Raw genomic sequence first — 144179 nt, 5'->3', positions numbered from 1 at the left:
TTGGCTTTAGCAATAAGGCTAGTAAAATCTATTGATTTCTTACCATACCCTATTCCACCCTTATCAAAGCTACATTTTTGCATGCTTAGTAAATTATTCAACTTGTTACTACTAACATTGAATTTATAAAATGATTTTTCTAAGGTAGTTATGTCATCCTTTAATCTTAGGTTTTCATGCTCCTTAGATTCTAATTCATTTTTGAGGTTTCTATTTTCTTTTCTAAGTGATTTAGCCATGTCAAACATAAGCTTATAAGCTTGTAGTAATTCATCGTAAGATGGTACCTCATCATCATCGTCGGAGGCGATGTCATCATCTTTGGCAATGAGACATATGTTGGCTTTCTCCTCATCGCTATCTTCATAGGCTTCCATCTCAAATGTCTCGTATTTGAGTTGAAGTAGATCGATCTTTGTCTCCTTGACTTGATTGGTCCCTTCGTGGCATATCTCCAATTTGTCCTAAATCTCTTTTGCGGATGAGCACATTTAGATCCGGTTGTACTCGTTCATATCTAAGGAACAATGAAGAATATTCATAGCTTTAACATTTTGAGATATCAATTTCATATCCTCCTTTGAAAAGTCGTCCATTCCCTTAGGAATTTTGACTCCCTCAACCTCTTTCGTAGGTATGTAGGGACCTTTCACGGTTACTTTCCAAAGATCATAGTCTACGGATTGGATGTATAGGGACATTTGATTTTTCCAATACCCGTAGTTTATGCCATTGAAAAGAGGAGGACGATTTGTTGATTGCCTGTAGTGACCCGTATCCGTGATTAACGATTAATGAGTAATTAATCATGTAATCATATTTGGGTTAAGTAAAACATGATTAAGGAAATTCTAGGAGGATTAACGGAGCCCAAAAATGGATCCAGGACACTCAAAATTGGTTTAGAGGGTTCCAAGACTCGAGTGAGATCGGAAGCAACGATCTAGGATCGGAGCGTCCGATCGACGATCGGAACGTCCGATCAAGAACGGAGCTTCCGATGGCTGTCGGTGACAGGTGTGTGGTTGCATGTGGACCGAATTGACACGTGGCAAACGGAGCGTCCGATCGGGGAACGGAGCTTCCGATCTGCCGGAACGGAACGTCCGATCGACGAACGGAGCTTCCGATCGACGTCTATAAATATAGGGTCCGTGTAACACCCGGTATTTTTAATTACATAAATCCGCCTGCATAATTAGGATATTTAATTATTTAAATTTATGATTTATGGGTTAGATAATTATGTGAATTATTTATGCATGATTTAATTTATTTTTAAGCATTTAACCCATAATTAGTGATTTTTATGATTTTTATTATTTTTATTTTTAATCGCGTAGACGGGGCCGCGGACGGACGAGATGACAACTTTTTAGCCAAATTATTTTATGAGCCTTTTTGGAGCCTTAAAATATTATTTTGAGTTTTATTATCTCAAAATTTTAAGTATTTAATTTTATTTAATTTTAGGGGTCATTTTTATCCAAAATTAGTCAAAATATTGACTTTTTAGTATTTTTAAAATTCCCCTAAATTAATATTTCGAGATTTATTTTATGTTATCTTATTTTTTTTAAAGTTTAATTAGGAGTTTAAGTTATATTTTTAATATTTAAAACCTTCTTATATTTAATTACTAAACCTATATTTTTATTAATGCCAAAATAAAACCTAATCTACCCAACCCTATTAGCCGATCACTTTCTCCCCCCCCCCCCCATCAGCCGTCACCTTCATTCCATCTCCATCTTCATCCTCGACCCAGCAACCTTCAAGACTCCATAGCCATTTATTTCGAAGGTTCCAAGCAAGCTAAGGCATCCCGTCGTCGTCCCGTCGTCCCGAAGCCCGTCGTACACGCTTCTAGCTCTATCAATCGGTGTTAAGGCATGTTTTTCTTCACTTTTTAATCCTATATCAGTGTATGTATGTGTGTGGGTGTGTAGGACCGAGACTCATTATTTTTGACAGCAAGATTTTTTCAAATCCTTTCTTTATTGCTCTCGGTTTGGCTTCATGGAGTTTATGCTCACGTTTTTCATGTCCATGGCTGGGTAGGCTGCTGGTCCATGCTTAGAAGGGTTCCTTGGGGTCCCTAGGGTCGAGTGGTAGGGTCGGACAAGGGCTGGAATGGGCTAGGATCGGCCTGGATCGATCTGAACCATGGCTGCCCATTTTTCTGTCAGTTTAGGGTTTGGGGAGAATGGCTGCGGCTCGGTGGTTCCTGGCTGCATGGGGGCTGGGGCCTGGTTGGGTTAGGTCCGCCCGGACGTGGGCTACGTCCGGGCGGCGGCGCCCCGGCCAGGGGCGGCCGGAGCCGGCCGGCAGCAGGCCAAGAAGGCCTGCTGCTCTCGGCCGAGAAGAATGGAGAAGGGGGGGCGATCGGGCTAGGGTTTCTGATGGGTCCGGGTCGGGTCTTGGGTCCGGGTCGGGTCTAAAATAATATGGGTTAAGTTAAGTGGGTCCGGGTCCGGGTTATTTTATTTGGGCTCGGGTATTTTATTTTTAAGTTTTAAGTTAATTAGGAGTTAAATGGACTAATTAAATTCCCAAAAATTTAATTAGTACCATTTAATTTATTTGGGTTACTTTAAATTATTTTGGGTTATTTTATTTATTTTTGGGTTTTAATAAATTTTATTTAAATTTTTAAGTTGGCCAGAAATTTTTATGGGCTTGGGAGCCCATGAAAGTTATTGGGCCTGTTAATGGGCTTTTGGGCCGTTGGGCCAGGGACAGTGTTATTGGGCTTAAGTTAGTCTTAATGGGCTTTGGTTGATTTATGGGCCAAGTCTTAAGTTAAGTTAATGGGCTTGAGTGTAGGGCCAGCAGTCCAGAACCATCCATGAGAAAATTGCATGTGTCCTGATTATATATTTAATTATTTTTATGCATTTAAGTTATTTTAATATTTATATGTTAGTAAGAAAATTAAATTAAATATATATGAAGGACACACAATTTATTTAAGTACATGCATTCATGAAATCAATTTTTATGATATGATTTAATTTCTATGGTTGAGCAAATAAAATATTTTAGGTGGAAATTGAAGTAGTGTGGCCATTTATGTATGGGCAGTTTCTGCCATTTATGTATGGGCAGTTTTCTGCCATTTATGTATGGGCAGTTTTCTGCCATTTATGTATGGGTGGTTCGCCACCAGCCTCGTACGATGGTTTCTTAGACTGATCAGTCGCACTATGGGTCACACTTACGGATAGGACCATTCGATGTTCAGAAAATAAATGCTCAACAACTTATGTATGTATGATATTATGTATGTTATGTATGTTTATTTATGTAATTTATGTTATGTAATTTTTAAGCATGCTCATTCATGTATATGTATGTATTAGTATTAAATTGATTTAAATTATTTTAAACCCTTGTTAGTATGCATGTTGGGCCTCTAGGCTCACTACACTGATATGGTGCAGGTGAGTACGTAGAGGAACAGGTTACTCCTACCGGTGGTGAGGATGTATGAGCAGTGCTGCAGTAGCCCCGTGACCGTGACAGCTTCTGAGTCACCGTGCATGATGTTATGATACATTTTTAATATTTTTAGTGGTTGAGGTTTATTGGAATATTTTATTAAATATTTTAGTGCATGCACATTTTTTATCTATTTTATTTATGCAGTACATTTTTAAATTCTAGGGTTGACTCAGATGCTTAATTATTTCAAAGAATGCATTTTATTTAATTATTTAAATTGTTTATTTATTTAGTCATGAGTTTATTTTGAGTATTTTATTTAGTGCATATATGTATGGGCATATATGTACATATATTTATTTAGTAGTATAAAAAAAAAAAAATTTCCGCATATTTATTTATTATAGAGGAAGGGTCGTTTCAGTTGGTATCAGAGCACGGTCCTTGGAGGGGTCACTACTGCTATGCTAGCTCAGAAATCCACGCTACCGGTCTGTAAGTTTTAATGTTATTAGTATGATTTAAATTTCTAGAATTTAAGTTAGCCTTAATTTTTAAACACTTAGTTATGCAAGGCGATTTACGTAAATAAATATGTGGTGGTGCAGAATGCCTCCCAGACAGGTGAATCGACGTGGGAGACCTCCACATCCACCTCCACCTCCACCGCCACCTCCGCAGCACCCCATGACAGCACTGGAGCAGGCCAGTGCGACGATGATGGCAGGGATTACTGCTCTGTTGGAGCAGCAGGCGGCACGTCCCAGACTGTCCCACGAGGAGGACGTCGCAGAGAGGTTCCAGAAGAAAGGGCCTAAGGAGTTTTTGGGGACCACCGATCCGTTGGTGGCTGAGGGATGGATTCGCTCACTTGAGTCCATCTTTGACTACATGGGGATCACAGACGCCGACAGGGTGAGCTGTGCTACATATATGATGCGAGGCGATGCAGCCTCATGGTGGGAGGGTGCAGTTAGAGGGGTCCATCTACCGACATTGACGTGGGTTGAGTTCAGGCGTATCTTCTACGCCAAGTATTTTACTGAGGACGTGCGTAGCCGCATGATCCGTGAGTTCATGAGTCTCCGTCAGGGGGACCGATCTGTGGTGGATTACGTGAGCCAGTTTGAGAGGGGCTGTCGTTTTGTGCCCATGATTGCTGAGAGTCCGCAGGAGAAGCTGCGACAGTTTGTTGAGGGCCTGAAGGCAGAGATCAGGCATGACGTACGCATGGCAGACGTTTTCACATATGAGTCTGCAGTCAGCCGAGCTTTGCGTTCTGAGGAGGGTCGGACAGCGATCCAGAGAGAGCAACAGAGTAAGAGACAGTTTACGCATACAGGGTATCAGCGACCATCTTCGCAGCCACCTGCGAAGAAGCAGTCTACAGGGCCATCTAAGGGCCCGATTCAGCAGAGGCCTCAGGGGAAGCCACAGCAGCAGACTAGGGGCGGGGCCCCTACTCCAGGGAGATATCCAGTGTGTCCGAAGTGCCAGAAGATGCATTCCGGGTAGTGTCTATTGGGAGCAGGAGTCTGCTATCGTTGCAAGGAGCCAGGGCATCAGATTGCCAACTGCCCGCAGAGGCAGAATGTCAGTGGGAGAGCTTATGTGATGCAGGCTGAGGAGGCAGACCCAGATACCTCCTTGATCACCGGTATACCTAACCCCTAGAACTTTTTCAATACTTTGCTTTTGTTTATTGTGATTATATCTGAATGCCTGTTGCATGAGTTTAATTATCAGCATGCTAGAATAAGAATTTTGTTTCTTTGTGATTAGAGTTGAGGATTTTAGTGTTTTAACCTTGGGAGCATAGTGGTATGAATTGTTGGGAATCTTCTGCGTGCAGGGAGAATTCTAGTTGGAGGAAACTCCACGTTTGCGTTGCTAGATTCAGGAGCCACGCATTCGTTTATCTCCCGGGATTTTATCAGACGGATAGGCATTACACCAGAGGTTGTAGACAGTGGTTACGATGTTACCATGCCATCCGGACAGATTATCACTACCACTAGTGTCATCAGGGATCTGGCATTGGAGCTGCAGGGACACTCCATTCGAGCAGATCTAGTGGTTCTTCCATTGACCGGGTTTGACATGATTTTGGGTATGGACTGGCTATCAGTTAATGGAGCTTCGATTGATTTCCGACGTAGGACAGTGTCAGTGAAGCCAGCAGGAGGTGAGATGTTTACTTTCTTTGCATCTCAGTCTAGCAGTATTCCTCAGATGATATCACTTGTTCGTGCGAGGAAACTGTTGCGCAATGGATGTCAGGGTTTTCTTGCTAGTGTGGTCACTACCTCAGACGTTTCTAGCAGATCTTTATCAGACATAGAGGTGGTACGTGACTATCCAGATGTTTTTCCTGACGATGTTGCAGGAGTTCCACCAGTGAGAGGTGGAGTTCAGTATTGAGTTGTTGCCGGATACTGTGCCTATCTCTAAGGCACCGTATCGACTTGCTCCTACAGAGATGAGAGAGTTGAAGGAGCAGATTCAGGAGCTGTTGGAGAAGGGCTTTGTTCGCCCTAGCTTTTCTCCATGGGGAGCTCCAGTGTTGTTTGTGAAGAAGAAGGACGGCAGCATGAGATTGTGCATTGACTACCGGGAGCTCAACAGAGTCACAGTGAAGAATAAGTATCCGCTACCGAGGATAGAGGATTTATTCGATCAGTTGCAGGGAGCTTCGGTATTCTCCAAGATCGATCTGCGATCTGGTTACCATCAGCTGAGAGTCAGAGATTCAGACGTGTCTAAGACTGCCTTTAGGACACGATATGGGCACTATGAGTTCTTGGTGATGCCCTTTGGGTTGACCAATGCTCCAGCAGTTTTTATGGATCTCATGCATCGTGTCTTCCAGCCGTATCTAGATCAGTTTGTCATTGTATTTATTGATGACATATTGATCTACTCGAGGAGCATTGAGGAGCATACACAGCATTTGCATACAGCCTTGCAGACTTTGAGGGAGCATCGACTGTTTGCAAAGTTCAGTAAGTGTGAGTTCTGGTTGGAGCAGGTGGCGTTTCTAGGCCACATTATTTCTAGAGACGGGATTGCAGTGGATCAGTCCAAGGTGCAGGCAGTGAGGGATTGGGGGATTCCAAAGAATGCTTCGGAGATTCGTAGCTTCTTGGGTTTAGCAGGATACTATAGGAAGTTCATCAAGGGTTTTTCCTCTATTGCAGTACCCTTGACTTCCTTGACCAAGAAGAACGCGAAGTATAGTTGGAGTCCAGATTGTCAGAGGAGCTTTGATCAGCTGAAGGATGCACTTACTTCAGCACCGGTGTTAGCTATGACAGTGCCACATGAGGAGTTAGTGGTGTACACCGACGCATCCAAGCTTGGTTTGGGCGCAGTACTTATGCAGAGTGGCAGAGTTATCGCATATGCGTCGCGACAGTTGAAGATTCATGAGCAGAACTATCCGACGCATGATTTGGAGCTTGCAGCAGTGGTATTTGCGTTGAAAATCTGGAGGCACTATCTTTACGGCGAAAAGTGCAAGATTTTCACCGACCACAAGAGCCTCAAGTACTTCTTCACCCAGAAGGAGTTGAACATGAGGCAGCGCAGATGGCTCGAGCTTGTTAAGGACTATGATTGTGACATTAGCTACCATCCGGGTAAGGCTAATGTAGTAGCAGATGCTTTGAGTCGGAAGTCGTCAGTGGTATCATGTTTGACTGTACAGTTACCACTACAGACCGAGATTCAGAGATTTGGTTTGGAGTGCTATCCGAGTGGCCATGCACCGAGCTTGTCAGTGTTGACGGTGCAGCCAGTTCTGCGAGATCGGATTAGAGAGGGACAGTCTACTGATGAGGAGCTACAGCGATGGAGACAGAGAGATGAGGCCAGAGGTAATCTCTTGTATACAGTGGAGGATGGCATCGTTCAGTACCGTGGGAGGATGTGGGTACCGAACGTTGATCAGTTGAGAGCCGAGATTCTAGCAGAGGCTCATGCATCTCCGTACTCCATTCACCCCGGAAGTACGAAGATGTACCGAGACTTACAGTTATCGTATTGGTGGCCCGGGATGAAGAGTGACATCGGGAGAGTGGTGTCAGAGTGCTTGACTTGTCAGCAAGTCAAAGCAGAGCATCAGCGTCCAGCGGGACTTCTTAGACCTCTTCCCATTCCGGAATGGAAATGGGAGAATATTACGATGGACTTTGTGGTTGGCTTGCCGAGGAGTGCCAGAGGTTGCACAGCGATTTGGGTGATTGTGGATAGACTCACCAAGTCAGCTCATTTCTTGCCGGTGAGGACTAACTATACTTTGACACAGTATGCAGAGCTTTACATTAGAGAGATTGTTAGACTGCATGGCATACCAGTGTCTATTGTGTCAGACAGAGATCCGAGATTCACATCTGCGTTTTGGAAGAGTCTGCACACGGCTATGGGGACTAGGCTTCTGTTCAGTACAGCATTTCATCCCCAGACAGATGGTCAGTCTGAGAGAGTGATCCAGGTTCTCGAGGATCTTCTGAGAGCTTGTGTCATTGATTTTCGGGGCTCTTGGGAGACTAGACTGCCATTGGTGGAGTTTACCTATAACAACAGCTTTCAGTCGTCTATAGGTATGGCTCCATATGCAGCACTTTATGGGAGGAGATGCAGATCTCCGGTGCATTGGGATGAGGTTGGAGAGAGGATTTTGTTGGGTCCAGAGATTGTGCAGCAGACAGCTGACATTGTGACGCAGATTCGAGACAGGATGAGGACAGCGCAGAGTCGGCAGAAGAGTTATGCAGATGCCAGACGACGCGATTTGGAGTTCGCGGTAGGTGATCACGTATTCTTGAAGGTGTCACCTATGAAGGGAGTAGCGCGTTTCGGGCGGAGAGGCAAGCTTAATCCGAGATACATAGGGCCATTCGAGATCTTGGAGCGAGTTGGCACGTTGGCCTATCGTTTAGCTCTACCTCCAGGGCTAGCGGCAGTGCACAACGTTTTCCATGTATCCATGCTTCGGAAATATGTCTCCAATCCGTCGCATGTGTTGGATTTCGAGCCCTTACAGTTGCCACCAGATCTTGTTTACGAGGAGAGACCAGTGCGGATTTTGGCTAGAGAGGAGCGGAGGCTTAGGACGCGGGTCATACCGATGGTCAGAGTCCAGTGGCTGAATCACTCGGAGGAGGAAGCTACTTGGGAGACCGAGGAGGATATGAGGACTCGCTACCCGGAGTTGTTCGGGTAAGTACTTTAATTTCGAGGACGAAATTCAATTTAAGGGGGGAGAATTGTAACACCCGGTATTTTTAATTACATAAATCCGCCTGCATAATTAGGATATTTAATTATTTAAATTTATGATTTATGGGTTAGATAATTATGTGAATTATTTATGCATGATTTAATTTATTTTTAAGCATTTAACCCATAATTAGTGATTTTTATGATTTTTATTATTTTTATTTTTAATCGCGTAGACGGGGCCGCGGACGGACGAGATGACAACTTTTTAGCCAAATTATTTTATGAGCCTTTTTGGAGCCTTAAAATATTATTTTGAGTTTTATTATCTCAAAATTTTAAGTATTTAATTTTATTTAATTTTAGGGGTCATTTTTATCCAAAATTAGTCAAAATATTAACTTTTTAGTATTTTTAAAATTCCCCTAAATTAATATTTCGAGATTTATTTTATGTTATCTTATTTTTTTTAAAGTTTAATTAGGAGTTTAAGTTATATTTTTAATATTTAAAACCTTCTTATATTTAATTACTAAACCTATATTTTTATTAATGCCAAAATAAAACCTAATCTACCCAACCCTATTAGCCGATCACTTTCTCCCCCCCCCCCATCAGCCGTCACCTTCATTCCATCTCCATCTTCATCCTCGACCCAGCAACCTTCAAGACTCCATAGCCATTTATTTCGAAGGTTCCAAGCAAGCTAAGGCATCCCGTCGTCGTCCCGTCGTCCCGAAGCCCGTCGTACACGCTTCTAGCTCTATCAATCGGTGTTAAGGCATGTTTTTCTTCACTTTTTAATCCTATATCAGTGTATGTATGTGTGTGGGTGTGTAGGACCGAGACTCATTATTTTTGACAGCAAGATTTTTTCAAATCCTTTCTTTATTGCTCTCGGTTTGGCTTCATGGAGTTTATGCTCACGTTTTTCATGTCCATGGCTGGGTAGGCTGCTGGTCCATGCTTAGAAGGGTTCCTTGGGGTCCCTAGGGTCGAGTGGTAGGGTCGGACAAGGGCTGGAACGGGCTAGGATCGGCCTGGATCGATCTGAACCATGGCTGCCCATTTTTCTGTCAGTTTAGGGTTTGGGGAGAATGGCTGCGGCTCGGTGGTTCCTGGCTGCATGGGGGCTGGGGCCTGGTTGGGTTAGGTCCGCCCGGACGTGGGCTACGTCCGGGCGGCGGCGCCCCGGCCAGGGGCGGCCGGAGCCGGCCGGCAGCAGGCCAAGAAGGCCTGCTGCTCTCGGCCGAGAAGAATGGAGAAGGGGGGGCGATCGGGCTAGGGTTTCTGATGGGTCCGGGTCGGGTCTTGGGTCCGGGTCGGGTCTAAAATAATATGGGTTAAGTTAAGTGGGTCCGGGTCCGGGTTATTTTATTTGGGCTCGGGTATTTTATTTTTAAGTTTTAAGTTAATTAGGAGTTAAATGGACTAATTAAATTCCCAAAAATTTAATTAGTACCATTTAATTTATTTGGGTTACTTTAAATTATTTTGGGTTATTTTATTTATTTTTGGGTTTTAATAAATTTTATTTAAATTTTTAAGTTGGCCAGAAATTTTTATGGGCTTGGGAGCCCATGAAAGTTATTGGGCCTGTTAATGGGCTTTTGGGCCGTTGGGCCAGGGACAGTGTTATTGGGCTTAAGTTAGTCTTAATGGGCTTTGGTTGATTTATGGGCCAAGTCTTAAGTTAAGTTAATGGGCTTGAGTGTAGGGCCAGCAGTCCAGAACCATCCATGAGAAAATTGCATGTGTCCTGATTATATATTTAATTATTTTTATGCATTTAAGTTATTTTAATATTTATATGTTAGTAAGAAAATTAAATTAAATATATATGAAGGACACACAATTTATTTAAGTACATGCATTCATGAAATCAATTTTTATGATATGATTTAATTTCTATGGTTGAGCAAATAAAATATTTTAGGTGAAAATTGAAGTAGTGTGGCCATTTATGTATGGGCAGTTTCTGCCATTTATGTATGGGCAGTTTTCTGCCATTTATGTATGGGTGGTTCGCCACCAGCCTCGTACGATGGTTTCTTAGACTGATCAGTCGCACTATGGGTCACACTTACGGATAGGACCATTCGATGTTCAGAAAATAAATGCTCAACAACTTATGTATGTATGATATTATGTATGTTATGTATGTTTATTTATGTAATTTATGTTATGTAATTTTTAAGCATGCTCATTCATGTATATGTATGTATTAGTATTAAATTGATTTAAATTATTTTAAACCCTTGTTAGTATGCATGTTGGGCCTCTAGGCTCACTACACTGATATGGTGCAGGTGAGTACGTAGAGGAACAGGTTACTCCTACCGGTGGTGAGGATGTATGAGCAGTGCTGCAGTAGCCCCGTGACCGTGACAGCTTCTGAGTCACCGTGCATGATGTTATGATACATTTTTAATATTTTTAGTGGTTGAGGTTTATTGGAATATTTTATTAAATATTTTAGTGCATGCACATTTTTTATCTATTTTATTTATGCAGTACATTTTTAAATTCTAGGGTTGACTCAGATGCTTAATTATTTCAAAGAATGCATTTTATTTAAGTATTTAAATTGTTTATTTATTTAGTCATGAGTTTATTTTGAGTATTTTATTTAGTGCATATATGTATGGGCATATATGTACATATATTTATTTAGTAGTATAAAAAAAAAAAATTTCCGCATATTTATTTATTATAGAGGAAGGGTCGTTTCAGTCCGAGCTCCTCATTTCTTGCCAATTCCAAATTCCTCTCCTTCGCCCTAGTAGCTCTATTTTGGGCTTTGGGTACTCTTATTTTAGAGTTGGAGTAGGAAATATATTTTAGTATAGTCAGACAGTATCTGACATAGTAGCGGGGCAGTGCTCGTGTAGCGGAGCAGTGCTCGAAGCTGTGGAGCTGCAGCAGGGGTGTGCCCCTAGTTGCGGGATAGTCGCCATCAGTGGGCTGACGACGGACGCAGGTATAGCTATGGTCTCCTTAAATTATTTAGGAGTATTCAATAGCTTAGTTAAGGCTTTTAGAGCTTATTGAATGATGCATGGATATTTTCATTGTAGAGTTGATGATAGGCTTGGAACCTAGAGTGGGACTGCTAGGATTTGCCTGTAGTAAGGTACGTAAGTACTGACTGAGATGGCCAGCATGATATATATTATATGTGTTGCATGAGTATTTGCTATATGTTTTACCATGTTTTACGGCTTTAGCACATGCATATGTTTTTACGGAGACTGCATCGGGATGATGTGAGTCATGACAGTTTCCATCAGTCGAGGTGATTCTTCCTGAGGATTCGTGTCTTGGGAATATACGAGTACCACGCGGAGTCGCTCTCTAGCCCGGTACTGTGTATTCCAGGCGCCCAGAGAAAGTGATTTAACCCTGATTTTTGAAGTCACTTATGTGTTGCATATAAAATATATATCATTGCTTTCGTATTGAGCTTAGAGCTCACGTCCAGTGTTTCTGTATGTCTGGACACCCCATTCGACGGGGCAGTTATAGGTGCATGGTTGGGCACCAGGAGCTTGGAGTAGCCAGTGACCAGTGAAGACAGCAGGATTTAGCTGAAGGTTTTGCCTTTAGGGTTATTTATTTCGATTGGGTTGTATAATCGAATTTATTTATCCGGTTGTATTCTGCCGGTCTGTTTTAATTTAAGTCTTCCGCGGCAATTTATTTAATGCATGTTTAATTATGCTCCTAAACTCTGATTAGGTAGTGGACCCGGGCTGGGTCGCTACATTGCCCTTGAGCATAGTCGCTCGCTAGATTTGCCATAGAGCCTTTTTGAAAATATTTTGAAAAAGGTGGCTCTGATACCACTTGTTAGAACCTAATGGGGGGGGATTTAGGTTCTATTGGCAACTTTAGCAATTTAAAGCGATTATGCAAATACGCAAGCGGAAGACTTAAAGCAATCAAAAATAAATACGGTAAATAATTGCGTAAAAGAAATAAAGCGATAAATGAGATAGGATATGTTTATGGAAGTTCGACGATAAATCGTCTACGTCTCCCCTTGTAGTGACCCTGCATGAAATCACCTACTAACTGGCAACTAATAGCATGCATTAAACTTAATACAACAATATACTTAACAGAGTAAAAACGTGCGGAAACTTAACCATAAACTACATATCAGCTTAGTAATAAAATCCAGGCTTAAATCTGTAGTGATAACCATATCGAAATTCTTAAAAGTAAACATTATACAACTAATAAATCATGTTGTATATAAAAACTCCTCAAGGCTCCTGTTCCCTAGTCCTGCCTTGAACTACCAGCTCCGTCCATCCTGCGACCTGCCCCATGGAATAGGGTGTCCAAGATAACAACTAGAACGTGAGCACTACGCCCAGTACATAGACATGAGTAAACATATGTATATAATGCATGCAACATGATGACTGGTAAAAGATCATCTGAAAAGTCATGCTCAGAACCGGCGCCATATGAGTGCTGCCACCGCACGGATCAACCTCTGGGTGCAACCACACTCGTCTAGTACACCAGAGTAGACAGACATAAATGCCCCCGCCGTCGCGGTACTCTCAGTGACAGACTATCGAGTATAGAGCTGAGCGGCTCTATAATCAGGTATAACAAGGAATAGGCTCAACGTGTATATGCACATGACATATGAGTATAGAAAACGGTAAATCATACATCATGCCATATAATAATGCCAAATAAATGCAACATATAAACATGTATACTCGCTGGCAATCTCAGTCAATGTGTACGTACCTCTAGGCTAGTTCAAGTATAATAGGATCCTAGGTTCCAAGCCTATATTCAAAAGTTCACCGTATCACTACACAAGTTCTATAAGCCTTAACTAAGCTAATAAGTACTCCCAAAACTTAAATAGATTCCCGGACCATACCTTCGTCCGTAGTTAGCCCTTTGGAGTCGCTAGTCCCGGATGACTATAACCACACCTTGGTTATTCCAGAACCTCTATTATAACCGATAGGGCCCTCAAGTGTATATCTCACACTATATAACTGAAGAAGGAAACTCGGGAATTCGTAATTGAAAATGAACTCTGAACGGCCCTATTTATAGCCAAATTTCTCGGTCAGGATCGGAACTTCCGATTTCGGGATCGGAGCTTCCGATCCAGCTCATTGCGTGCATGTCTGCCACGCCAGGATCGGAACTTCCGATCTACGATCGGAGCTTCCGATCTGCTCTATGATCGACACTTGTCAAAACTCGCGACTGAGTCATCGATCATTGCTGGCAGCTGGGGATCGGAACTTCCGTTCCAGGATCGGAGCTTCCGTTCCGATCGGAGCTTACTATCTAGGATCGGAGCTTACTATCTGGGATCGGAGCTTACTATCCGGCCCAAAATTAAAAAGCCCAAATTTTACTTCTGAAGTCCAATAACACTCCGAAATTGATTAAATACCAACCCTTAATCATGTTTAACATATTATTATCTTAAAATCGTATCTGGGTTACTACATTCTCCCCACCTTTAGATATTTCGTCCGCGAAATAACATCTAAAGACAAATCAAGATAACAATATGAAACATCAAACCATGTCTTATTACAACAACGGTAATTACATCTTACATGGTAATCAAAAATACAAAGCAAACAACTCAGGATATTCTGCTCGCATACGACTCTCAGTTTCCCAAGTTGCTTCTTCAACGCCTCGGCTCTGCCACTGTACCATCACAAGTGGTATAGTCTTGTTCCGAAGAACTTTCTCCTTCCTGTCTAGGATACAGATTGGTCGTTCAACAAAAGACAGATCTGGCTCTAGCTGAATATCAGTAGACTGAATCACATGAGATTCATCAGCTATATACTGTCGAAGCAACGACACATGAAAAACATTGTGTATACTGGAAAGAGATGGCGGTAAATCCAAACGATAAGCAACATCTCCGATCTTCTCCAGTATCTGGAAAGGCCCAATGTAACGAGGAGACAACTTGCCTTTCACACCGAATCTCATCACCTTCCTAAAAGGTGATACTCGCAGAAAAACATATTCACCAGGCTCAAACTGAAGTGGCCTGCGGCGAATATTCGCATAACTGGCTTGTCTATCTTGAGCAACTTTGATCCTATGCTTGATCAAATCTACCTTGTCTACAATCTGCTGCACCAATTCAGGACCCTCGACTTGCCGTTCCCCGACTTCATCCCAGAATAACGGAGTACGACACCGTCGACCATACAATGCCTCGAAAGGTGCCATATCAATACTACGATGATAACTGTTATTGTAGGCAAATTCAATCAAAGGTAACTGATCCTGCCAAGATATGCCAAAATCCATGACAGAAGAACGTAGCATATCCTCCAGCGTACGAATAGTGCGCTCTGACTGCCCATCAGTCTTCGGATGATACGCCGTGCTCAAACTCAGAGTGGTACCCAACGCCTCCTGAAAACTACCCCAAAAACGTGAGGTAAATCGCGGGTCTCTATCACTGACTATGTTCACTGGAATCCCATGTAATCGCACTATCTCCTGGATATATAAGCGTGCCATGCGATCATAAGAATACTCCCGGTTATAAGGAATGAAATGTGCTGATTTTGTCAAACGGTCAACAACGACCCAGATAGCATCACACTGACGTGACGTCATAGGTAAGTGGGTGACAAAATCCATAGTTACGTGTTCCCACTTCCATTCGGGAATCTCAAGATTCTGCAGTAATCCACCTGGTCGTCGATGTTCAGCTTTGACCTGTTGACAAACCAAACATCTCGAAACAAACTGATAAACACTTCGCTTCATTCCCTTCCACCAGAATCTAGTTCGCAAGTCCTTATACATTTTCATACTTCCAGGATGAACTGATAATCGACTCCTGTGAGCTTGAGATAGAATATCATTCCTGAGCTCCGCAACATTAGGTACAACCACTCTATTGGATAGGCACAATAAACCATCTGCCAAAAAATGGAATCCAGATGTATTAACTCCATTGGCTAGACGTGCTAATCGCTGAGTTTTAACATCAGATATCTGAGCATCTCTGATCCGAGAATACAATGCTGGTTCAGATAGAATAGTATACAAACGAATCCCATTCCTCCCTTTCTTGTGCTTGAGCGTAAAACTCAATGAACAACACTCTTGAATCATATGAGATATTTCATTAGTCTGAAGTGCAGACAGTCTTACCTGCCGACTCAAGGCATCAGCAGTAAGATTAGCAGAACCTGGATGATATTTGATTTCACAATCATAATCCTTCAGGAGATCCATCCAGCGTCTCTGTCGCATATTCAACTCTGCCTGAGTGAATAAATACTTCAAACTCTTGTGATCCGTAAATATCTCAAATTTCTCGCCATAAAGATAATGTCTCCAAATCTTGAGCGCAAATACAATGGCGGCTAACTCGAGATCATGCACTGGATAGTTATTCTCATGCGTCTTCAACTGTCGAGAAGCATAGGCAATAACATGTCCATGTTGTGTCAACAGACATCCCAACCCCTGACCAGAGGCATCAGTATAGACAACATAACCTCCTGATCCAGAAGGTAGAGCTAACACAGGTGCAGTAGTAAGACGTCTACGCAGCTCGTGAAACGACTCCTCACAATCCGAGGACCAAATGAAGGTAATATCTTTCCGAGTAAGCTGAGTCAAAGGCCTGGCCAACTGTGAAAAATTCTCGATGAACCGACGGTAATATCCCGCTAGACCCAAGAAACTATGAATCTCAGCAACCGTTGTCGGACGAGACCAGTTCAACACTACCTCTATCTTACTAGGATCAACAGATATCCCTTCACTCAAAATCACATGACCGAGAAATACTATCCGATCAAGCCAGAATTCACACTTGCTCAATTTCGCATATAGCTGCTTATCTCGTAACGTCTGTAGAACAATCCTCAAATGCTGTGCATGCTCATCCTTGTCATGAGAATAGACAAGAATATCATCTATGAAGACGATGACAAATCTATCCAGATAATCTCGAAATACCTGATTCATCAGATTCATAAAGACTGCCGGTGCATTCGTCAAACCGAATGGCATCACCAGAAACTCATAATGCCCGTATCTGGTCCTGAAAGCAGTCGTAGATATATCTGAGTCTCGTACCCGCATCTGATGGTATCCAGATCTAAGATCTATCTTCGAATAAACAGTAGTACCCTGTAGTTGATCGAACAGATCATCAATCCGCGGCAAAGGATACTTATTCTTGATGGTGACACGATTCAACTGCCTGTAATCAATACATAATCGCATCGATCCATCCTTCTTCTTGACAAACAAAACAGGTGCTCCCCACGGAGAAACACTCGGACGAATATATCCCTTATCAAGCAGATCTTGCAACTGCTGTTTCAATTCCCTCATCTCTGACGGTGCCAGATGATAAGGTGCTCGGGATATAGGCGTAGTTCCTGGTACTAGATCAATACCAAATTCAACCTCTCGAACCGAAGGAAAACCAGGAATCTCATCAGGGAATACGTCAGGAAACTCGCTGACAACCGGTAGCTGATCAATACCCGTACTACTCATGGACATATCAACTGCATAGATGAGGTAGCCCTCCCCACCTGACTCCAAGACATGACATGCCTTCAGAGCCGAAACAAGTGGCATCGGAGGTTGCGCACCCTCACCATAAAAGTACCAACTATCACCCTCAACGGGATGAAACTGTACCAGACGCTGATAACAATCCACAGTAGCGTGATACAAAGTCAGCATATCTATTCCCAAAATACAATCAAAATCCGTCATCGCTAATATCATCAAATTAGCCGATAACACATTACCCTCAAACTCCAGAAGGCAACCCATCACTAGACGCTTAGTTACTACCTCCTGCTCCAACGGAGTAGATACAACTAAATCCATATCTAATGATACGTAAGGTAATCTATGTCTCTTAACGAAGCGACTAGAAATAAAGGAATGCGATGCTCCAGTATTAATTAATACAAGTGCAGGAATACCACATAACAAGAAGTTACCTGCCAACATGCGATCGCTTTCCTCAGTAGCCTGTTCCTGAGACATAGCAAACACCTGCCCTTGAGTCTGGGGACGAAAACCAGAAGAACTCTGTGGTGCTGGCTGCTGACGTGGAAAAGTAGAAGCCTGAGATCCAACCTGGGATCCCGATCCACTAGCAGAACCCATACGCTGAGGACAATCTCTCCGCAGATGTCCCTGCTGACCACAAATATAACACGCCCCAGTAGCTCTCCGACATGAAGCTGCAGGATGCTTCCCACCACAGTGGCTACAAAACTCCTCCTTCTTCTTCTTCTTCTTAAAGCGGAAAGTACCTCGTGAACCACGAGAACCAGACGAAGTAGTAGGATTAGAAGAAGACGTAGGTACAGATGGCACAACAGATTGAGCTCGAGGCTCAACAAATCCACTAGGCTGTGCTGGCATCATCAACTGTCCACGCCTGTTGCTGGTCTCCACAAGACGGCAACGGTTCACCAAAGTCTCATAAGATACCGGGTCATCACAGACGACAACCTGGGGTAGATATCTTGGTTCAGGCCTTGCAGAAAGATATCATACTTCGACGCATCACTCGCATTGATATGAGGACTGAAAGGTAGCAGATCAAGAAATCGCTACTGATACTGATCAATAGTCATTGATCCTTGCCTCAAAGTAAGCAACTCCATAGATTGTGCTTGACGAACAGCCGGAGGAAAATATAATTTCTGAAACTCCCGACAGAAATCCCCCCAAGTCACCTGTCCTCTCTCAGTACGTGCCTGAGCAACCTTGGCATCCCACCAAAAACGTGCTCTATCCTCTAGAACGAATTCTAGAACTTCCAGTTTCTGCTCCTCAGTACACTCGAAAGCTCGGAACGTGCTCTCAAGTTTAGACATCCAGCTTCTAGCTTGTTCAGGATTCTCGCCTCCCATGAAGGGTTTCGGTCCTACCTACATAAACTTATTAATAGTATAGCGACGTCGACCCTCATGAGGACGATGTTGATCATCCTGATGATGATAGCGACGATGATGATGACCACCTCCCTGGCCAACACTACCGTGACTCTCGTCAGCCATATCCTGAAAAGAATTGCACATTAAAAATCCCAAATGCGCAAGAATTACTCAAGACTAAACTAAATCCCAAGTACCAATCCCAAAATCTAAGCATGCTCTGATACCAAAAATGTAGTGACCCTGCATGGAATCACCTACTAACTGGCAACTAATAGCATGCATTAAACTTAATACAGCAATATACTTAACAGAGTAAAAACGTGCGGAAACTTAACCATAAACTACATATCAGCTTAGTAATAAAATCCAGGCTTAAATCTGTAGTGATACAACCATATAGAAATTCTTAAAAGTAAACATTATACAGCTAATAAATCATGATGTATAAAAAAAACTCCTCAAGGCTCCTGTTCCCTAGTCCTGCCTTGAACTACCAGCTCTGTCTATCCTGTGACCTGCCCCATGGAATAGGGTGTCCAAGATAACAACTAGAACGTGAGCACTACGCCCAGTACATAGACATGAGTAAACATATGTATATAATGCATGCAACATGATGACTGGTAAAAGATCATCTGAAAAGTCATGCTCAGAACCGGCGCCATATGAGTGCTGCCACCGCACGGATCAACCTCTGGGTGCAACCACACTCGTCTAGTACACCAGATTAGACAGACATAAATGCCCCCGCCGTCGCGGTACTCTCAGTGACAGACTATCGAGTATAGAGCTGAGCGGCTCTATAATCAGGTATAACAAGGAATAGACTCAACGTGTATATGCACATGACATATGAGTATAGAAAACGGTAAATCATAAATCATGCCATATAATAATGCCAAATAAATGCAACATATAAACATGTATACTCGCTGGCAATCTCAGCCAATGTGTACGTACCTCTAGGCTAGTTCAAGTATAATAGGATCCTAGGTTCCAAGCCTATATTCAAAAGTTCAACGTATCACTACACAAGTTCTATAAGCCTTAACTAAGCTAATAAGTACTCCCAAAACTTAAATAGATTCCCGGACCATACCTTCGTCCGTAGTTAGCCCTTTGGAGTCGCTAGTCCCGGATGACTATAACCACACCTTGGTTATTCCAGAACCTCTATTATAACCGATAGGGCCCTCAAGTGTATATCTCACACTATATAACTGAAGAAGGAAACTCGGGAATTCGTAATTGAAAATAAACTCTGAACGGCCCTATTTATAGCCAAATTTCTCGGCCAGGATCGGAACTTCCGATTTCGGGATCGGAGCTTCCGATCCAGCTCATTGCGTGCATGTCTGCCACGCCAGGATCGGAACTTCCGATCTACGATCGGAGCTTTCGATCTGCTCTATGATCGACACTTGTCAAAACTCGCGACTGAGTCATCGATCATTGCTGGCAGCTGGGGATCGGAACTTCCGTTCCAGGATCGGAGCTTCCGTTCCGATCGGAGCATACTATCTAGGATCGGAGCTTACTATCTGGGATCGGAGCTTACTATCCGGCCCAAAATTAAAAAGCCCAAATTTTACTTCTGAAGTCCAATAACACTCCGAAATTGATTAAATACCAACCCTTAATCATGTTTAACATATTATTATCTTAAAATGGTATCTGGGTTACTACACCCCTTCTTGGTTAAGATCGATTAACCAAGGATTCACTAGCACTTCAACTTCTTGGCCTTAATGGCTCCAAGGATAGCCGTAAAACTTGACACGATCATCGCACCGATACAACTCGATACTCTTGGCCTTAAGGGCTCCAAGGATAGCCTCAACACAAACACTTGGCTTCACACTCAAGTACTTACAACGATAGCACAACACACTTGGCTTCACACTCAAGTGTTTACAACAATAGCACAACCAACTCACAAACTATTTTTACAAACACTCTTAAATATATCACACAAACACTTTGATAGTGAGAAGATATCTTGCAAATGAGAGAAGAAATGAGTTGGGATGTCTCCAAATGACCTTGGATGACCTCTATTTATAGTTGGCAAAGCTTTAAATCTGATTTGAGTGCATGGAGCATGTGTTGAGAAGTCAAGGAGTGACAAAAAGTGTTCGGCGCCGCTGCCTACTTTTTCCTAGCACTGAGTAGATTTTGTGGAAAAATCATATCTCACAATATAACCGTTGGATTGATCTAAAATTTAAACCGAAGATTTAAAACATCTGGATCTTTATTCGGAACGGTGGAGATTTGATTTGAATGAATCAATCATGCCCAGTAGTTTTCTGAAGTCGCTTTATCATGTTTTCAAACCTGTTTTGTGCAACAAATTTGAAAAATTCATATCTCGCAATCCATCCATTGGATTGATCTGAAATTTGGACAGATGTTGTAAAACATCCTAAAGCTGAATTGGATCGGTGGAGATTTGATTTGGATATTTCAATCATTCTCAGTTACTTTTTGAATTTGATTCTTCATCATTTGCTTCATGTTCTGCAGAAATAGGTACTGTGCAACCTTTGTGGAAAAATCATAACTCCATATCTAGCCGTTGAATTGATATGAAATTTTGATATAAGTTTGAAAACATCCTGATCTTTATGTTGATTGGTTGAGATTTGATTTGGTTGTCTCAAGCACGTCCAGTAATTTTCATAATTTGATTCTTCATCCTTCGCTTCAAGTTCTGCAGAAATAGGTACTGCACAAATTTTGTGGAAAAATCATATCTCCATATCTAGCCGTTGGATTGCTCTCAAATTTGGACAGTACATGTAAAACTTCCTCATATATATTATGACCGGTGAAGATTGGATTTCAAATCCTAGAAAATGCCCAATAATTTTCGGAAGTTGCTGCTCCATACTTTGGCTTCTTCTTGTCTTTTTCTTCATATCTCTTAACAATGTTCCATTCATTCAATGAGCAATACAAGACTTTATAAATACATGTATAGCTTCAAAATAGCTTCCAAGAATTTAATCATCAATAAATCTAATCTGTAAAATCTAACTTTATATGGTTAGTAACAATTAACCGAGTTTTGTAATCATCAAAACATAATATTATGAGACTTGTTAATGCATTAAAAATATTAATCTCATAACACGAGATTTGTATGCGTTTAAGGCGTAACAAAGGTAGACAAGAAAATCAAGAGAATAGAGTTGGCCCTTAGATGCCAAAATACGAGAGCAACGCAAACTTCAATCTCCAATCTTCATGTGCTCTCTAGACCTTCAAGGCATCTACAGAAAACAACGACCGGAGCTATTACGAGTCCTTCAGCTTTTCTATGATTCTCCAGATCTTCTATGCGTATGCTGAAGTCTCTCACAATGTACGCTCAAAGCTCTCTTGGTCGTATTACTCTCTTTTTTATTTTGTACGCTTAAATCTTCATCTACGGCTTGAGAATCGTCTTCTCTGCTCTTTCTAGTTTTTCTCCAAGCCGCTTGATCTCTACGTTCTCTTCTTCTATTTAAGCGTGTCAACTTATCTCCAAAAAGGTTTGATCTTTTTTCCTTAATTCAAACTTGAATCTACAATGATAAGGAAACAAAGATAAGTTCGAAGATAAAGATATATTTTGATAAGTGCATAATATCTCCTACAAAATAATCAAGTAAATATAGAAATATTTAAGCCCTTTAAAATATAGGAATATATCATTCTATAATCCAATATAAAACAATTCCTATTTAAAATATCTCAACCAATAAGATATTTAAAAAGATCTAAACTTTAAGTCCAATAAACCATAGGAATATTATATTATCTCAATTTAAATCAAAACTATTCCTAGTTTAAAATATATCAAGAATATAGATAAGAAACACATTTTTAACTATCAATCCTAGAAAGGCAAAACACATTAATACAATCTTTCAAAACATGGAAAGATATCAAGGAATTTTATTCCTTTCAGAATATGTGGGACATCTATTCAAAATATGAATGCTCCAATTAACGGCTTCTGGCCAGAAAATTTTCGGCAAGTTGTTCCTTGTCAAAAGACTCCTTACCATATTCATTATTGTATGATTTTTCCCTCACACACCCCCAGTTTGTTGAGGTGAATATGCTGCGGTAAGTTGTCTTTTGATTCCATGATTCTGACAAAAAAATGCAAAATCTTGTGTGATGTATTCTCCTCCCCTGTTTGTACGAAGAACTTTGATTGGAAGACCTATTTCTTTTTCAACCAACGCTTTTATAATTTTTGAAAGCTCCAAAAGCTTCAGATTTCTCCTGTAACAAGTATACCCAAGTTTTCCGACTAAAATCATTAATTAAAGTAATCATGTACCTTTTACCTCCATTTGAAATTAGATTTGTCGGACCACAAATGTCGGAATAAATCAATTCCAAAGCCTTCTTAGCTCTCCAAGACTTTCCTTGTGGAAATTGATTGAGGTGTTGTTTGCTAACACCACATTCTTCACAAATTTTTTGAGGGCATTCAATTTGAGGAAGACATATAACCATATTTTTCTGCTGCAGTGTCTTGAGTCCACCAAAATTTAAAGGCCCATATCGAAAATGCTAAAGCCAAACAACATTCTTCACTTTTGAAAGAGAAACATAAATTGACAAAATTTTGTAGATGCAAAGGAAACATGCGATTTGAAGTCATGCTAACTTGTGCAATTAAGCCTTTATTTGGATCTTGAATACTGCATGTTCCATCTTTAATGGTGATCACAAATCCTTTTTCTTGAAGTTGTCCAATGCTAAGCAGATTTGTTTTTAAATCAGGAACAAAGAAAACATTGGAATAACCTGAGCAGAGTTTTTTTTGTCCGAATCATAACATTTCCATTGCCCATAACAGAGACCGAAGAATTATCTCCAAATTTTTTCTTATTTCGAAAGGATTCGTCCAGCTCCGAAAATGCAGATTTGTCTCCGCACATGTGATTGCTACATCCAGTGTCCAAATACCACAAATTTTGGTAAATTTCCTCATTAACGTGTAGGGATGGCAACGGGGCAGGTTTGGCTAAACCCAAGACTCGACCCGCCCCATCTCCTTTTGGACCCGCCCCGCCCCGCGAACCCGGCGGGTCCAATCCGGGTTAGACCCTTTAGACCCGCCAAAAATTAAATATTTTTAAATTTATTAAATTTAAAAGTTTAAAAATTAAACAAATCATTAAATTATATTTCAACTATATATTGATAATATTTAAGACAAAAAAAATATTCTCACAAGTTAAAATTTATCAACTTGTAATTAATTAATAATTATTAACCAAAAAATATTATAATTATATATTTTTATACTAAACATATCATAATAAAATAAATTCATTTCAATCCATGATATTATACACTCATATTATAGATAAAATATTATTATTTAGTATAAAAATATAATTATATATTATTAATATTACATATATATTTTATATTTAAATATATAAATGTATATTTTAAATATATATACATATATATATATATATTATGGCGGGGCGGATCCGGGGCGGGTTTGGCCAAACTCGAGACCCACCCCAAACCCGCTTGTGTACCCTCTTTGGCGGGTCTCGACCCGCCCCGTCGGGGCGGGTTTGATAATCCTTATTAGCATGACATGCCATCGAGAGTGAGACAACTTCTTCTGGCTTATCTACAAAGTTAGCTTTTTCACCATGTTATTTCTTTGTTCAAATTTGTTGTGCATTCATTTTTGTAATGATCGTAACCATGACATCGATAACATTCAACGTTTGACTTGTCTACTGACCTTGGTCTATGAGCGAAGGAATACTTGTTGCCTCGACCCCTTCCTCTTCCACGTGTGTAAGGCCCGAGATTATTTAATTTTAATCCGAGAATATTTAAACTCTAAATATTCCCAAATTAAATATTCTCAAATTAAAATTAAATAATTTCGGGTCTTACAACGTGAATAATTATCAAGGTTATTACTGGAATTATGTTGTTGTCTACGGTCATTGAATCCTCTAGATACCTCTTCCTCGACCTCTGCCCCGTCCTCTTCCTCTACTTGATGTTGAAGAATGATTGTCAATTGAACTCTACAGTGCTTGCTCCTCTTTCTCCTGCTGGTTTATCTTTTGTTCATGAACTAGCAAGGAGGTCTGCAACTCATCAATTGAAAGTTCTTCAATATCATTCGCTTCTTCGATAGAACACACGATAAAATTAAATTTCGGTGTCATCGCGCGATCGAAAAATCTTCTCAATTATGGTGACATCCTCCGTATTTTTATCTTCATGGATCCGCATCTTTTTGACGATTGCCATTGTCCGTGAAAAATAATCTGCTACCGATTCTCCTGTTTTCATTCGTAGTGTTTCGAAATCCGAACGAAGTGCTTGAAGATGTTGCCTCTTTGCTTTTGTGGAACCTTGGTACTTATTTTTCATGGAATCCCAAATATTCTTGGAGGTGTCCTTGCACAAAATCGTTTCCAAGATCGAACGGTCAATAGCTTGGAAAATATAATTCTTTGCCTTGAGATTCTTCAAGCGCAACCTTTCGATTTCTGTTTTTTGTGCTTGGGACAATGTTGTGCCCGCCAGTGGTTTTATTATTCCATCGGAGACCACTTTCCAGTACTCTTTCGACCTTAAAAAATTCTTCATCAGCATGCTCCAATGGTCATAGTGACCATCAGAGCGAGGGATCGAAGGTTGAACAAAATTTTCTGAGGTCATTTAGTCTTCTTCTTTTGGAGGAAAGCACCAAAAGATGAAAACCTCTAAGAGATGAAAATTTTTCTCAACCTCTCTCTTTTTTTTTTCTCTCTGTACACACAATAAATGATGTGTACCAATGTTACGAAATTGTCATAGACATATAGAAGAGAACAAATATAAAATATAGGAAGAGAAGACTTTTATTTGCTTGAATACTTCATTCACTAAAAGATCCAACTGAAATAGAGAAAAAATTACAACGTGCGTTACCATGAAATTAACAACTGATTACCACTAACTAAAAACGTGTAAACATGCAAATTGACTGCTATAAAATATGCTTAATGAAATTGAACAACTAAATGAATAATTGACAGTAGAACAAGTCAAAGAAAGACCCTATTATTGACTCGATCATCCAACAAGGGATATATATGAAAAAAAACAATTAAATTTATTTTAAAAAAATTAAAATTGATGAAGAATTGTTATGCAAAAACTCAGTGAAGTAAGAATATTGGTTTACAGGTGATGCTACATGTACACAGAATGTTATATGTTGGGTTACATGTTACACTTGAAATTACATAAATATCCTTAATGTATATTGGAAAGATATTTTTCAAATAAAATGGAAGAATAATTTTATAATTTCAAATGTAACTTGTAACCCAACGTGTAACTCAATGTATAAATATAACATTTTCTTTCTTATTTACCAAAAGAAAAACACGAAGTGGCCACGGGCTCATCTCCGATCAATATGTGTTGGAAACTATAGAAGCATTTACACTCAACCGAAAGCTTAATTAAATAATAATAATTCATGCGAAAAAAACTTAATTAAATATTTACTTAAATTTATAGTTTAATGTTAGGCCGTTTCATTTCCATTTCCTTCTACCTGAACTTAAACGAACACTTCACTCCAAAAAAAAAAAAAGAAAGAAAGCTCAATACATATTGAAGGAATAACCATCAAACCATATGATTCTTTCCAAATCAAGTCTATAGCCATGGTTTCCAAAGTCAAAACCAATATTTTTGCCATGAAAAAGAAAACAAAAATAGAAAAATCAGTGCCCACCAAGAAATATATATATTAAAAGAGGTATAGAGAATTTAATGAGTAAACCCTAAACCAAAAGGGTGCGTTTGGTTATGCTGATTTGGGGGGGATTTGAATTTAAATACACATCAAATCAGGAACCATATCCATTTTGGCTTAAAATTAAAATGAAGGATTCAAAATAATTCCTTATCAATTCAATCATTTAAAATCTATTGACAATGGATTTAATTCCAAGTCTCCTCAAAATAGTAGTTAGTGATTTGTGTCAAGTGAGATTAATTTTCCCAATTATTCCTTTTGCCTTCTCCACATGAAATTAACGAGATGAATCATATAAAACCGAACACCGATCGAATCTCTCCGCAACACCGAGTGAAACCATTCACAGCTAGTTCTCAGTTAAGGGTCATCCAGAAGGGAGAATAATTTTGGATACGTCTTTCTTTCTTTTTTTTTCATTACAAATAGTTATATATGTACTGCAATACATTGGCAAATGTTTGTTTAATGCCAAAGTACTAAAGTTTAAGGTTACCTTAACAGCCTACAGACCCCCCCTTTGAAACTTTAACCATGATGTTGTTGAGTGTTTGGATCTTTAAAAGAGACAGCAAGAAACTTATAAACAACGTGTTTTCATGTGGCTTTCATCATTACATGTGAATATATACATATTATGCCTTATGAGCTCACATAATTAAGGTATCGTTACATAAAATACTCTATATTAGAGAAGCTTTATATATACTCTTTAATTTACACATTCTATTAAAAATGGTCTATGCACAATTTTTTTTTTTTTTTTTTGCACAAAGCAAAATATATAAGGTAAATGTTGAATAAAATAAAGAAAACCAAACAGAAATAAAAACCTACAAGTCTGCTCCTTTTACACAAAATAACAAAGAGTAGTTAGTATATATTCATTTTGGATAGCCTTCAAATTAACAAGAATAATCAAACTTTCATTCTTCATATGTAGCTAGCTATCCCCGCAAATCCAGTGAGATGAGCAAAACATTTTCAGTAGAACCCTGAAAAACTGCACACTGACAAAGAAAAAAGTTTATATTTTTGCACATCGATCAAAAACAATTATAAATCATACAAATTAAATCATGTTCGAAAACGAAGCCAAATTAACACCAATTTTGGTTGTAAGACAAATGAGAATTCAGTCCCTGTGAAAAAAGGTATTTTAAAAAAAATGAAGAAAAAATTCAATTTGGAGCACATCAAGTCCAGATCTGAAGATTCCTCACATAAGACAACCAAGATTCCTCCGAATCAAGAAACCCTAGACCTAATTTCGAGTGTATTCCCAAAATCGAGATCCCTGCAAGAAACGTACCCTTGAAGCCCAACATCTCGAAATCTGAGTCAGAAACAAATATCACAACACAAACCAAACCCTTTTGAGAAACACACATCTTTTCTTCACAAACACACGTTTTAGTGTGTGTAAATATACATACATATATATATATAAAGAGAGAGAGAGAGAAAGAGTGATGGGGTGACAGACAGAGGGTGAGCACACATAGCTTCGAGCATGTACAAATCTTTCATGCAAGAAAACACCATTTGTGCTCACTCTCTTCTGTCACCTCCTTTTACCCGAATTTATTTTTGACCCTCCCAACTTCAAGAAATCGGCAGATCCATTTGTTTGTTTGCTTAATATATGTATATATATATATATATATATATGGAGAGAATGATTATTATAGAGAGAATTAGAGAAGAGGAGAAGATGTTGTGGTGGGGGAGGAACCCTAAAGTGGGAAACCTTCAAGAAGGAATTAACAAGAAGCACTGTTCCATTAGTAAAAAGAAACACTGCCTCTTGATTTGGGTTATGAAGATAATTGATGGAGAGTGGTTGCCCTTTTATAGGCAGAGAACCACTAACGGTTCCACCAATTATGGAATAATTGTGGGGCTTTCTTCTTGAGAGGACTCTTTATCATGAAATGGCATTAGATTTATATATATATTATTATAATATGATGATATTATCGATGTGTCTTATCAACAAATTGTGTGTGTGTTTTTTGAAATTTTTCCTAGACCCTTTTAAAAAAAAAACAGAAAAATTATGTTTCCTAGACAAATTGAACTTCTATAATTTCGAGTCGCGGGTTCAAATCTACGTAAAAGCGAAAAACCGGTCTCTATAGTATCAAAAGAAAAATTAATGAATAATTTATATTCTTTGGTTTATTACATGTCGAAAAATAGAAATTACGTTATGTTGTTAAATAATTGTTTTTTTTTTTACTATAGTTCACAAAATTTTTTATGAGATCGTTTTGTATGTTAATTTTTCTGACTTGACTCAACTGATATAAAACGAGACCGTTCTGTTGATCTTTTAATGAAGATCGTCAATTCCCGAAAGAAAAATTCTGAAACATAACAGAAAAATCAGAATGGGATTGCTCCTACCAACGCATCTTGTAATTCTAAATCTTTTTTAATGCCCAATAGGCCTTATCTCTTTCTTTATCCCTATCTGTATTATTTGTGGTCAAACTTATTCAATGTTTTCTCTGCGCATGACATTGTAATCGTTAGTGCTTATCTGGAGAACATATATCTTGTTGAATAATTAGTGAACAAGTCCGGTGCGGGGAAAACCATCATAACTTTTTTTCATGTTATGGATTATTTTTTGGTATGTGTAATTTTGATTTCAACTTCTTTGCCATTTAATAATATGAATGAATGAATATTTTAATGAGCTAGATATGTAATTTGACGTTGATGTCATATCGACGGAATATGTGTCTTGAACTTTATATATTGTAAATTTTAAAATTTGATATGCAGTGATATATATAATAATTAAGTTAAAATTCATGTGCGGGATGATTAAGTTAAAAGGAGTTGTTTGTGCATGACTCAAAAAAGAAAAAGAAAAAAAAGGAGTTGTTTGTGCACATATTTTATGAGTGTCAACATTAGTTATGCTAAGGTTCCTCCTTGATAATTAATTATTAAAATATCAAACGATAACTTAGAAATATATTATTTGATATTGATCTTACTATATATCTTACTATTTAATTAAAAATATAAAAATATACTCTCTTTACTAATTAATTTGCAATCAATTATACGAAGCATTAATTAATTTTACGGAAAACCTCAAATCCTCATTTTAATTTTTTTAAAAATCTGAAATCTTACTTTTATCTATATTTTAAAATTCAATCATATGTTAATATATTTTAAAATTTTTAGATAGTTCACTACTCCTAATACAAACATATGAAAACTCATTAGTTTGAAATAACAGAATTATCATATTTATATTCATATTTCACGTGTATAAGCATATGTATCCGCATGCAATAGGTCGACACTAATTTGTTAAATACATGAATATATTTTATCAATTTACTGTTATGATTTTTTGTTTAATTGAAAATGATATTGAGAAAATATGGATTTATATATTTTTCTGATGTTGATAAAACTTACCTTTTGTTTAAAACAACTGTGTAATCTCGTTATGTAAAAAATAAATTAAAACTATATATCAGTTTAAGTTTTATATATACTAATACTTGTCAGATGTACGCGTTGTGTGCTTGTATAGTTCATTTTTTAACAAAAAATAAAAAAAAAAGTTGAAATAAAATATTACAAAAATGACATTTTTGTAAATAAATATCCAAAAAAATAATATAACATTTTCCGTAAATAAAGACCTATCAAATGAGTATTGAATTAATTTATGGTAAATTTTACATTGCGATGATAGACCACGACACTATAATTTGCAAATTTTCTATTTTTGATCCTGTTAAAAGTAAATTTGCAATTTTAGTTCTGTAACTTGCATTTTTTTTTTCATTTTTGGTCCTATTAACATTGAATTCGCATTTTTAATCATGTAACTTTCATGATTTTTTCACTTTAAGTCCTGTTAACATTGAATTTATAATTTTAGTCCGATAACTTGCATTTCTTTTCATTTTTAGTCCCTTTTACATTGAATTTTCATTTTTTTAATCTTGTAACTTCCTTATATTTTTATTTTTATTCATATTATCAATGAATTTATATTTTTAATTTAATAAATTTCATACTTTTTTATATTTTTATTCATAATATATTATTATTCACATATTTTAAAACTTTTAGAATTTAAATAAATCAACAAAAATTCAACTAAAAATTATTCAAAATTTTTTTACACTAAATATCATCTTATAAAATACATAATATAAATAAAACTATTAATCTAAATGAATCATTTTTTTCGGTTTAGTTTTTGAATTCATATTATATATCAAAACTAAACCCAAAAAATTTCATACTTTTTTATATTTTTATTCATAATATATTATTATTCACATATTTTAAAACTTTTAGAATTTAAATGAATCAACAAAAATTCAACTCAAACTTATTCGAAATTTTTTTACACTAAATATCATCTTATAAAATGCATAATATAAATAAAATTATTAATCTAAATGAATCATTTTTTTTTTTAGTTTTCGATTTCATATTAAATATCAAAACTAAACCAAAAAAAACATGATTAACATTAGATTAATAGTTTTATTTATATTATGTATTTTATAAGATGATATTTATAAGTGTAAAGTTTTTTTGAATAATTTTAGTTGAATTTTTTATTTAACTCATTTAAATGTTAAAAGTTTTAAAATATTTAAATAATAATATATTATGATTAAAAATATAAAAAAGTATGAAATTTATTGAATTAAAAATATAAATTCATCGATAATATAACTAAAAATAAAAATATATGAAAGTTAAAATATTAAAAAAAATGAAAATTCAATGTAAAAGAGACTAAAAATGAAAAAGAATGCAAGTTACCGGACTAAAATTGTAAATTCAATGTTAACAAGACTTAAAGTGAAAAAATCATGAAAGTTACAGGACTAAAAATGCGAATTCAATGTTAATAGAACCAAAAATGAAAAAATAATGCAAGTTACAGGACTAAAGTTGAAAATTTATTTTAACAGGACCAAAAATAAAAAATGTGCAAATTACAGGACCAAAAGTGTACTTTTTCCTACATATTACTATATCACATCAATTATATGTTATAAAATTGTGAAATCATATTTTATGCATTATATTATCAATTCTAATCATTGCAAATTTTATAATGTAATTAAAAAATAAATAAGTTAATACATTATTTGATTTAATGGATAGATTATAATTTATTTGATTTAATTGATATAAAATTAATAATTAATAATTAATAAATTGATAAATAATATGACGAGAATAACGCGAAATTGAATGAGATAAATTATACATAGATTAATAATACACTAAACCAAACAATGCCTAAATGAATATACTTTCCTACAAATAGAAATGAACGTGGTATAAAACTAATTAATTTCTATATATGATACACATATAAATGTGCGACATTACTATGCTTGGTAGCTAATGTACAATGCCCTTAATGTTTTTTGTCTAGTGAAGTTAAGAGGGTGTTTGGCAGAGCTTAAAAGCTCTTTTAAACATCTTATAAGTTGTTTTAGAGCTTTTAAGCTCTGAAAATTTATTTGGTAAAATTTTTTAAAAACAACTTATAAGCTGTCAAAATAAGTTGTTTGACAGCTTATAAGCTATTTTTAAAAAAGTAAGGGGGGAGGTACTTTTTTTAAAAAGATCTTATTTTAATATTTCATCTCTCTAAAATATCCTTGAATATTTTAATAAATCTCCATTTTATTCTCCACTCATTAAATATTAAAAATTATTTTTTAAAAAAATTACAAATCACATAAATTTTTCTAAAAGAAAAATATTAAAAAAAATTATTTTTTAATATAGGTTTATTCTAAAACTATTTTCGTATATGTATAACTTGAAACATTATTTTCATAGAATTTATACCCTTTTTGGTAATTTTGACAATAAAAGATCTTATAATACCAAACATATCAACATCTTTAAGTTGTTTAAAATAAGTTTACCCAAACAATTTAACAACTTATGTTTAAAATAAGTTATAACAACTTATAAGCTCGTAAAACAACTTTTAAACTCTAAGAGCTTATAAGCTCTTTTTAATAAGTTTAGTCAAACACCCTCTAAATATGGTACCGTTTGGTACAAGTATAATTAGTACTCGTACAACTTATCCTATCCAGTATCGCGTTCTTCTCGTCATATTATTTATTCATCTATTAATTATTTATTTTACATCAATCAAATCATTAATCATTTATGTTACATCAATCAAATCATTAAATTTAAATTACTATATTACCCTTATAAATAATATTATTCATATTTTATTTATTCTTAAAATGACAAAATGATAATTTATATTTTTAATACAAAATTCAATCAATCAAATAAAATAAACTATAATCTATCAATCAAATCAAATAATAAATTAACTATCATTTTCTATTTATTTTATATTAAATTATATTACTTATTCAAATATTATTTATCATATCCTCGAACCAAACTATATAGATGCATTTTGTTCATCAACTGAAGAGTAGTTTTGATGTACATGATTAACGAAGTGAAAATGTTATACTCCAAATAAATAGTTCGCCATTTGAAGTTATTCATGATACTTATAGAAGTTGTAGATAATAAATTTTAAAGAAGCTCGAAAGAGGTCTTTATAGTATATTTAGTCCAATTTGCCTTCACAAAATTATTTTTATCCTTTTAAAATTTGTGATTCGGTTTTTTTTTTTTAGCTAGAGAAGTAGGTTATTACAATTGGATTTCAACTGCACACATCATCCCAAATTTATAACAGATTTTAGAGAAGCTCAAAAGAGGTCTTTATAGTAAATTTCGTCCAATATGCCTTCACAAAATCATTTTTATCCTTTCAGAGTTTGCGATCCATTTTTTTGTTTTTTGAGCTAGGGAGTAGGGTATTACAATTGGATTTCAACTACACACATCATTCCAAACTTATAACTTGGTTACCAGCTGAATTTTTATTATTTTTCTTGTATAAATTGAGTGATTTATCGTAAACCGTCACTCTTCCCTTGTGCCAAAGTTCTTGATGTACTTAAATTCTTCTAATTTGCCTATATTTTTTACTCATTCAGCTACATATATATTATTTTTACATATATGATATATCTATGGGTTTTCTTGAATTACGTTTACATTATCGCTTGAGAGTCGGGGTGAATCTGATGTAAGGCAGGGCTGAAGTCCAACATAACCCATATGTGTGTGTGCTCATGATTATATTATTGAACTGCAAATTAATCTCACACGAGCTTCAATATATTAGGTCTATATTATTTCATGAAAAATTAAAATGAACTCATTATGCCTATTGGAAGCAGGAACTAGAATGTTAAAATGGGTTGAGCTCGTGAAATTGGTCTGTCCGGCCTCGCCACCCATCCAAATGATGGTCCCGTTCCGCCAAATGGTGGATTGTGACATGTTGCAAATCAACCAGCCTTAGTCCGTCTAAGGGTGGGTCGATATGGTATACCGAGATTTTCAATAAATATCGTATACCGTACCAAAATATTCGGTATTGAAAAATGTAATACCGATACCGTATCAAATATTTAGTATACCGAAACGTCGGTATACCGAATGTTCGGTACGATATAAATTTCATACCGATACCGTACCGAAATTTCGGTATACCGAAATTCGGTACGGTACCGATAATATACCGTTCATACCAAAATTATATATAAATGTGTTCATCTTCTTTCGGTATGTTACCGGTAATATACCGTGCATATCGAAATTGATTGAGCTCAATACAAAATTATTATTATTATTTTTAATATAAATTATTTTTTTCGGTATACGAAAATACCAAAAATATTTTAGTGTCATACCGATACATATACCGAATTTTTCGGTATCGGTATCATACCGTACCGAATTTTTTGGTATACCGTCAAATTCGTTATGTGCGGTATTTTTCGGTTCGGTAAGTGTGGTATACCAAAGTTTTTGGTATTTTTCACCAGCCCTAAGCCCCTCTAGTATAAAAAAAATGGTATTGAGAAATTCTTGATGACCCAACCCAAATGATGGGCCGTCTTTCCAAATGGTGGGTTTTGAGTCGGTCGGTTCCGGCATCTCGTTTTGACATCTCTAATAGGAACTATTTATAAATACTAGTGATTTCTTCATAAGATGTGTACATTTTTATAAAATTAATTAATGGAGAGTTTGATTTTATTTTTATATAAAGTATATTGTGTCGGATAAAAGAGAGTTGAAATTCTCTTTTATCCAAAATTTTCGTATGTTTTTTCTAGTAATTACACAATATATATGTCTATAGAGAGTTATTTATACCAAAATTCCTGTTAAATATCGAAATACATATTTCACTGAAAATTAAATATGTATCTCAATCCTTAACTTTTTATATTAAAAAAAATTCACTATTTACCATTGTTAATGCGATTTTTTTAAAGTGTGCCCATGTTGCAGCTAAAAAATAAAAATTTAAATAATATTACATTGAATGTACAAAAGAAGTTTTATGATTGATAATATTTTTCAAATCCACAAATACATCCATCGGAATATAAATTTCAAAATCCACATGCACAACAAGGTTAAGCAAGAAACCATGGAATCTTTGCACAAGATTTTGCGATTATGTTTTTGTATAGAAAATCTCAACTCAATATTGGGTTCATGTTGGTTTATTAGTCACAACATGCGTATGTGTTCAAAAAATTGCATTAGCAAAAGTAGATCGTACATTTTTTTATAAAATTTCAAGGGAATATATATACGCCTATTTAATTTTCATAGTGGTCAAGTATGCATTTTCGATATTTCATAGAAGAATTTGGTGAAAATAACTATATATATAATCTATATGTTTTCAAACATTAAAAATTATATGATGAATAATTAATTAGATGAAATAAATGTTTTAGAAAATTGTAGAACAAAATCAAAATATTGAATGTGGTTACTTGATTGTATAATAGTATTTTAGGAAGAATTAATCACATCAAACCATACCAAAAGATCGAGGAGATTTTTATGTACGTGGCGCTCTCATTCCTTGATAATACTAATTGTAGATAATAGTTAACTCGACTATATATAGAATTTTGTGTTTTTTAATTAAGAAATAAAAATTATTTATGTAATATTGGTATTTTCTAATATAACAATTAAATATACATTTGAGATTGCTTATATGAAGCACTTTTGAACTTTTTTCATATAATTTTTAAATTTTATGAAGTAAAAGCTAAAAAATGAAACAATCTCAAACACTAATTAAGTAAATTAATATTTGTTTTTATAAATTAATTGGTATTTATTTAAAGAGTTTTTTTTTGCATCAAACATCCCTATGAAATATTGAAAATACACAATTCTCTCATGTGAAAATTTAATAGGCATATCCACCCTTAATCAATTATAAAATTTGCATGTTTTGCCCTTCTAATTGTGAGCTGGTTGACACACACCTTTCCTGCTATTGGGTATGTATTTTCTTGACAATATATAACATTTTTTTACAAAATGTCTCTATCATGACACAAACCATTTTTCTTCACAAAAATCCAATGATAAAATATTTATTAAAAATTTTCAATTTATTATTATTTTTAATTTTTCATATTATTAATTTTTTTTATTTTCAATATTATTTTTCTTAATTAATTTGTTATTGCTAATAATATTATTAATTTATTTTGATTTCATTATTTCAAAAAGGAAAAAATATATAAAATAAAATATTTATAAAGTGGATGAATTAAATGTTTCAAATAAATATCTAAAAAACTATTAATTGTCAGTTCGATGGTAATCCTCTTGTACATTTTTATGATATTTTAAATTTAAAAAAAATGTTACATAAAACCCATCATTAAATTTAGGAGCAAAAAAGAAAGATATTCATCAAACATATATAAACTTTTTATCTTTATTTTTAATCTAAACAAGGTTAATTTAGTAAAATACAACTAATTTGATCTTTATTTGTTTTTGGGGCAAATGTTCAAATTTTGTAAAAGGTTAAAGGTGTGTATGCCTATTAAATTTTCATAGGAGAGAAATATATATTTTTAATTTTTCATAAGGATGTTTGATGCAAATAAATCTTTATTTAAACTAGCAAATAAGTATACACAATGTGTGTGATATAAAAGAAAGAGGAATGAATATATATGTTTGAGATTTGAGTGAAAAATAAGAAACGTGAAAATATGGAGAAGTGGGGTAATGAGAAGTGTGGTGATGGTAGTTTAAATATTTTTAAAAAATAGACTAAGACACCAATTAGTTATTCTAGTATGCACACCCTTAATAAATAGTAAAAAATATATAAATTACATAGACACGAAATTCTCATACTTCTACTTCCAAAACGAACACCATCGTGTCATTTTCTTATATCATATAAAAGAACAAGAGCCTTTTTTTTGTTTTTTTTTAAATCAAAACTCATTAATCATTTTGATAATTTGATTTGACGACGACAACATCTAATCAGTGTAATTTATCGAGGGATAATATATAATTTTACAAAAATATAACAAAAAATTCTTGGAAATGGACTAATATCCCTGCTTATGTCGTGAGATCCAGATATCAACTATTACGGTATCAACTTATCTATACTATTAATAAAGAGATAGAATCTAATAATAATTATCTTTGGTGAGGTTTTTTTTAATATTTCAAATATACCCTTAATTTGTTGTTGTTTTTGTTTTTTTTTTAAATTTAAATTTAATTTACTTTTTTAATTTATTTATTTAAATTTTATTTTTTTATTTAGTGAAAAAATGTTTGAATTTGTTCCGTCACAATTATAAATAATTCAACATTATATAATCATATTTTTTATTAAAAAATCGTCCATCTTTTATATTTTGTGTACACGCATCGCGTGTGCCACAATTGCTAGTATATATAAAGGGAGAGGGTATAATAGAAAACGTCATTTGGTGAAGCATTTTTACATTCCAATAATACCCTTCTAATTTTCCACTACCCATTATCCACATTTTTTTATAAACAAAAATCTCATCCAATCATTTTAATCCACATATTCTTTTTTTCTCACAATCTCAACATTTTTACACACCTAGCATCAATATTTTGATTGGTTAATCATTAAATTTATTAGTGGGTTTTCAAATTATAAAATAAAAATCTTATCTTATGATGTAAATATTAAAATTTTTATTAGGTTCCGATTTAATTTTTTTTAATATAAAAAATTGCATAAAAATTCATTAAAAAATTAAAAAATAAAATATTTCAGGCACATGCATTGCATGTGGATTGTCGCTAGTTAAAAATATATACGTACAAACACATGCACACAAGTATATTTTATACTAGCTAGCGGTTTCTAAACACGTACACAACGCGTCTCGCATAAAGTTTAGATAATAAAATAGGTTTTTTCTTAAATTTTATAATAAATTTTATTAATTTTTAAAATTGAAATAGTTGAAAATTAAACAAAATATAATGTTAAGAGAAATGTGATACATGTCGTCAATTTTTAATAAATAGTATATGAAATACTTCTAATTAACTTTCAAATTTACAGTAGTGGAGAACGAATACGCATATTGTAACGATTGATCCGACGGTATATTTCACGAAATGAATTAATGGGACTTTGATTTTAGTAAGAAAGAAAGAATATATTCATTCAACTTGCATGAAAATCTTTTATATATAATTGGTGTGAACGTAGGATATCCAATCCATGGATGGGGTAATGCCACCACCATTTTTCTTTTTAGAACCATTAATTATCTCAGCATGTTGACACAACTTTTCTACTTGGGATTTTCGCTTTATTTATATTCCATTTACAAAACGCCAAAGTTCTTGAACAATTTCTTTTTTTAAGGATAATAGTCGAAAGTCGAAAATGATAATCTAAGTTTGTGTTTTAATTAATATCATAAGTATTAAATTTGAGATTTTGGTCAAGTTAAGTTAAGTTTTGTTTCTGGTCCCTTTTCTAGTTAGTAACTTAGTACTGATGTGGTCAGCTAGATATATATGTCAATATTTTTTCAATATCATATAATCATATTAGTGTTTTGTTTTTTTTGTCATTCAGTATTTTTTTTAACGCCAAGTAACCACTCTTTGAATTATATATGTCAAAACCGAATCGATCGAAAAAACAGAAATTGAATTAAATTAATAATTTTATTTATATTTTAATTTATATTATATATGTTATGAGATGATATTTAGTGAATGAATAATTATTTTGAATAATTTATAATTGATTGTTGTTTATTTAATTTATTGTTGTTGTTTATATAATTTTTAGTTGATTGTTGTTTATGTAAGTCATTTAAACTTTATTTTTTTAGTTTTTACTAAGAAATTATGTAAAAAACGTATTATATTTTACAATGTATTTATATTATTAATTTTAATAATTGTATCAAAATCGGAATAACCGTATCAAAATTTGTTTTTTTTTTTTGAAAATATTATAATACTGTGGTTGGATATTTGTCCTTGTATTGTTTATTATTTTTTTATTTTTTCGCTATATGACTATAACTTTAAGTTGTGTGTTGGGATATTTAAGTTACATGTTGGATGAAATTTATGTTTTTTTATTGTGTTATATATTATTAATGATAAACCGACCAAACTGAGAACCGTATAAATCGTTCCGTTATAGTACAAAAATCGAACCGAAGCGAAGTAAAACGGTTTGACTTCGAATTATATTTTTCGTAAATCAAAAACCGGAAAACTGAACCGAAATTAGACAAATTAAAACCAAATCGACCGATGAACACCCCTAACTTATATAATCCTAACACAAAATAAATAAGCTTAGATGACAGTTTTGGTTATTTCCTATATTTTATAAAAAATATATCATATGATACACATGACTCGAGCATGCTATATATATACATATATTTGAAATGGCGAGCCTTTTTCAACTTATAGTTCACACAAAATTTTGTGGGAGTATTTCGCTAGGTAAACAAATTAAAAAGTAATTTTTTTATACAAAAAATATTGTTTTTCATTTTATATATGAATCGGGTCAATCAAAAAATTAACTTACCATTTAAACTTTGAATTGTTATGATCCAATTCGATTATCTCCCATATCTAAGCCCAATAAATCAATCCAATTGAGCCACACTTATTAATTATTATTCATTATGAAGACACTTCATCAAGATCCACAATTTTTTTCAAAAAATAAACACTTATAAGAGGTTCAAGCTTGTAAAACTTTCTCAAAATCTATAAATAGCTCAAGACAAGATACACTGATCTCATTTTGACATACTTATATACTCTGATTTGATAAAAACTTATTTGAGTAATACTCGCTGATTTGAGCTTCGACAAGTAATCTTTTCGATCGATATCTCTAATTTTTCTTTGTGACATATGAACAAATTGCCAAATCATGACTTGCTCGAGCATCTGCGGATACTCCGCAATCTATGAAATCACTCGTTCAGGTAAATTTATTTTATGGTTATATCAAACTTATAAATGAAAAATAAAATCGAGAATAACCTCTTCTTTTTTTTTTTCGAATCTGAGAATAACCTTTTTGATATTCTTCCCTCTAGAAAACGCCAAAGCTTATCGACAGAATCAAATTTATTCACAATTTACGTATAATTAAACGTTTCAATTATTCAAATTCAATAAATAGAGAAATCGAAGTCGCGAACCATATTTATGTATTGTTTATAACCTCTAAAAATAAGTGATTATGGAGAACCATATTGTCACGAACATACGTGAAATCTAGATGCAACTAATTAATTCAACGCAGGCAAGTTGTGTTCTTAATAAATTTTAATTAAAATAGCTCGTTTGATATATAATTTTGGACCATAGTTTTGGAATTAAATAATATTAGTATTATTTTTCTTCAGGGAAATGCAAAAGATAAAGAAAAAGATAAAGCTACTGCATGGCCGACGAATGCATCGACCAATAAAAATTGAACAGAGATTGAGTGGCATAAACTCACGCCTGTATCTTATACGGCGCCCAAAGTATAAAAAGTATACACACTTTACATTTTATATTATATATACATTAAATTAATGAATTAAATGACCAAAAAAAATATTAATATTTGTGTGATCGTCATACTATTCCTTTTAAGTCCCCACCACGCTGGTTCACTTGCATGCATGTTACAAGTGGATCCTTATTAAGGCCCTACAACTCCTCATTTTCATATATACCAACTACCGGCTATATGTGCTGCATTTACTAAAAACGTCCTTTTCTTTTTGGTAGTTATTGATATATTCGTGAGACATATCAACTTGATTAATTTATATTTAAAGTGTAAAGCTATATTTTTTTTTACATAACTTCATGTGTCGATGGTATAAAATCAATTTCATAAAATTGACCCGTGAAACGTTCTCATAATAAATTTTTTGTGTTTTTTTATTAGAAGTAGAAGATCGAAAATTTATTGGTGGTTATCTTGTCGAAAATTTGTGTTTGAATTTTCTGGTAGGAATTCCAAAAAGATTTATTTAAGAAGACAATCCTACAGAAATGAGTGCGCAGAGGAGAGAACGGAGAGCGTAGAAAAGAAAATTTAATTACTGCAGAAATTCACAAGTTGAAGCTTTGAAGATCTGAATAATTTCTGAAGTACTCCTTGCCGTTACATAGTGTTGCTGAGTTCTGTTGGAACACTGAAAAACACGCGAGTGAAGTGTTGTCCTGAAAGTGGTTCCTTGGTTTTTGTTTTTCGGCACATGTGTTTAGAACTTCCTATTGGTTTTTCTATTCTAGTTCTTACTAGTTTTTAGGAAGTTATTTATTTTCTCAATTTATTGAGAAAATTAGGTTTTCATATACCATCACTAGTTTATTTTTGTGTAAACTGATTTATTTGACTGGTGATCTTTTTGCCCTGAGGCACCGCACAAGTATTTATTACTTGTGCATAAATAGTTGTGTTATTTATTTTTAAAGTCTAATTATTCCGCTGCATCTGTTTTCTTGAAGTGTTGACAACACTACAAGATAACACTACTCTGAAATTTATTTCTGACATTTTTGCACTCCATACTGTCAAAACTCTTACAAGTGGTATCAGAGCCATTCACTTGACGATACTAAGTGTGATTCTGGTTTTTTGTGTTTTGACAGGATGGATTTATCACTGGTTGAATTGACGCATGATACCGGTGAGGATGAGTTCTCTTTTGAAAATGTGCAGAAAATGTATGAAGAACTGTTTGAAGATTGGGTGATAAGGAACAAATCGAATTTTATTCTATTAAAAGAAAACAGTGATTTGAAAGCATTCGTTGCTAGACTTGAAGTTGTTCTGAGCAAGAAGGGTTTGAAAAAAGATGATAAAGTTGGCCTAGGCTTTGAGAACAGCAAGTTTTAAGTGGGAGAGTCATCGAAAACTGTGTTTGTCAAGGAGAACAGTAACTTTGCTAGTATTCTAAGGGAATCTCCTAAGCCAAAACCAATTTCATTGAAAGCACAAGTTCCTGCTCAGAGGACCAAGCAAAGGAAGCGTCGATTCATCTGTCACTACTGTCACGAACCAAGTCATATAAAGCCTTACTGTTTTAAGCTCAGATATGACTATATGTACTGGAATACCGGGCAAGTGTTGTCACCAGTGTTGCCAAAATTGCACCAGAACACTGCCAGGAAAAAAAATTCTGAGAAAAAGGTTTGGATACCAAAAGCTACATCCAGCTGTAATGTTGTTTATACTTCATTAAAAACTAACGTTTCAGGTAATTGGTACTTCGACAGCGGTTGCTCACGCCATATGACAGGTTCAAAAAAATGCCTCTCGGATTATGTTGAACATGATAAATAAAAAGTGACATACGGAGGAGGAGAAAATGAAAAGATTGTTGGTAGAGGAACTTTGAATGTGGAAGGACTGCCCAGACTTCAAAATGTTTTACATGTTGAAGGATTAAATGCTAACTTATTGGCATCAGTCAACTTTGTGATGATGATCTTTATGTTAAATTTGAAAAGAATCTTTGTGAAGTATTTGATAAAAATAATTCATGTGTTTTTTCAGGTTCAAGATATGTGGATAACTTATATCAACTTGAAGAAGATCTTGTATGCAAACACACGAAATAAAATGATCTTGATTTATGACATCAAAAGTTGGGACATGCAAACTTCAAGACATTGAAGAATTTGTGTAAGTATGATGTTGTACGAGGTATGCCAAATCTGAACTTTGGGTACCATATGTTTGTGAAGAATTTCAAAAAGGTAAGCAAACTCAGGTGTTATACCTAGTGTTGCCAACACTTGAAAAAACACGGTGTCTTGAGCTTTTGCATATAGATGTAATGGGTCTTATGGAATTGAAAATCTATGGGGTTGTGCTTGGATGTAGGCAATTGGATTTGAGAGTGAATTTCAAATAAATAGATTTAAAAATCCATTGATTTGAATCTTTTTTTTTATTAAATCTCTTGCTTGGAATAACATAGAATTTCAAAGTCAAAATTTAAATTCATTGATTAGTTGCTTGGCTAATAAATTTAAAAATTTCAAATAATTAAAAAGTCTAATATATTATTATTTATTTTTTATTTATTTTGAAATTAAAAATAGTATTGTGATTACAAAATAACCATGTTTAATTTAAAATAATATAAATTTAATTTTTATTTATTTTAATTGGATTAAATACAAAATTTACGTAAATAAACTTTAAACAAAATATTTAAGCTTTTCTAAAAAATTATTATATAACTTATTATAATATTAAACTTCAATTTCTTTTTCATCATACTAGTAACATAAAAATATTATTTTTCGTGCAATAACTCTACAATAAAATCAAAATTTATTAACATATATTGATAAAAAAAAATTATATTAACACATCCAATATTCAAAAAATAAATTTTGAAATTAAAATAAGTACTATGATAACACAATAACCATATTCAACTCAAAAGAGTTCATGACTTATTTATTTAAATAGACAAGAATATTTATATAAATTAACATCTAACAAATTATTAACATTTTTCTCACAAAACAAACATATAAAATAGATATAGCAATCATGATTTCATAAGCTAAAAAATATCAAATCCAAATTTTAGGATAGTCATGAGTCGTAAAACCAAAACATCAACAAAGAAACATCTAATATTTAACTTGTTAGTTTCTAAATAAAATTCTAGAATAATCACGAGTTGATGAGAAAATGCACCCATTTTCTTTTCTCATCATCCGAAAGTGCTTTTAATAATCTAAAATTTTCAACGTCATCATTCATCAATTTTGGATAGCCTTAAATCTTTCGATGTTCGTAAGTCCAGTTATGCTAGAGACAACCACGTGTATTTCAATACCGTTTGGTCTATGTTCATTCTTCTTGCTTGTCACAAACTCTTGAAACGATGAGGCGATCATGCCAACAACCTCAACCAAATCATCTTGAAGAAATATTTCTGCATTATAACAAAATATAAACCAATAATGTGCTCACAAACTGAAATCTTGAAGTTTTACTTGTTAACACAAATTGAAATCTTGGACTCGCATATATTACAAAGATTTCCTAGTTTCACAATCAAGATCACACCTTTACACCTCATGTGTAAGAATTTATTCACGAAATAACGGCAAAATCCCACAAGATTTGAGCTTAATTGCTTAAACCTCCATTAACTATGGCCATCTGAAACAAAAATACAATCGACCATTTGCAGGAAACTGCCAATTATTCGAGAAGGTAAGCACAAATTTAGAAACGGATTAAGAATACAATCAAACTTAGCAAAACAAAAGGGCATTCATACAAATTATCAACCAAAAAAACCTTTTAATAAAGATAAATGGAGGAAGAGAGACATGAAAAATCAAGATTGAAGAGGGCTTTATTAAGAGAAACATGGAGTTTAAGGCGACCATAATATAGAAAATGAAAGCTGCGTCTTTTTTATGTTTGGGCAATTGACTGAATGGCGAAACCTCCAAACAAATGGAAAAAATAAAGTGACCTCAAACCAATAACCCAGAAATTACTTTGTAGACACATAGAGACAGATACATTACCTCGTCTTGGATACAACCCAAGAGAAGCAAAAACAAAGCAAATGGGCCAAAGCTTTTGAAATTAACCAAACAGAAGAAGAGAAAAACTGACCATTATACAGAAGCAAAAAAGAACTCATACTTACAATAATTCTTCATCTCATATGATTTTGCCTCTCTTTTAAACGCAATAAGAAAATCTATCAGAAATTCAACACATAATTCAAACTAATGTTAGATTTGCTACATTTTAGGAACCATCAAACTTTTTAAAGATATACATGAACTGCAAAGATTTTCCGATTTTAACGGCAAAGCCTTACTCACCATACCCAATTGAACAATCAAAACTAAGACCTCTAGCTCACACACGCACCACAACAACTACAAATATTAAATTCCTTAGTTTACAAAATTCAGATACAAAAAATCACATTACAATTATACAGGAAAATCAGCAAGAAGTGCCCAAGAAAAGAGAATGAAACCTGTTTTTCTTGGAGAGCAGCCTGCTCTCGTTGATCTTACGACCAGAACTTTCAGTGGTGTCATGTTCCCCTTCTTTCCACTTGTCCGGAACTATTACCCTCGAAAGATTTTTCTCACCTGCACGAATACGAACAAACACAATAAACTATCAAAAATCCCCAACCTAAAAAACAACCCTAAAATTGATTAATCCAAAAACTTGAATATTTGTTCAAGAAATAGAATAAACATCATCATGATTCGGGGCAGCTGAGATGAGAGGCACCGGAAGAAAAAACGAAAGAAGAGAGCAGACAGAGCAGCTGAGGTGAGAGGCATCGGAAGAAAAAATGAAAGAAGAGATCAGGCGAGAAGATTTCAAATGAGCGGAGATAAGAAATGATTCAAATCCGTAAAATTTTAGGAATAAATCAATGGGACAAATCAAGCAGATTTGAGATATCAAATACATGGGCTACCCCAAGCAGATGTAGTGGATTTGGGCTGTGGATTTGAAATTCAAATCAGCCCAAGTCCACCCATCCAAGCACAACCTGAAGGTAAGTGGTATTTTTTTGTGTGTGTTGATGACTTTTCACGGTACACATGAGTAAGTTTTCTTAGAGAGAAGTCGGATTCTTTTAATTCTTTTAAAAATTTACACAAGGATTACTAATATACATAAATTGAGGTTGGAAGAATCAAGACCGACCATGGTAAGAAATTCGAGAACTCCTTGTTTTCAAATTTGTGTGGCAAGAAAGGTATTTCACATGAGTTCTCTAATTCAAATACTTCTCAATGTAAAAGCATAGCCGAGTGGAAGAATTGAACTTTGCTGGAGATGGCTAGGGTGATGCTGAGCTCAAAGAATATTTCAAAACGATTTTGGGCTAAGGCCTTTAATACAACATGTCATATTTCAAACCGCGTGTTTTTGAGAAATGGTTCTACTATGACATCCTGTGAAATTCTCATAGGAAAGAGGTCAACTCTCAAATACTTTCATGTTTTTGGCTGTATTTGCTACGTTTTGAATGATGGAAATCACTTGGCTAAACTTGATTTCAAAAATGATTTGTTTCTATTTCTTGGATATGCTTCTAATAATCATGCCTATCGAATGTTTAACTTAAAAACTAGGATGATTATTGAAACTGTTAATGTTGTGTTTGATGATTTTGCAGATATTTGAAGAAAAATAGTTGAAGATGAGATAGATGATCTGCTGGAATTCTCCAAACCTCAAGAAAATCCAAGTGTTGCCTTGAGTGTTGTCTCACCCAGCCCAACACTTAGCACAACACTGCCTCTGACCTTGACAGAACTGGATGGTGATCAACATTCTGATGTTATAGATGACACTGATGGTGTATTGCACAATGATGGAAATGATATTCCAAGTAGAATCCAGAAGAACCATCCATCATCACAAATCATTGGAGATTTGCATGGAAACATACAAACCCAGAGAAAAGAAAAGGTTGACTATCGAAAGATGAGTGGGTTAGTATGCATGAATTTCGTGTACTCACAGGTAAGTCACTCATGCTTTATCTCTAATATTGAGCAAAATAAAACACATATGGATTCAAATGAAAATCTGTGTAAGGACAGTGCTGCAGACTGTGTTGATAACACTGGGTACTGCAAGATTACTGGGAGTATTTTGTGTTTGAATGTTATTCGTCCTGATATTATGCTCAATATGTGTTTGTGTGCCAGTGTTTATTGTGATAATTCAAAAAAAAAATTGATATTTCAAAAAACCCATCTCAACATTCTCGCACAAAACACATTGACGTTGGAAATCACTTTATTCAAGATTTAGTAAATAAAGATGTGATCCGAATGGATTTTGTTGGAACTAATAACCAACTGACAGTTATATTCACAAATATTTTAGATTTCGAGAGATTCTCAACTCTTTGGAGGTTTCTCAACATGTGTGCATTATAATTCTTTGTTGTTGTTGTCGTTGATGTTACAACACCATAGACAACACTATTGTTTTTCTTTTCATGCATGTTTAGGATTTTAGGCATTCTGCATTCACTTTGTGATGTTTAGTGGTTTAATCTATGTTACAGTGATTCGACTAATGCCAAGTTTTTCAGCAAAATTTTTATTGAAACACACTGGCCATTGAAATCGAACTCTGACTAAACCACTAAGTAGTTGAGGGATGTACGTGTATTCCATGTTCTTGTCTCATGTGAAAGGTGGTTTCACAAATTCAGTGATCAATTTTTTAATAAGTTTGATGACCAATGTCATATATACAAACTTTGTAAATCACCGGAAGAAAAGGGAAAAAACTACCTAATTGAGTCCAATGAAGACTGTTTTTTTAGTGTGCAGGCTACCACTTCTGGAAATTTTCTGAAATCAAGGACAATCAAGTGTGTAAATCTCAAATAATTTTTGAAAAATTATGATGTTGTTGATGATGTTGTCAACACAAGAGACAACACTATACTTGTGAACATATCATGTGCATGTAGTTGCATTTTATTTTTATGTTACATTTTGTTTTTAGGCATAAATAAGGCATGCATATGCCTTCAGAATTGTGAATATTTTTTGTTCAGTGTTTGAGGTTCTAAACAAACAAAATTTGGTAAAATACTCTATTTACTGAAAATTGATTTTTTGTGATTGACAATGATTTAATGGAGTTGAGCCGATGTGCAGTTATTTATGGGAATCTTTGATTGCTTTTAATCTCGGATTATTGCCATATTTAAGTTGGATTTATTTTGCACAAATTTGATTAACATCACATTCATTATTTTGTGCCGTTCAATTTGCTCTCTAACTCACTGCTCAATTATTTTTTTCACTGGACACATTGACGATGATTCTCCTTGTGTTACAGCACCAGAGGTTCCTACCCTCGTCTATGGGATTCTGGAATCACTTGGTTTTACCTAAGACGTTATGAGTTTATGTCTCTGGTTGGTGAAGAATTGACGGTTGCTTCTATTTTGTTGAAGAGAAAGAGGAATATAGACCTAACTCGATATGCATTTGGTGTTGAGTCGTGTGTTGCTAACACGATATGTCAACACTGGTGAAGCTCCGCGCTACACTGATCCCGACACTGATTTTTTACAGTTAACTCTTTGTACTATGAAGCCTTATTGGCTGAGTATTGTTTGTTATTTGGACTGAACATTTCTGGACAAAAAGGAGAGTGGTGACAAAGACAAATACTACAAGTACTTTTGGAGCATATGAAGTTGATGAAACTGACTGCAAGTACTTCTGGAGCATATGAAGTTGACTAAACAGGTAATCGGAAGCTGGATTTGTTTTTTAACTCTTACTTTCTCTTATTGGTTTGCTTGTTTACTCTGATTATTAAAAAAAAAAAAATTGCTCTGAAGTCTTGTTAAAATTGCTAAGTGCTCTAATATGCTTTTCTGCTACTTGCTGCTCTGATCTGTTGAGTGTTGAGGGTTTTGTCTATGCTAGCACATGGGCAGTACCCATGTGCTGCATCCAAGGGCCCATAATTTTTGGGATTTAATATAATCTCATTTGAAATGAGATCATATTAAATCCCAAAAAATATGGGCCGTTGGATTCCCATTCGGGCACTGCCCGAATGGGGTAGCATAGACAAAACCAGTGTTGAGAGTAAGTATTGCCAACACTAATTCATAACACTTATTGCTGACATGATAAAATTCAGGGGGAGCAGTAGTTATCTAACTTATGGAGAGTTATTTGTTCTTGTGTGTTTTGTCCAGAAAGGCAAAAAGGGGGAGTTTGAATGAACGTGCATATCACATTTCTTTATATCTTAGATTTTGCCTTTTTTTGACATGTGTTTAAATTGTTATTATCATATTTATCTTATCATGTGAATAACTTATCTCTTGTTTAAAGATATGAGTCATATCTTATCAAATCTGTTGATAACATATTTTATTCTAACAAATTTGTGTTTGAAATTATGGTAGGATTTCCAAAAAGATTTATTTAAGAAGACAATCCTACAGAAATGAGTGCGCAGAGGAGAGAACGGAGAGTGCAGAAAAGAAAATTTAATTACTGCATAAATTCACAAGTTGAAGCTTTGAAGATCTGAATAATTTCTAAAGTACTCCTTGTCGTTACACAGTGTTGCCGAGTTTTGTTGGAACACTAAAGAACACGCGAGTGAAGTGTTGTCCTGAAAGAGGTTCCTTGGTTTTTGTTTTTCAGCACATGTGTTTAGAACTTCCTATTGGTTTTTCTATTCTAGTTCTTACTAGTTTTTAGGAAGTTATTTATTTTTTCAATTTGTTGAGAAAATTAGGTTTTTATATACCATCACTAGTTGGTTTTGGTGTAAACTGATTTATTTTACTAGTGGTCTTTTTGCTCTGGGTCACCGCACACGTATTTATTATTTGTGCATAAATATCTGTGTTATTTATTTTTAAAGTCTAATTATTTTGCTGCATCTGTTTTCTTGAAGTGTTGACAACACTGCAAGATAACACTACTCTGAAATTTATTTCTGGCATTTTTGCACTCCATACTGTCAAAACCCTTACAATTATATACGTTGTTGCATATATTTCTTATAGTTTTCTTCTTCCATAAGTCATATATTGACTTAGGCATCGGAGTAGTCATACCAGAAAACTCTTTCGACGCTCATTCACGAGTACTCTTCTGTATGGATAACCGGTCTTTGCATCTAGACAACGGTGGAAGAAGAGATCTCATTGGAAAAAGTCGTCATGTCTACACAAATTTTTTCGATGTTAACACAAGACAATATTAGAAATCAAACATAATATTTTTTAAATAAAAAATATTTATATTGAATAGTTGTTCAAACACATATCTATTATTTAAAAAACTTTAAAAAAATTTACAAATATTTTTTAAAAAATACTTTTATAAAAATATTTTATGATACGTATGCACATGGAGCCTTATCCCTCTATCTTAAAAGTTAAAATCAAGAAATGGAAGTTATCATTTGAAATTTGTCACATCAAGAAACTTCAGTTACTATGATCGATGCATGGTCTCTTAACTACTTAATAAAATATGTATGCTTGCATATACCATCACACACGATGAATGTGATGTATAAACAAAATTATTTGTATATGTATTATAAATATAATAAATGTTTATTTTTCACAATGTGGTTTAGTTAACATATTAACCATTACCATAATTTGGATTTAAAAAAACTAAAATTCAACAAATGAGATGGTTTTGATTAGAGATATGAGTATGATTTGTTGTCAAACAAGTGATGCAGATATTGAGATGTCAATTGAGATAACTTTGAGAGTGATGTATTTTTATTTTTATTTTTTTAAAAAAAAAATAGGCATGTAAGGATATTTCTGTAAACGTGAAATATGTTCCGCAGAATTGATTAAAGATTAATAGCGTGAAAACAATATCATCATCGTGAAAATTTCTAAATTTATTCTAGCCATGAAATACAAATAAATTTTATAATTAGATAGGGTATCCAAGTATTTAGATGATAATATATAATAAATGTTGGAATTAAAATATATTTTTTAAACATTAATTGGCTAGGAAAAAGTAGAGTGTCCACATTATCCAACATGCACAATCAACATAAAGTAGTTTGATTAAGTCATATGATTGTGGTTGATTAGTCTAATCTACATGATTGTACTTAGTAATAGGTTGCTGATCCAATGATGACATCTTGTTGGTACCATTTTCACTTATTTTATTTAGAAATTAATCCCTTTATGGAAGTGGCCAACTCCTTCAAGTGGAATTAGGGTTCCCTCCACCACTTCACATCTTCTCCTTCTTTTTTTTTTTTTTTTTTTTCCTATTTATTTTTACAAATTTATAGTTTATTTTAAACGTCAGTTTTTTTTTATAAAAGATATGCATATATATATATATATATATTTAATATTTGATATATGCTTCAAAAAGATTATCTAAAAATCTATATTTATTTATGCTCTTCCAAATTTAAGAGTTATATATAATTGTTGGATTATTTTTCTATATTTGGAAAAATACTTATTCCAAATATTTATAAAACGTTTTTATGAAAACATTTTTAACAAAATTTTAAAAGTTTTTTTAAATAAAAAAATATGTGTTTGAACAATAATTATATAAAAACATTTTTACAGTTAAAAATTAATATGTTTTGCTTTTTATCATTTTCTCCATTTCTAAAAAATCAAAATACATCTTTCAACTATTCTTTAAAAATTATATACTTGGGAACCCTTTTTTAAAAATATTTTTCAAAAAATTTTACAAATTTTTTATCCAAAAACATACTTTAAATTTTTTTTTCAATTATAAAACATAAAAATATGTTAAATTACTTGTCCAAACGAAAATTTCTTATTTTTCACGATGGAGGAACCTACAAGGCCACAACCATTACAAATCGGATATGCACTGAGTAAACCCTCGACATTAATAGTAGTTTGCGACCCACATATTGTTGGATTGTTATTATTGTAGATTTGAAAATTTTGAAAATCTTTATTTACTCACTTACTTTTATATAATTTCACGTTGAAGATTGCTCTTGAACATAAGGATATCAAATTCATTGAATTGAATTATATATTTTTTGTTAACAATAAAATAATAAATCAAATTATAAATTTACTTTACTTATTTACACATTTATGCAAAATAAAATGTTGTTCAAATGACACTATTAATTAAGTGAACTTGAAATCCACATGCATAAGAGAAACTTTTTAAGTAGTGATTAATTTTTTTTAATATCCAGAATCGTTTTAATTTTGACTTATCTTATCTTGAATACTATGTAATAAATATTAAATGCTATCATGAAAGCATGAAATTGGAGATTTAAAGTTTATGGTCTTACTTTTTTATATAAAATTCATCAATCCAAACACAATCTAAGAATTGTGTGTGTGTGCGCGTGTGTGTGTGTTGTATATATTTTATGTGAGATTATGAATGTATTTGGTTTGAGAAGCTAGCTCAAGAAAATCACTTAATTTTTTTAAAAATGCTTTTCTTAAAAACATATATAGTGTTTGATTACAAAAACAGTTTTAAAAAAATGATATTTTTCTAGAAGCTATAAACTTTAACTAGCTTCTACTTCTATTTCTATTCAAAAAATTTTAAAAAAAAAACACATTTCTAAATTTATCCATACGTCAAAATCGCTTCTATTTTTTTAAATTTTTTTTAATATTGAATTATTAAAGTATTTTTTAAAACTACAACTTATGTATATGAACTGAAAGTATATATATCCGATGGTAAATACTACTTAAATACCAACCAGTTAACCCAAAACTGAGAAATGTGAACTTGTATACATGTCGAAGTGAAAATGATACTTACAGGCTCAAACATGCTCTTTGGGCTTTTGGACCGTTCTCTGATTGGGCCTATGTGACCCTATTTGGTACAGAAAATATCAGATCGTTATGGGTGGTTCATCTGCAAATATATGAAACAATTTATTTTTTTATTTTTATTTTATAATTTAATTTCTTCATACAACTTAAAAAAAAACACTTAAATAAATACAGTCATTTGAAGTGTTTTTATAGTTTTTTAAAAAACAATAGTGATTTTAGCGTTTGAATAAATATTAATAAGTGTTTTAGTTTTTTTTAAGCAAAAAGTCAAAAAAACCAAAAATTCTATCTTATAAAAAATTGTTTTATGAAACAGTTTTGTAACTAGAACTATACATATATATATTTTAAGAAAATCGCATTTTTTTCTACAAATAAATGTTTTTAGCCTATCGGCTTATTCAAAATGCACTCGAAGTTGTCCGGCCAATACGCTTATGATATGATGTGATAAACCTCTCCATATGCAAGATAAATGTAAGTTCGAATTTGCATTAAAAAAACCTCTATCGTAAAAAAACGAATAAACACAGAAAAACATGTAAGATCATTTTACGAGTTAATTTCGTGAGACGGACTTATAATCTGGCAGGTTCATGAGAAATATTAAATTTTTACGTCGAAAATATTTTTCATTATCATTTTTTTTTTAATTTGGTAATAATGTTTTACATAAAAATATTGTGTTAACATATGTTGATTTGAAAGAAAATATTCTATCTTTGAAAAATGTTATTTTTAAAATCCAAAGTATTATATTTCATTTACAAATATTATTTAATTATATTATTCAATCATATATATATTTTCCCCATTGTCCTAAATATGTATGACCATGTGAATTGAGATGAAAATGTGCCAAGAAAGTAAAAAATAAAATAAAATAAAAAATCGTGCCAAGCAAGAGTTTGTTTAATTTGGCCAACCGATGTGTCTAAGCGACCCGGCTACTGGGTGATACGACGTCGGAGAGCAAGGACAACATAGGAAATTTACTATAGAAGACAAGGGGAACCATCGAGGCGAGATCCTAGGGGTTCCCTTTGATTTCAATCTTCCTTCAGATCTTACTGTCTATCCAACTTTTTGCTTCTATCAGGTAACAAAATCGCGAGCTTATTTGGTGATTCGATGGATTTTTTTTCGATTTCTGATGATTGGGTGTTGATTAAGCTGAGATTTGTTGTGTTTTTCTTTAAACTTGTTTGATTTATTGTGTAAACTCTTGTTTTTGTTTTAAAATCCAGTGTATCGGATGATTTGAGGGATGGTTTATTTTTTAATATTTTTTTACCGATCTATTTGTTCACGTCCCTTTACTTGATTTCTCTTCCGCGTGATTGAATATTTGGAACACGGATCAAATTGCAGCTCATACCAGGCCATACTGATGTAAAGTTATGAAAAATTCTTGACGCTCTGTGTCATGATTGGATTAGCTTTGTAATCTTTATTTCTGTTTAGGGGTTTTGATTTATGCTTGTAGCGCTGTGTCTAAAAAGAGAACAGGCCATAAAAGTATAAAATTTATCAGTCACTGTACTGTGCATATATCGAGGCAGTAGTAACATTGATCGGTCAATGAGACCGGTGTTATGTTTGTTAATTCACCATTTGTACTTACCATCTTGTGTACCGTGCAAGATCCCCTGTATGATTTCTTTTCAACTCCTTAATCTTGTGTATGATTTTTGTCAATCTCACTCCTTAATCTTGTGTTAGCTGAGGAGCGATATCTTCAGCTGCGTTGCATCTGAATTCTCAAGGTTTTTTTGAATTCCCCAAAATATTAGTTATTGAATTTTCTTGTTTTGCCATTTTATTTTTGGAAAAGATAAAGGGCAATGTCAACCATTTCTAAAATGGAAGCTAGCGTGGACAGAGATCAACAACCCCAACAGCCAAAGAAGATACAAATATATTCTAATCCAAATGATGAAATTTCTGGCTTTTGGAGAGGTTCTGCCATCACTTTCCACTTTAATTTCAAAGAAGTTTCTTTCTTATTATAAATTAACTTTATTCGCTAAATTGGTATTTATTTTACCAGAGAAGTATGAAAGAGATGCAAAGAAGAACTGGGATATATTTTATAAACGTCATCAAGATCGGGTTGGTTCATTCATTCCAACATATCCACTTAGCTAGACAAATATGATTGTCAAACTTGTGTTCAGGGGATATATGAGTTTTTACTATCTATTAAATCAACAAGAGGATCTTGTGGATACAATAAAGGGTTGGACAAACACTTTTTGTTTGGGGTTCTGCTAATGTATATCTTGTTATATCTTGTTTTGGATGTTAAAAACTGGACATTGACTCGGGAAGTTCATATCAATTGTGGCATGTTGCCAGGGTTTACTTGAGCGTGACCAATCCACTTAGTAGGGAGAAATGATGTTACTTTTTTGTGTTTTCATATTCCTCAGTTCTTTAAAGATCGGCATTACCTGGACAAAGAATGGGGACACCACTTCTCTGTAAGTAATACAATCACGGCATTAGTAATTTTGAACTAAACCAGATTATAATCAAATTTCTATCTTTGTAGGAAGAAGGAAGACGGGTTATTTTGGAGGTATTCATTACGCCAAGCATCGGTTGGTTAACCGTTAATTTTATTTCAGCAGTTAGCACCGAACTCATCTCATGCCCAATGGATTGTTTGTGTCACCATTGGGGATGAGCATGAACGTGCAGGAAATTTTTTATTCCCAGTCTTTCCGTCTCCCCTCGTTACAATTTGTAGTTAACCGGTGTAAAATAATTGAGATACTTATCTGTCTTTCACGTGAGCTTTGTGTAAAATATGATCCTCACCACAGTTGCTTTTTACTAGGTTGGCTGTGGAGCTGGAAATACTGTATTTCCTTTGCTTGCAGCATACCCAGATACTTTTGTGTATGCATGTGATTTCTCACCTCGTGCTGTCGATCTGGTTAAGGTTAGATTTATTATCAAATATATCCGGACAATGATAATGTATTTATATGTTTATGCAGTTGACTAATGTAGATATATTTTTATATCTTCAGTTATGAACATTATGACGTCTTGAGTTTTCATTGTTATAAATGTACATACAAAGATGTTTCTTGATAACATGTAGTTTTGTCATGTATGCTATCCAGAGGCACAGGGACTTCACAGAGGCAAGGGTCAATGCATTTGTTTGTGATCTAACCATTGATGATTTATGCCAGCATATATCTCCTTCATCTATTGACATTGTGACAATGGTACGTAAGAATTTGCTAATACTTCAATTTTTTTTCCTATAATGGTTAACTTTATACAGTAGCTCAATAGATTATTCAAATCACGTCTATTTCTTGTACCTCTTTTGATTACAAATAATGTTGCCTTTAACCCACTGTCTGACTTTTTAAATAGATATTTGTTCTATCTGCAGTGTCCCCAGAGAAAATGTCTCTAGTGGTACAGAATATCAAAAAAGTTCTCAAGGTGATTGCTTGAGCCACACTGACATTATATTGTTGTGTTAATATGCTCATTACTTTTCTAATATGATTGCATTATTGCATACCCAGCCAAATGGTCGTGTATTGTTTCGTGATTATGCTACTGGTGATCTTGCTCAGGTGAGATGCTGACCAGTTTAACATTAATCTTTGTGATTGTTGTGTTATGAAATGCATGTTTCTGGTACCTATTTCAATCTGATTTATGCTTTTATCTTTTTAATACACACAAGATGATGTAAATGATTTTAATTCTGTTAGCATTTCCATTTCTTCCTTTAATGCATCTATTCAACTTGTAATGGCCTCTTATGTTGCAAGTCCCATCTTTTTATTTAATGTATTGTGTGAACAGGAAAGGTTCATTGGCAAGGAACAAAAGATTAGTGAAAACTTCTACGTGAGGGGTGATGGAACTGTAAGCTATCTTCGTTCAGATTCAAACTTTTTGGATTGCTATGAATATATCCAGTTTCGTATGAATATTTCCTTTTTCCAGCGAGCTTTCTACTTCTCAGTTGAGTTCTTGGAAAATCTTTTCAAAGGAATTGGATTCAACATGAAAGAGCATGTTTTGTGCTGCAAGCAAGTGGAAAACAGATCGAGAGAGATTGTAATGAATAGGTAAATTAGTTTAGATTATTTTGATAAAGACTCCTACTAGGCGATATCATATTCTAAAGATGATTTTTGCTGAATTCAATTGTCACTTAAAAATATGGCATTTCTTACATTTTTCCAATGGAACAAACATACTTGTTGATGACGCTTGGATTTATTATCATTTGTTGAAATATCACAAACCCCATGTATTACTTTCCTCTGCATATCTGATGATATTATCATTGTCCGGGAGATGTCTGCCCTAGAATAGGAGGAGATTTTGCTGCTTAGTATACAACTAACAAGTACAGCTAACAAATTATTTGCTTTCTTTATATCTTTTTGCTTCTTCCGAATTCCACCACCAATAACACGATTACTTTCACCCGCACATCATATGTCAGATAAGGATTCTTTCAATTCTAATCTAATTTCATCTCGACTGTGTATGATTGTATGTATTCGTTTTTATAAGAAATATTGTATTATTCCATGCAGGCGTTGGGTTCAAGCTGTATTTCAAGCAGCTCACTGTATAACTGGAAGTGCCATGAGTCATCTACAAGGGGATAATGATAATCTGAAAGATGTTGAAAATGAGTTTGAAATTGATATCTCTGAGGGCATGGCCATTGAAATGTTTGGTGTACCACCTTCCAGCGAAGAGGTGATCACCTCCCCCTGGGCTTCTCTTAACTATGTTTTTTAAATGCTTGCTTACACCTGATGTACCGAAACCGTGATTTTTTATATTGGATTTTTTCTTTCATCTTACAAGCTTTGCCTGAATAGCTCTTTATCGTTTTCAGGTGGTTGATGTTTCAGTAAAGAATTATTATTTCAAGATAAGACTACTTTCAAAAGAGTTCCAACATACCTGCACATCAACTGGCTTAATGCTATGGGAATCAGCTAGGTTAATGGCTTATGTACTTGCCACAAATCAAGAAATTGTCTCTGGTAAAAGGGTTTTAGAACTTGGATGTGGCTGCAGCGGAATCTGTTCAATGATTGCTTCTAGATTCGCTGACATCGTCGTTGCCACTGATGGTGACACAAAAGCACTCGAATTATTGACTGAAAATGTATCCTCAAACCTTAAATCACCATTTCTCGATACGCTACAAATGAGAAAACTACAATGGGGTAATGAAACCGATATAGATGCTATCCAGAAACTAAACAGGAAAGGTTTTGATGTTATTATTGGCACGGATGTAACGTACATTCCTCAGGCGATTAATCCCCTGTTTGCTACTGCTCGAGCATTGATCTCATCCAGCAGAATTATGGAACATGAGCAAAAATCAGTTTTGATTTTATGCCACATTTTGCGCAGAGTTGACGAGCTATCTTTAACTTCTGCTGCATCAGAATATGGTTTCAAATTGGTGGATAGATGGCCCGAATCAAACCCGGAAAACTCGATTCAGGGACTTGTCAAGAATTGGTTTTCTGATGGCCAATATGCAGTTCCTTCTACGGCACTCAGTATTTTGTATTTTAGTTTTTCAGAATCTATAAATGAGATTGATTGCTAATGTGCAATTTCTGTTGAATATTATTATTTGATGTTTCGAGTGTTTGTAAGATGTTGAAATCGAGTGATTTTATGCTACACCCGGTGAAACACTCCCTATCTTTTCTTCAAATGTTCGTGCGAACCTCAAGCTAAAAAAAACAAAAAAAAAAAGTACAAGTGGGATTCACATAATTTTTTTCAGCAAGATTTTCATGCGAACATCTCAACAAAAAACACAAAAAAAAAATGTATTTCACCAGATAGAGTATAGAATCTCCCTACTGAAACCAATGTCTATCGGTGTAAGTGAATTTTTGTAAGAAGGCAAAAACTCATATGAGACGGTTTCAAGGGTCATTTTCTTGAAACGGATCTTTTATATGGGTTATCCATTAAAAAGTATTATATTTTATGTCAAAAGTATTACTTATTATTGTAAATATGAGTAGAATTGACCCGTCTCATTTGTGAGACCGTCTCATAAAAGTGTTACTTTTTTAAGAATACTTTCTTGATTTTATTCGCTTATCTATTTATAGAATCATTTTCTTTTAGAGTAACACTCCTGTGCAACGGTCTCATTCGTGAGACGGGTCAACCCTATCCATATTTATAATAATAAGTAATACTTTTGACATAAAATGTAATACTTTTTAATGGATAACCCATATAAGAGACCCGTCACACGAATATGACCCGTGCAACGGTTGCATACAAGTGTTTGCCTTTCTTTTAAAGATTTATGTCCTTACTCTTGACAAGAACTGAAACGATCGAACACTTGAGAGAATTTTTTTATTTAATTACATATATGTTCATACATATATGCGTTGTACTAACAATAGATTTTTATTTTAGGTAAAATAATATATAATAGTTTTATTGTAATTTTAGCGATTTGAAACGCACGAAATAATTTAAAGAAAATTCATGCAAAAGAATACGGTATCGCAAAATGCGGATATACGTAGTTTTTAAATTCCAACCACAAGCAAATCATGATGTAAGTAGGTAATACATGCAAAAAGTAGTTTATTACAACCCTCAAATAAAAGTTTCATAAAAGAAGTGCGGAAACATGAATACTGTCAAGGTCACGGGTACGCCAGCCAGCTCAGGATGCTCAGAGGTCCTCATCTCCCGTCGGGACCACATCCTCTGCACTAGCATCAAACTCACATGCACGTCATTTAGATCTAGTGAGCCTAGAGGCCCAACATGTTCTACCGTTAATAACGAGTACTACTAAATAAAATCACGTGCAAGCCCATAACGTATATAAAAATAACCTGAGAAGTCTAATGCATGTATGACAGTAAAATCATATGCATAATATTGTGTCGTAAACATAATCATAACATAAATACGTTGCATAAATTAAGGCATGCAGTAATCACAAAATCTTTTACTGAGTGAGTCATATCAGTGAAATGTGACCGTGAATATAAACGATTGATCAATCTATAACCAGCGTACGCGGCGGCGAGGTTCACCCAACCTTAACACATGGATTCCCTACGCCTCTCATGTCACTTCATCGAACCTTAACATGGGGATCAGTAGGCTTCTGAGCATAATTATCACAATTCACATCAACTTTCCAAAATATTTTTTTCGCATGTCATTATCTTAATGTGAAACTTATGCATGAATCATGAATTAAAAATATCAATTTTATTTAAAATTTTGCCCGTAAATATATATATATATATTTAATTCCTTTTCATAAAAATCATATTCATATCAAAATATTACATATACGTCTATTAAATATATATATTTACAGACCATTTAGTTTGTCACGACTGGTTCGAGTTGTTGCCCTTAACTTAAACTCTAAACTAAGTTTGACCCATTAAAACTTGGCTAGCCCTTACACTCGAAGTTGTCCCACCAACACGCTTATGATATTATGTGATAAACCTCTCCATATACGAGATAAATGTAAGTTCGAATCTGCATTAAAAAAACCTCTATCGTAAAAAAGAACGAATAAACACAAAAACACATGTAAAATCATCTTACGAGTCAATTTCGTGAGACGAACTTTCAATTTGACAAATTCATGAAAAATATTAAATTTTTACTTCGAAAATATTTTTCATTATCATTTTTTTTATTGGTGATCATGTTTTACATAAAAATATTGTGTTAACATATGTTGATTTGAAAGAAAATATTTTATCTTTGAAAAATGTTATTTTTCAAATCCAAAGTATAATATTTCATTTAAAAACTATTTTTAATTATACTATTCAATCATATATCTTTTTTTCCCGAGTGTCCTAAATATGTATATGACCATGTGATTAAAATCGTGCGAAGCATGAATTTGTTTAATTTGGCCAACCGATGTGTCTAAGCGACACGGCTGCTGGGTGATACGACGTCGGAGAGCAAGGACAACATAGGAAATCTACAAGGGGAATAATCTAGGCTCTCTCATTCCCAATCTCTAACATCACAAAATACACTGCCCCCCTCTACTCCCAGCCGAGATCCGAGGGGTTCCCTTTGATTTCAATCTTCTTTCAGATCTTACTGTCTATCCAACTTTTTGCTTCTATCAGGTAACAAAATCGGCGAGCTTATTTGGTGATTCGATGGATTTTTTTTCGATTTCTGATGATTGGGTGTTGATTAAGCTGAGATTTGTTGTGTTTTTCTTTAAACTTGTTTGATTTATTGTGTAAACTTTTGTTTGTGTTTTAAAATCCAGTGTATCGGATGATTTGAGGGATGGTTTATTTTTATATTTTTTTACCGATCTGTTTGTTCACGTCCTTCACTTGATTTCTCTTCCGCGTTGGAACACAGATCAAATTGCAGCGCATACCAGGTAATACTGATGTAAAGCTATGAAAAATTCTTGACGCTGAGATAAACAATATTTGTCAGTGTCATGATTGGATTAGCTTTGTAATCTTTATTTCTGTTTAGGGGTTTTGATTTATGCTTGTAGCGCTCTGTCAATTGTATAGTGAAATGCCCCCCCCCCCCCCCCCAAAAAAAAAAAAAAAAAGAGAACAGGCCATAAAAGTATAAAATTTATAGGCAGTAGTAACATTGCTCGTGGTCAATGAGACCGGTGTTATGTATGTTAATTCACCATTTGTACTTACCATCTTGTGTACCGTGCAAGATCCCCTGTATGATTTTTTTTTTCAATATCACTCCTTAATCTTGTGAATGATTTTTGTCAGTCTCACTCCTTAATCTTGTGTTAGCTGAGTGCTTGTTTTTTGTCTGTTTCTTGTACTGCAGTCATGGCTGGAATGGCGTCTGAAGGTTCCCAATTTGATGCTCGTCAATATGATTCCAAAATGAATGAAATGTAAGCGCTCTCCATTATGCCTGCATCCAGTGTTTTGAAAGAGCATTCTTTTGATAGAAACAATTCACCTTTGCTGTGTCCTTCCCCTAGTCTTGTGCACTCTGAATTTTTCATCACCTGTTTTTATTTCAGACTTGGAGCTGATAGTGAGGAGTTCTTCACAAGTTACGATGAAGTGCATGACAGTTTTGATGCTATGGGCCTGCAGGAAAATCTCCTTAGGGGCATCTATGCCTATGGTATATTTTAACCATATCTGTATAGGAAGATGATGTGTGACTTAATTTTTCATTTTATTGCTATGTATTTCATGATGGAGTTAACCTCACCTACAGTCTTAGTATCGCTCACGTCTCTGATGAGTGATTCGTCTCTTTCTTTAAAGACACATGCAAAAAGTAAGGGTTTTGTTATACCAGTGTTGCTGGTTTTTCAGTCTGTTGCAAGATTTATAATACGCGCTTCTCCCTCATTCTATAATTTGGCAGTATGAGGTGCTTTGTTTATATATTCGGCTTCCTTTCTTCTGTTATTTGGATGTTGAAGACCCTATTTTTGTACTGTTTTGAAGGGTTTGAGAAGCCCTCTGCTATTCAACAAAGAGGTATTGTTCCCTTCTGCAAGGGGGTTGATGTGATTCAACAGGCTCAGTCTGGAACAGGAAAGACGGCAACTTTCTGCTCTGGAATTCTGCAGCAGCTAGACTATAATGTTGTTGAATGTCAGGCTTTGGTCCTGGCACCTACTCGGGAGCTTGCACAACAAATCGAGAAGGTTATGCGAGCGCTTGGTGATTATCTTGGTGTTAAGGTTCATGCTTGTGTTGGAGGTACTAGTGTTCGTGAAGATCAGCGCATTCTGTCCAGTGGGGTTCATGTCGTGGTTGGTACTCCTGGACGTGTGTTTGACATGTTGAGAAGGCAGTCTCTTCGTCCTGATTACATCAAGATGTTTGTGTTGGATGAAGCTGATGAAATGCTGTCCAGAGGTTTCAAGGATCAGGTATGTCAAATGGCCTGTATGTAGTGAACAGGAACTTTATTTCTGGTTATCAACCATTTTAGCGATAAGCACAATGTGATTTTTAGTCATAGAGATGAGTGTCATATTTTTTTTTTATTTAAAGCCAAGTTTGTTTTCTTCAGATATACGACATCTTTCAGTTGCTGCCTCCTAAGATTCAAGTTGGTGTATTTTCCGCTACTATGCCACCAGAAGCTCTTGAAATTACAAGAAAATTTATGAATAAGCCTGTTCGTATTCTTGTGAAGCGTGATGAACTAACACTTGAGGGCATCAAGCAGTTTTATGTTAACGTTGACAAAGAGGAGTGGAAGCTCGAAACTCTCTGCGATCTTTATGAAACATTAGCCATTACTCAAAGTGTCATCTTTGTTAACACCAGGCGTAAGGTGGACTGGCTCACAGACAAAATGCGCGGCCGAGATCACACGGTCTCTGCCACTCATGGTGACATGGACCAAAACACAAGAGACATCATTATGCGCGAATTCAGATCAGGTTCTTCGCGTGTACTCATCACCACAGATCTTTTAGCACGTGGGATTGATGTGCAGCAGGTCTCACTAGTCATCAACTATGATTTGCCCACTCAGCCTGAGAATTACCTCCATCGTATTGGGCGAAGTGGTCGTTTCGGGAGGAAGGGTGTTGCTATCAACTTCGTTACTAAAGACGATGAACGAATGTTATTCGACATTCAGAAGTTCTATAACGTTGTTGTCGAGGAGCTTCCTGCCAATGTTGCCGATCTCCTCTAATTGAGTTTTTGGTCGTCTCGTGCCTATTAAAGAGAATCAACTCTGTTTTTCAAATCCCTTCTTGTGACATGAGCCCATAAATATTTAAGTTGCAAGTGCCAAGTGATTACCAACAGGCGACCCTGTAGCCTCACATGAGGTTAATGTCATTACCTTAATTGCTTTTACCATCTTGTTTTCCTATTTTTTAGTATTAAATGTAATCGACGTGTGATCGATAGATTTTGCCCTATGAATATGCAGCAGGGACGATGCATTTCCCAATTTGATTGCTGTTGAGAACTTTTGGTTTGTTTTGAGTATTGTAATTGTCCAAAAGCACTTGAAATTTCTTCAAGTCTTGAAATTGGATATTTAAATTATGTGTCGGGCGATGTTCCATCAATTGGTATACTTGTGTAATATGCTTTGTTGCGTTTGCACTATTTATCAAACTAGCTAGCTATTAGGCACTTGCATTGTGTGTGTGTATTATTTAGTGATTCGGTGCGAGTGTAATATAATTCGTGGATATTAGGTCTTGCCCATATTTTGTTTGTCTAGTTTAATTATTAAATATGATACGAGATTTTAGGAAGATGATTTTATTTTTTTGATGTAAAGTAATATTTTTTCCTAGATCGTATTGAGAATGAGATTCGCCTCACAAAATAATTTGTTATATGGTCTCAAGAGGTTGTGGATTCAAAATGACTCACAAGGAAAACGAAAATAACAACCGGAGCCTCAAAACTTAAATAATAAGGGAGATTTTGCAAAATATTATGTTTTTATAGAAGTGATTAGATTTATAGATCGTAAAAAAGTTAAGAAAAATTAAAAGTTAATAGTGTTTGAAAAGAAATGTGAAAATCTAAAAAATAAAGTTGATTAATGTTTGATAAATAAATGATTAGATGATTTTAATATTGACTTTATTATTAGAATTACTTTTGGAGAATCATAATCATCATATTGTCTGCTTTTGGATTTTAATTAAATTAAATATAAATTAACACTTAATTTGAGTTTAAAAACACACAAAAGAGATTTTTTTAAATCAAAATCTAACGATCATTTTTTTAGTGATTGCAAACATTCAGATTATCGATCATTAGTTGATCTATTAAAAGAAATAGGAAATGCCTGGCCAATACAAACTATGTAACCAATACGTTCATCTCCAATTGACCTCTCACAATCATTATACATTTGCACGATTACAATTATAGACCATCAACGTTGATTTGTATGGTATATTATGTTACATCCTGCAATCATCACATTAGGCGTTGAAGAAAGCAAGCTAGTGCCCTCAAGGTTCATACCAAGTCAGGCTTCCCATGATCAAATATTTACCAGGAAGACTTCCAGCTGATGGTGCCAGATAAGTGATTTTCTTACTGCACAGAGAATTCCGAAAGAGGTCACATTAGCAGAGGGTGAATTGCGGATAATACGATTCATTGAGGACGAAGGTTCAAGTGCAAACCTTTCGAAGTTTATGTCAGTGATCCAGATGAATCCAGCAACATTACTGAGAAGAGGAGAAAAAAGGATCATTAGAGAAACGAACAAAGACGTGCCGAAAATCAATTGATATGGACGGGTTAGTGAGGCGAATATGGTGTGTATTTGTCCACCTCCATGAAATAATGAAATCAGGTGCACTATTTTCAGGTGCACTTAAAAATAGAAGGTTTTTGAAAAAAATGGCACCAAACAGGAACAACCAACTTCAAAGGGGAACTGAATTTACGTGTTCAAAGAATTTGAAGTCTATCAAAGCAATAAAATAATTCAGCAAATCCTTGCTCGAATCAAGGATTAACAAGTTAACGTTCTCTCACATCTTTTTTGACCAACTTATAAAAGAGTTGAATTAAAAAGAAGTTGCCTATACGGCTATACCTTGAAATAATTTCAGCTGGTTCTGTTGCAAAAGACACGGCTAGAACCAAGTGGAGTAAATCCTGGTTAATAGTAACAGGTATCAATCTTGTAGGGTCTGCCGAAGGCTCTGCACCAATGGGCAGAGCAGAACGCGGGGCCTGTGGTCCACCACCGATGCGGTATATGCTTAAATCACTGAAATTTGCAATACTGGAATGTGGGGAAAGATCATTAGCAAGGCCATAGAAATATTCCTGCGATCATATAAAGCAAAAAATACATTAATACATGTGTCAGAATTGACAACACTAGCTGGAAGGCAATGTCTGTTCATCAACAAGTCTGCGCTGACGTAATTACAACAAAGAAAATTAAGAACACTGCATACGCGTATTCTGTAAGCCCTGGACTTTTGACGAACTTTTGCATTCCTAGTGACAACACCACCAGACTTCTGAAGTTTCACCACATCTACGTTAGCCTTGTTTTTATAAACATCTCTTAGCATGCTCCAGAGCTTTTCCTGCCATAGTTGTGCAAGCAAGAAGAAGATAATCATCATGCGTTAAGATCCATGTTTCTCATGAATAAATAGGCATCGACTTACATGCAAAGAGACACAGGCACTTGCCTCACCTTTCATCATTCACTTACTACATATATAACTAATCAAATGGCCCTGAATTTATTGTACCTGACCCAGAACGAGAATAACTGTGGCCTCCAATGTATCAATTGCATCCAGCAGCAACTGCCAAGAGGGGAATAAGATAGAAACTTTAAGTTGGGATGAAGACAAGGAATCTCTTTAAATAGCCAACAGGTAATATAAAACTCGAATACCTCATACCCAACATTTTCAATCCATCCCATGGTATTAATGACCATGCCTGCAGCTCTAGATTCAAGATTTCCTGTAAACTGTCTCTCCAAAGTTTGAGCAAGCTCTTTGACCAGCACCTTGTAAAGATCTACATTAGCACTGAAAAGCACCAAGTTGGAAAGCAGGTAAACTTAAAGGTTAAAAAGAAGAAAAGAAAAGAATAATGGCCACAAACAAGCGGCAAAAGATGTGTGCATGCAACAGCGAGTGGATTAGTATTAATATTAAAATATAAAAGGTTAAAGGTGGAATGCTCTCCTCAAACCACTCTGTTACCTGGGAGTAACATGCCCATGGAAGTAAACGAGTGGCATATCGAAAGGGATTCCTTCAACTGGATCGATAGGCAGTTCAACTGGAGTTGCAGCTATGCATCCAGGTATCGCTATAGATCCCTGGCCTATGTCCAAATCTACAAAAGTAGGTTTCCATCCCTGTTTAGCAGCCCAACTTAAAAGCATCCTTGATAAGGTACTCTTCCCAGAATCCGAAGGTCCCACGACAATAACCCTGGGCCCCTGAATAAAGTAACTGGAGAGTGACTTCAAAATGCGAATGGACCAACAGCAACTGGTAGAAATTTCAGAATAATGGATATTTGATAATATTTGTTAGCAAAAGGCAAAGAAAACAAATATTATTGACCGATGAAGCTGTAGATAAAAATCACTCGTCTAAAGGCATATGATATTGCGATCATGAGATAGTCAATTTGAAAATAGCCACAGCCACGCTTCTCCCACCATAAAATTTATCAATTTGCTAAATACATCCAAGTCAAACCAAAAAATGTAGAAGGCAACAAATTTGAATTTTGGTATGAATATATTGATTTATCATTTTGCTCCATGAAAGTATCTTGAACTTAGAAGACCAATGTTTCGCAAGCCTGATATCATGTGAATGGAAACTGATCTAAGGAGACTGGGAGAGCACTTGTAAAACAAACTAAAAGCACCAGCGTTTTTTAGTTCCATTAGGGATCTAATTTTAATGCTCTGAAAAAGCTGGATGTATGCATACAGTTTAAGCCAATAAAAAACCAAAAATTGCTATTGAGTACCAGAGAGAGAGAATCTTGATATTGAAAAATATGAGATAAAAATACCTAGTAGGTGAAACTTAAAAGGTAGCTTAATGAGAGCACGGTATCCTTTTTAGTAGGTCTATCTATTAACTGATGGTACCTGTGAAGTATCAGAATCACTGGGTGCATCTTTGGCACGATTTCTTCGAGCATCCAGCACGGCATGCACATTGACATAACTGATCATAGGTGTCTAAAGCAGAACAGGAAACTGAGAATTCTCCATAGAGAGTAGCAAAGGAGGAACAATCCATATGAAATTCCAGATAAACATGTGATCAAGAAAGATATACCTCATCAGCTGTATAATCAGTTTCAGTAGAACCATCCATTTCAATTGTTGCACCATACCAAGAAAAAATCTGGTGTGTACAATTAAAATATAAGCCAGAATCATAATATGTCATTTACTAGTAAACACAAACTATCCACCAAATAGGAAACCTAATTTCAGTAAGGAAATGCTAAGGATCTTGCAGAGCAACTGTATGAGAGATATCCAAGATAAGAATGTAGCTTTAAATGCTAGTATTCTTCCTAAATTTTAACTTCAGATATAGGATTAGTAGCTAAAAAATTTCTAAAAAGAGGTAGACAATAGGCCACTCGTTGCCTAGCGTCTACACGCATCACCTGAGCGGTTTTTGTTTTTTAAGCCTAAATCTCAAAATTATTCTTGTTTATCTCCATATTTCTCCAACACGTCTTCTTATTTATGGTATTCAAACTCGAATTCATGACATCTTCTTCCTACTCGTCCCATACAAACCCTTCTTGGTGAAGTTCTATTGCATGATGAGGAAAATATGATATGCACATTATATATATATATATATTAATCCACCTAAGATGCCAAACCGCCCAGAGGCGACGCTTTGACAAAAATCGGAGCGAATGACAGCCTAGCGCCTAGTAAATGTCGTTTAGAACACACTAACTGAAACGAGTGAATTAAAAATATTGCGAGTATAGCTAAATTACAGCAAACTTCAGTCTTGGCGGATAGTTCAGCCAAATCCCCGGCGGAATTTCGGTTCCAAATATCTCAGCGGTGCCGTTGCTCAACCGGAGGCGGAGAGGCGCGTCGGGACCGACTTCAACTCTTAGTTCACATTCTTTGTCCAGCTTCACCTGTCTCACCGATGCCGAACCACCTGGAGCCCCAGTCGGAGCCACGGTGGCGCCGCCGTAAGCCATTCCAATGCTGCTTGATTGCGAGGAAACAAGTTACACACTTGTGGAGAACGAAATTGAAAAGATGCAAACGAAACTCGTGAGTCGTGAACATATAGTTTAGGCCTCGGGAGGTATGGGTTTCTGGCTCAATTAAAGTTTGGATCGAGACCATTAGGGCTTTGTTTCGGCCCATTATCGCTAATAATAGGCCCGCTCCATGTAAACCTTCTACGACAGCCCGTTTATGTCGATGAAAAATCATTCTTATATTATTATATAATATAATCCTATTTTTATTTTTCCTTTAATAAAACGTTAAATTTAAATGCATATTTTCATTACTTATTCGGTTCAAGCTTAAAATATTAATATTTAGATTTTTTTGTTAGATATCTAAAATCAACTTGTTAGTCTCCATTTGCACAAGAACTTTAAAAATGTTTATAGTATTTTATAAGTGAATAAAATTTAAATACGTGATTGAATATGGTTTTTAAAAAAAATTCAAATATCTTACTATATTATTATAGTAAAGACTTGTCGATGAGGCCTTAATGTACTGGCTAAAACTGAGGCCCTGAGCCATATGATCTCAGGTTCGATTTTCGCTGATTGTGGGTAGATTTTCTATTTTATTTAGGTAAATTTAGTAGTTTATTTTGTAATTTCTTTGCTCGAGATAAACAAGTCTTGAGTCCATGTTCAAGTATCGTCGGTTGTGCGGGCAGTTTCATTATATCGTTGTACTCTGGCTACAAATTGTAATTGTACTCTAAAAAAAATTATAGTTGAGACATTTTAATTAACTAACTTTTAATTAATTGGTAAGCTAGAGATAAAATTACGATTTTATCCTAACTTAATTCCTAACAAAACCAAAATTATTGCATAAATTAGTCATTTGATATGGGCTCCTCTTTTTTTAACTATTAGACATTATCTTATTTATCAAAATGACACTGCTATATTTTTTTTTTGAATTTTTAAAACTTTAGATTAGATGGGATAGTTATCATTTTAAACTTTTGAATCTAATTCACCATGTAAATTTTAAAAAAAAACACGAACATAATAAAATTTATGTATATGCACACATCGCTTGCGCTAGTATTCTTTAAAGAACAACTGAAATGTGTGTTAGAATAACTGTCAAAATGCATATTTAATACTAAATCAACTTTTAAAATATTTTACATAAATTTTGTAAAATTACTTTTTTATAAAAAAAATTTATAAATATTTCTCCAAATAGATCATTAAACATGGGTAAAAAATATATACGGGTAAAAAATATAGATTATGTTTATATACATTGTATATAAAATTCCATTTTGTAATTATGTTCATTAAATATTAAAAAAATGAATAAAATCTTTATATCGCATGTTTCCAAGGTACGAATTCTTGTAGAACCAAAATTTTATAACACGATCTCAAAGCTTGTGTGTTAGTTGATTGCAATTTGCAACTCAACTTGACAAAAAATGATAATGAAAGTCGTGTTCTCTGAATTATTATGCACAGAGTGTTTAATGCAATTAAATAGAGTCGTCACTCTTAGACCAACCTAAACATTATTAGTGTAAAAGTTGCCATTAGAATTCATCAGTGTTCGAAATTTCGGCCTAGGCGGTCGCCGGCCGAAACAGAAAACATCTAATCGGCCGTCCTAGGCGGCAGTAAGCGTCCTAGGCGGCTTGCAGATTTTGATTAGGTTTTGTTTTGGGCTTTTAATTAAAAGCCCAAAAAAAAACGGGCAGTCAAAAAAATAAACAGGCTTTTTGTTGTTGGCTTGCCCTAAACATCTTCAACTTCATCCTCGTCAGTTGTCATTTGAGAGGCATCGATAGAAGAAGCGACTCATTTTTTTCCCCTTCAATGTCTGATTCCAGGCTTTAAGTTGGACCCTTTATTTGCTTAACAGCTTGATTCGAAGGCAGCCAGAAAATAAAAGCTCGATTCCAAGCTCCTGCTATTCACTTGAAAGGTACCCATGGCAAGCAATCCATCTTCGAACGCATCTGTCACTCAACCCGAATCCGATATCCTTAGGAGAAAGTCAACTGACATCGGATGGGAGTTTGGGATGTTGATTGATCCTAAGAACCTCGACAGAGTTAAGTGCAAGTTGTGTGGGAAAACGATGTCGGGGGGAGTATATAGGATGAAGGAGCACATAGGAAATATACCTGAAAATGTATCTGGTTGTCAAAAAGCATCTCAAGAAGATCGCAATAAGTGCAAAGAAGCTATTTCAGAAGCGAGGAACAGAAAGAAAAACAAAAGAATGACTGAAGAAACATGTAGAGCAGAGGTGAATATCCATCATGAAGAAGAAGAAGAAGTTCTTGAAATTGAAGGGATGAGTGGAACTAAAAAACCTCTTCCACTTGGGCCCATGGATAGATATGCATCAGTGATTTCTTCAGAAAATGTAGGTTCGAGTGGGAATAAAGTGCTTCGTCAAAAAAATATAAACGAGGCTTTTTTCAAAGAGAGAACTCAACAAGTTCAACAATATGTTGGGAGATGGGCATTTGAAAATGGAATCCCATTCAATGATGTTGACAATGATAGTTTCAAACAACTGATGGAGGCAGTAGGTCAATTTGGACCAGGGTTCAAGCCTCCAACTCAATATCAACTTAAGGAGCCAATTTTGAAAGCTGAAGTTGAAAGAACAAAACAATTGTTGAAGAAGCACGAAGAAGAATGGGTAAAGAATGGGTGCTCGATTATGACAAATGCATGGAGTGACAGAAAAAGAAGAAGCATATTAAATTTGTGTGTCAATTGCAAGGAAGGTACTACATTTCTAGAGTCTAAGGAGTCTTCAGACGAGGCCCATACAGCTAGACATATATTTGAGTATGTTGACAAGTGTGTGCAACAAGTAGGATCTCATAATGTTTTTCAAATTATAACAGACAATGCTACCAACAATATGGCTGCAGCTAAATTGATGAAAGAAAAGTGGCCTAGGATCTTTTGGAGTTCATGTGCAGCTCACACAATTAATCTCATGCTTGAAAGTATTGGCAAGCTTCCAAAATATAAAAAGGTTATCGACCAAGCCAAGACTTTTACCATTTTCATTTATGCTCACCATAAGACTTTGTCATTGATGAGGAGTTTTACAAAAAGAGAGACATAGTCCGACCAGGAGTTACCAGGTTTGCATCTAACTTCCTCACATTACAGAGTTTGATTGAGAAAAAATCAAGTCTAAGGGCCATGTTTACAAGTGAATTGTGGGAGACTCGTAAATGGGCAAAGACAAACAAAGGAAAATTGGCTTACTCTACTGTAATGAGCATGAGTTTTTGGAATGGTGTGACACTTTGTTTGAAAATATTTGCTCCTTTGGTAAGAGTTCTTCGATTGGTTGATGGAGATAGAAAGCCATCCATGGGGTTTCTATATGGGGAGCTTCTTCAAGATAAAAAAGATATCAAGGTAGCCTTGAACAATGTTGAATCAAATTATCAGCCTATCATAGTGATTATCGAGTCAAAAATGAAAGATAGACTTGATACGAGGAGGTCGCAACTGGGATTTTTGAATGCATTGAAGTTTTGCATTCCAATGAGTTTGAACTACAAGATACAATTATTAACAAGGAATTTGCAAAATATAGAGACAAGAGTGGGTTGTTTGGGAAAACATTGGCAGCAAAAGCATATGAGAATAATGATGATGCATTTGATCCATGTACATGGTGGAGTACCTACGGTGCTCACACACCCAACTTGTTAAGAGTGGCATTGAGGATTCTTTCATTAACTACAAGTTCGTCTGGATGTGAAAGGAATTGGAGTGCATTTGAAGGAGTAAGTTTAAACTTTATTAATGTAAAGTATTAATTTTTAATATACATGTTCGTGTTACTAACTATAGTATAATATGTACTTTCTATGTTTTTTTTTTTTTGTAGATTCATACAAAGAAAAGAAATCGGTTGGATGTCAATAGGTTGAACAATCTAGTATTTGTCCAATTTAATGCTAGATTGTTGAACAAACAAAAAAGAGAGAAGGAAAGAAATGTCGATGTCCTTCTTGCAAAAGATGCTTCAAATGCACAAAGCTGGATTGTAGATGGTGGGGAAGAGGATGAAGTTGAACCAGGTTCTGGGCTCACTTGGCAAATAGTTGATGAAGCAACTGGAGCAGATGAAAATATACAACTCCGAAGAAGCTCTAGAGTGAGAGAACTTCACGAGGATGATTTTGCATCCGACGAAGAGGATGATCACAATGAAGATATTGAGTTTGTATCTAATAAAGAACAAGTTGTTGAAAATTATGGAGAAGATGAAGTAGACCAGTAGACTAAATTTGAGACATTCTATTAGTTGTGTAATTTTTTAACTCATTTTAAAATTTGATGTTTTTTTATGTTGGGAGTTATATAATGTGATTTTTTAGTTGATAACGTGGAATCCGCCTAGCGGCGCCTAGTCCCCGCCTAGGCGGCCTAGGCGCTAGGCGCTGGTCGGGCGCCCGACTAGCGCCTAGCGAATTTTAGAACCTTGGAATTCATATCGGAATAAACTATAACCAAAAGAGGATAATAAATTATGAGTCAACAAATATGAATTGCATGATTATATATATATATATATATATATATATATATATATATATATATGTGTGTGTGTGTGTGTGTGTGTGTGTATATGTATATATTGATGTTACCAAAATTTTAGCTCGGGTCTGATCTAGTAGAACGGATCTTCAAATCTTCAACAAATTGGGTCGGGTCGTGTTCTGTACAGACGATAACTTCGTTAGAGGACGCCGCGTGACCCCTTCGATGTCTAAGTCAGTGCTCAAAAAGTTATAGAGAGAGCAATAAAGTGAAAGAAAAAATGAGTGGATGCGTGAATAGAAGTGAATGTGTAAAACCATAAGAGATATCTGGTATTTATAGAGACTGGAGGGGTGAGTTACCATGGTAGAATTCCTATTAGGGTTAGGGTAGGACTCTACTCAAGGTAAGAGACTAAAGTAGGTAAAACTCAGTCACTATGGCGGCTAGGACTCTTGAACCGACCTAATATCTGATCAAATCTCGAATTTGTTGTAGCTTATCTTTATCTATTAAAGATCCTCAAATATTTCCGATTATCCAAGCTTTCAGATGTTGGGCCCGGGTCGGGCCTCTATGTTACCTAGTACTGGCTTGGCCCAATGGGCTCATCAGTTGGGGCTTGAACCATAGCTATTACCTTTTTGTGTTGGTTGGATTTTTATCCAATTTAGGCTTTCCATATGATAGGACTTAATGGATTTTGGGGCACTTTCCAAAGAATGGGATGTCGGGTTCGGGTCGAACTTTTTTCTACCCAGACAGGGGTCAGGTCGGCCACTTGGACTCAACCATAAACTTATTTTTTGGGGATCTGAACAATTTTTTCTGGCACGGGTTGATGGGTTTGGATCGAACCAGACCCTTATATTTAGGGAGCATCATATCTATATATATATATACACCTACCTACGATGGGCACATGGAGTGGGCACGGTGGGTGAGCAACATAGCAAAATTGTATATATATATGTATAAGATCCATGTTATTTATAGACAACATAGTAATATTTTTTTTACAATGTTGTAGTTCATAACCGCTACTTTTCGGTGCATATTAAATAACCCAAGTAATAGCGTAGAATTGATCAGTTAACCTCAAACTAATGTAATGACCTACAAGACACTCTACTCATATAAACCACATAAGGGTCAACCTTGTGCAAGTCGTCTTGCCTAATAAAATATTGGTAAAAAAAATTGAATTCATGAACATGTTTAAATGCCGAAACAAAAATAGAATGTTATTTTTGTACAATTCCATAAATTCAAATATTGCTCGAGAACAACAACAGAATAATTTTTGTAAATTAGTATCGTTCACTCGATAAAAAAAAGAAAAGGACTTTTCTCAAGATTTGTGGAATGTTAAAATACATTGTTCAATATAAATAACAAGGCTTCATATTTTATCTTCAAATGAGTGTCAAAGGAATAGGTGAACCCTTTACTTTTATCAAGAGTTCTATTTCTTCTACTAACACATTCTTGGATTAACATGTAAAATAGGTAGTCAATGCATTAATCCGAAAATTTAACAATACACACCGAAAGATAGCGATGCAAATTATCATGTCATTAAAAAAAATAAGACTTCGTATTTTGTGTTACAGCTCAAGTTATACGTTAAAATTAAGGGTTAATTGTCAATCACTCCCTAAACCAATTTATAACTTATTTATAAATCTCTACATAAATAAAACTTACTTTCAACTCCCTGGAGAGAGAAACTTTTGTTTATAAATACCAATTATACCCTTATCTCTTAAAATTCTTTAAAAAAAACAAAAAACAAAACAAAAAAATTGAGAGAATGGATAATAATAAAAACAAAACCAATCCAAATAGTATATATATAAAAATTCAAATTAAAATCAAAGAACATAAACCATATCATATACATGCTTATGTTGATACAGGAGCAAGTATGTGTTTAGGAAGCAAACATATACTTTCAAATCATTATTGGAAGAAATATGATAAAGGATTAAAAGTTCGAATAGGAGATGGATCAATAATCATGCTTGATACAGTAGCAGAAAAATTAAAAATAGAAATTGAGAAAACAAAATTTGTAATACCCATTATATACCAAATAGAATCAGGAATGAACATTATAATATGAAATAACTTTTTAAGAGAATATCTTTCTTTTCCACAATTTGAAAATCACATAACTTTAAACAAAGGATCATCAATGATTTATATTCCTAAAATATGAACAGCATTTCGTGTAAAAAATGAAGGATTTACAAAGAATTTTCATAAACGAAATACAAATCCAATAGAACTAAAAATAAAAAATATTTTAACAATTAATCATGAAAAAGAAATCATGAAGAAATTTCATGATATTTGTTCTGAAAATCCTCAGGATAAAATTAAGAAAAGAAAACAATTCATTGCTTCAATAAAACTTAAAGACCCTAATATCACAATCCGTGAAGCACCAAGAAGATGCAACATGGATGATGTAAAAATATTCGAAAAAGAGGTTCAAGAATTACTAAAACTTAAGATAATCATCCCAAATAAGAGTCCACACTCTTCACCAGCCTTTTATGTCAGTAAGAAAGACACTGATAAGAAAATAATGGTAATTGATTATCGAAAAATGAATAATGCAACAATTATGGATGAATATTACATCCCAAACAAGAATGGTTTACTATCTTATATAGGAGGAATGAAATATTTCTCCAGTTTAGATTGTAAATCAGAATTCTGACAAATTCAGCTAGAACCACAAACACAATTACTTACATCATTCAGTTGTCCAAAAGGACAGTATCAATGGACTGTATTACCTTTCAGACTTAAACAAGCACCAGGTATCTTTCAAAGATATATGGATGAATTTTTTAAATCATATGTAGATTTTTGTTGTGTTTATATAGATGACATATTAATTTATTCAAAAACACTAGATCAACATTATAAAGACCTCATGACAGTATTAGATATTTGTCATAAAGATGGAATTATACTTTCTGAAAAGAAAGCACAATTATTTAAAACAAAAATAAATTATTTAGGATTACAAATAGAAGATGGAAAACATTGTTTACAACAGCATATACTTAAGAAAATTCACGATTTTCCTAGTGAAATCAAAGATAAAGATCAATTAAGAAGATTTTTAGGATTATTAACTTATTCTGGAAATTACATTAAGAAACTTGCAGAAATCAGAAAACCTCTTCAGGCAAAACTTAAACAAGACTATAAGTGGAAATGGTCTAAAGAAGATACTAATTATATTGACACTATTAAAAAGAAGATAATTAGTAATCTTCCCGAATTATATTTTCCTTCAAATAAATACATAATAATAATTGAAACAGACGCCTCAGATGAATACTGGGGAGCATGTTTAAAAGCATATACAGGAGAAAGAAATTTAGAATAACTTACTAAAACAGCTACTAGGAATAATGAAGAATTATGTAATTATACATCAGGAACTTTTCAAGGTGCACATCTAAATTATCATTCAAATGAAAAAGAATTATTAGCTTTAATATATACAATTAGAAATTATGAGATTTATCTTATTTCTAAACCGTTTTTAGTAAGAACGGATAATATGAATTTAACATATTTCAAGACAAGAAAAATATCAAGAAATGCAGGGAGAAATGCAGCAAGGTTAATTAGATGGCAATTGGAATTGAACCATTATCAGTTCGAGATCCAGCATGTCAAAGGAACGAACAATTCATTACCCGACGCATTAACTAGAGAACTTCATCCAAATTATACTATCCGTAGTACCAGAATAACAAAAGAGATCCTAAGTGATCCAGAAAATGATTGTGATTCATCCGAACATGCCTTAGAAAGCATGTGGAATATAAATTGATGAAATGAGATTTATATTCAAAAACATGAATTATTTTATGACTTCAAGTCATCCGAACATGCCTTAGAAAGCATGGGGAATATAAATTGATGAAATGAGATTTATATTCAAAAACATGAATTACTCTATGAGTAAAATAATCAATCTCATGAAGATTGGTTCAATTCTTGCAAAGGAATTCATAAATGCAATGATACGCATAATAAAACTATCCGAATTACTCACGATAAAGAGTTAAATTTCTAACCATTTTATATATATATATATATATATATATATATATATATATATATATATATATATGTTTCTTGTGCAGGATGGAGTAATTAGATCAATTAAAAGAACAATTGATTGACATAGATGAAGAAATTCAGATTCTTCAACAAAAGAAAAAGAATATAAATGAAAAAATTCAGAGGATAAAAGAAAAGATGACAACCTCATCATCATCATCCTCACCAAGAACACCAATCAAGTTAGCAACTTCATTTGACAAAATAATGGAGATGAATGAAAAACAATCAGTGGTCACAGCCAACACTGATAACAAAGAAAAAAGAAAAGAAGAAAAAACCGGTGGTCACAGCCAACACCGAGAAAAATGAAAAAGAAGAAAGGACGTTTAAAAGCACCCTTGAAACAAGAGAAAGAAAGATGGTCAATCTGCGACCACAAAAACCAATTTTTGAAAAAACAAATTTTCCAGAAAAATTCAAAACTGAATTATTTGAAACACTAAACTATTTGAGAATAGCCAAACCATCTGCAGGATCTTGGCTACAAACTTGTGACACACAGAGCATATCAAGAGCAAGAACACTACAAGGTGCTCCAGCGCATGAAGTCGCAAGATTCTTTTCAAATGGATTATTAAGCGGATTAGAAGTCAGTCCCAACAATCAAGAGATAGAACTATTTCCATATCAACTGAGAAATAGTATTATCCAGTTCAAGAAAGCAGTTTTCAAGGACGAACCAGTGTTAACATTAAGTATTCATTCAACCCTTCCAGATTGGGAAAATGACAAATTCTATCAGCCGATGATATACATTCAATGTCGAAAAAATAAAGACAAGTTTTTATTTGAAGGATCAAATGAAGAGAAACCAGTAATGGATATATCAACACTTCTTGAGATAAGAATAAAGACATTGATTGACATGATCTCAAAGACAAGAAAGATTGATGGAAACTCAAAGGTTAAAATAAATTTTGCAACCAGTAAAATTTTATTAACCACTGGACACAAGGAGACAATCCAAAAGAAAGAACAAGCCATGTTATCTCAATTCGAAGCTCCAATCTATGAAGCAAGAGTTGACATGACCCGAGAAACCCAACAAATGCTATGTCAAAGACTAAGAACAATGATTTCCACTCACAAATATGGACATTGCCAACCCATTCAGATAGAAGAAGCATCTGTCAAAGATGACAAATCAGCTGTCAAAGAAGACAAACCAATAAAAAAATGGTCCGAATATACCAGTGATTCAGAAAGTGACACAATGTAAAAACAAATGAAATCGTGTACCACACCACATGTGAAAGGCATCCACTCAGATGTAAAATGAGATGTTTTTCATTATGTAGCATGGTCCCCCTCTTCCTTTATTTTTACCACTGTATGCGTTTCTCCACGCCTATAAAAGGAGATGTTTGTGTTGTAAATGAATAAGTGAAGTTTGAGTATCTCTCTCTTCTTAAGTTTCTTACAATCTGGTTCATACAAGACGTATGAAAACTATCAGAAACTAAGAAACATAAAATCAGAAACAAAATTAAGCCTTATGGCTAATAACTAAACAAGCAGGGCGTAAGGAGGACAAGGTTGGAAGCCAACCATTGAAGATTCATGGTTAGAGTAAACCTGGAAATCCATAAAGCAAGTACCAGTTGATCAAGTGATCATTAAGGGAAAGCAAGGATTTGGCCTCTGCTCAAAACCAAGACTCATTCAATCAAGGTAACCTTCCCAAATCTCCTACAACCCTTAATTTAAAGAAATAGTCAAAATACATTAATCATGTCATCATCCTTTATAAGAAATGGAAGATTAATAATAAAAAACTGGTTTGAAATAGAAGATGATCATGAATATGATACATTTCATGAATATCGTTTGAATACTTCTGATTTAACCATATTTGAATCAATTTATCAACTAAAATTTATAATAATAACCTATGAATGGAACCAAATTAATCGGAAAACATTTATCTGTTATAAATGAATCAGATCTGTAAAACATGAATGAGAAATTCAAAGATCTGTAAAACATCATAGAACATGAATGAGAAATTCATAAGAATTTTCATAAGAATTCCGCAACCTGGTATCAGAGCGGTTAAATAAAACAGATTATTAATGCCTGGATTAACTTTAGATATTGAGATTAAAAATTTATTTGATAAAATAATCTTACTAAAAGATTTACGTCAAATAGATCAATTAGGGAATAAAATAAAAGGTCTCCAAACCTTTTATTTCAAAAATCATAAAAAAGAACATTTTTCAAGCAACTGAAAAACGATAATTCAAATTTCTGAAAACGATGAAATTGAAGACATAACAATATGTTATGAATAAGAACAAACTTTGTTATCGAAATCCGATCAACAAAAACAAAATAATAAAAGTAACAATTTTTACTAAATGGAAAATGTATGAAAATACAAAAATGAATATCTTTAATTTATATTCTCAAAATATAAATTTTGATATAGAAAATTATGAAAACAATTTGAAACATCTTAAAAATTGTCAATCTTCAATTGATAGTTTCGAAGATTTTCAGAATTTATTAGAACAGATATATTCAACAAAAAGGCTTTTAATAGCCTTAAGAAAATTAAGAAGTTCTATCATCTGTTAAAATGACAGAAGTAACAATTCCAAATCAAAATAGTCAGTTTGATGAATCTGAAGAGAACCCAAGAGTATAATTTGAATATTATATTTAATCAGAATAAGTTTGCTGAGATACAGAAAACAGGGTTTTCTAATTCAAAAACAAATCTAATAGACCAACCAGGAATATTAAGCAAGATTTCAAATTTTATTAATCCCAAAAAAAAATTAATTTATTATTCGATTCGTACAAAAGAACGATCTTGTAAAATAAATAACGAATCAAGGTCTAATACTTTGAAGTTATTAACAACTCAAGATATTGATACCATCATGGCAAAAGCCAGTGAAAAAGAACGATCCGAACTGAAATATGTTCACATTGGAGGAATTGAAATAATAGTATCAACTCACTACCGAGAAGGAATAGATACACAAATCACAGTTCGTGACAAAAGGATACGTAATTTTGAGGATTCTATCATTGGAAAAATTGAAGGAAACTTATGTTACAAAAAGATGAAATTTTGTATTTATCCACAATACAATATATCTCTTTTTGATAAAAACATAAATGACGTTTTAACATTAGATTATTACTTTTATAGAAATAATCTTATGTTAACAGGAAACCATCCGATCAATATAAACTATGTTGTCGGTTTAGCAATAAGTAATAATTCTCAAACAGGAATAATTTCAACAAAACCAACTATTTCTGTTGAAAAAATGTTTGAAAATATTACAAGAATTGAACACCCTCGAAAGCATTTATTGAAGAAATAAATCCCTATAAAAGATGAAGTTCAGATGACCTCCAAATCACAAAACAGTCTGTACCAAGAAGATCATTATCATTTGCTAGAAATGATGAAGATATTCTTGAAAATATTGGAACCATGAATCAAAATATTCTTAAAATTAAACAAGCTATTGTTAATGAATCAATCTCATCGCAATGACGTCCTTAATAAAATTAGAAAAAGATCTAGGAGATTTAGAAAATAACATCAATAAGATCAATCTATCAATACAAGAATTAGAGAAGAATTTCAAAGAATATATTGATTTAGCAACGACTAGATTAATAATTGAATAGGAAAGACATAGTAATGAAATATTAAACTATCTTAAAGAAGTTCTTCCAATAGATAAAGAAAAAAGGAAAATGGAAGAAGAACCACCATTCAAAATTGAATCATGGTATAGAAATCCCCTTAGTTATGACAAACATAAGTATGGAGATATTTAGTGAAACAGACTCATCTGATTTTGAACAAATAGGAGTAAATACAGAAGAATTATATCATTCACATCAGGAATCAGAACAATACAGAGATATGGATATTTCAGAATCAGAATCTGAAGATGATTCTAGACCACGATTAAATCTACGAACGAATGTAGAAGGTAGTGGTGGAAGAGATGATGAAGAATTTAAATATAACAGAGATCAATACTATAGATCTTATAAAGATGTTAGAGATATTCTTAGAGAATCAAAAACATCAGGATTTGTGAAACAGAATATCTTAGATTTAGGTTGTTCAACAGTCAAAGAAAGAAAATCAAAGATAGATCATTGGGCAAATGAACTATCAGTACAAATTTAATTAACATCATTATTAGACAAAAGTGAGAATATTCAAGTTTTAACTCATGGTATGATAAAAATGACACTAGTAGGAGCAGTAAGAACTTGGGCTGAAAACCTAATAATTACTAATCTACCACAAGGAATGACAGGACATCGATATTTCGAACTATTTGTTGATGCATTGTACCAAGAATTTTTAGGAGTTTCTAATAATGACGCTAATTTAGTAGCCAAAAATACAGAACAAAAAATAGAGCAATTTTTATTCTGGATAATATAAAATTATGTAATCTATGTTATCTAGAAGAATTTATATGTGATTATGAAACAAACTATTATCAGTTAATAGATGCTGATAAAAAATAGCATTATAAATTAAATATTTTTAATAAAATATCTAATATACCAATAAATAGTAAAGATGAATTCTTAACTAGTGCTTATGCCAAAATACTAGGAGGAGCTATTAAATTTATTAAAGACGTTATAACAAAGAAATGTCATGAAGTAATATTAAATAAAAGAATATCCAAATCTTACAAACAAAACAATAAACTTTTTTGTGACAAAATGAAATTCACAGTAAAAGAATACGGTTGTAAAACAAACATGTCACACAAACATTTAAAACGACAGAAACATAATAAATTAAATAAACCTTATAAATCTTTTAATAGGAAATTTATTCCCTATAAGAAAAAGAAATTTAGAAGAAATTTCTTCAGAAAACCTTATAAAAGAAAATTTTATAAAAAGTTTGATAATAAAAAGCCACCTTGCCCAAAAGGTGAAGGAAAGAACTGCACATGTTGGTTGTGCAATGAAGAATGTTATTATGCAAATGAATGTCCAAAACGAAACGAAAAGAAAAATAAAGTTAAACTTCTTGAAGAAATATAGGATTTTATCCAGTAGAAACAATTGAATTTTCATCCGACGATGAAAATATTTATTATCTTAATGAATCAAGTGAATCAGATTTTGAATCCGATTCCACATTTGATAATTCAAGAAATAATAATGATTAAAATAAAGACAGGAGCATTTTCGGAAAAACAAATATAAAAAGTAAATTAAAAGTTATGTTTAATTTAAGAAATTATCTACAAGTTGCCCAAATTAACTAAAAACAATCATGCTATCATTTTTACAATTTATTATGTCATCGTAGGAGTGTAATGGTAACTTGGCCAAAAAATTAAAATAAAATAAAATAAAATAAAATAAATATTAGTAAAGAAACAGCGATGAAATGTTATACAAAAACGTAGATGCGAATAATCCCCGCAACACAACACTGCGGGGAGATCTCTGTCAAACAGACAGAGATTTTCGCAACAATCCCAGAAAATATTTTCACCTCTTACGAAATCATAATCATACAAGCAGAAATAGGAGGGAGGAAGAAAAGTTGTAAAGAAACATAAGACGGTGTTGAGTGGTAGAGATGTGGGAATCCGTTTTCTTGACGGTGGTCGCCACCGCGGGAAACAACATCGGCAAGGTCCTGCAGAAAAAGGGCACTCTCATTCTCCCGCCTCTATCATTCAAGCTCAAGGTAATTAATACATGGGCGTGGATTCTTGGATTTTTGTTTGCATGTAATTGATGTTAATTTGCGGGTTTGATTGATGGATTCTTGTTTTGTTTAAATCTCTGGCACATTTAATCTCTCCGTTGCTGTTTATTTGAGTAATTATTTCTTGGATCCTTAAAAGGTTGTCCCCTTTTTTTTTTTGTTGGTTGCACTTGAGTGACTTTTGTATTCTATCGATCAAGGTCAAACTTCTTGTTTAGTTTTCTACAACCGGGGTTGTTTCTTTCCTGTCGACTTCTTTATGGAAAATCTTGCATGACCTTATTTTGATTTGTTCAGCTGTAGATTTTGATGGGTAGGCTTACGCTATATATTGGGAAAGATAAGGGGTTTGTAGCCAATCGGTTAGTCTTCTCTGGGATTAAATTCGAATTTTGAGTTACAATGGGTCAACTAGCTCAATCTAAATATAGGACTCTGAGTGTTCTCATGCTGTGATCCTTTGCCAAATCGTGTATTGAATACTTTTGAAGCTTACATTTACTGGTTTACTGATTTGTGGTAGTTGTCAGTGATTCTGAAAAATTCAGCCTCGTCGATCTGGTAGAGTGGTATGTAGCAAAGTCTCTGTTTTCTTTCGAGGAAAGGATAACTTGGAAGGAAATTCATGCATTTAAAAAGAAACAATTGCTGGTGTGAGGAGTATAATGGAAAGCAAAAATGCATTTTTTTGCTTTGATACCATGAGCAGACTATCTGTACCAGAGGTTACTTAATCATGTTGTTAGCTTCGTTTTTGGGCTCCCAATCAGGTGTCATAGATTCCATTCGCAATATTAAGCCGTTTTTGGGGGGTTCGCTACCAATTTTTAAATGCTAGAAATTGAATTCTCTAGAGTTTGCAATTGTTTATCATTTACATGTTATCTTCTTATTGCAAAATAAAATGCAGGCGAGTGCTTCGACTATATGTTTCTTGCCATTTATCTTTTCGGCTCTCGTTATTCATCTTCTCGTTGTTTTTTCCTTCTACTGCCATAATGTTATCAACATAATTAGTTCCTGCCTTGGAGGGAGGGGGCAGAGGGGAATCTGGATTTTCAGCCTTATTTTAAAGTAAAAGTAAAGCATGTGTACCAAAATGTAATTCCATTTTGCAGGTAATAAGAACATATGCTTCCAATAAAGCTTGGGTTTTTGGGTTTCTGATGGATATTCTTGGAGCATTTTTGATGCTACTAGCACTTTCTCAAGCACCTGTATGTGCTACGGTTTTTTTTTTTTTTTTGTTACTATTAATTAATGTGCTCTGCCATCATACTGATTGGATTTGGAAAATTCACACGTGGCACAGGTATCGGTTATTCAACCTGTTTCTGGTTGCGGACTTGCTATCCTTTCAGTTTTTTCTCATTTTTATCTGAAGGAGATTATGAATGCAATTGACTGGTTTGGAATTACATTGGCTGGCATTGGCACTATAGGTAATACAAGTCCATTGGGATGTGGACTTCTCGTGTACTTGTTTAATTTTGGTATCTCGTTATATATTTGTAATTGTGAGTTCCATATTTCTGGACCATTACATGCAGTGTCAGACTCAAGAATTCCATGGTGTGGGGGCACAACTCGATGCAAAATTTAGAAAAAATGCACTCGTAAAAATTTCATTTTGTTTATTTTTTCTTTTCACTTGAGGGGTGGTGGTTGCGGCCTGGGTAGGAGCCGCACCTTCCTTTTGCCCCCATTGTGTATGGCCATGACTATTTGTGAAATTCCCAAGATGGGCATCTACTCAGTCCTTCTCTGGTTTTATGTTACTACATCTTATGGTACAGGAATCGGTGTAGGAGGAGAGGATCAAAAGGCATCTTCCATCTCAGTTTTTCACTTACCATGGCTGGCATTTGTGGTTGCGATCTTGTTTGTAAGCATCTTATGATATTTTTTAATTACATTTATATGCTTGATAATTGATATTTTAAAAAGATTATGATAAATAATGTGCTATGATTTTATTATGATTCATTTAGAACGATTTTCTACATATTCACTATCCAAATATACTCACCTATTTATAAATGTGGTGGTTGCATTAAAATTGTGGGGGCATAACAAGACTTTTCGATCTTTTGGTATATATGTGTTAATGTAGCGTTGTGGCTGAGCCATGGAATTTTCAACGTTTCTCGTTTTTTCATTTTGCCTTTTTTACTCAATCGTTAGCAATAACATTTATGATGTTATAAGTCCGTACAAAATTTGTGCAATTTAATAGTCCAGAAATAACTTGGAACTGTGTAATAAAGTTATTCTGATTTAATGGCTGTAAACTTTTACTGCTTTGCTCAATATTAGGTACTTCTTAATGGGTGGCTTCGTGTGTATAGACGCCAAAGAAGAGAACAAGAATTGGTATGTTTTGAATATTTCAGCTGGTGATGCTACAATATCATTGTGACAATCACAAGCTAGTCTTACGAACTTGATTTATCTCCTGTCACGTTTTGCTATACGCAGATGCAGTATGAAGTCATTGAGGAAATAATATATGGCTTGGAATCCGGCATTTTATTCGGGTATATAGTTACTCCCTGACTGTAGGCGTAGAGAGAAGTGTACTTATATTCCTCTTACTTTCCCTCAAAAATTATTTTCAGGATCGCATCAGTTGTATCAAAGATGGGATTTGTGTTTGTGGAGCAGGAATTTTCCAATTTGATGTTTCCCATCTGCATTTCAATCAGCATTTGCTGCAGTGCGTCTGGATTTGTTGTCCAGGTAACGTAAAAAGTTGCTTTGATAGAGTGTTCATGTAGGTTTATGTTCAGACGACTTCCTTGCAAGATAGTCATGGTTAGATTTCGGTGCCTGGAGTTTTCAAGATCATAATGTCATGTATCTGTTTCAAACAGACCCGTGGTTTGAAGCATGGGAGGGCGATTGTGGTGTCGACTTGTGCAGCAGTCGCTTCCATTGTCACTGGTGTACTCGCTGGTATTCTCGTTCTAGGGGAACGATTACCTACAGCACCAGTAGCTCGTTTCTTGCTTCTCATCGGATGGTACCAATCTGCATTGTTCTTTCCATGCTATTTCCATCTGTTTAATATTTTCGCAACCACTGCCATCTCATTTTGTCTACTCAAAATGTATTTATGTTCATTTTCTCCTATCTCCCAACATAATCATTCATCTTAACTCGATTTTTCACTTGTGCCCATTTACAAATGCAGGTTATTCATCATAATCGGTGTAATCCTGCTGGTAACATCAAAAAGAGTGATACGATTCCTTCCAAGGCCACGGCGATCTCCATCGCGTAGTAGCGTGGAACATAATTTTGGCGCACGCGCACGGGAGACAAATCCGAGTGCTGTTATACAAGCCAGCACATTGCATCATTTACTGTCGCCTCCCTCGAAAACAAAAGCTTGATCATACACAAGAAAAGAAATGCTAACATCATGGGATGACTTCCGGATCTTCCAAACGTGTATACTTTAGCTCTATAGCTATTGCATGTTCGATTCTTTGACAGTGTACATTTCTTACATGATATGTTCGGATAATCCAACGTTGGGTGGTATGTATAGTGTCGACAATACGATGTGTTTGTTTGACAAATGTAAGCATGTTTAAAACGTGTGTGGAAATGAATCGGATAGACTTGTTAAGCTACATATGTGTACTTGTCTGTGTGAACCATGAATACACTTGCATGGGGTAGATGGAAAATTGTTGGAAGTTTCGAATGATTGTTCACCTTGGAGAAACACATAAATAGAAACAACAAACCAACCTGGCGGTGCGGCGCCATTTCGGCGCGATTTTATCACTCGATGATGGTGTGTTACCAATATTGAAATCCCATCGATTCAAAGCTTGTGTTTTCAACTTACTATGTCGAATAAATACATCACCAACTCAGAAGTCTCAAGACAATGTCACACGGTATCTTTTCATGCAAAACATGAAGAGGAAACAAATATCATGTAATAAATCATGAACTGCGGCCACAGTGGAACAAACATTATTTAAGACATCATATATCTATCAGAATACAATGCCTACCACAAACAAGATTTTCATTATGAGTTTCTTATAGGCGTGTAACTACCCAACTGCTCCATTTGCCAGCTTTCGTGCGGGGCAACGTGGTCGTTGAAAGGAGCGAATTGCTGCGAAATTCCAAAGCGCCACAATTAATTTTAACAAAAACATCAGTGATGCAAATAACTTGGTAGTGTTAAAAAAATAAAGCCCAGATTCGCGTACCTCCATCTTTGTTAAAAGCTCGTTGGCAGTAGGAGCGGAAATGACTATGTGCCGAGCACTTGGTTTGATGAAGCCTTCTTCAACGCCTTTGTCGAATAAATTGAGCAACAAGTCATAGTAACCATCAACATTTAGCAAACCAACCTGTCCAAAAAGCAACACATATCAAGAAGTAACAAAAAAATTCGGGCGTTCTCTTTGAATAAAGATAGATGCATCACCGGTTTTTTATGAATTCCGAGCTGTGCCCATGTGATCATTTCCATAGTCTCTTCCATGGTTCCATATCCTCCTAGAAAATTCAGGATGTTTTTAAGAGAAAAACACATGTATTGGGATAACAATTACTTATGCTTCTTTTAATGTTCATTTACCAGGAAGGGAAATGAAAGCTTCAGCCTCTTTAGCCATTTCAGCTTTGCGCTCATGCATATCTGAAACGATTCTCACGTCTCCAACAGCTCCGCCTGATATCTGTCAATGGAACTCAAACAAAGTACCTTGTCAGGAAAACGAACAAATCGCTAAAAATTACAAACACACAAGGTCCCCAATGAGGATATGGAATATCAAACTAGAAGTTAAACAGACAATGGTGCAAGTCCTATTCGATTTGAAACATAGCTGCTGTATAACAAGGTCTAAAAAGTTGACCAGGAAGTCCTAGCAATCGTGATTGCTTGGTAAAATAATGGATGAACAAAACATACATTTAGTATAAAGTCCATTAAGAAGAAGCTGTAAAATCTAATGCAAACATACCTCAAAGGGAACCAAAGCTTTGGGAATTACTCTGCATAACGAAAAACCGAGTCAAGGATATCCTATAGCATAGAAGATCAATCACATTCTACGTATTTTTTTGCCACAAAACTCACCCAAGAACATGACAACCACCATCAAAAACTCTCTGAGAAATCAACCCCATCAACCCGACGCTTCCGCCACCGTACACCAAGTCAATCTTCCTATTTACCTGCAACCACCACCCACCATTCACAGAGTACACAAATACTTCACACAACACAAAACAATCAAAATGGAACAGAATGAAGATGATTGAGTGTATTTCAAGGTTGAACTCTAAACATGAGAATCCCAATGCCACAATGAAGGAAACACACTTGTATAGACAAATATAATTCTTGAAAACACACTCAGGGTCGTTGAAAAGCTCTAATCAATAAAAAGTACAAGAATCCCATTGTTCATAAAGAAAAAAATCATCCCAAAAGTCAATACCTTGACTCAGAACCTAGGAAAATTAATAAGTCAATTGCAGCCAAGAAATATAAAGATTCAACAAAAAAAGATAGAATCTTTTTCCCATTAAAGGTAAAAGACACCAACCAGTTCATTTCCCAAGTCATTAGCAGCATCACTGAAGACTTTCCTGTGGCCAGGCTGACTTCCACAAAACACACAAATCTTCTTGAACTGGCTACTCATGTTTTCCATTCAATTCACTGTTATTCACACTAATCAAAATCTAATCCCTCCCCCTCTTACAGATACCAAAATCAAATTGAAACAGATGATAGTCCAATCTTCACCAAAAAAAAATAAAAATTTAACACAAAGATCAAAGAGTCGGGACAGATTAACGTAAAGACAATCCGGGCATTTCTTGATTCAGTGAATATATCAGTTCGAATCACAAAAATCTGTAGACATTTAGATTTTGCTGCGGTCTTTGCTAGCGCGCGTGCGTGTTCCGCAGACTTTCATATGATTAGATCAAATTAATTAAAGAAGGAAAAGAAAGAGCAGCCAGAAAAGGAAAAATTAAGAGTCGTCCTGGTTCTTGATTATAATTATAACGCTTGAAAACATATATTATATTAATGTGTGTGCATATATATTCTATTTATTTATTCCAAATCTACTTTTCTTCTTTTACTAATGTTATTGAACTTATTAGTTTTATTCATTTATAATGTATATATATATTTTTAATACAATATTTACTATTATAGATTACAAATATATATTTTACTGTTTAATTACGAATTATATGTTTCTACTTTTTCGATCTAGTATGTAAAGCAAAAAAATAATGATGATAAAAATTATTCGCTTGTACCTGTTTCAGCCAATTCAATAACAAAGAACCCTATTTCAATACAATTATGCGCGTTTTTAATAAAAAAAATACTTTAAAAGTGATATTTTTTTGTTAATTAATAAAAGAGTGGGTTTTTGTGATATGAATCGATTCAACTCACGAAATTGATTGGTAAGACGGTTTTAATAGGAGTTCATTGTCAAAATAAATTTTTTGTCAAGATAGAGAAAATTGTATTTTTAGTTCTATTTGATTTTGATAATCTATTGTCAAATTTAAGTTTTAATACGTTTTTTTTTCAAGTAATTATTCTAGTCATTTTTTGACGTAGCATTGATGTTACTTCGTTGCGGCATTTATGTGACACCAATATATGCTATCAAGCCTGTCATCAACCGTCCGAATTAAAAACGACTATTACAATATTAAGATTGAAATTTGACAAAATAAATATATTGAATTAAAATTTAATCATTTAAAATATTTAATTAAGCGTGTGGTTATACCAGCGCATAGGAATTTAGAATAGTTGTGTGCTAATGATCCCTTGGTTGCTGCCTTTAAGCCCACTGATTCTTTGAAGATTTTTTTTTTGAAAAAAAAATATTATTTCGAATATTTCAATAAAATATTGAATTGATAAATCGTTCACGTGAGACATCCTTTTTTATCTTTTATATTTCTTAAATCTCATTTTCATTTTTATTGATGAGTCCAAACTTATGAAAAGATCGAACTAATAAAAAAAATCTTTGTGCCCGCCTTAAACATGTAAGAATAATTTCCTTCCCAATATTTTATAATATGATGATATTTGCTAGGATGCGATTTTCTATCATCTATAATTTTTTAAAAAAAATAGATATTTTTGTAAATACGAAATTATAGGTAAAACCGTAAAAGATTCTCTTTAATGGTACAAAGAAAATAATAAACAAAAATATTCCGAAGGTAGAAATATGATAATTAAAATTTTAATTAAAAATATCAGACTTTTACAATTTTAGCTATCTACATAGCCAAAATTATTTTTACTTAAAATATAAAAATAAAATCACTCATTAATATAATTTCTTCAGTCATATTTACACATTGATTCCACGCTTAATTTATGGTTCCAATATCATTCATTACTCAGAACTAAAAACTAAGTTTGAAAATAAATTCGTTCTAGACTCAAAACTGATCTTCTTGATCATACGAGAGATATCTCGTATAAAATTAGGTCAATGATTAAGATATTAAGATACAGTTTGATTCATGAAATATGATGATAAACAAATTAAAAATATATAACTAGATCTAACTATTGTAAAACTCGAGTCAAAATTGATGAAATAACTACAAAAATAGATGTGTAATATCAGAGTAGGGGTTTAGTACATGCCGCCCGCAGGGCACTACCCTGCGGGTGATGTGTAACCCCATGATTGATCAAAATTAGTGGACACTAATTTTGACCAATCATGGGCCGCCACATTACCCGCAGGGTACTAACCTGCGGGTAACATCTACTCAACCAAGAGAAACCCAGAGAAGGTGGCATTTGAATTTGATATTGCCAATAAGCAAGAAAGAAGAAATTGTCGACGAAGCACGAATATTCATGTAAATCGTCATCTTCTAGCTCGTCAAAGTCTGAATACGGATTGCAATGTTTATTTTTGTGATGGAATCCTACTTTTTTATTCGTTGGGCTTGTAATTCATGACTTATTAGTTTGTGAATAAAGAAATATGCCTAAATATTACATAACAAAGAAATACATAAATGATGTTTAATTTGCCTCAAAACATCGAGCTCGTCTCTTTGTTTTGTAGACTTTGGAGTACCTGATCGGTTCCAACTCATCGGTCTAGCCTCTTCGCTCTAGCGTGAAAACGATCGGCTTGGTAGAGTCACAAGCTCATGTGGCATATTAATATAGTCTCAACTCTCTGCAAAGAAGCGGATCATGAGTATGATCATTTATTTTGAGATGTTTAGAAAATGTTGCTCGACTTAAGAAGCACATCACCAACTTCGATCTCCACAATTCGTGGCGCTACATGAAGTTGGGCAAGAACGCTCTTGTACGTTCAGAGATCTTTCTAGCTAGTGTTTGTTGTAGCTGGTATGCAAGGAATACCCCAATGTCATTATTGGTCATGGTCTCTAGTTACTTTGAAAGGGAGGTGGAGAGTTGTCCTTGATCATTATTTGAATTAAATAAAAACAATGCAACAAAATGTCCACTTTTTTGTGCATTATTGTGGGAAAGTAATCCCCATGTTTTACCAATTTTTGACTTTCATTTTGAAGCTAAGTTGGTTATGGCTTCTCAAGCAATTTTTTTTTTTTGTTACTATATTACATAACATTTGACTAAGTCTAAAGCTGATGAATGCTATCGAGTTGCTCGTAAAACATGATGTTTGGACTGTTATTGATTTGAAATATTTGAGATCCACGGTTACCATATATATATATATATATATTGGTAAAATAACAAGAACTCGATCTCACAAAATCCCACCAAAGTGATGTTAGGAGAGGAGAAATCCAATAGTATCATTTGTGATTTACCCTTTCAATCGAATTATGTTCATCATTTCTTATTTTGAGGAGAAAGCGCCCTTAGCTCCACCAGTGAAAATAATATTCACAATCTTTATCCTGAGAAAATACTCATCATTTATCTTACTTGGACTCTTTTCTATTCAGCTTTCTAAATTTCACGTGTTGTCAACTTACAAACTCTTCAAAGAGAGGCCCACAAGATGGATTAATCTTTCACCATACAGACTTCAAGCCTTTTATGTCCACCACCACCCTACAAGATTCTAATACTAACAACAGTTATAATTAAATCTATTTTGCAGCAGCCAATTTGTTTAACACTCTTTAAATTTCTTGACATGGTATCGATAATTTTCACTAGAAGATTCGTTTTATATATACAAATTAAAAATATTATGAATTAAAAACATATATATTGTTAAAAATTCAATTTTTAAAACTTGTGTTATTAACAAACAATAATATAATAAACATAACACAAATAGAACAATATGAATTGAAATAAATTTTTGAAAAATGTTTATCCATCCACACGCCATACAAATATGCAATAAAAAAAATAACACTCAATAAACAATCTAGAGATATAATGACAAATAATGATGAAATTAATATGCATGTATCAAAGTATAACCAATTAATATAATAAAGAACGTCTATCAAAAAAGTTGGACATATAAAAATAAGTTAAATTATCTACGATTTGATTAATCTATATTATACATTTATACAGGTGAGATAAATAAAAAAAAAAATTAGTTGTTTATAATGATTGGTTATTAATGTTATTCAAGTAAAAACTATTGGATATCGGACTAACTCTTTTATTGATTTAATTTAATATAATTTCTAACATATCATGATACTTGGTTTATTACTAATAAATTCGAATATTAATTAAATATTTTGATAAAAGTATGTATTCATAGTTTTTCATGATTTCCAAATTGTATCATTTTAGATAATGATTATAGAATATAATTAGGTGATATTCTTCTAACTACAATCATGATGCTATTTTACGAACTATTTCATAAATTCTAAAGTAAATTAAGTTAATTATATATTCTATTGATACAATTAAGTTGGGATACTTTTATCACTTAGATTAATATGATATAATAAATTATAAAATGCGAAAATAAAATAAACCATTGAAAATATCGCATTAGTGTTACTTTTAATTGTTTATCAATTTTACCTCAATAGTTAATTCTTTATCATTACAACAGTATATATAATTTCAAATTAAAAGTATACATGACTACAAACTAAAAAATAAATATAACTCAACTTTATTTTTTTATCTTTAATTATTTTTTTGAACTCTAATGTAAATAATTGATTAAATTAATTTGAGGAAAATATGTGTAATTTAGTTGGTTAAATTAATTACCCATTAGGTAATCGAAATTTCTAACATCTCTTATCTTTAGTCCTCTAATGACAATTATATTAATTATCCAGACTGTGTTTAATAATAAATATTGATTTTAATTTTAATTTTTAATTAATGTTTTCATTTCATTTATTAAGAATATAATTAGGTGATATTCTTCTAACTACAATTATGATGCTATTTTATGGACTCCATTTAATAAATTTTAAATTAAATTAAGTTAACTATATATTTTATCGAGTACAATTAAGTTAGGACAATTATATCACTTATATTAATATGATATAATAAATTATAAAATGCGAAAATATAATAAACCATTGAAAATATCGCATTAGTTTTACTTTTAATACTTTATCAATTATCAATTTTGCGTTTAATTTTTTATCAATAATTCAACTTTACTTTTATATGTTTAACAATTAGTTGGACTCCAATTTAAATAATAAATTAAATTAATATTATAAAAATGTGGGTAATTTAGTTGGTTAATAATTAATTATTCATTAGGTAACCAAAATTTTTAACCTCTATTGATTATTAATGCTCTAATGACAATTAATTTTTAAGTTTTATTTTTAAATATTTTTTTAATTTTATTTATTAAAAGTTAATTAGTTATAATAATAAAAGATGGAATGGTAAGTTGAGGAAAACGTGGGTAGGTAGTTAGTGGGCAAAGTAATAATACTTTTTTTAGAAGAAATAATAATATTTCATAATGGATCATTTTAACCTATCTTTACAGGCACTACCCCATGATAAATCTAAGATTCTTCATTTATTAATACATGAGGGGTCCACTAAAAAATAATGGATCTCACATTTATTGATAAATGAGGACCCTTAGATGTATGTCAAGACAGTGCCTGTATAGGTAGGATGTAACTTACCATAAATAACATAAAAGCATGGATAAATAAAAGGGTTAATTTTGTCAATACACAATTAAAAAACAATCTTATCCACACGGACCGGATTTCGACTTTCTTTTTTGACCATTGGGATTTGGGAACGTAAAGTATACATCGACATTTGTAGGCCAAACCAGAAACTAAACAACATCGAAATTCCAATTTGAAAGTTCAAATATGATGATCAAGTGTGATAATTTTCGAGCAAGAGGCACCACACACAAACTACAAGAAATGATGATTCTAAATTAACTTTTTCATGAACTTTATAGGGAAAAAAAACAAAGAAATTTGTATGTGCCAATGCTACGCAAAATTTGAACCTTAATTTGCCATTTTATTATGTTGTTGATATGTGGGTGGTCCAGCACTGACAAAGGAATCCAATGCAAATGTTGGGATTTAACCGAAGACATCGAAAATATTGTTAAAAAAAAATTGATCCCGAAGAAGACTTCATTTTATATGAGTCAGAGGTCCATTGGATCATGCGGGGTTAAATTGAGGGACGTCAAATGTGTACGAGCGGCAGGGTAATGAGGGAGGAAACCACATGGTCAACCCCCAGAGCATACCACACAATATTTCAGCAGGGAATATGCTCTACACGAGGATCGAACCCGCAACGCTGGAAAATTTTTTCTCACGTCATCTTAAGCCTTACCAACTCGCTTATATCTAGGAGTGGGCGTTTGGGGTCGGGTACCCGACCCGACCCGATCGGGTAAAAACCGATCGGGTCGGTTACTTTTAAAAAAATCGGGTTCGGGTAGAACCCGAACCCGATATTGTGCTTTTCGGGTTGGTTTCGGGTAGTATAATTACTACCCGATCGGGTTCGGGTACCCGACAAAACCCGACAATTTTTTTTTTTTAAAAAAATTCAATATATATTAGTATGTATTATTCAAAAACATATCCTCTCTATTTTTATTATATTGCTCTCAACTAAAATGGTTGTTCATTTTTTTTGGATTTGGCATACATACATCTATTGAGAAATGATAATTTTTTAATTTGATTTTCCATAGATTTCGATTATTTAATTGTTTGATAGAGTTGAGAATTTTTTTTTTCAAAACTTATGAAAAATAAGTAAATATATGAGGGTAGAAGTAGTTCACAATCATAAATATATGTATTGTTTTTAATTTTCACATTCATCAAATTTGCAAAAAAAAAAATCCCGGGTACCCGACCTTACCCAAAAAAATCGGGTACCCGATTGTCGGATACCCGATTTATTCGGATCGGGTTCGGATAGTCAAAATAACTACCCAAAATGTCGGGTACCCGATCGATCCGATGAAACTTGACCAGCGCCCACCCCTACTTATATCCCGTGGACGACATCGAAAATATTCTTATCTACAAGTACTCAGGTCATGACTCATGGTTTGGACCTTGGCACCTTATAATATAATTTAAGTTGAGGAAAAATAACAGATAACTAATAAGTTTCAAAATAATGGTTCTCACAAATTTGACTTTTTTCGTTTCAAATTTTTATTTTTATTTTTGACTTTTTACAAAATATATGTATACCCATAAATTTTCAATTCGGTCGCACTCAAACTTACAGTACAAAGCTTAGGTTTCACGGCCACGAGAACTTTCCAAGTGATCATTTACTAAATATTAATTTTACATCAACCAAATCATTTATTATTTATTTCACATCAATCAAATTATTAAATTTAAATTACTATATTTCTCTTCATAAATAATATTATTCAAATTTTATTAATTTTTAAAAATACAAAATGTTAATCTATCATCTTATTTAAAATTTTATCAATCAAAACAAACAAGCTATCATTTATCAATCAAATAAACCAAATACTATTATTTTATATTTATTATTTTTTATCATATTATATTATTTATCTTTCTATTTATTATTATTTTTTCTTTAACTTGAAACGATACTTGATGACTTCGATTATCGTGAAATATAAAATTGAAATCGAAATCCAGTTGTGTGGGTGTGATTAGGTTCAACTACGATTTGAACAGTAAGGTTACATTGAAGGATCTGAAGCTATGTATTTCAATACTATGATGAATTTATTTTGAGTGGATTTCAAGTTCACATCTTTTTTAGTTTATTTAGATACAATAATAATTAAGATGGATATAAAATAACATAATATGCATTCTAAATAGATCTGATTCTTTCATATATTTCTTACCCAAAACAAATCGTTTCATTCAAGTATACAACATGTCTCGTGAATTCGGACAACTAACGAATCATCATTGTCTAGTTATATATCGAGTTGTTATCACTCCTCACATTTTGATATCCTAAGGGCATCCTCGACCATCTTTAACCATGCAATTCATTTTTCCATTCTTTATCCTCTAAAACAGAGTATTGATTTCTTTATTTCAAAAATCTTCTTTAACACACATTCTCTATTTTTTAAAAAAAAAATCTCTATTTTTTATTTTTAATTCCAAATTATTTAAGATAAGAAAAGTATTAATTATGTAATGTATTATTAAATAAAGTAAATTAAATATGACTCGATTTTTTAAAAATAATGTAATTATTTTGACATTAAATTGCAAGCCGTACACAACAATTAATACACGCATAAATCGAGATAATTATGAACTACACATACAATCTACGGACTAATATTCTAAATTAGAGTATTCCTCTCACAAATAATCAATAAGAGCATCCCGGAGTGCACAGTGAGCCGACCTATCTTTTATTTAACGACCGGAGTGCACAGTGAGCCGACCTATCTTTTATTTAACGATGACGTGCAAGAAAATGCAAGAAAATCTTGGAATCGGATATGTTCACCATGCACCATTTCAACTTCTGGGATGAGTGCTTCGCGATAATTTGTGATAAACATATGCTCATCTCGCTCATTTTCAATAATCGTATTATGCATTATAATAAACGTTGTCATGATATCATGCAACACATGTTTGCTCCAGACTCGTGCATGACTTGTGATTATTGCTCATTTTGATTGCAATATGTAATGTATTTTTTTTTGTGTCTCGATCTTATTCAATTATTATTTTCATAATTTCATTTGTTTCTTCAATGAACGTTTACAATAAATTAATAAATAAGAAAAAATAAGGAAGTCTGAAATACATTAAAAAACTAAAAAATCATTAAAATTAAATAAAAAGATTAAAATGAAAGATATATATGAAATGAACTAAGAAAAATGAAAAATAATACAAAAGAGTTTTTTTGTACTTAATTTTAGACAATGACATTTTTGGAAATATGGAGAAGGGTCGGAGATGCCCCAAGATGGATTGAAATGAAGCTATAACCATCGATTTTGAATCGAAACAAATCCCCTTCCCTCTTCGAATGCATTTTATTAGTTAGAAAATGAGCTACCTCTTTATTTTGATTTTTGAAGACATGTATTAAAAATATATAATGCATAGACAAAAACAATTTTCGTGCACTAACTTTAGGGATTTGTTTGTCTGCTAAACGGGTTGTGCTTTTTTAGGATCCACACAGTTATTTGGGTCCCATCTTTGCAATTAGAGCCAAACACAAAACCACTCAAGCGGGAATACAACCCATCCCCTTTTTTTTGAATTTCAAATCCGATTCCCTAATTGGATACTACAAAACAATCACTTTTGCACGAGTTTTTACCCATATATGTTGTTTTTGGAATCGCGAATCAGTTTTGTGAGTTAAATATCCAATTCGACTTGATTGACGAAAAATATTTTATTTTATAAAAACAAATATTACTTTTTATAAAAAATAAATATAAAACGAATCGAGTTTTATAATGGATTTTTTGCATAGTATAAAATTATGCATCTGTCTTCTATTAATGTGTGTGCTTTATTCTGTTTAGGCTGAACAGTTGCTTTGTCAGTTCCTTCAAACTTCTGTCTTTCTCTATGCGTCTTTTTCCATTCTCCACTTTGATAAATTCAACAAACCTTCTGTCTTCTCTTCTACTCTTTTTTTAGATTTTTTTCTCAGGAATCGGAGCTTTGCTTATTTGCTGAGGTTTTCTCGAATGGGTGCTTCGGGGAAGTGGGTTAAAGCATTGATAGGACTCAAGAAGCCTGCAAAAGATGACTACTATGTAAGATCAAGAACCCGCATGAATCTGCGTTTCTCCTGGTTACTTTTCTTGTTTTTAGACAAATTCGGTGCTACCCATTTCTTGTTCATAATCTTTTTTGTCTAATGCTTCATGTTTTGAAGGAGAAGCTGGGGGAGAAGAGCAGCAAATGGAGGCTGTGGAGGAAGGGTTCTTTGGGGGATTTTGGTGTGTCCTCGTGGAAAAGTTTCAGAAGAAATGGGAGATTTGTTGGTGGCTCAGAGTGTTCATTTGATTCTGTGTCATTGAAGAATAATAGCGATGCATTCACTGCCGCAGTGGCCGCTGTAGTGAGGGCTCCTCCTAAAGATTTCAAAGCTGTGAAACAAGAATGGGCTGCCATTAGAATCCAAACTGCATTTCGTGGCTTTTTGGTCAGATTTCTCGTTTACATAGTTTTATTTCTATGTCTTGAGTTGATGTTCAATGAAGATTTTGTGATTCGTGCTTATTTTATAGGGAACTTTGGCTTTTTTGGGTTGAAAAATGCTTCATTTGAATTGACAATTATTAGTTGGTGTTGGTTTAGCAAGTTTGAATTTTTTTTTGCCTCCGGTGCGTTTGAATTGAAGATTAAAGCTTTCTTTATAAAATGCTCAAGATTTATATTTATAAGAAAATTCTGCCGTATTTAGCTGACATTTTGATAATTTTATGATGTTGACTGATGAGATTCTCGAACTATCATTCTTAATATAAAGTTTCCAAGCATCAAATTATTCTGGATTGTCAGTCACTGTCTTGAATAAGTCAATTGATTTCTTATCGTTGAGTGAAAACATTTTAGGCAAGGAGAGCTTTGAGGGCATTGAAAGGATTGGTGAGACTTCAAGCCATAGTTCGTGGCAGACAGGTCCGAAAGCAAGCTGCTGTAACTCTTAGGTGTATGCAGGCTCTTGTTCGAGTTCAAGCTCGAATCAGGGCTCGTAATGTGCGTATGTCAGCTGAGGGATTGGCTGTGCAAAAGATGCTAGATGAGCGGCACAGCAAGGATGATATCTTGAAACAGGCTGAGGTAGCAGCATTCTTCGAAGTTTTTCGACATTTTCATTTGTTGAGGACGAGTTCATCCCACTTTGCAGGGGAAAAAAAAACAATTTAGTATTGAAGGACCTCCCTCGCCTCTCAGCTTATTCGGTTGACAATTAATTGGGTTTTTTATTTATTATTGGAATCTTCAGGATGGATGGTGTGGAAATAGGGGAACTCTTGAGGAGATTAAGACAAAGATACAAATGAGGCAAGAGGGAGCTTTCAAGAGAGAGAGGGCAATTGCATACTCTCTTGCTCAAAAGGTATTGTGATTTGTGTAGGTAAAAGATTTGGATTAATCTTTGTTTTCCTCTTTTTGGTGAGTGTAAACCGCACATAAGGGTGAGTGAGGCAGTCGACCCTCTCCTTCGTGTCAATTTCGTTTCAATTCAAATGAATATATTGCTTATGGAGGCCTATATGGAATGGTCAAGTGTGTTGCGTTTTGATTATTTTCTTGATTTTTCCAGCAGCAGAAGTCGAGCCAAAGCACTGATTCTCGGATGAAAAACAACCAACTGGATAGAAATAGCTGGGGTTGGAGCTGGCTAGAACGTTGGATGGCAGCAAAACCTTGGGAAACCAGGTTAATGGAGCAATCAAACATGAATGCTTCTTCCAAAACTCCACTTTCCATAACCTCGATAAATTCCGCCAAAAGAAATATTCATCCAAGATCAGCCGAACCAACTTTAGTAAAAGTAAGGAAAAACAACGTCAGCACAAGAATATCAGCAAAGCCGCCTGCCATGTTAGGACAAGCTCATTCATCTTCCAGCCCAAGTTCTGATTTTAGGCACGAAGAAAGCTCGGCTTCATCATCCATTCACGCTACTCCAATTTCAAGAAACATTGTTACTTCCGATAGAGCAGAAGATAGCAGCAGCAGCAGCTATAGTAGACGAAGCTATATGAACTTGACGGAGGCGACCAAGGCAAAGCAAAAAATCAATAGGGTTAAAAAACAATCCATGGAAGAATTTCAGTTTCTTCAAAAGTCAGCGGCTCATCGAAAGCTGAGTCAGAGTGATGGGAGATCATGGATTTAAGGAGGTAATTTGTTTATCTTGAACTTGCAACAGCTTGTTGTTATGATGTGATTTGGATGTCTGGTTTGTGTAAATTTTGTAACTTCATATCTTGGAATCTGTTAATTGTTTTTGAAGTTCAGTTTTAGTAGTCGAGTTCTTGAATTATGCAATTGCCCAGTTTCTCTTAAAAAAGCTTCCTCTTGCCTAATTTGTATTTTTTCCCAACTTGAGAACCTGCGGTACTCTCTTACGCACTTGGATAAACTTTCGAATTAATACAATAGTTTTCAAATCATGTTTAGAGCCGCATTGAACAAGTCTCGTGAAACAGAAGCTCGGTCTAGGAGGCGTAGGCCTCACCTAATTTTAAACCGTTTTTTTATCTCTAACTTAATAGTCAAATTCCATCTTTTTTAAGTTCAAATTTTTAATTAAAGTTAGTATTATATGTCATATTCGAGACAATTTCTTAAAAATAATTGCGTAGCTAGTCTCCTTGGTTGAACATCACTCTGTACAGGCAATATTATAGGATTATTATTAAAGTCCCTCCCATTTTTACAGGAGCATGTCAGAGTTGAAAATTTCAACTTTATTTTCAACTCCGATGCACTTTGTTTACTATTTTTACAAAATGGAGTATGAAATTTACCTTCAACACACATGAAAATCATTTGTATAGAGGGTTTGTGTCAGCATTATTACATTAACGATCACTAGTTTTGCCTAGAGATTTGCATACACAGTCCATTTGGGAGTTAGTTTACTCCCATACCCAGCATTATAAAAAATTAATAAGATTAATTAACTCAAATCATGTGAGAACAAGATTAAAATATATATAGATAGAAAGAGAGACGTTACTAGAAATCAAGGGTAAAATATTAATTAAAAATAAATGTCATACGATACGAAAAAAGTCCAAGAAAATCCCAATTGGATACACACCAGAATCTGATGACCAAAAACTCGTATAGGTGGATTCACAAATTATTATTTTATTACATTGATCTTAAAATAATAATATTAATAAAAAATCTCACAAAAATAACATCTGTACATGGAAAAGGTTCAGAGAAAACATAGGACAACTACCTTAGATGTGTTGTGTAGTATATATCTAGTATGAAGTATCTACATTTTCTTGTTCATGAAAATTTTAGAGAAACTTATAATATATTTTCAAATACATAACAAATATATAACGTTAAAAAAAAATTATTTTACATAATTATTTCAAAATCTTTTAACACGTATACATATATCGCATGCCAATATCTTTTTTTTTATGACGTGAAAATCTGCAGCAGCTACCTGCGATGCGCACTGAATAAACCCTCGAATTAACGCAATAGTCTGTCTATATCTTGATTGTGCACTCGGTGTTCCCATTGTGACCCTTGTCCTTTCATTAATCATAAATCATAATAGAATCCCAAAAACTTTTTGAATACAAAGTACCTTCAGGCTTCAGCTTTTCTTTCACACAATTTTAAAATTTTATGGAAAAAAAAAATTGAAAAGTGCTTTTTACAAACTCTTTCAAGCACTACAAAAATTTGTTTTGTAATTTATTTTTACAGAATGGTTCCAGAATTCAGAAAAACCATTGAATTCCTAAGATAAAAAAATATCCATTTCTACGGTTTCAAAAAAGGGAAAAAAGAAGAGAATAAGATTGAATTTATTTATAGAAAATGTATGAATATGAATTATATATTGGTCAGAATAACAATGAAAAGAGAAAAAAAAAATCAAAATAAAATAGCAAAGAAAAATAAAATATGGGAAATTAGTAACGATCATAATTACACTAAAATGCCCATCTCAAGATCTTGATTCTCAGATCAACCTTACACTTCGCATTGGCGGAATTGGCTAATGCTGCTTCTTTACCCTTCGGCATCAAACCCTTAATCCCGTCGCAGTTTACTCTGATCCCGATTTTCTTCATCTTCAGTTTTTCCAATTTCACGCCCATAATCGTATCGATAACAATCTTGATCGGCAGCCCATTCTTCCTTTTCAGATCTGATTTCAAGGAGTTCACCGAGTCGACATCCAGAAGTTGAGAATTCAGCTCCACTGTGGAGTGGATTATGAAAATGGTGTCCGGAGAGCTGGTGAAGGAGTCTGGATACGACCCGTTTGATAAAATGACCGACGGAGACAGTACGGTGATGGACATGGGGTTGTCGTAGTAGAATATCGCCTTCTTGTTTGGGTTTCTCGCGGAGAGAGTGAGGTTCATTCTCGTGGTGAGGTGGGTGGTCTCGTCGGAGGGGGTGGTGGTGAGGTTGAAGGTCGAGATTTTGACGGAGGTGACGGAGAAAGCGGGACGGCGGGGGTGGTAGAGCACGTAGAGAGCTGCGGCGGCGATGGCCGCCAGGAGTAGTATTCCGATGAGGAGGAGAGTAGCCCAGAAGCAGGTGAGGCAGAAGCAGCGGCGGCGGCTGAATTTCCGGCGGTTCTGGGAGGTGGGCGTGGGGCGGTAGTGGTGGCGCATGGGATTGTAGGGGTTTGTTGTTTTGGTTGAGGCAGGGAATCGGGTAGGTGGGTTGTTGGCCGTCGCGGCGGGAGTGCGGTGGTTTGCGGCGGCGGCTGCTGTGGTGCCATTTTGCTTGTTCGATGAGTAAACTCTGTCATCAGTCATTTTCAAGAATATCAAGTTTCTCTCTGTGTGTGTGTGTGTGTGTTAAGACTGTAGATTGTATATAGTAAAGGGGGATTCTTTCTCGAGATTTAAAGAAATAAATCAAGTGAAGTGACGATAAAGAAAGGTTTACTGCATTTATTTCAGTTGAGAATCTAGTGGGATGACTTCAATAAACATTGTTATTATATTGGATTCGTCGATTATGTAAATAATAATTTACAAATTTTGAGAACATGTACCACATTCAATAGTTTTTTTTGTGACGATCATGCAGATTTATATTTGTGATAAAGATCGATCGGACTCATATATATATTTATAATAAAAGTAATATTTTTGATAATGTTTTTTTGCGTAGATCGAATCAAATTAAATATCTGACTTACAAAATCAACCCGTGAGATTTTCTCACATAATATTTTGTGTGGATTTTATTATCGAGTAAATATGAATGATTTCTTTAATCCTTTGTATCATACGATCAACCAAAGCCATGCGCGAGTGGGTGATTATATGATTACTCTTCTCCCTTTCATTACGGGTTGAATGGTGACTAAAATTTTTCATTTAATGTATAATTATTTGAATTACCTCATCATATTCACAATCATCTTATAATTAATAGCTTCAACTACCCCACAAGTATGAAATTAGCTAGATTCTCAATATCTAGGCTGAAGCTTTTTTTTTATTTATTATTATTGACTATGTCTAGTACTTAATTTCAATTTCACAATACAATAATTGATATTGGAAGAGTAAATTAGGCAACAACATTTGCCCCATTCTTTAAGAGGTTTTGGGTAGCGAGATGGAAGAAGGAAAAGAAGAGTTGAGCATTAACTGAGAATGGTTGTGTAGCACCTCACCAAAGTTTGGAATCTTCTGGTTTCCTTAGCTTCCCTTCTCTCTTTCTCAACGTGCTGACACAATGGCTTTTTTGTCTCATGCTTCATATGGCTTTGCATGTATTTTGTGTGCTTGTGTTGACCCTTGGATATTATATTATATTATGTCTAGCCAGCGAGCCCCGATAAATTTTATTTTATACACAAATTTTTACGAAACAGTTTCATGGGTCGATTTTGATATGTGAGTCAGGTCGACTCGTTTCAAGAGATATATATTCTATTGTGTATTTAGAAGAAATTTGAGTATATTTGATTTTAAATTCTTCTTTCGATTCTATTGTATAATTTTTTTTTATGACGTGGGAAATCGCAGCTGCTACTTTTCGATGTGCACTGGGTAAACTCTCGAACTAACGCAATAGCCTGCAAATTATGCTAGATATATAAACCACGCTAGACAAGCCTTGTGTAACATGCTAATCCAAAAAAGTGTTGGTAGAAGAATTGAACTTCTGACCTCTGACCAAAAATTAACATACTCCACCAAATTGGACATTTCCTTGTGGGAGATTCTATTGTGTAGTTGAAAACAGAGTTGAGTGAGTTTTGAAATCCTTTGTAGTGCCCAAGTATATTCTTTCGCCTTAATTTTGAAATCTGCCACAAATCCAAATTCTTTCTTCCGAACACAAACAACAAGTGAGCATAGTGATATGAGGAGACACTAGCATCCCCTTATTTTGATTTTCTAATATAGCATTTCATTTTCTAACAGGTGCTTCGCCTTTTACGCAAATGATGACAATTGGATATTCCTCCTTTAAATCAGAGGATGGTATGTACTCTAGTTAGGTTTCGTTTGGTAGGAAAATGAGATAATTAAATGATTAATAAATTGATTGATAAGTGATTGATAAAAAAAAGATTTTATAGATAATATTATATTTGGTGTGTGGTTTATAAGTGAGATTGACTAATATGTATTTTATTTGATTACCAAAATACTCTCACTTACAACTCCAATCTCAATCAATCTTTACTTCACATCCCATCTTCTTCACTGCCGAAAGGAAAGAGGAAATAGATCTGGAAGTAGCTCTCATATTGGCCCCCCACGAGATCCGAAGAAGAAGACGTGAACCCATTCCAACAATTCCATTGCGGCTTCCTTCAACGTGTAGTGGTAAGTATTTTTTGCCCATTTAATCTGTGTTCAAACGTTCAAATATCATTTGATTCAAACACTAATCTGAGTGCGCCATTAACACTAATTCATACACGGGATGTTTTTGTGAGAATTTGCAGATACAAGACCTAAGAAGGAAATGAACAAGTATGAGATACAAGAGAAGTCGTAAGGAAAATAAATCGGATTTCTTCTCGTCGAAACCATTTTCAAAACCTTGGAGATTTTAGAAAAGTTACCTCATACAATCACGATGAATTTTCAATTCTATGCTCGGAAATCAACACGATCTGGTTATTGAAATCACGAACCAATTCTCGTCGTTCTCCATTGTGTTTGTCGGTGATGAAGAATGAAGAAATTTCTAGGTTTACTAAAGCAAATACAGAAATACTTTGGTTTATTATTTATTTGAATAAGGGTTATTTTGGTAAATGAGTTGGTCTAATCCTGACAGACAAAAACTATCCACGCGAAAAGGGGCAGAAAAAGAGTTAAGGTTGTACAGTGATTTTATTCCATCCGATTAACAATCTAAGTACAAAAATCAATACAAGGGATTCATTATTAATCAAGCAATTATCCAACCTATCAAAACTTACTACTAACAAAATGATTTAGAACTAATAGTTTAGAATCTTAAGAGGATTGGGGAATGTGAGTTTCAATAAATAAACTATGTACAAAAAATACCTTTAAAATATTCGAGGAACCGACATAAAACTATCAAAAACTGAAATAAACATTTAATAATATTAAAGATTGAAATCCTTAAAAATCATCATTAAAATACTAAAAATGAAAATAATTAAATCCTGATCTTTAAAGAACGTGCATAAAATAATGTAACTACATAAAATAAATAAACATATGAAAATCTTCTTGCTTTAAAAACATCAAAGCTTCGGAACTGTCGTGTCATGCAATGTATTCGCTTCTTTGACTCTTCAGTCATTCTACCAAAGCCTTTAAATCAAAGCTGCTAATCTAGCTGCAACATTCAAGTATAGTGAGTCTAAATTAAAGACTCAACAAGCATAAACATACATATCGTTAACATAATGACATCAAAATACCTTAAACTTAAAAGATTTGAATATGATCTTCAAAATTCTTTAAAATGAAAAGGACTTAAACATATACATCTTGATACTTAACTTAAAAAACTTGAAAATAAACTTCATGCAGTATTACATAACATCACTTCTTGTTCCTTGATGAAATATATGCAATTAAAATCGTACGAAAATCATGAGACTTGAAATGACATCTTAACATGAACATAACATAAAAATTTATCATTTTCGAGCGATGAAATATGTGAAATTGTGGCAACCATCATGTAAACAAATGTAATCACTTTCTAATTCCAACCAGAGAAATCAATCCTCAGCACAAATAGATTCAACACTGATCGATTCAAGAAACAAAACACAATAATCTAGCAAGAAACACTGAACCTGCTCAACCACACTTCACAAGAAAAATGCTAAGAAAATTTAATAATCCACAGAGCACAAGAAATCGAGACACCCCAGATTACGTGGTTCGATCATAAATGATCTACATCCACGGACGAACACCAACCACTTTATTAGATCCTTAATCAAAAAAATACAGATTACAGAATATAATTCTCAAGACAAAGTACAATCCAAGCTACTTCTTTATACAAAGCACTTGTTTTCTATACTTCTTGATCCTCCTGCTTCCTCTGAATTCTGATTCGATCGACTTCCGACTTAGAGCTGGAAATTGTTCCCACTTTAAAGTGACTCTAACTTTCCCTTTTTATTCTGCTTCCTAATTAACCGACTAACTCCTTTCCGTTAATATCAGTTAATCTTGGGCCCCCTTTTTTTAGATTAGGCCCAACACACAAGATGGCCAGTCCAATATATCAAGCCCAAGCTAGAAAAGGTATAACATAATTAATAGGCATTTTAGTTTAAGACACATTCTTACAATCTTCACCTTGTCTTTAACTAAGCTAGGTTTTCGTCTTTCCTGGTCTTTATCTTACTGATTCTCACTCACACTTATCAAGTTAAGGCATTTCTTGAACTTGAGAAGTGATAGTGACTTTGTTAAAGCATCTGCTGGATTCTCCTCTGTTGCAATCTTCCTTAACAACACATCACCTTTAGACACAATATCTCTCACAAAATGGAGTTTGATTTCTACATGCTTGGACCGTTCATGAAACACTTGGTGCTTGGCTAGGTGTATAGCACTCTGGTTGTCACAGAAGACTTCAATTGGACCTTGATCATATCCAAGTTCTGAAGCTAATCCTCTTAACCATATGGCTTCCTTGATTGCCTCTGTTGCAACAATAAATTCGGCTTCTGTGGTGGAAAGTGCAACTACTGGTTGCAAGGTGGCTTTCCATGTAACTGCTGTCCCAAATGCAGTGAATACAAAACCAGTTAAGGACTTCCTTGTATCCAAGTTTCCAGCAAAATCCGAGTCTACATATCCCACTTTAGGATTTGACTCCTTTCCTTGTCCTTTGAACACTAATCCCAGATTTGATGATCCCCTTAGATACCTGAACACCCACTTTAATGCCTTCCAATGTTCAATTCCAGGATTTGACATAAACCTGGAAATCATGCTTATTGCATAAGCAAGATCTGGTCTGCTACAGAACATAGCATACATTATGCTACCAACACCGCTTGCATAAGGTATGTGCACCATCTCCTTCTTCTCTTCTTCAGTTTTAGGTGACTGTTCAGATGATAGCTTTATATGTTGTGCTAGAGGTGTGCCAACTTCCTTAGCCGCATTCATGTTGAATCTCAGAAGTACTTTTTCCAGATATGCTGATTGAGTCAAGTTAAGCACCCTTGACTGTCTATCTCTCTTTATATCCATGCCTAAGATTTTCTTGGCTTTCTCTAGATCTTTTATCTCAAATTCAGAACTTAGTTTGTCCTTCAACCGTTGGATTTCTGATATATCTTTGCTAGCTATAAGGATGTCATCCACATAGAGCAACAATATAACCTTCACATGAGTTCCTTGTCTCATAACATAAACACAACTGTCATAACTGCTCATTTCCAGTTTTAGCTTCTTCATAAACTCATCAAATCTTCTATTCCATTGTCGAGGGCTTTGTTTCAAGCCATAAAGAGATTTTTCCAACAAGCATACTAGGTTTTCATCTCCTGGTTTTATATATCCTTCTGGATTCTCCATATAGATTATCTCCTCTAACTCACCATGCAAAAATGCAGTCTTAACATCAAGCTGTTCTAGCTCCCAATCCAACTGAGTGATTAAGGCAAGAACTAATCTAATAGAGCAGTGTTTGACAACATGTGAGTATATCTCATTATAATCAATCCCTTCTATTTGAGCATAGCCCTTGGCCACAAGTCTTGCTTTGTATTTTACCTTGTTGTCATTCGATAAGGCTTCTTTTAACTTGTATAACCATTTACATCCCAAAAATCTCTGTTTATGGGGTCTGAGTACAAGTTTCCATGTCTTATTCTTTAGAAGTAAGCTGATTTCATCATCCATTGCATCCTGCCACTGTCTTCTGAATTTTCCAGATACTGCCTCTTTGTAGTTTGATGGTTCATGTTTTTCCACCTGCTCTGCTACAGTTAGTGCATACAAAGTTAGGTCAGCATACCCAAATCTTTGTGGAGGTCTTGTTTCCCTCCTTATTCTGTCTCTTGCTAATTCATATGTACTTAGATCTCTTTCACTTGGCACATCTTCTGTCTGATGTATTGTTTCATGGTATTCCTCAGTTTTTTTCAAAGAGTTCTCCTTTATAAGCTCCACCTCAGCCTGAGATTTCTTATGAGCACCATATTTCTGGATGTTTCCCTCCTTGTTTACTAAGTATCCTAATCTTGTTTCATCAAAGGTGACATCTCTCGTATTGAAACACCTTGTACCAGTAGGTTCCATATTCCATATCTTATAACCTTTTACCCCTTCAGGGTAACCTATAAACACACACCTCAATGCCCTTGGTTCTAACTTGTCTTGCTTGACATGTGCATATGCCAAGCTACCAAATATCTTGAGCTTTGAGTAATCAGAGGGAGTCCCACTCCATAAATCCATAGGATTCTTGAAACCTATCGCACTAAACCGGCTTCTATTGATCAAGTAACATGCTGTAGAAAGGGCTTCACCCCAGAAAGACTTTGGCAGGCTAGCATATAATAACATACATCTAACCCTTTCAAGCAATGTTCGATTCATTCTTTCTGCCAAACCGTTTTGATGTGGAGTTCTTGGATTTGTTCTGTGCCTTGTGATTCCTTTAAACTTACAATATTGGGCAAATTCCTCAGAGCAGTATTCCAAGCCATTATCAGTCCTCAAGTTCTTCACCTTCATGTCTATTTTTGTTTCTTTCACTTGAACCCAGTTCTTAAACTTGTTCAGAGCTTTATCCTTTGTCTTGAGTATATAAACCCAAAGTCTCCTTGTAAAGTCATCAATGATGGATATGAAATATCTACCTCCTCCATTTGTTTCTGTCTTTGATGGACCCCAAAGATCAGAATGTACATACTGAAGTGGTTTTGTTGATGTATGAACGGCTTGCTGGAACTTTGCCCTTTTTGCTTTGCCTAACACACAGTGCTCACAAAGATCCAGATCAGTGATCTTATCCCCACAGAGTAGATTTTGTTTGGCTAATTCGTGTAGACCACTTTCACTTAGGTATCCCATCCTTAGATGCCATAACCTTGTATTGTCCACTTTCTCTTGTACTACTGATGCACCCCCTATTACAGTACTTCCCAGCAGTATATACAGAGAATTCTTCTTCACAGCTTTCATTACCACAAGGGAGCCTTTCAATACTTTGAGTGTTCCATTTTTTGATTTAAAGACATAGCCAAGTGAATCCAAAGTGCCAAGGGATATCAGATTCCTCTTTAGTTCAGGTACTAGTCTAACATCATGCAGGATTTTATCTGTTCCATCATGTAATATCAGTCTTACACTTCCAATGCCTTTGATCCTGCAAGTCTTGTTGTTTCCCAGTAACACTACCCCTTCTTCGGATTCTTCAATGCTCTCAAACCATGACTTATTTGGACACATATGGAATGAACATCCTGAGTCTAAGATCCACTCATTATTAGGATCCTTCCCAGTTATATTAAGGGCCTCAGCTGATTCATATCCTTCTTCTGCCACAGCAACTTCTCCTTCACTTTTGACTTTAAATTTTCAGTCAGGGCAATCCCTTTTAAAGTGTCCTTCCTTATGGCAGTGAAAACATTTATATCTTGTCTGACTCTTTGATCTTGGTCTAAAATCCTTAGTTTTCCTTGTCCTCTTCTCAGGTCTACCTCGAGTTACAAGACTCTCTCCTTTAGGCTCGATAGCATTCTTTAGTTTCTTCTGTAATTCCTTAGATTGAATGGCCGATTGTACCTCTTCCAATGTTATTGATTGTTTCCTACCATACAACAATGCGTCTTTGAAATTTTCAAAAGACTTTGGGAGAGCATTCAATAATATCAGGGCTCGGTCTTCATCATCAAGTTTTATGTCGAGATTCTCCAGATCATCAAGAATCTTGATGAACTCATCTAACTGATCATCCAACTTCTTTTCTTGATGTATCTTGAAGGAATAGAGTCTCTGTTTCATATAAAACCTGTTAGCCAAGGATTTCGTCATATAGAGGGACTCCAACTTGTTCCAAACAGCAGTTGGTGATGTCTCCTTGGCCATTTCACAAAGTGGTTTATCTCCAAGACACAATACAATGGTGTTGTGTGCCTTATTCATCAGAATCTCCCTATCTTTGACAGATTTCTCATCCCCCAGCCGTTCTTCTTTCCCTTCCAGGGCATCAATCAAACCTTGTTGAATCAATATTGCTCTCATTTTGATTCTCCATAAAGAAAAATCATTCTTCCCAGTGAATTTCTCTAAATCGAACTTAAGTGATCCCATTTTCTTCAATGCGATTCCCACGGACGGCGCCACTTGTAAAAAAATGTAATCACTTTCTAATTCCAACCAGAGAAATCAATCCTCAGCGCAAATAGATTCAACACTGATCGATTCAAGAAACAAAACACAATAATCTAGCAAGAAACACTGAACCTGCTCAACCACACTTCACAAGAAAAATGCTAAGAAAATTTAATAATCCATAGAGCACAAGAAATCGAGACACCCCAGATTACGTGGTTCGATCATAAATGATCTACATCCACGGATGAACACCAACCACTTTATTAGATCTTCAATCAGAAAAATACAGATTACAGAGTATAATTCTCAAGACAAAGTACAATCCAAGCTACTTCTTTATACACAACACTTGTTTCCTATACTTCTTGATCCTCCTGCTTCCTCTGAATTCTGATTCGATCGACTTCCGACTTAGAGCTGGAATTAGGCCCAACACACAAGATGGCCAGTCCAATATATCAAGCCCAAGCTAGAAAAGGTATAACAGAATTAATAGGCCTTTTGGTTTAAGACACATTCTTACACATCATAATGAGCACATTCGCAGTTCTCGTTGTACAACAAACATATGGCTTTCGCCCTTAAATTTCATTTCATGAACATAAATCTTTACTCGATAACTTCATGCATATTGTAGATAATAAAAATCATACTTTCATATTAAACATAGGTTTCATGAATGAAACTTAGACATGTACATCCATCACATAACGTAAGCGGTCCACGTAAATCGTTCTTTCCGTTCTTGACGTAAAATTTGAAACTTTTTCATAGGAACTCTTAAAGAAAATTATACAAGTCTTAAAAAGATCATAACCATGAATTTAAGACCCTAAAATAACATTTTAAAAACTTAAATTCGAAGGTCATGCGCGGGGGAGCCATTTCTCACTAGCCCTGCACAGATGTGGCCATTTGCACGCTCTAAAACTTTATTTTGCGGCCTGATTTTGAAAAAGTGGTAAACATAAAGGTTGTAACCCTTTGTACTGGATTTAAAATTCCGCTGGTTTCATCCCAATTGGATTTTTTTAGTAAAAAGTTATACTCATTCTCCCAAGATGGGTCAGCACAGAAATTTCAAAGCAACCGACACACTTCGAGGTGATTTTGGCAAGCCTTCCGGATTTGGACAAAACTTAAAACATTAAAATTGTAGATATATAAACTAGCTTTCAAACAAAGTTTGCCTCAAGTTATTTGGATTAGTACACCAGTCGTGATCCTCAAAATCGTAACGGATGTCGCTAATCCGGTGCCACCGAATACAACTTCAATACTTCAAACTTCAAACTTCAAACATAAACTTCTTTTACCCAAAATCCTAACTTATTTTGCATCAAAAAGCTTCAAGAACACCACAAGGTTTCAAAACATTCAACTTCACAATCATCTTAAAAAATTCTTCCAAGAACATCAAGAACAACTCAAGTTTCACGAATACAATCAAACATATAACATGCCAGTGGCAGATCCAGAAATTTTGTCAAGAGAGGTCCAAGAACCGAATTTAAAAAATAGTTCATATGTTTCAATTATATAGGCTTGTTTTTTCAAACTCACAAATTAAGAAAAATCATTGAAAAAATAAATTTACACACAAAATTTATATTTTATCCCTACTCGATTCATTCAAAAATGGTTACACTTTTTTCAAAACGTATTTAATAGGAGTATATTAGTAAAAAAGTAAAAACAAGATTACTAAATATATTATATAAGACTATATATTTGAGAAAAAAATGTGACCTTTATAATCGAGACACAAACAAACTAAGAAATATATCATTTTCAATACACGTAATTAAACTATTATTCATATATTCATCTCCCATTGGATTACAGACGATTCTTAAATAACACGCGGAGTGGTAAATTTTGACTTCTAGATCATTGGATTAATTTTATATATGTGCATAATTTTAATTTTAAAATCTAAAGACATGCTAATACTTTGATATCAAAACTCAAGGAGGGGCACATATCCTCCCTTGCCCCTTAATAGATCCTCCCATGTAACATGCTCTTCAAAACTCATAAAATCATAGAGATATACACATAATCATACATTTTTCATATCAAATTATTTATATCCTTGAATGATGGTTTCAAAATATTTGAAAAACTTGCTACTTTCAAAAGTTTACAAAAACACATCTACATATATCTTCTTTTTTTTTTTTCAAAACTCTTAAAGATCTAAACATACATCGTCATATAACATAGTGATACATATCATTTTATCAAAATACATAATAGCTTGAATGAGTTTCAAAAGCTTTAAAAAACTTGCACTTGTCTTTGTTCTACAAAGAACCGAATTAGCTTGGACCTAGGTAGAGATCTAGCCTTATTCAAATGAAATCGAGACATGCTCAAAAATCCAGGAATTGGTTCAGATGTTCCTAAGCTCTAAATAAAACTTTATATGGTGAGAAGACACCAAGAATCAAAGGTAAAATCTTAGAAGAAATGGAATAAAAAATCTGTGCAGAAACGTCTTACAAGAAGGATCCTATCTAGGCTGAAACGACCATAAAAAACAGTGATTCATGATTCAAATCGAAGCCACAAACGTAAGAAAGATAACCCTTCAAACAGATTGAAGTTTGGACATTGGACGAAGGAGATATGAGAAAAATACGACAGCTGCGTAGAGGGAAGCGAGCTGGACGGGTTTGGAGATTAGGGTTTGTGTTTTTCTTTTCTTTCCTTGCTCAATGCATACATGTATGTATATATATGGATGTGCATCCCTTTTAATAATTAATTAAATAAAATAAACTCATTTAATTTAAACAAAATTTTTAAATCACGATTAAATGAAATAAACTTATTTAAATTTTATTTAAATTCTCTTTAATACTTGTGAGTAGATTTATGGATTTTTTGGGTTTTACAATATACAGTAATATGTTATATATATATTATTTTACTATATTATTAAGTTTGACAGGAGTTAGAGAAACTGTTTTTGCTACGATGGTATGTCCAACAACCAAATCACAAATTTAGCCTTGATTTAGTTTATGAAAGTAAAAGTGATTAAAACCGCTTGAAATTTAACTGGATGATAACTTGTGCTCTTCCAAATAACTCGTTCTCTTCTCTTCCAAACTTTTCTCACGTATCGTTCTCTTCAACTCCTTCAAAATCGAAAGATGAAATTCATCTGCTATTAAACTCACCCAAATCTGGACCAAAATCATATTTATTCGTTTTATTTGCACTTTGAGTAGAGTTTCATCTCGCTAAAAACTTTTATTTTCTTTCTTAAATTTGAATACAAGTGCATGATAGCTAATTTTTATTTATCCTAATTGAAACATTTATCATGATTATTGGTAGGTCATGGGACCTTCACTAATTTTTTTGGGGAAGAATGTCGAATCATACTTTAATTTGAGGTTATCCTTATCATTTATTTAAATCAAGATTCAAAATGTAGTATTTTCTGAAATTTTTATTAAATTTATCAACTTTATACTTGTGAAACTTCAACGATGGAATTTAACATTTTTGTCATAATTATTTCTTTGAAGGTTTCTCTTTTGTGAATGGCCAAGAAATCATGTTCTTTTTGTTCTTCTAACTAAAGATATATCATATTTTTTTAATATAAGTATCTATTATTGTTAAAGCTTATTATTTGAGTGATAAATTTTGTATCAAAATTACAATTACATCTCAATCATTTTGTAGATAATTATAATTAAATCAAGTGAATTTAAAACTAAAATATATACACTTAAAAAATATGAAATTTATATATTATATCACTCACGAAACGCATGTGTTTTTTTTGTTAATATAAATAATAATTTATTTAAGCTTTTTTAGAAATTAAATATTAACGGGTTCGCGGGTCCAAACTCAGGTTGGACCAGCTCGGATTTTGAGGCGAGGCAGGCGGTTCCAAAAAAGAGGCGAGGCGGGTTGGAGTCCGGGTTCTATTTTATCTCGGCGGAACAAGTCTCGAGTTTAATTAAACCCGTCCCGAACTCGCTCTATTGTCATCCTTATTGACGAGGGCAATCATCGATCCTCCATTGGCTCTGTCTCACCCATCTCCGATAAAATTTGTGCAATCAGTTGGAGACTTGATCAAGAATTTGGTTTAATTACACGACTTTAGCAATTAATCAGTACAATAATCGACATTATTAAAGTGTTTTTCAAATAATTATTAAAGTATAACAGTGGATTGATCACTTTTTTGCAGCCTCCCGAAAAAAGTCAATCCAAAAAGACTTAAAGAAATAATACTTGTTACTCCATTACTTATTGATTACGCTTTGATCAATGAAATAATTAATTAATTATGATCTTAAATTTAGGATGAGATGAAATTATTAATGTGACATTGATTACTTCGGTCTGGTTAATTGAATTATGCAGCCGTGCCAGTTACCACCGACACTGGTTCAACACGTATGATAAAATAATATTTATTTTAAATTTTCCACATTAATTTCAATTCGCAATGACCCTTTAATTTATCTGTAGAGGTAATATTATATTTCCCCGGTCCCAACACGCAAATATTGATAAAAACAAAACAAAACGAAAATATTTAGGTTGTATTTTTTTAAAAAAAATTTCTTCTGAGATATATAGTCAAGTTTTTGTATTTAGTAGGATTTTTTTTTACTAAAATTTGAGAGAAATCTTAAATAAAAATAAAATAAAAAATTTGTCGTCTTTAATTTTTTTAAAAAAATATTTTTTATAAATTTACGTGACGAAATTTCAAACTTAAGAAAGATTAATCCGAGCTTTAATGAGTCTTAATCAAACAATTTAGACTTTTTAGTACATTATTTGAGATAGTTGGAAACTTTGGAATTATATCTTGGTTTTAATCATTGTAAGTAAAATTAATTTTATTTAAAATATTCTAATGTTGGTCAATAATCCTACATTGTTGCTTAGCTGGTATATTTTTTAATCAATTATGTATGTTTATCTTATGCTACTAATTACGGTTGATTCATATTGAGCATTTTCTGATGTTTTTTCCTCCACAATAAGAGTCCATAAAACCCAACACACGTGTTAAAGACTAATAATAATTTTTGGACACTGATGATCATGAATATTGAATATCAAGATTTCGTATGTTCCAGTGCGACGAATACAAATCTTATAATCTCATGATTCCTGGTATGACTTGATCCGGTTGGGTCGATATGCTTAGGATCAAATGGGTATGTGGTCAGCTGAAACAAGTTATCTTGTGCAATATTAACTCTGATAAAAAAAAACTCAGAATTGAGATTTTAGATATTCGTGCATATAAACATATTGGGTTTTTGAGGATATTTTTCATTTAAACTGGATTTTATGTTTGTATATCTGAATATCTAGGCACGATAACCATTTTATCAAGATTTGATGAGCACACTTACGGTCATGTTCCGATTGATTGATCAAATTGGTTCATAAAGGCTCTCACGGGCTAGCTAGGTAGAGCTATTGAAAGAGTTCTCGATGAAGAGTTCATGCCAGTGCGGGCGCGCGCTTTTCTTGTTATAATGTTTTGTGAGTCAATAATGTTATTTATTTAACTTCTTTAGATTGCAAGGACACAATAACTTGAGAAAAGTAAGTAAATGAACTTGGTCGTGATAAAGATCAAAACATGTATACGAGGCATCAAATACCTTTCGAGTTGTTAATTAATAAAAAAAATTCTTTCTAAATTTACTAAATTTTTATATTGTAATCACAAGTCGAATATATATAATATGACATCAAATTTATACTTACTTTTGGTAGATGATCACTACAATGACAAATATTATCGCGCAATGATAATTATTAGTTACTAATTTTTCAGATGTAAATTTTGTGAATTTTGTAATTGAACTTTTATTTCTGTACACTGCATACTTAAATAAAATAAATCTTTTGTTCAAGTTGGTGGAGTATGTGAACTCTTGGCCAGATGTCAGGAGTTCGATTCCCCTGCCAACATTTTCTTGGACTAGCCTGCCACACAGAGTTTGCCCAATGTGATTTACCTGACTAGCGTAGTTTGCAAACTATTGCGTTAGTTCGGGGTTTACCCAGAGCGCACCGAAAAATAGCGCATGCGGATTCCAACGTCACAAAAAAAAAAAAATTTCTTTTGCCTACTGCATTAAATCCTTGTAAGAATTATATCGGTATATATTTATAATTTATTATATAATAAATTAATTAACAAAAAGAAAAAAAATAATTTAATATCCATTTGGTTTTTTCTACCTTGGTAGCTTGTCTATGAAGACTTGCTCAGTTACTCTAGTCCTTGCCCCCACTCAGCTTCCGATCCAGTGCGCAAGTTAAAACCGCGTCTCGCCTCTTTTCTAATATACGCCACGCCCACCGTATCGCGACTCCATCATTCATTCTCGAAACTCAGAAATCGTACGCAACCGCTGCGCACTTTAGCCTCATGCGATTGATTTCACTTTTCCGATTGTCTATTATTATAATTATCATCTAGCGGCGACTTTTTCCCGGTCGATGAGGGTTGAACCATGTCGAAGGTGAAACACTTTCTGCGGAAGCTTCACATAGGCGATCACCATCACCAAACGACGCCGTCTCAGCCGCCGACGTCATCGCTACCATCGCCCTCCGATTTGCCTGCCGCCGCCGCGTCGTCCTTGGCCGACGAGGCTGAAAGTAGTTTCAATTTCTTCGAGGAGGAATTTCAGGTCCAATTGGCGCTGGCAATCAGCGTCTCGGATCCGGGGCAAAGTGCCGATGACCCGGAAACCGCTCAGATCGACGCTGCTAAGCAGATTAGCCTCGGATTCTCTCCTTCTCAGAGCCTCTCTGACTTTTTATCTCTACGATATTGGGTAACTTTTTTGTTTTTTTGTTTTTTCCCATTTATTGTTATATGTTAAATCTATTTTGAATTTTGTGTGTTTTGATTGTGGGTCGGTCAACTAGAGATCTTGCATCTCAACTCACTAAAGTTCCTAATTGCTAATTTTATGAGTTCTGGATATTAAATTGTAGGATTTCTTTGTTTAAAGCTCAGCCAATCCCTGTAATATGAAATTATTAGTTCGGTATTATCTAAATATAAGCAAAGAATTGTTGCAGATTCGCCAATGCCTAGTTAGCGCGGATGAAATATTAATCAATCACTTTGTAACTTTGTTTTGTTATTATGGTTTCTGAATCCCTAATCAGATAAGTTTTTGGTGAAAATTTTGAATTAGAAACTTAGAAACAGGAGCTCTTCAGTTGTTGCTGTGTGCTTATAGGTATTAGGGTAATTCGTCCAGTGACAGTAATTTTGTGACGAATTCAATGTTTTAATTTAGTCATTGATTTGATCATAGCATAGTGACTCTCGTAATCTTTCCGCTCTTCCTGAAATTTTTTGCCTTTGAACTGACTAGCAGACTGTTGTTTTATGCTTTTCAGTCAGTACTCTTTATCATTGATTGAAGGAGTAGTGTTAAAGCTATTCGTATGTTGTTGATTCCCTCCCGCATCTCTAGGCAGAATGATTAGAAGGGAGCAGATTCCAAATTGATGTGTTTTAGTTATTATTTTGATGAATTATTGTGTCTGTATTCTCAATGCAGAGCTCTAATGTTGTCAATTACGACGAACAAGTATTGGATGGATTCTATGATGTTTGTGGAACCAGTTCGAATTTGGTGGTCCAGGCCAAAATGCCATCACTGGCAGATCTTGAAGCAATTTCTGTTTTGGATGATGTCAATTACGAGGTGGTTTTAGTCAATCGTGCAATTGATATGGAACTCCGGAAGCTTGAGGAAAGAGTGTATTTCATGTCCATGGAAAACCGAGCACTTGATTGGGGCCTGAAAATAAGTTTGTTAGTTCAAAAAATTGCTGACATTGTTGTTGACAAAATGGGAGGTCCAGTTAATGATGTAGAAGACATGTTCAGAAGGTGGAGAGCAAGGAATTATGAATTGCGAATGTGTTTGAATGCAATTGTCATTCCCCTTGGCTGTCTTGATGTTGGACATTCGCGCCACAGGGCCTTACTGTTTAAGGTTGTGATAGCCTTTGTATCCCTTGTACTTATCTTTTATATTTTAAATTTACCTTTTAACATAACGGTTGTGCTGTTCGCCCAGTCTAAATGACTGAGACCTTATGTTTGGATAAAGTTAATACCGCATTTATGCGTTCCATAAAATTTCTATCCTGTTCAATAATGACTTTAAATGTTCGTTTACAGGTGCTCGCTGATAGGATCAAGCTTCCTTGTAAGCTAGTCAAAGGCAGTTACTATACTGGAACAGATGAAGGAGCTGTAAACTTGATAAAATTGGATAATGGAAGGTAATATCTCACTTGTAGTCTTGTTTAAAAAAATTCTTTTCGCTAGTTCCACGTTTTCAACTAATAGGTATGGATGTTAGGTTTAAGTTAGAGTTTATTCTGTGTTGGCCTTTTCTGTTGCATTATTGGGTAGAGAATGGGTTCGCATTTTGATAAACTGAGAATTTAGTCTGAAAGCATTGAAGTTTAATGCTGTGTGCAGTTTTCTTATTTTGAGTATGTGACACGGTTTGCAGATTAACATAGGCTATCGAATACCCAAACGTCTAGTATGTTATACAATTCGAATAACTACAATGCAATGAATTGATATTCTGAATTGAAATTTTTTTCTGTTTCCTGGCTTTCTTAATTCATTAGTTATTCATGCTGCATGTATTTTGAAATTTTCTGGAAACATTATTTTGGCCTTTGCTTACCAACTTTTGCGTATGCTAATTAATTTCAAAATTCGCTGCAGCGAGTACATTATTGATCTTATGGGTGCTCCTGGCACTCTCATCCCTGCTGAGATACCAAGTGGTCATCATCAAACGTCTGGTTTAGATGCAAGACATATATCCCCTGTTGCAGGGATAAACAAAAGTTCATCTACTGCATTGGACCAAGGAGCTAGAATAAAATCATTTTCTTCCAGTGTGGATGGAACTGATAAAACCAGAAGTTCCACATCAGAATCACCCTCGGCTGTTGTCAACGCTAACAGAAAGGGCATTAGAAGAACCGGGATGATCCAGACTGAGCCGTTGGAACATATGATTGTAGATCTTAATCATCCATCAAGAGAACATGAACTGGCTTCATGTCCTCGCAAGAAAAAATCGGTTTTACAAGACTCTGAAAATGAAGATGTTTCCGCGTCTGCTCTCACTGCCGGCAAAAAATCCGAAATTCCTAGTCAATATTCTACACTTATTTCAGAGAATCGTGTTCCAGCCCATGAAGAATTGCTGTTAAAAAATGAATTATCACCTGTTTATTTTACCGGATTGCAGTTAGACAAACAAATTCCTTACAATGGCAGGAGAAAACGATCAGCTGAAGGCATGGCTCGACAGGAGTCTGAATTGGAGTCTACAGGGTTGCAGCCATCTTCCAAGACTGAAGAAGGCGAACATATGCTTGTCAAAGGCAGAATTGATAATGTGGTCGCAAATGATGATACTGCAACTGAGCGTGAAGAACTTACTTTATCTGAAAACAGAGAGAAACTAGAAATTGGATGCAGTGACCAGTCTGGAGCTGACATGGTTCACAATGTCCAAATGAATCCTGTGTTAAATGGAGTCGCTGAAATTTTATGGGAGGATCTTCATATTGGTGAACGCATTGGTATTGGTAAGGGTCGTTGATTCGAGTCATTTTTCCTCTTAATGGTTGCAAACCTTCATGGGTGCCTTCATTAGTGACAATTTCTTTATGCATCCACGTCACCTCACTTATGGATTTCCCTTATTTAGTCCCTTACTTTATAGGTCTTGGTTATTCTCAAAATATATATATATATATATATAGAGAGAGAGAGTTTCTTTCAAGTGCCCACCTACCATGGCCACCACTATGCCCACCAATGATGTGGCACTATTCTATTGGATGTGATAAAGATGTGATAAATTGTAGGTCCAATAGAATAGTGCCACATCATTGGTGGGCATGGTGGTGGGCATGGTAGGTGGGCACTTGAAAGAAACTCCTATATATATATATATATATATATATATATATATATAATAGGTCTTGGCTTCTGTTACCGTTATGTTGGCTAGCAACTTTTTAAATCAACAAGACTTTAATTCTTTGGGTTTTTGCTGTATTGACTTGATGGACAGCGTGATGTATTTAAGGCCGAATCAGTATTAGTGGTTTATAATGTATTTTAACTATGGATCAATCTTAGCGCTTTGATTTGTTTTGTGCTTCCTGAGATTTGTTGGGAGGTTTTGATCTTTGCTTGGGGTTGATGAAGTGTCAAACTACACATACTTAATTTCCTTTTACGTCATGCAGGTTCATATGGGGAGGTCTATCGAGCAGAGTGGAATGGCACGGTAAGTTGTAATTTTTGCATGATCTGATATGTGGTCGATACTTTCCTTAAAGTGACTCTAGGCATGTGATTGTCGACATATTCTTAGAAATGAACTGATGTTGCAACAGAGTTGGACTGACTATTTATTACTTTTTATTCTGGAAAAATTACTGCTCTACAAGATACTGTGTTGGTTGTAGTAGTTTATTTACGTATTACCTGTTCCACTAGCACCATATTCATTGTCTGTAGTTGATATTCTTATGGCTGTGTTATCCCACAGGAACTTGCTGTAAAGAAGTTTATGAAGCAAGATATATCAGGCGATGCACTCACACAATTTAAATGTGAAGTAAGCACAAAATCAGGAAACCGTCTCGTGCATGACGCACCAAGTGCTTGGTAGTTCTAACTAATTAAAAAAATTTCTCCATTGCAGATTGAAATCATGTTGAGTTTGAGACACCCTAATGTTGTTCTTCTTATGGGTGCTGTGATGCAGCCCCCGAATATGTCCATATTGACAGAGTTACTTCCAAGGTTTGCCTCATTTGTTGAAAGAACTTTTACATGAGCAGAATCGTTTGATAATTTTGGCTATGTTAGAATTTTTGGCATATTTTATAATCATGTATGACGATCTTTCATGATTCTCACATAAGTCGTGTAAGGATATTGCATAATTAATTGTTGTAGTTCTGTGCACACTTTTATCCTTTTCTTACTTCTTATAACCTTATCTGACTTGCAGGGGTAGTTTATATAAGCTACTTCACCGTCCACGTATCCAAATTGATGAACAAAGGCGAATTAAAATGGCTCTTGATGTGGTATTGATCTTATTAATTCCTTTCCCGTTAACTAACCAAGTTTTTGCTTCATCCGTTTGCGTGCTTTTTCTTGCAGGCCAAGGGCATGAATTACTTACATACTAGGCATCCCATCATTGTGCACCGAGATCTGAAGTCTCCAAATCTCCTAGTTGATAAAAACTGGGTTGTGAAGGTGTGTTCCATTAGTAACCTTCTAACCTATCAATTCTGACAATCGATTTTTCGTTGCTTGCTTCTAAACTTTGTTATCTTGCACAACATTCCAGGTTTCTGATTTTGGGATGTCAAGATTGCAGCATAACACTTTTCTATCTTCAAAATCAGTCGCCGGAACGGTACTTTTTATAATTATCCTAACGTAGCTTGTTATTAGAAATTTTGAATACCCACACATAATCTCTCAACCCAGGATATTTACTTTTTATTGGGCTCCAATTTACAGGCAGAGTGGATGGCACCAGAAGTTCTGAGGAACGAACAGTCTAATGAAAAGTGAGACGATTGTGTCTACCCATTTAAGTTTGAATCTTTAGAAATTTCATGGTCAAATCTCGCTGATGGAAACATGCTTTTCAAATTTCAGATCCGATGTGTATAGTTTTGGAGTCATATTGTGGGAATTGGCAACTCTTCGAGTTCCATGGACAGAACTGAACTCAATGCAAGTCGTTGGAGCTGTTGGATTCCAGGGTAGACACCTAGATATCCCTCCTACCGTGGATCCGCCGGTGGCGGATATAATAAGAGAGTGTTGGAACAGGTGGCTCTTTGTTTGTAACAATATACTTTTGCTGAAGCTCGAAAAAGTTTCTTCCGGCATTTAAGTTTCTCTTGCTCTGTTTTGTATTTTTTGCAGTAACGCGCAGGCACGCCCTTCTTTTGGGCAAATAATATACCGGCTCAAGCATCTGCAACACCTAACGGTGGACAGATCAGAGAGTGTGTAATCAATAGATGATGATGTAACAATAGCAGAGTGCTCGTTTCTTGACTCGAAGAGCAAGGATTCACATCTGAAGTTGAGATTTGGTTAGTGTTGGTTCATTCGAAGTGGGAACTCGACGCCGCCAAATGCACAAGAATGGCTGCTTTCCTCAACTTCAATAATGGCACAAGTTGAGCACGTCTGCAAATTTTTTACGCTAATTTGTTTAGTTCATAAAAACCAAAGAAAAAAAAAAACGATAGTGGTTATTATATTTCTTGCTTGGGTTTATGTCTATTAGTAAAAAGAAAAGAAAGAGGGTAATGGAGAGTTGCATATTCTGTTGAGATCATTAAAGTAGCAACTGTAAAAAAATGGATCTCAACAGATTGTATCTTCAGAAAAAGCGGGGAAATTGTCGTCTCATTTGTTGTGTATTTGTCTGTATACTGTGGTTCTATACCTAACTAGAAGAAAAAAGAGAATGAAAATAATATTCATTTGGTATGGTTAAATATTTACTTTGTTTTGCTTTTTTTTTTTTAACTATAATATTATTCTATATTTCTATTCTTCGTTGCTTATGCAAACTATGTAAAATGTAAATTTGAGGCATCTTATTACATCCTTGCTCAAATATGCTATATTATCAAATTTACATTTTACATAGTTTGCATAAGCAATGAAGAATAGAAATATAGAATAATATTATAGTTAAAAAAAAAAGCAAAACAAAGTAAATATTTAACCATACCAAATAAATATTATTTTCTGCTCAAATATGCTATATTATTATTTCTAAAAGTGTTGCAAAACATGCGCCAATTTTTATCAATTTACTTTATTTACAAATATACTTTCAGTAAATGTATTTTTTTCCTAAAATATTAGAAATATAATCAAACGTTAAAAAAACGGGGGGTTGGAAATTTTAAAAATGTTACTTGTGAAATCTGATTGACTTTCTGTAAACATGTATGTCGGTATATATATTTTGAATTAGATTTTATCTAAATATGGAGAGAGTTTGTTCATATAATGCATTGAAGGCCCACCAAATCTAATGTGCATTATCTTATCAGAAAACGTGGCATTGAAATTTGGCGATTCCAAAAATAAATTAATAAATAAATTGTCGGAACTCAAAATGCTTGTAAATAGGAACATATTATTTTGGTTTAATTACATTGATCATCCTTGTAGTTTATGATAAATACAAAAAACACTCAAATGAATTTTAAAATAACAGTCATCCCTTAATATTTTTATTTATCTTACATATTGTTCCCTCAATTAAACAATTAAAAAAATTATTTTATTAAGCAGAGATTTCTATAACATTCCAATTTACACTTCTATTAAAATAATATGACCTATGTTAATTTTTAACGTTTTCATAATTAGTTTTTGAAGTTTTAATAATTATTTAGATGGCGTAAAAAAAATTATTTAGATTAAATATTCTTTTAATATTTGACAATTATTTCAAATATCTATCAAATTTGAATGTATTTTAATTACTTTTATTTGTGTGAAAATAATATCCATTACTCGTATATAATAAAATTAAAACAATTTTAGAAAACAGTTACAATTTATATATTAAAATTAAAAAATGACGTATAAAAATGAAAAATACTAGGCTATTCCATAATTTAAACTTTTCATTTTTTGATTATTTTTTATGGAAATTTTTTTAGGATATAATAGACCGTTCTCATTTTTGTTATATTTTATACACCCCTACATAAGGGTGCAAACGAATCGAATCGAGTCGAATAATGATAAAAATTGAAGGCTCGAATTCGGCTTGAAATAAGTATATTCGAGTTCGAGCTAGATTCGAAGCTCTATACTTTCAAATATTTTGGCTCGAGCTCAGCTCGAAATGAATTTCGAGTTCGAGGTCGGCTCAAAATATTCAAACTTATTTGTGAACTATTCGAGCTACTGCTCGGATATTATGATTCGAAAAGCTCGAAATATTTGAAAAGGTTCGAAATATATATATATATATATATATATATATATATATTATATCATTATATTATATTAATAAATTATTAAGGTTCATGAATTATTCACGAACTATCGAACAAAATAATTTTGACTCGAGCTCGGCTCGAAAAAAAGTTCGAACATGTTCGGATTCAGCTCGAGTTCGATAAATTCGAATATGAATCAAATATTTATCGAGTCGGCTTGAAAAGCTTGCGAATCGGCTCGATTCATTTACAGCCTACATCGTTGAAGTCTGAAGAGAGGTAAATGTAGTTTTAAAATTTTATTGGATCATTTTGTAACACTATCAAACTTCAAGGGAGATGGACATAATTAACCATATTATTTTGAAATGTGTTTCCCAAAATACCCTTATAAATTGTGATACCACTAAAAATATTTGGTCTGGTCAGACCCGACCCGAGCCCATATATATATATATATATATACGAGGGATTCGAGCCCATTAATTCATATCCAAGAGAGTTATTCCAAGTCAATAGACCTTTTATATTTAAGTTCAAGACTCATACTGATGAAGGCTCAAAAAATACACGGTGACGAAAAGATAAGTTTATGATTGGAAAAAAGGCACCCGGCCCCAATAGTGGAAGCCTCACTAAAAACTATCGAATAATGAAAGCACTTATAAATTTCTAAAAGATAAAAGAAAATCCCGATAAACTCAGAATTGAATCAAGATCACTAGGTCGGTTTAAGAGTCTCAGTCGCCATGGTAACTGAGTCCTACTGTCATTAGTCTCCTACCTCGTGTAGAGTTCTACCCCAGCAATAATTCTATTCCTGCGAGGTAACCAACCCCTCCTGTCTTCATAAATACCAGATATTTATATGATTTTACATTTTCACTTTTACTCACTCACGCTCTCTTGCTCTCTCAACTTTATTATGCTATACTTTTTCATAAAATTTGAACACTGATTTAGGCATCAGACCCCTCTATCACGCTTTTCCTTTTAATAATATGAGCACTAACTTAGGCATCAAAAAAGTCAAACCAACACACATTCGACTCCTCCTAACCATGCTTTTGTATGTGCAGAGCTCTATTTGTCCGACCCAAACCATGTATTGAAAGATGGGAAGATCCACTCTGTTAGATCGAACACGAGTTAAAATTTTGGTTACATAATAAATAATTTAATGCATTCATGATACCATATTTACTCAGAATACCTAAAACTTTAGCTCAATCCATGGAAAAAACACTTTAGCTCGATCAAATTATCTGAATTGGTTTATTTACTTCATTTTTTTTTTAAAAAAAATATGAAAATCGATCCCTAAATTTTAAAATATAAAAGTTCCAATCTCGTTATTTTCAGTTCATATTTAGTTATTTTTTATTATTGTATTTATTGTATTGGTTTTTTCTTGGATAAATGAAATTGATAAATCAAAGGAAAAAAATTAATTGAACATATTTATTTTGTATCAATGACTCAACGAATTAATATAGATATAATTTAAGAGTTATGTTATATGTATACAAAGTATTACACGTTGGGTTTCACATTATACTTAAAATTATATGATTATTTTGCATTTATTTTTGAAAAAAAAAATCCAAATAAAGTGAAAAAATAATCATATATTTTTAAGTATAATGTATAACCCAACGTGTAACACATCATGTGCACGTAGCATTTACCATAAATTAATTAGCATTCGCACTCCAACGAAGTCTATGGAAACGAGTACGACCAGCTTTAATGGTCACTCCTTGTGGATAAGAACACGATTTTGAGGATGTGGATATATATATATATATATAAATAAACAAATAAAATATTTTATATATTAGACTTTTATTTGTTTATCCAACTTGATGCGAATCATACGTACGTCAATAAAGGTAAAAAATATGGTGAGATGATCTCACAAGTTAATTTTGTGAGACGAGTTTTTTATTTGGATCATTCGTGAAAAGAAATATTATTTTTTATGCCAAAATTATTACTTCTTATTTTAAATATAGATAGGATAGATCCGTTTCACGGATAAATTAAATATCCGTGAGACCGTCTTACAAAAGACTTACCCAATAAATAAGTATCTTATGAGACGATTTCACGGATTTATATCCGTGAGATAGATAGACTCGATTCATAATTGAAATAAAAAGTAACGCTTTTAGAATAAAAAATAATTTTTTCATGAATTGAGTTAGATATGAGATCTTTATCACAAAATTGATACTGAAACACTCTAATAAAAGTTTTTGTGTTTTAAAAAATAAGATTTTATTGATATTTTGCATTTTAACACATGATTGTGATTTAAGTAAAGAGAGGGTCATTCAGAAATAAATATTTTTAAAATAATTTTGAATTAATTTTGATCTAATGTAATTTTTGAATTTTCGATTATCTATATCTATATATATATATATATATATATATATATATATATATATATATATATAGATTTGATATTATGAGCACCCATGATGTGCATTTTTGTGTGCAGCGCTGACGTGACATCCTCTACATCCAATAGGTGAACGCCACATCAGCAAGTGCGCACATAAGTGCATATGATAAGTGTTCACCATATCAAAACTATATATATATATATGCAATTTTGATATGATGTCCACCCACCGTGCACACAAATGATATGACACTCATCTATTGGATGTGATAAATTATAGGTTCAATAATTGAGTGTTACCTCAATGGTTGACACAGAAGTTGACACGGTGGATAAATAGCATATCAAAAATCTATATATATTTGCGTATAATATACAATATAAAGAATATGTAAAAAATAGATAACAATGTAAACCAATTTTTGTTCTCAAAATGGCCTTATATAATTTTTTCCCCGAAATCGTCATTTCAACTTGTTCTTCATGTTATCCATCTCAAGTTACACTATGATCTCTTACTAACTTTTACGGTTAAAATATTATCTTTATTCTAACATAAAAAACGTAAAACTACAAAGTAACGTTGTATTAGAAAGATAACTCCTATGTTACCCCTTCAAACATTGCCCGAAAGACAATCCAAGAACTCATACGTTTTTTACACCCGATGTATTCAAATGCAAAAAAAACAAAAAATATATACATATATTTTGAGCCATTGGAGCAACCCTCTTGAGGCAGTTTGGAACAAATCGTGTAAATACTAAGTATATATATAAACATAAATGTGGGCGGCCCCAAAAATCAGTATATCTTTTATCCGAAAACTATTAGGTTAGCTTTCACGTGACAATTCCAAGGAAGGAGCCACAAACTAATTGCCACGTGCACGTTTCACGTGACAGGTGGGTGTGGCATCCGTACAGGTTCTCTGTGGATAGCGATTTGGATAATGCTGGAAACTTTTGACTGGTCCCCTTCCATATTCTATTTATTTTTCAAGATTATTATTTATTTTTGCATTTAATTATGTCTTTTAAGAATAGGGTAAGAATAGCCGAATAGGATTTTCTTTTTCATTTTTTTTTTCATTTTTTTCCTGTTAGTTTGAACCGCGACAAGATGTTTATACCCACTATTATATATCCAAGTTATACGATATGTTTTTCATATGGGATAGACGAGTTGATAAGGCATGAAGTGACGTGGGAAGAGATTCTCCAGCGTTGCGGGTTCGATTCTCGTGTGGAGCATATTTCATGTTGAAATATTGTGGGGTATGTTATGAAGATTAGGCCATGTTGCTCCTTCCTTCAGGTCCCTGCCGCTCGTGCACATCCCTCGATTTAACCTCCGCATGAGCCAATGAGCTTTTGATTCATGTGAAATGAGATCCCTTTTAGGTCAATCCTTTTTAAGAGTTATACGACATGTTGATGTATATTTCTCCCTATCTGATTATACAAATCTTTTTTTTTTCCACCAGATTAAAAAAATCATTGAAAAAATAATTTATAAACGGGCTCTTGTTTTTTTCTTATTTAATTCATTTAAAAAATAGTTACATGTTTTTTTTTTTCATTTGTACGTAGTTAATAGTCGTGTGTTAGTAAAAGAGTAAAAAAAAATGTTCTTAAATATGAATACAACTTATACAAGACTACAAGCTTGTATATTTGCGAAATATAAATTAAAAAAACATAACGTATATAATTGAAACAGATGTAATACAACATTAAGATCGGTGTCCGTCGCAAGTAAGAACCCGCAACATGAAAATGTAAATTCTAGTTCTAGGTAGTAGATGATGAACAACAACAAACATGTAGGGTGGAGGCCCGAAAGATCATTTATTTTATCTTTGTTGGTGGTTGGGTGGAAAGATATTAGTGAATTTTAAATAATCGCCATTCATTTATTACAATTTAAAGGTCGTTTGGTGAGAGCTAGGATGCTTAAATATAAGCAATTATACATTCGTTTATCACAATTTTAATTAATTGAATCCATTATTTCTGAACGACCAATGGCGGAGCCAGAAATTTTAGTCTACCCGAGTTAAAATTCTAAGCTCTCGTATTCTTTAATATTTTGAATTGAGCTACCCGAGATAACACCAAAATAAACCAAAATTATTCAAAATTTTTATGTAGAAAATTCAAAAAAAAATTGCACCACCCGAGCTAAAGCCCGGGTACCCTTGAACGTGTCTCCGCCACTGCGAACGACCATAGTTATTTATTCATGTGTGATCAAACAAGAGGAGTGCATATGTGATCTCTTTGACAAATGAAAAAAATATTATTTTATAGGTAAAAAATATTAAGTTTTATTGTAGGTATGGATCATGTCAACCGTCTCACGTTAAACTTAATTGGATTCATAATTTTCGTAAAATAAAGACGAATACGAAATAGATATACATAGACTCATCGTATAGATGTGCTTATACAAGACTGATATGGAACATATATAAGTGAAAGATGGTTTGAAGTTTCGATGTATTTTTAAATGTATCACGATAAGGCTAGACGTGACATCTTTTAACAAACACAACGAGTTGAATTAAGACTCACAAAAGCAATTTTAGTGTACAGATAGAACCAATTTATAGAGAATATTGCCGTCCATCCATTGATTAATAAACAAAGCCTTATTTAATTATTATGTTTATTATTATTAAAATTAATAATTAAAAGAATGGCAAACAACAATATAGGGTGAAAAAGCATGAGAGTAAACGCAGAATTCGTCGCGTGGCAAATAGAAGCACAACTTTAATTTAGCTGTAGGCATATGTGTTTGTGTATGGGGAACACGATTACATTGTAACTATCCGGTCTCGATAAATTGTTACGACGTACATCTCGTGAATACTTTCAATTCAATACATTCCATCTACTTTCTCAACCAACCCTTAAATCTCGCCAAAATATCGCGGTCACACAAACACACACACTTACATGTTTTGAAAATCCATAAATAGTAATTGTCACATTTCATGAAATTAGTTAGGGAAAAAAATTAGAGTCGATGAAGTTATTAAAGATTATCGAATGCTTCATTTATAAACACACACACGCGCGTGAAGGAGGTTATAATTCGTTGGTTCTTTGGGTTGTTTGAGATGTTCTTGGGCATGATCATATATTGAATTTATATTAACACCTTAATTATGACTCGGGATTAGCGACGAGTGTGATTTTTTTTTTCTAGTGAGAAGGTCGAGATTATGAAACTGATAAGATGTTGGACACAAATTTCATCGAGTGTATGAGATGTTTGATTATATTAGAAATGGTATTAAAAAAATGGCATGTTTTTTTTAGGGGAAAAAAATATTTTCCGAAGGGTTTATGGACGAAAACACTTGGGATATTATGTTGACAAATTACATGATTTTCCAATTTTATTTTTTATTAAAAAAATTGTATTGGCACGACTTTAGTCAAACTTTATCGTGTGGCCAGAATTTCACGAATTGAATCGGATGGGTCCCCAAGAGTTTTGCGAGTGGAGGAGTCATGTAGTGTAGTAATTACTTTGGCGTGACTTACAGGTGAGAATTGCGTGATTTGCCCATTGCGCCAATCCCCAAAAGGTACAGCCCGTACACCCTCACGCCCAATGCTAATTTAGCTATTTTTTCACTCTTTTTTTAATAAAAAAATATTTAAATATACATTTTCTTTTATTCATATAAAATCAAATTGTTACAAGGACAAAGATTTCAACGTGATTAATGTTATCCAATATCATTATATTAATCAATATCTTTCATCATTAAAAAAATAGCAAGTACTCGATCTCTTATCGCATGCATTTATGCTTGCAATTTCATTAGCTTATGCGACAAAATGCATTTACAAACATTTTAGTTTCTCACAAAATATAGAAGATTCGGAATCAAGATATAATCAGCTCGATCATAAAGGATTTTTTACCTTAAAAATCAAGACGATTCGATCGAAGATTTCTGTAACCGATCCGAAAATACATATAACGTAGATTGAAGTGTGAATAATATATACATATATAGTCGAAGTTGAAAGAAGAAAATATCGGAGAGTTGAATATAGTAGAGGTAAGAAAACAAACAAGTGCTGGTTTTTAATGGGATTAGGACCCACGAGAATTCATGGCATTCCTCAAAAGTCAAGAATGGAGTCACGACTGAGGAGAGGATGGAGTAAGTGCAAAGGTAAGGTTACTTTTGTCTCTTTATGATTATATTATTTTCACTTAGTTTTCATTTATTATATATTACATTAAAGAATGATGTTACATGTACACAGAAGGTTACACGTTGAGTTACATGTTATACTTGAAATTACATAAATGTTTTTAATAAATTTTATAAAGAGTTTTTTCAAATAACATGTATGAATAATTTTGTAATTTCATATACAATGTGTAATCTTACGTGTAATTCAACGTGTAAATATCTCATTTTCCTACATTAAAATGAATAAAAAAAGGGAGACCCCTTAAAAAACGACCAACTTTTGCTTTTATTCCGAATTTGTCCTTTTAAAAGAAATATTTATTTATTTGAAAATATTATCTAAGGATAATAAAAAAATTTAAGAAAAGAGGGGAAGGTTCAAGGTAGGGTTAGGCTAAACTAAACCTAAAATAAGAGCGAAGAGATATTTTAACGCAACCATGGTTAAGTCAAAGCTCTAACCATGGTTAAAAAAAACCACTTTAAAACCATCGCAACCACTTGGCATGCAAATCCATGGCGGCACTGTCATTCCAATAGATCGGATTAACGATGATGATGATGATCGGAGATCGACTTCGCCTTCATCCAACCGTCCAAATTCCTTCTTGGGATTATCCTTTCGCGGAAGATCCGGCGGCGGCCCACGCTCATTCCCCTGTTACGCACAATGTTGATGTTTCGCACTACGAGAAAGCTTTGGCCGCTCTGCAGCGTTATCTGCCCTCCAACAAGGAGGATCTCGCGGCGGCGGAGGAGGAGGATGGGGATTCCGATGATTTCGACTTCCCGGTGGACGCCTTCTCCTGCGATAGTTTCCGGATGTTCGAGTTCAAGGTCAAGAAATGCACGCGCGCCAGGCCGCATGACTGGACAGAGTGCCCGTTCGCGCACCCGGGGGAGAAGGCCCGCCGCAGGGACCCACGGAAGTACCACTACTCTGGGAACGCGTGCCCGGATTTCAGGAAGGGCGCTTGTAGGAGGGGCGACGCCTGCGAATACGCACACGGCGTGTTCGAGTGCTGGCTTCATCCGGCGCGATATCGTACGGAGCCCTGCAAAGACGGGACGCACTGCCGGCGGCGCGTTTGCTTCTTCGCTCACACGCCGGATCAGCTCCGGGTTCTGCCGCACTCCAGCCCGGAGGCTTCTCCAGGTCGGATCGGGTGTGGGTCTCCGGGTCAACCCGAATACGGTGGCCCGTTCGGCTATTCCCCGAAATCGTCGCCGTACTCCCCGCCGCCGTCCCCGAGGACTTTATCTCCGCCGATGTCACCGAGTGTAGCTGCACTGAGTCAACTCACTGAATCGGTTCGCTGTCTGCAGATGAGCAAACCGAATCCAGGAATGGGGATGGGGTCACCATCGTGGGGTCTTCAACTGGGTTCCGGGTATGGATCTCCCCGGAGCCCGAACACCAGTCGGGTCGGATTCATGAGCCTACCAACGACTCCGATTCGGCCTCGGATCCCCACCGCATTCGACATATGGGAAACTTGTTGCGAAGAAGAACCAGTGATGGAGCGAGTGGAATCGGGAAGGCACCTGCGCGAGCGATTCTACGCCAAACTGAGCAAAGAGAATTCGCTGGATCGGGTTGCCCCGATTCGTGGGTTCCATAATCCTTGACCGGGTCGGGCTAGATTTTGTTGACTGTGAATATGTTTCTTTGGACTGACTTTGTTTTGTAAATATGGGTATTTGGGTCGGGTTTGAAGTATTCGGCTACAAGAATTTTGCAGATTTTTGTATATGTGGGGTCTCATCTACTTATCCAATTATATTAAATTCTGTGTGATTTATTATGGATCGTCTGTTTTTTTTTTTTTTTCTAAAAATACACATTTTCCAGAAATTAGTTAGAATTATAAATGTACATATGTTTGTTTGTTCATTTTTATTTTCAAATATAATGTGTTTTATCTTTATATTTAATAATGTACGCACGTTTTCTAATACTTGATTAACATAAGCATATTAGTGAAATACAAGAAAATTTTGACTTTATATTTGAAATAACCGAAGCTCGAAAATAAATTTATATAATTAGAATGGAGCAAATATATAACTTATTTTTTTTAATTATATAAATTTAAAAGTTATTAAAAATCACAAATCTGAATGTGGGGAAGGTGGGGAGTATCAATCATAAGAATCATGTCTGAGTGGCTGCTCGACTGTTGGAACTAAAGATGACAAATCGACGGCCCACAAATCATCATCTAAAGTGGACCCCACGTATGTAATTATAATTATAATAGGATTATCCAAACTTTAGTTTACTTAAAAGAAAGATTTAAATAATGGGTGAGTTGGAACTTGAATTGATAAGCATGTTCTCCTCTATTCTTATCCGTTCCCACCACAAACGTCTTCTCATTAGTACAACACTACACGTACATACATATATACTAGCAACGATGCACACGCATTTGTATTTATAAAATAATAACTATTTGTGACACTGTTTGATTTAAGTGATAGGATAAGTAATTCATAGATAAGTAATATAATGTAAATTAAAAATAAATAAAAAAAATAGTTAATACATTATTTGATTTGATGAATATATTATAATTTATTTGATTTAATTGATGTAAAATTATTAATTAATAAATATATAAATAATATGATGAAAATAAAACGAAATTAATTGGGATAAGTTATACATAGATTAATAATACATCAAACCAAATAATGTCATAATGTATATGAATTTTGATGCTTAACAAGTTAGGTTAATTATAAAAATAAAAAAAAAAAGAGAACTGGAATTGACAAAGAGTGTAATTGGTGATGTGGGGATAGTGAGTAAGAAACATGGAGAAAACAAAAAAATTGAAAAGAAGGGTATTTTGGGTATATTGAAAAATAGACCATGACACCGAGTTAGTTATTCAAATATGTATACACTTAATAAATAGTAAAAGATATACATAACAATAATAAAGTCGTGTATGAATGGAATGATTTCAAATGCATATAATTTTATTTATAATGATCAAACATGAATCAAAGCTTAAATCCATATAACTCTATTATTATATCTTTATTATTGTATACGTTGCTATATTAGTTATATAAAGTAGAATTGATTTCAAATGATATCATTATTGAGTGTACTTGAAATCCATCTTAATTAACATGATATAAACATAAAAGAAGTGAATTTCAAGTGTATGACGTTACTTTTCTAAACCACAAAAAAATACTTGAAATCTATGGATTTAAAATATTTTCATCCAAGTACAACATAAGATTATAAGTAATAATATATGTTTATAAATAAGAAGTTGTCACCACTTTATATGAAACTTAAACTCTAATGTTAAGAGTTTAAGTTTCATATAAAGTGGTGACAACTTCTTATTTATAAACATATATTATTACTAAAAAAATTATAATTACTTATTTTTAGATATTTTATTGCATAGAAAACATACAATCTTTTTATTTATAAACATATATTATTACAAACAATACCTTAATGTTATATAATACCTAAACTCATAAAACTAAACATATGTATCTCCAAGGAACCCACTAGATTTTTTGTCTTTTTTATATGTTATCTTTAATTTATGTCCATTCAACTCAATGGTGACAACTTCTTAAATAAATTGGGACCCCTAATTATATGGATTTAATTGATTTGTGCTTTTTCCCCCTTCTTTTCAGTTTTTGTTTTAATTTTTGTTGGTACATCGACTATTTATAAAGCCAATATACATACATACATACATACATACATACATACATATATTTAAAAAAAATACCATGCCCAAACATTTTCCGAAAATGATATTCTAAGTTTTTTTTATAGGTAATCGAATGTAGAAATTTGAAGTTCAAAAGTACGTTTTATTTAAAAAAAACTTTCCTGCTAAGTTTGCTTGTTATTCCCTTGTACCTTTTATATGGGTGTCTAAGAATCCTTTTTTATGATTGGATCAGCTTGTAATTCATGACATTATTTCTTAGCAATAAAGATTACAAGTTACCGCAAAAAAAACAAAAAAAAATACTCAGCTAAATGTGAATATAGGTTCTGCTAAAATTCCAATTTCAAATAACTCGATCCAAACATGATATAAAACGATACAAACTAGAATAAATCTAGGTTGCTTTTAAATTTAAAGGTAAATATAGTGATATGAATTTTAGAAATAAACATGAAGGTCCTAATTTCAGATTAAAATGCACATTCACCATTACGCCAATAAATATATATCCACAACTTTCAATACATCATACCAAGATAACAAAGGAAGACCAAATATGAACTAAAATCCAAATCCTAAGAAGCCAAGTCTCACACAGAAGGGTCATGCCGCCTTCTTTCCTCTTGTATGGATCGAAAAATTCTAGCAGCAGATTCAGAAGCGGACTTGGAATGGAGAGGAACGACCTTAATGACTCGTGCTGGACGGTGTTCCGGGCCAGAGGCAGGGGCAGCATCGACGGTTGGAGTTGGAGACAGCGGGAAAAGCTGGAGCACGTGTCTTGATTTCATGTCGTCGCTGCCTTGCAGTCTCTGACTTGGGACAGCCGACGAGCTGCATTGTACTTCAACATCCTCGGATGCATCCACGTTAGTCGCGTGACGTTGGATGCTTGAATTCGTCTCTCGGGTGGATTGTTGTTGATTGGCCATGGAGGGGACGTTGGCTTGCTCGACAGACGAGCCTGAAAACGCTGTAGGCATGATTGGCACGCAGTATGGGGGGAAGTAGCCTTGAGGAACAGGGGAAGGGAATGTTGGATGTTGAAGTGGGATTCCGAATGTGGGAGTCGGAAAACCACCAGTTGCTGGATTCGATCCTGGAGGGACGTTGTATCCTCCATAAACAGAGAAAACAAAGCTGTTTCCAGGGTATGGCTTGTAAACAAGCCCTTCAGAAGGAGACATCAATGGGATCAACCACTGCTGCCCATGAGGCTGAGTTTGATTCAAATCCCCAGGGGCATGTCTGCCACTAATGGATGGCACTTGAGAGTAATTTCCGCCAGTTTCAGTGGCGGATATAGAGGGTTTTCCCGCGGACTTCCGGGCCACGAGTTCGTTCTTGTTGCTTGGCTTCACCGATTCACCTTCAGAAACATTTGGAAGCGCCACATCCGCGTTATCTACTGGGACACTCTTCAGAGGTACAGCGGGTTCCATTGGTTTTCCGGAAGAAGCAACATCGTCCTCGAGATGATGACGTGACAAAGCGATGCCTTTCTGAACCTGAAACAAAATTACACTGGGTAACATTATGATTCAGTATTATAAGCATGAAAATTGAGTGCGTAGAAGAAAGCCCCGAAGCCAGTTAAACCGCGCACCCACCTTTATCAATCGATGCAACTCGAATATTTGACAAGTAAAAACTCGTTGTTGGCTGCAAAGGAGAAAATATCATGTCAATGTCAAAAACTGAAAGGGAAAGTTAAGAAAGCTTTGCAGAGAACCAAAGACAGAATTAACGTAGGGATAGCTGAAATGCAACGAGAAAAGAAGAAAAGACATCCAAGAATACCTCAAATCACTACAAGAATAATCTATTATCGTGCAGAAAATAAATAACATCCAGATGTGACAGACCACGCAAGAATAATCTATTTTTGTGAGAGAATAAATAACCTCCAGAAATGTCTCCAACTGATTGACAAAAGTTTCAAGACATGCTCACATGACCATGGTCGAAAACAACATCTCAATAATAATCAACTCTAAAACCACATCATTCGGTTTTCAAAGAAAACAAGAGAAACTTCCGGACGGATCAAAAGAACGGCAATAAATTTTCAGAAGATAAGGCAAGCATATAGCATATAAATTACTTCGTAATAGTTCTTCTTGCTTTCCAAAAGTGTCTCTGACCAATTATTCCCACAACATCGTCAGGTGTTATATCTGGTCCAAATACAGCATCAACAATCAAAGTTCCAGACACACTTTCAATCCTGTCCAAATTTCCCATCTGCAGCGATCCGCAAGGCCCATCTTCTCTAGATTCTCCAGCATTAGCAACATCATGTACAATATTCTGATCTCCTGACTGAAAAGCCCCAGATGAAATAGACCACTTGCTTTTAGTTAAGGCCGATGTACACTCCCTCGAAAGAGCACTACGGGTTCCACTGGCAGGTTGTGCTTCGGCAAGCTTTGGCAAGTTGAAACGATTAGAATGACTATTTCCTGGTTCAAGACTCGAAGAAGGATAAGTTTGCTTCAGCGGTTCTTCAGTCTTCTCAACTACTGATGAATTTGAGACAGGTTTAGCGAATTGATTCTGACCAACAACAGACTCCTGTGAATACCCTTCCTTGTGGAGTTGGCCTTTTTGACTTGGTAAGTGCCCAATCGCACCATTCTTGGCTGCTTTTGAAGATTTCAATGAGTGATTGAAATAAGAGGGATTGAATGTAGCTGCTTTTTCTCTGTCATTTACTTGACTTGACCTGAAATTTGTGAAAATGGGAACCGCATAGTCATCTTCATCCAATTTTTTTCTTGGTTCTATTTGTGTTAACCGAGAGCTCAAATCAGAAGACTGGCTTTGTTGCTGCTCAAATATTAGTCCGGACGGCTGCTGGCGAGAGGAAAAAGTGCCCCTTTCTTTTCCACCACCCTGGAAGCACAAGGTTTTTCAGAAAACAGGCAAGCACTTTGCTGCCACAAAGAAGATACATTTCTAACCTCCTCCTTTCCCCTCAAACTGAGTCGAATAAAAATAGAAAATAAATAAAGATATACCACATTTGCACAAAACAACCACCTAAGTTTGATCTTCGAATTATGTTTTAACTTTGTTAAATCAACCGTCTGTCGCACCCTGAAATCGATGCCAAAATAATGAAATGCATGTAGGGCATTCTACAGAAGTCCAACAACAAAGTCAAGAATATCATTATCAGCCACCACAAATAATACAAACTCTACCAATGCTTAAATCTAACTATAACTGCGTATCAAAAGGACTTTAAAAGATTACACATACCATAAAATAAAATAAAATATAAACAGGAAACCTAATCTAATGATGACTACTGTGTATTCAAGTAATGAATCATAAACATTTGAGGTAAAGGCTAAACACACAAAAGTATGAAGCTATCGAATTTCATAAGAAAGAACACGAAAACACTGAAATTCATTCATCACCTGGCTCGAGTGAGGCACCGAATTCGGAGTGACACCATTCTGATAATGGGGCAGAACTGTATGACTGAATCTCTGAGAAGGGATGCTGAGCTGCTCGTAGAGAGCCATCTTGTTCCTTGGAGGTGCTCTTGGCCCTCCTTTTTCTGTATCATTCACATGAAGCCTAGGAAACATAGGCCCCATTATTTTTCCCTCATCTTTACCTCTCTTCATCTTCACTAATTTTTCCCCCAATATTAACCCACTTCTTCTATGATTTCGTTCTTGAATTTAAGCATCGAAAAGAGCGTCAAGTTCATACTTATTGAGAATCTTCAACAACTCCTCACAGGTCAGCACAAAATATCAAGTCCCGTACATCAAGATCAAGTCTTTTTCATTAAAAACAGGAAAAAGTTCAAGAAACTTTACTTTGAATCAAAACACCCACTAATTAAAGACGCAATTAGAACAAACTGGTGAACATAAACTGAATTCATGACCAGAACCTGGATTACAGAACCGACCCACTTAAGAAAACATCAAATAATGCTTTTCTTGATGACTAAAATACAAAAACAAAGTTGGGACATAAAGCAAAAATTCTCCACCCAAGTTGATTCTTCTTCCTTTCTTGGTAAAATATCAAAGATATTTGTAAACAAGCACACGCAGTCACGCACATGATAAGGAACAATAATCTTAAATATCAAGAAACACTGGGACAGGATTTACCTTTTATAAGAACTGAAATATGTGTAACCCAATAACAAAAGATGACACCCAGGTGAATCTAAAATGATTCGAAATGGGGAAAAAATGAGGTTAGGAAGACTTAGAACAGGCAAATGTGTGTAAAATGGGAAAAGGCTAAAAACACTCCGCACTATGGACCCATTATTTGGATAGAACAGAACCTGCAACTTCATAAAGAGATAAATATCTCATAAATTAAATATATATGTATAATATTACCGTCAAAAAAAAAATACATATGTATAATATTGTAGTATTTAGGACATTTGCCACTAGATTTCTCCTTGCTCGTTAATAGAAGACTTTGAGAAAGATTTGGGTCAATAAAATGCACCTGATTTGCTCATCTATTCTCGTAAATAACAAGTTTGTCATAAAAAGAAAATTCAAGAATTAATTAGTTTATTCTTTATATTGAATTGTAGAGGGATGATGCATGTGAGATTTGATTGTTGGATTTTGACCTATGGATTTGAAGTTATACGAATTCATATTCATGATAATAAGTTATTGGTTTCTTTTGACAAATCTGTTCGACCATGATTTTCAAATCTAACTGTTTATTTTTTAAGTCACTAAAGTTAATCAAAAAATCATCCTAAAATGGAGACATTTTAAATCATCTCCTAAGATATTTCTTAAAGTCAAAATTTTCAATCCAAACACTACTCAAGAGTTCGTATTTTTGGGTTTTGTCCTTGATCTTTATATTGGTCATTTGATTTGAGAAATTTTTGGTGAACTTCTTTTAAAAGGTATATTTATTCTTTAAAAAATAAGCATCTTTGTTAACACCAGAAAAAGTTGGGTAGACGTGACAACATCTTCCAGCTAGATTTCCTTCCTCAGCTAGATCTTCTTCCTCTTCACCTCGATATGCACTCCAACCAACAACTCGTGAATGGGCGTCGAAAGATGCCTAAGTCAGAATAGGGCTTATTGGAGAAGAAAACTCAAATGAATATAAGAGCTTATAGTGTATATGAGAGAATAATCCTCAATTGTGAGGCAAACCTGATATTTATAAAGGATTCTCGGAACCCTAAGAGAGTCCCGCCAATAGAAAACATTATCTTTCCTTAAAATACAAATCTTATTTTCTTCTTATCCCAGATTTTTTTCTATCTCATAAGATATCAAATCTTGCATAAAGGAAACCAGATTTTTAATGCATCTCACATCTTTCTCCAGTCCCTTGACCACGGGCTCTGACCTCCATTAGATCCACCCTCATTATTACGGACCACTCAGCCCTCTGAGTCTTGGCCCTTACCAAAGTGAACCAATAATTACGAACAAGGGCACCATCTCGCCTCCATTCCCATATCATCCAACATCAACTCAGACCCCTGTCCCGAGCCCGATATATAATTTAGCTCTTCTCGGGCACTTATTTGTCTTCCTGATATGACCTTATCTATATGTGAGGCCTCAATTCTAATCAACTAATCTTAGGATAATGCAATTGATCAACGCAATTAAACAAAATGATTAAAGAATAATTTTTTTTTAAAAAAAAGGGTGCTCGCTCGATCGGTAAGATCTTACCGATCGAGCGGCCAAAATAATCCAAGACTCTGCCTGGAAAATAAAAGGCTTCCGCTCGATCGGTAAAATCTTACCGATCGAGCGGACAAGAAATGCCCAACTCTCGGCCTCGGTACAGGAGTGCTCGCTCGATCGATAAGATTCAACCGATCGAGCGAGATGCTCTGTACCAGAAAAATTCTGGTTTTCTACTTCCAAAACAATCTCAAATCAAACCATACCACAATAACATAATATCCCATTCAACAAGATACAAAAGGATAAGGTCTAGAGTTATACAATTCTCAAAATATAACATGCATAAAATCCATCTAGTTCGAACTTATTCAAAAACAAAAAGGAGTTCGAATACATAAACGACTCCCAACATCCAAGCCTCACTCTATCCTCTCAACCATCTAGCCATGCTGCCTCTAACTCGGTCCTGCCCCATCTTTTGCCAAGTACACATACAAACAAAGACAACAACCGGATAATTCGGTGAGAATACAATTCCCAGTAAAAAAGACTAGCATACAACATCACATAATATATCAAAACATGATATATAATTAAATTCCACATAAACTTCAAGTAATTCATTTCACTGCGGAATAAAATGATATGCATGACTTTTAAACTTCTGGATTAACGGACTCAAATAATCAAAAGGAATTCTTCTTTCTTTCTTTCTTCGGTTTGGGATCCCGAGGTTAAAATATCCAACAATCACACCGAACTCCCCTTTCGAGGTGGACGAGGTATATTTTAATCCTCTAGACTCTATGGCATTATAGTGAGTTAATCGACACTTGTAGTAAATCGCCTACCAAGGCCACTCAACTATAATCTCCAGATCGTCTAATTCAAAATGAATAATCAATCGGTTCAATATGAATGCATATGAAATCTCATGCACTCAAATATCAATTCAATCACAAGTTCAAATAAGCATATAAACATGCAAGTATGAGATTTCTTTTAGGACAATTCAATCCGGAATCGAGTTAATCGTCCTATTCCATTCCAAAGACGTCTTATACATTCTCGTCGTTTCACAATCTTCAATCTGTAAAACAACAATACTCCATTCAATATCTATTCAAGATCTTTGATCGATAAGTAAGAAATCGATACTATACCGGCTCAAATCTTCCAAACTGATCAAAGCTGCAATCTCGCAACTCCAAGGAATTCGAATCAATCTAACAGAATAAGTCACAAGATCAATATCGATATCAAAACATCATCAAACTCGGTATAATCAAATCAATAGAAACGATATCCCGAAACTCAAACTGACGGCATAACCGCTATATTCTGATAAACCGGAAACACAGACATCATAATATCAATCCAAACAACTCATATCAATCATCATTCAAACATTCAAACTCAAATCCAACACATCTCAAAACCCAACATTTCAAAATATGCTTCTAAAAATCATAACAATTCCGAACGACGCTCTATTTCAATTCCGTCTGAGAATAAACGATAAGAATAATCTCAAGTCATAATACCCGAAAAGAATCAAATTCCAACTACATCCGAAAAATAGAACATATCTGATCGGAGAGAAACTTACGATAGAACGAAGCTCTCGTTGCTGTGTTCGCTAAACTGCCTTCAGAAATAATTTTCAGCGGACGGATCGACCGGAAACTGAAATCTGAAAGCTCGAAGAACTCAAATGGCGTCTTCAATGGAGGGAAATCGAGATGGGGAAGAAGATAGAGTGAATGACCAAGTCAAAAAGAGTCTAGATATTATATAAAACTCCATATTTGCATTTTAGTCCCTAAAATTTCCGAAAATTGCAAAATAGTCACTGATCAATAAAAAGTCGGCTCTCGAATTCTGAAATCACTTATTATCTCAATTAAAGTCAATTAAGATAAAAACGGGGCGTTACACTATACTTTATCCCGGTCTGAGATGGCCCTCCTCCTGGGCCGGCCTCGCCCCCATCCTGGTCTTAGGTGGCCCTCCTTCTAAGCTGACCTGGACGCCATCATGGTCCGAGGTAGCCCTCCTCCTAGGCCGGCCTGAACCCTATCCTCCTGGGCCGCCGACCTGGACTCCATCCTGGTCTGAGGTGGACTACCATATATCAATCTTTAATTTTTTATATAACTTAATAATTATTATTATCTACTAGCAGATTTGTACATGAGGCGAGGTGTAACACCCGATATTTTTAAATACGTAAATTCGCATGCATAATTAGGGTATTTAATAATTTAGATTTATGATTTATGGGTTAAATAATTATGTGAATTATTTGTGCATGATTTAATTTATTTTTAAGCATTTAACCCATAATTAGTGATTTTTATGATTTATAGTATTTTAATTATTTTATCGCGTTGACGGGACCGTGGACGGACGAGATGACAACTTTCTATCCAATTTATTTCATGAGCCTTTTAAGAGCCCAAAAATATTATTTTGAGTTTTAATACCTCACTATTTTTAGTATTTAATTTTATATAATTTTAGGAGCCTATTTTTATTCAAAATAAGCCAAAATATTGATTTTTAATTATCTTTAAAAATTCCCTAATTTAATATTTCGGGATTTATGATTTAATATCAGATTTAAATCTTTTTAGGTGGAGTTTAAATTATATTATTTTGTATATTACTAACCTAATTAATTATATTATCTATTTACCTAATTTTAATTATTTTAAAAACCTAATCTACCCAAACCCAAGCCCACGTCTTCAAGCAGCAGCCGACACCCATTCCCTATTCATCCTCTTCTTCGGCCAGTCATCCCTAAGAAAACTCCATAGCCTCGGTCTTGAAGGTCCAAAGTTCATCGTCGTCGCCCCGTCGTCCCGGAATCGTCTCACTTTTGGTTTTTCTCTTCGTCTACGGTGAAAGGCATGAATTCTTCCCTATGTTTTGTACCTATCAGATATCAGTATGTGTGTGTCGTGTATACACCGAAAGGTTTAAGAAATTTTCAGAAAAATGTTGGCTTTTGATTGTTATGCACTTTGTTTATGTATTCATTCCATCTTGCTCACGTTTTCTTCAACCATGGGGCGTCCAGCTGCTGTCCAGGGGTTCATAGGCTAGGTGAGGGTGGCTTGAATCTGGGTGTCTCGAAGAGACCGAGACAAAATAGCCAGGAGAGGGCTGGAGGCAGTTTCGGCTCTTGGGCTGCGCAGGTTAGGGCTGTTGGAAGAGGCTTCGGGTTCAGTGGCTTGGGCTGCATGGGGTTGGGTCTAGGGGCAGGTTAGGACCGCCCAGATGTGGGCTACGTCTGGGCGGTGGCGCTCCGGCCAGGGGCGGCAGGAGCAGGCCGGCAGCAGCCAAGGAGTGGCTGCTGCTCACGGCCGCAGCAGATTAGGGCATAGGGTGATCGGGTTTAGGGCTCCAGGTTGTTTCCGGGTCGGGTCTTGGGACCGGGTCGGGTCTGGAAGTAAGTGGGTCAAGTTAGTTGGGTCCGGGTCCGAGTTAGGTTAGTTGGGCTCGGGTGTTTTTA

The 144179-nt window shown here is 34.3% G+C and overlaps 10 protein-coding genes and 1 pseudogene across 13 annotated transcripts; 7 read left to right on the top strand and 4 right to left on the bottom strand.

Annotated features, from left to right (window-relative positions):
* The first annotated feature begins 53252 nt into the window (after window positions 1-53252).
* Window positions 53253-57998, top strand: LOC140872125 (uncharacterized). Its single transcript, XM_073274884.1, has 13 exons — window positions 53253-53391; window positions 54127-54251; window positions 54343-54404; window positions 54725-54775; window positions 54847-54873; window positions 55135-55239; window positions 55427-55534; window positions 55689-55760; window positions 55847-55897; window positions 56133-56195; window positions 56277-56401; window positions 56879-57047; window positions 57190-57998. Exons 2-13 carry the CDS (start codon window positions 54137-54139, stop codon window positions 57919-57921), a joined length of 1680 nt encoding a protein of 559 aa, XP_073130985.1. The 5' UTR covers window positions 53253-53391; window positions 54127-54136; the 3' UTR covers window positions 57922-57998.
* LOC140872126 (eukaryotic initiation factor 4A-14-like) lies at window positions 53325-63379 on the top strand. 2 transcript variants are annotated; one of them, XM_073274886.1, is made up of 5 exons: window positions 53325-53391; window positions 61167-61236; window positions 61369-61475; window positions 61808-62238; window positions 62382-63379. In XM_073274886.1, the coding sequence occupies exons 2-5, from the start codon at window positions 61169-61171 to the stop codon at window positions 63015-63017; spliced, it is 1242 nt and encodes a 413-aa protein (XP_073130987.1). In that variant the 5' UTR covers window positions 53325-53391; window positions 61167-61168; the 3' UTR covers window positions 63018-63379. The 2 variants fall into 2 exon arrangements, with proteins under 2 accessions (XP_073130987.1, XP_073130986.1); XM_073274885.1 differs by lacking the exon at window positions 53325-53391 and adding an exon at window positions 60302-60472.
* A 733-nt stretch (window positions 63380-64112) lies between these two features.
* LOC140872097 (protein CLP1 homolog) lies at window positions 64113-68096 on the bottom strand. Its single transcript, XM_073274841.1, has 10 exons — window positions 67841-68096; window positions 67153-67221; window positions 66960-67052; window positions 66049-66290; window positions 65733-65871; window positions 65584-65640; window positions 65278-65412; window positions 64908-65143; window positions 64489-64533; window positions 64113-64399 (listed from the first exon to the last, which is right to left on the bottom strand). The coding sequence occupies exons 1-10, from the start codon at window positions 68054-68056 to the stop codon at window positions 64312-64314; spliced, it is 1320 nt and encodes a 439-aa protein (XP_073130942.1). The 5' UTR covers window positions 68057-68096; the 3' UTR covers window positions 64113-64311.
* Window positions 68097-70028: 1932 nt separating this feature from the next.
* LOC140871942 (uncharacterized) lies at window positions 70029-72365 on the top strand (annotated as a pseudogene).
* A 9847-nt stretch (window positions 72366-82212) lies between these two features.
* On the top strand, window positions 82213-86150 carry LOC140871231 (probable magnesium transporter NIPA9). Its single transcript, XM_073273644.1, has 9 exons — window positions 82213-82493; window positions 83633-83731; window positions 83827-83956; window positions 84311-84399; window positions 84831-84887; window positions 84993-85051; window positions 85133-85253; window positions 85388-85536; window positions 85708-86150. The coding sequence occupies exons 1-9, from the start codon at window positions 82383-82385 to the stop codon at window positions 85907-85909; spliced, it is 1017 nt and encodes a 338-aa protein (XP_073129745.1). The 5' UTR covers window positions 82213-82382; the 3' UTR covers window positions 85910-86150.
* Window positions 86151-86356: 206 nt separating this feature from the next.
* Window positions 86357-88554, bottom strand: LOC140871232 (cytokinin riboside 5'-monophosphate phosphoribohydrolase LOG8). The gene is made up of 7 exons (XM_073273645.1): window positions 88100-88554; window positions 87628-87725; window positions 87512-87542; window positions 87124-87223; window positions 86971-87041; window positions 86750-86893; window positions 86357-86652 (listed from the first exon to the last, which is right to left on the bottom strand). The coding sequence occupies exons 1-7, from the start codon at window positions 88205-88207 to the stop codon at window positions 86563-86565; spliced, it is 642 nt and encodes a 213-aa protein (XP_073129746.1). The 5' UTR covers window positions 88208-88554; the 3' UTR covers window positions 86357-86562.
* An 8995-nt stretch (window positions 88555-97549) lies between these two features.
* On the top strand, window positions 97550-99973 carry LOC140872214 (protein IQ-DOMAIN 6-like). Of its 3 annotated transcripts, none has more exons than XM_073275012.1 (5): window positions 97550-97786; window positions 97915-98178; window positions 98592-98819; window positions 98986-99099; window positions 99307-99973. In XM_073275012.1, exons 1-5 carry the CDS (start codon window positions 97718-97720, stop codon window positions 99883-99885), a joined length of 1254 nt encoding a protein of 417 aa, XP_073131113.1. In that variant the 5' UTR covers window positions 97550-97717; the 3' UTR covers window positions 99886-99973. The 3 variants fall into 3 exon arrangements, with proteins under 3 accessions (XP_073131113.1, XP_073131112.1, XP_073131111.1); XM_073275011.1 differs by having other exon boundaries at window positions 97909-98178; window positions 99310-99973; XM_073275010.1 differs by having other exon boundaries at window positions 97909-98178.
* Window positions 99974-101601: 1628 nt separating this feature from the next.
* LOC140872302 (NDR1/HIN1-like protein 13) lies at window positions 101602-102671 on the bottom strand. The gene has a single exon (XM_073275123.1). It carries the CDS (start codon window positions 102518-102520, stop codon window positions 101681-101683), a length of 840 nt encoding a protein of 279 aa, XP_073131224.1. The 5' UTR covers window positions 102521-102671; the 3' UTR covers window positions 101602-101680.
* Window positions 102672-116810: 14139 nt separating this feature from the next.
* Window positions 116811-123155, top strand: LOC140871363 (serine/threonine-protein kinase EDR1). The gene is made up of 13 exons (XM_073273842.1): window positions 116811-117387; window positions 118129-118569; window positions 118758-118861; window positions 119322-120199; window positions 120869-120909; window positions 121174-121242; window positions 121330-121430; window positions 121642-121720; window positions 121797-121895; window positions 121990-122058; window positions 122166-122215; window positions 122307-122483; window positions 122580-123155. Exons 1-13 carry the CDS (start codon window positions 117061-117063, stop codon window positions 122668-122670), a joined length of 2526 nt encoding a protein of 841 aa, XP_073129943.1. The 5' UTR covers window positions 116811-117060; the 3' UTR covers window positions 122671-123155.
* An 8615-nt stretch (window positions 123156-131770) lies between these two features.
* Window positions 131771-133073, top strand: LOC140871345 (zinc finger CCCH domain-containing protein 20-like). Its single transcript, XM_073273812.1, has one exon. The coding sequence runs from the start codon at window positions 131821-131823 to the stop codon at window positions 132895-132897; it is 1077 nt and encodes a 358-aa protein (XP_073129913.1). The 5' UTR covers window positions 131771-131820; the 3' UTR covers window positions 132898-133073.
* Window positions 133074-135441: 2368 nt separating this feature from the next.
* LOC140871344 (ELF3-like protein 2) lies at window positions 135442-139326 on the bottom strand. The gene is made up of 5 exons (XM_073273811.1): window positions 139133-139326; window positions 138419-138789; window positions 137095-137885; window positions 136601-136652; window positions 135442-136498 (listed from the first exon to the last, which is right to left on the bottom strand). Exons 2-5 carry the CDS (start codon window positions 138629-138631, stop codon window positions 135581-135583), a joined length of 1974 nt encoding a protein of 657 aa, XP_073129912.1. The 5' UTR covers window positions 138632-138789; window positions 139133-139326; the 3' UTR covers window positions 135442-135580.
* Window positions 139327-144179: the final 4853 nt, after the last annotated feature.

This window comes from Henckelia pumila, unplaced genomic scaffold (genome assembly GCF_033568475.1).
Source record: "Henckelia pumila isolate YLH828 unplaced genomic scaffold, ASM3356847v2 CTG_461:::fragment_3, whole genome shotgun sequence".
Classification (NCBI taxonomy): Eukaryota; Viridiplantae; Streptophyta; class Magnoliopsida; order Lamiales; family Gesneriaceae; genus Henckelia; species Henckelia pumila.
The sequence above is the reverse complement of the archived record's forward strand: the minus strand, read 5'-3'. Positions and strand labels throughout refer to the sequence as shown.

Bases quoted from the DNA above. Each gene is read 5' to 3' on its own strand.
- LOC140872125 (XM_073274884.1), top strand. From the start codon at position 54,137: ATGTCAACCATTTCTAAAATGGAAGCTAGCGTGGACAGAGATCAACAA. The intron at 54,776-54,846 runs GTAAGTAATACA...CTATCTTTGTAG, and splicing joins AATGGGGACACCACTTCTCT to GAAGAAGGAAGACGGGTTAT. The intron at 55,240-55,426 runs GTTAGATTTATT...TATGCTATCCAG, and splicing joins GTGCTGTCGATCTGGTTAAG to AGGCACAGGGACTTCACAGA.
- LOC140871232 (XM_073273645.1), bottom strand. From the start codon at position 88,207: ATGGAAAACATGAGTAGCCAGTTCAAGAAGATTTGTGTGTTTTGTGGA. The intron at 87,726-88,099 runs GTTGGTGTCTTT...TGGTGGTTGCAG, and splicing joins ATGACTTGGGAAATGAACTG to GTAAATAGGAAGATTGACTT. The intron at 86,894-86,970 runs GTGATGCATCTA...CTTTTTGGACAG, and splicing joins TCGGAATTCATAAAAAACCG to GTTGGTTTGCTAAATGTTGA.
- LOC140871231 (XM_073273644.1), top strand. From the start codon at position 82,383: ATGTGGGAATCCGTTTTCTTGACGGTGGTCGCCACCGCGGGAAACAAC. The intron at 83,732-83,826 runs GTATGTGCTACG...CACGTGGCACAG, and splicing joins TAGCACTTTCTCAAGCACCT to GTATCGGTTATTCAACCTGT. The intron at 85,254-85,387 runs GTAACGTAAAAA...TGTTTCAAACAG, and splicing joins CGTCTGGATTTGTTGTCCAG to ACCCGTGGTTTGAAGCATGG.
- LOC140871344 (XM_073273811.1), bottom strand. From the start codon at position 138,631: ATGAAGAGAGGTAAAGATGAGGGAAAAATAATGGGGCCTATGTTTCCT. The intron at 137,886-138,418 runs GTGATGAATGAA...TTGTGCTTCCAG, and splicing joins CGGTGCCTCACTCGAGCCAG to GGTGGTGGAAAAGAAAGGGG. The intron at 136,499-136,600 runs GTGGGTGCGCGG...ATTTTGTTTCAG, and splicing joins AGTTGCATCGATTGATAAAG to GTTCAGAAAGGCATCGCTTT.
- LOC140871363 (XM_073273842.1), top strand. From the start codon at position 117,061: ATGTCGAAGGTGAAACACTTTCTGCGGAAGCTTCACATAGGCGATCAC. The intron at 120,910-121,173 runs GTAAGTTGTAAT...GTTATCCCACAG, and splicing joins GAGCAGAGTGGAATGGCACG to GAACTTGCTGTAAAGAAGTT. The intron at 121,431-121,641 runs GTTTGCCTCATT...TCTGACTTGCAG, and splicing joins TTGACAGAGTTACTTCCAAG to GGGTAGTTTATATAAGCTAC.
- LOC140872214 (XM_073275010.1), top strand. From the start codon at position 97,718: ATGGGTGCTTCGGGGAAGTGGGTTAAAGCATTGATAGGACTCAAGAAG. The intron at 98,179-98,591 runs GTCAGATTTCTC...AAAACATTTTAG, and splicing joins CTGCATTTCGTGGCTTTTTG to GCAAGGAGAGCTTTGAGGGC. The intron at 99,100-99,306 runs GTATTGTGATTT...TGATTTTTCCAG, and splicing joins CATACTCTCTTGCTCAAAAG to CAGCAGAAGTCGAGCCAAAG.
- LOC140872302 (XM_073275123.1), bottom strand. From the start codon at position 102,520: ATGACTGATGACAGAGTTTACTCATCGAACAAGCAAAATGGCACCACA.
- LOC140872097 (XM_073274841.1), bottom strand. From the start codon at position 68,056: ATGGCTTACGGCGGCGCCACCGTGGCTCCGACTGGGGCTCCAGGTGGT. The intron at 65,641-65,732 runs GTATTCGAGTTT...CCCTCTTGGCAG, and splicing joins TTGAAAATGTTGGGTATGAG to TTGCTGCTGGATGCAATTGA. The intron at 64,400-64,488 runs GTTTGCACTTGA...TTCTCTGTGCAG, and splicing joins ACTGACATAAACTTCGAAAG to TAAGAAAATCACTTATCTGG.
- LOC140872126 (XM_073274886.1), top strand. From the start codon at position 61,169: ATGGCTGGAATGGCGTCTGAAGGTTCCCAATTTGATGCTCGTCAATAT. The intron at 61,476-61,807 runs GTATATTTTAAC...ACTGTTTTGAAG, and splicing joins TAGGGGCATCTATGCCTATG to GGTTTGAGAAGCCCTCTGCT. The intron at 62,239-62,381 runs GTATGTCAAATG...TGTTTTCTTCAG, and splicing joins CCAGAGGTTTCAAGGATCAG to ATATACGACATCTTTCAGTT.
- LOC140871345 (XM_073273812.1), top strand. From the start codon at position 131,821: ATGATGATGATGATCGGAGATCGACTTCGCCTTCATCCAACCGTCCAA.